We start from the raw sequence: 121,896 nt of genomic DNA, 5'->3' as shown, positions 1-121,896 counted from the left end.
GGCGCAAATCTTTTCACATTTTCTTTAACACAGGACTCACACAACTCTAAGAAAAATGAAATCTCATTGAATTTTGTTCGTAACAGTGTTGCACACTGTCATGTAAACAGGTAAATCACACATCTTGGGCATGTCGGGGGCAGGAATGCTCCAACTGTACTTCCAAGAGATTAGTCGGGGATGGAGCACAAGTGTAGTGAGTACAGGGCCCAATTTCATAACGCTGCTTAACAGCCGACTTTGTGCTTACCGAGCCTCCATCTATTTCATAGGGACCGTTAAGCAGTAAGCACAGCAAAAGCACACTTAACCCCAGAAGAAAACTTTGCTTAAATCAGTGATGTAACAATAGAAATCTCCATGCGCACAACTGCAAGCACAATCACGGCATGAAATAGTGCTTAAGCAGCAGCATGATTTTCTGCTATAGTAAGCACAACTTTTCTGCTTACTGTTAAGCAGTGCTATGAAATTGGGCCCTGAACATGCCAAATGAGACTTATCTGCTTATGGTGCTGTGGACATGGGTACCAATGAAAAGTACTCCTGAAACCTCGCAAAAGTCCTACTTTTATCCTGATTTTGTCCTCCAAGGTCCAACTTTTGGTCCCCCCCCCCTTTTTTTTTTTACTTTTAGCTTAAATAGTGTTCTACTTTTTCACCTGGGTCTGCTTGAAAACCTGTTGGTAATCTATTTTTGGTTAGCCAATGTTCTAATGTGCTTAGCAGATTCATGAATCAAATTTGGTTTTGCCCTTCACCAACGTTTAAACACTGAATACTCAGTGAGCTACCTCCCGAGTGAAAGTTGGAAAAAATCACTCGGGTGGGACTCGAACCCACGACCTCCTGCTTCCTAGTGCAGATTTTTTTTACAACTTTCACTCGGGAGGTATCACACTGAGTATACAGTGTTTAAACGGCACGCGAAAATTCCATCTGAGAACAGATTCATGAAATAGCCCCCTGACCCCACCAACCACACAAACCAGCATCTCTAATGGACACTTATCACAGTTTTACTTGGAAAACAAATTGCACTTCTTAAGATAATTACAGCTGTAAAATAATACTTGCTGATAAAGTTTTAACTAAAAGACTACATTTCTAATTATTTTTTTAATTATAAATTCAACGTTTGAAGCTCTCACATTATTCAAACTGATTGCATTTATGTGCCATACTGCTTTGTCTTGATAGAGTTCTAGAAACAAAATTTGGAGGTTTTTTTGCCAACAGTTAAACTACACTTTTCATTACATTAATTTTCTCCGTTCTTGAGTGCTTACGTACATACTTACGTACCGTAAAACCTTATATAGCACAGCCATTTCCAATTGATCATTACTGTACAGGAACGCCATATGCAAATTTAAAAGGCAGACGCTTATAGTGTGTAAATCATAAGAAGTGAGAAACGTAAAAATGGGGAAAGGCATATACAATCCTCTTTCAAGTAATATTAATAATTGGTAATGAAAATAAAAATATTAACCCAAACACGTTTCCTATTTAAAATGTACAGATGAGTTGAGTTGCATTTTAATTTTTGAGATCTGTATGGAAAATGAATATTGAAGTATCTACACATATATTTGGTATAGGCGCTGTGCACAACCGTGGAGCTATAGGGCCAATTTCACGGCGTTGCTAAGCACAAAAATTTGCTTAGCACTACAAAAAGTCTGGCTAATAAAAGCAGGTTACCAGCCAAAACTCCACTTAATGTATATTGCTCAGGATTAGGATCCAGCTGTTGCTTGCTTAGCATGAAAATCACATGGTATATTGCTCAGGATTAGGATTCAGCAGTTGCTTGCTTAGCATGAAAATCACATGGAGTTTTGGCTGGCAACCTGCTGTTATAGGCCAGACTTTTTTTGTGCTAAGCAAATTTTTGTGTTTAGCAGCGCCGTGAAATTGGGCCCTGGTTTTACCTCAACAGTAAGACTGCACTACCAGAATAACTGTTCATAAAAACACTCCACACACATTATTACTGTCAAGGCTACAAGGATCATTTGCACAATTTTCTGATTTTAAAGGGAATATTCAACATTTGCTTTTGCAGCAATTTTCAAAAAAAAATGAATTTGGAGGATAAGTGTGCTACAGAAAATATTGTTAAACTGACTAGTTTCACGTTTTGTTTCCGAGATGCTGGAAAATCCAAGAAAACCAACCATATTCTTGTAGTCTGGTTCTCTGACCCTACGTAAGATGAGACGTTGCAATTTATAGACATTGGGAATTGTAAGGTCAGAGAATCAGTCTAGCAGGCTTGTACCCCTTCACAGATGTGTAATCAATTGCAAAGTTAATGCAGAATGACTACAGATGAAAAATTAGGAGCAGTTTTTGAAAAAAAAACCCACTTTTCTCCAATGATAGTCGGCTGACCAACATTGGAAAAATACAAGTTTTCTTGAAAATGACAGCACAGAAGGAGCCCCAATTTTACACTTTGCTTTGAACGGTCATTCACTAACAGTCCAGTTAGATATTTTATTATAATTTGATCATTTCGTTTCTTGATGTTTGCAAATGTTGTATCTTCCCTTTAAGCCAAGCACATTAATTTGCTAACTGATTTTTCTTTCTGCTTACCATAACAGCTCCATGTGGCAAATGATCCTTTAACACACATAACCATTTGAACTATTCACACGGAACAGTTTATTGCCTGAAAGAATTTTGTTTCAGTTTCAAAACTCAGTTCAAAATATCAAATTTAAAAACTTCATATTTTTGTAAATTTTTTTAGTGCACACACTAAGAGTGTTCAGGACACAATCTGCTTGTCAAATCTTTAATACTGGCATGACTGGTATGTATATCTACATGGATGGATAAAAGTTTCCCAAAGATTTCCCACTGGCTATATAGCTAGTCATGAGAGATTTTTTTGAAAACTGGGCCTTGTCTTCAGCAGTGGCTTCTTGCACTACCATCATAAAAGTGCAGGAATTTCAGCGTCACAATTGTAAGTGCAAAATACGAAGTTGCGGACAGGTCAATTTCCTGCTTAACTCTTTCAGTGCCAAACTCGTACATGTACGAGGTATATTTGTTAGTACAAAAGCGCCAACCTCGTACATGTACGAGGTAATGTTCGTAAATGTTCGTACTTAAAATTGCCAAACCTCGTACATGAACGAGGTAGAGTAAATATGTTATCAAAAGGGGGCGCTCTCGCTCTTTCTAATGGTACCATTTTCATGCATGTACGACCTGTATTTATTTTTTCATTCGAGTTCTTGCGAGAGGGCGCAGCACTAAATCTCGTATTTTCTGCAAAAAGTGCAGAATTCCCCTGTGTGCAGGACAGTGTTTCAGGGTGTAACACTATGTTTGTGACTACTTTTGACTTTCCAATATATCAAGGATATACCAGAGAGCAACAACAACAAATTTAGTGAGTAAAACTTATTTACTTTTTTTTTGTTTACAGAATTTGGAATTAACAAAAACGCTCGAAGTTGGGCACTTTAGGGTTAAACTTTTCACATTTCGCGGGCACTGAAAGAGTTAATGATGATCAAATCCTTTTACGAGTCCAAATTCTGGAAGTATTTTCAAGAGGCTCAAGAGCCGAGTTTTTGGAAATGGCCAAGTCTCTAATATAAATGCAAAACCCTAAATGGACTATAAAGATAAACTAGACACACTGTTTACTTTAAAAGTTTTCAGCACCATATTTGCAAGAAGGGGATTGATTTCAAGGAGCTACATGTACCAGTACCAAGCAGACTTTTTTGTTGTTGCTATTACGTACTTATAACTCACCCGAGAACCAGGTATCAGCATTACGAGTCAATACACCTTTTTATTTGGCTGGTAATGGTAATCGTTTTTGAAAAAGTGAGTTCTTTCTGCTCTTACTAAATTATCTTGTTTGTAGCAGCTCCTGGAGATTGCAATGGCAGCACAGTGCTTGGGGGTGGGGTGGGGGATGGGGGCACACTATCTGAAGTTAGGGGGAGGGGGACAAAAGAGATAACGTAAAAAAAGACAATTTCAAAAAGGGAGGGATGGAAGAATGTCCCCAATGCATTATGGGGTGTGGGGAGGGGGTTACAGTATCCGAAGGTCGGACACAATTTCCACAAAATTTTAAAAAGAGTTTAGTAAAAATATCTTGAATGCCTCCCACTCTTTCTCATCCCCAACCCCTTTCGCCATGCTAGTAACGTCAGGAATGCTGCACACCTGTTAATTAAGAAAGACTAATTGTTGAACCACCAGCACTGGGCTGGAAAGTTCAGTCGGTAGATCGCAGGGATGGCAATCTAGATGATGTTCCAAATTCAAATTCTGCTCCAGTCATTTTCTTTGTAATTGTTTTTGGATTTGGCCACTTATCTCTGTACGTTGAGCATTCTGGACAGCTCAACGACCGAACTCCGCAGTGTGTCTCTGTCTCGGTCCACTGTCAGCAACTCTTCTTGTAGGTGCTCCAGGGTTCCGAGGAGCGATGAACGTTCGTTTTCTAGGACGTCCAGAGCTCGCTTCATTTTTACAACTTGAGCGATGAGTTGTGCATTCTCTTCTTCAAGTTGGGCCGGGGATGCTGTTGGGGTTTTGTCCTCTAAAGTGGGAGGAATGGAGGCCACTTTGGGTGCATCACTCACACCTGTAAAATTATGTAAAATAATGTACAATTCTGCATTTTATGTTCGTGATGTCAAAAAGGTGAAGAATAGGAGAAATTGCCTGTTCGGGTTTTTTCCTCTTGCATTTCTTGAAATAACATTTCTACTCATGTGTGATTGGAATGTGGTTTAAATCTGTTGCAATCCTGTTCTAAGGCAAGACACTTTACTTCAACTGCCTCTCTCGATCCATGAGTATACTTGTCAATGGGTATGTGATGATAGAGACCAGATTGCTCTGATCTCAAGCTGCTCCAGAAAACTGGTCTCATGACCTGAAGAACTGAGGTCATGATAGTGAAATGGTGCTTATGTTCTTGGGCAAGGCACTTTACCACAATTGCCTCTCCCCACCAAGGAGTATAAACGGACACCTGTCAGGGTAGAAACCAGATTGCCCTGATCTCAAGCTGCTGCAGAAAACTGGTCTCATGACCTGAAGAACTGAGGTCATGATAGTGAAGTAGCGCTTATGTTCTTGGGCAAGGCACTTTACCACAATTGGCTCTCTCCACCCAGGAGTATAAATGGGCAGTTGTGAGGATAGAGACCAGATTGCTCTGATCTCAAGCTGCTGCAGAAAACTGGTCTCATGGCCTGAAGAACTGAGGTCATGATAGTGAAGTAGCGCTTATGTTCTTGGGCAAGGCACTTTACCACAATTGGCTCTCTCCACCCAGGAGTATAAATGGGCAGTTGTGAGGATAGAGACCAGATTGCTCTGATCTCAAGCTGCTGCAGAAAACTGGTCTCATGGTCTGAATCTGATGGCTAATACATGTAGCTGTGAAGCACATTGAGACGTTGCACACGTACATATACACACACATTTGTTCATGGTGTAAATCAAGGATTTTCTTTTGTTCCTCTTCCCTTTTCTTTTGTTTGCACTAACGTTTTCGCAACAGCTCTCATTGGTTTTGTGTGTCCTCGATTTGCACCATAAACATGCGCATGTATACATAATAAGCAACTGCATTTTATAATTATTAGCCTTGATTTTTCCTGCAAGTAAAACTGACCTAATTATGTTGGCACTGAAAAAAAGGTTAAAAATATACAAAAAAACCTACCTTCTATGTGGAACACACCGTCGGCCGTGCGGTGTACGTGAATGGTTGACAATGCTAGACACATGGGCTGGGGACCAGGATGGGTCGGGTAGATGGGCGGAGTATCATCCTACAAAAAAAGGGGGGTGGGTCAGAATTTAATTAAAGACTGAAATTTTGAACAAAGTTTGTGTGAACGTCACCTAAAAGTTCACCTGATTGGTTGATTTCTAATATTGTTGATACAATGTATTTTTATACATCACTATTTGTTCATTATGTCTGATTGTTTGTGTTGTGCTTTTTGTTTATATTGTAAAGCGCAATGATCATTAGTTTGAAAAATTGCACTATATACAGTATTGGTATTAAACTACTAAAAACTGTGTACAGGCGACAGATTTTGCTAATCGCGTCTGCATTAGGATGACATGCCTTATTGTGGCGACAAACTGGTGTCACCCTTTTGTTAAAACGACCCTTTGAAGATAGAATTGTATTGTTGCAAACCATCTAGATTGATTCCTTGTGGTCCAAAACACACCTATACCGAAATTCGTGGAGAAAGAATAAGGTGCAGTTGGGTTAGGTGACATTTTAGGTTTGTGCACAAGTCTATGGGAAAGTTGCCCTATAAACCCTAACCCCCAACAGGTTTGCTCTAGGCACCCTGCCAATTGCAACAAAATACAACTTAGCTGAAATAAGAGCCATGATAAATGCAACAAATTGCAACAGTGGATTCTGTTGCATTGTGCAGTGAACCCAGTGCATACCAGCCTTGGCACCAAGCAGTTACCTTGCTAAATGCAACCAAATACAGCAGTGGATTCTGTTGTATCGCCTTGGCACTATGAGCAGTTGCCCTGCTAAATGCAACACATCGCAACAGTGGATTATGTTGCATTGTGCAGTTAACCCAGTGCACACCAGCCTTGGCACCAAGCAGTTACCCTGCTTAATGCAACCAAATGCAACAGTGGATTCTGTTGTATTGCCTTGGCACTATGAGCAGTTACCCTGCTCAATGCAACAAGATGCAACAAAGCACGGTGACTTGAGTTGCCTGCTAAATGCAACAGTATGCGACAATGTTTTAGCTCTGTTGCTTTCTGTTGCATTTAGCATGGTTAGGGAAGCATTCAGCAGTCATCGGCGCCCTAAGCTTCAAATGGGGCGGTTGGACAAGCATAGTTTAAACTGTAGACAACACTATTGACAAAGCCAGGTTTTGGAAAATGATCTTATGAGGGATCTTACCATGAGCTCGATTGTTGAGTTGAACGCCCTGATGGACATAGGCATGGCATCGCCTATCGTTTCGTCCGTCACAAAACTGCCAAGATGGGTCATGGTGGACATGCGGAAGGTGGTCACCAGACCGCACACCTAACCACAAAAAAAAAAAAAAATAAAAAATAAGATCAACCAAATCATATACACAAGTATATTTTGAAAGTTTGCTTGTTGAAAGACACACTGTAAATGACGGCCATTTCATTTGCAATTCGGGACGATTCACAATGCAGTGCGCCACCAAGAGTTTGCCACCGAGAGTTCATTTTTCCCAGTGCGTTGTGGGAGCTGGTCAACAAATTCACAGCGCAGGACATATGAAATTATTAGTTTTTCTGGTCAGTAGTTTCGTAAGCGTACGATTCAAGTATCTGTTTGCCCTTTTCTTTTTAATGAATATGGTGCTTTTTTGTACGGGCAGCAGAATGATATGCCCCAATCTATAACAAATTAGCTCAAGTAGTCTACTGACACTCATTCAAAAAGGCCTTATTTTGTCGACCGCAAAGTTGAAAAATGGACTCTCCATGGCAAACTCTTGGTGGCACACTGCACTGTGAATTGCCTGAATTGAAATAAAAACTTGCACCATGTATTTGAAGTGATATTTAGTCGTTCTACCACTTAAGTTTATGGCATAAAGTCTTTTTGAACTGAATTACCTCAAGTTGCAGGAATCCTCTTTCTCCACCCCCTGGCGATAGAATGTCTGCCTTGGGTCCGCTCTGTAACCTCAACAGCGCTACCGGTACATTGGCTGATGCTTCCAGCTCTGTGTCGTCCAGTTTGCTCTTTCTACTGCGCTCACCTAAACAAGAGATCCAACATGTGAAAACCGTGACTGAAGTATTGATTCTAGTCCTAATGCGCCGAACCAAACAGTACGTACATAAGGAGCAATAATAGAGCTATATTAAATTACTAGAGCGCTCACTCATGTACAAAGTGATGCCTGCTGGGCGCATCCATGTTTGTGCACAAATCTATGGAGTACTTGAAATTTTGAACGGCTTTTGTACGGCTATTTGCATATCTGCGTTTGTATTCCATACCGGTGCGTTATCGAAACCGATACGCCCAAAACCGGAATGCATGATCAGCAAATGAGCGTGTCATTTTGCTCTACGTAAATCTACGCTGCAGATGATTAACAGTGACAGTTTTTTTTTTAACCGTAACATGACGCGCTTAAGTTGTTTGCGTACGTTCTACTTGCACGTTGCATTTAGAGTACACTTTCAAAATCCAATCCATCTATTTATGTTCTACAAACACGCACATGAATTCAAAATGTCTGCGCCCAGGACAGCTTCAAAGCGTCTCTGCGCGCAAGAATGAGGAGTTAGCGCTCTAGTAATTTATTATAGCTCTAAGGGAGCAACACTGGCCAACCTAAGTTGATGTTGGTTTCAGACAGGTGAGTTTTATGTATTGATTCTCCATTGACTCAACTTTGAAGTCATTTCGAATGACTGCAACAGTCAATTTTTTCTGTATATTGTACATGCCGTTTCTCCTAACTGTAATGTTTATGTAATTAATTGAAATCTCCAGGATAAATTGGTTTGGCACCACCCTAGACTGACTGACTGGAATTGGTGTTATATACATACATGGTGGTTATGAACAAAACTGTTATCTGATATTTACTTTATACTGAATGAACACTTATTCTTTTTTTTTGGGGGGGGGGGGGTTTAGTGGGTAGGTAAAGATTGCACGAAGGGCAAGGGGTTGGATTTAGTGGGTAGGTAAGGATCGCTTGAAGGGCAAGGGGTTGGTAGGGTTGTTTGTTAAGGTGTTTTTTTGGGGGGGGGGGGTTCAAGGGAAGGAGTGGGGAATGAGGTGGGAAAAAGTGAGGGGTGGCCAAAGATTTTCAATACCTTGTTCTCAATTTGAGGGACTAACTCATAGGCTATGCCACAACAGACATGTCTCATCATCAAGCAATCAAAAGAAATTGATAAAGCCCCAAAATCAAAAAGTTTACTCTAAGGCGCTGATGGGGCATCAGAAAGAAGAAAAATGATTGATGGTACACCTCCTGAAACAGGTGAGCTTTCAGGAGTGTCTTGAATGTATGCAGTGAGGTGGTATCTGTAATGTATTCTGGAAGTTTGTTCCAGATTCTGGGGCCGTATACAGAAAATTATCCATCAGCAAAAGAGACACAATGGGTTCTTGGCTCAACATTATGTCATTATGCGACACAAAGTGATGTATGTCTATCACAAACTTGGTAAGTACAGGCACACCAATTCCTCTAGATTAGTTCGTATCATTGGTTCGAGGAATTTAAAACTGTCAGTCACATGGTAAGTTTTAGTATGGATTGATTACACAGGGTTCGACCTCAACTTTTTTGTTAACTAGCCAGCCGGACTACTGAAACGGACTCTTAACTAGCCCGCGGGCATTTTCACTAGCCCGCATTTTTTTTCTTATCTCAAATACAAAATGGCGTATTTTCAGGCTCAATTCTGAGGCAAGTGTTTTTGGATTAACATATCTAATAGTTTAACCTTTTAAAACAGTTGATAAAATTAAACACAAATTGATGGGGTTTTCTTTCTGAATGTAATGATTTGTACACTGGGAAATAAATTTTCACGTAATTTTGAGCATGACAATAAAAAAATCTAATCTAATCTACATGTAATCTAATTTATTTCTTCCTGTACGTTCATCGTTGCCGAATCCCAATAATTTTTCACTCGCCAGCCGGGCTACTTAAGGAATAGTTTGACTAGCCCGCCGCTGTTTTGACTAGCATTTGGCTAGCGGGCTACCACTTATTTCGAACCCTGTTGCAGCTGCATTGCATGACTGCATCCAACGTTCAAGTAACACATTCTCAACACCTGTGGCCAAGTTCGGGCAAGGACCATTAGTCAACTAGTGGTTGATTTGTGACGTACCTTACGCCTGCGCACTAATAGCAACGTGCGAACGTCTCTAGTCAAAAGTCTCTAGTCAAACACTGGTCAAAATCGACCAGTCAACCATTGGTCGACCATTGGTCAGCAATAGTTCTTGCGCGAACTTGCCCTTTGTTGTAGTCGGGTCACAAGTAAATCACAAGTCAATAGTATTTCTGTTACAAGCCTATCACAAGTTCCTCACAAGTCCATCACAAGTCTGGTTGCAAGTTAATCGTAAGTCTGTTCCCAAGTGTGATCACGTGAACAGTTACAAATGCCATTGAATAGCTTGCGACTTGCGCCAAGTTCGCGCAAGGACTATAGTTGACCAATGGTTAACTAACGTTTGCCCGAACTCTGTCTAGTCAACGGTGGTTGACTACGCTAGTCGACTATTTGGAACCAGCCTACTGGGGTTGGTTGCTTCGCTGGTAACCAATAGCCGCGCGCATTCATAACGCTAGCAGAGAGCCAGGATCCAGAAGTTTTGCGATGACATTTTGACCAGCGTTTGACTAGAGACGTTCGCACGTTGCTACCAGTGCGCAGGCGTAAGGTACGTCACAAATCAACCACTAGTCGACTAATGGTCCTTGCCCGAACTTGGCCAACACTTGCACTGAATTACTTGTGATGGGCTTTAATAGAGAGGACTTGATAACTTAACCTATATGTGTTTTACTATTCTGCCCATCAATGGCAAGTGTAAATGCAAACCAATACACTGCTAAAAATGGTATTCTTAAAACTAAAAAAAAATCTTATTTCAAGAAACATTTGCTCGTCTCACTCTCTAGAACATTTTTCAAGGGAGTGAGACAAAAAACAACAACATTCCTTGAAACAAGAATTATGTTCTTATATTCAGAAATGTAAAAAAATTATTTTTAGTAGTATAATTATAAAACTTATTAACCCTAACGTCCTAAGGGCTCTTTGGGGGTCAAGGACCAAATATCACAGAATACTAATGTGTTGTGCCACTTGTATGGAAAGAAATGCATAGTACAGGTTACTATAGCCCCATAAATGTGGCCTATTTACTGGACTACCTCCGTAAACATAGGCCCCACATCCACATGTACAAAAACGTGTCGCACTTTGCCAAATTTTGATTTTCACATTTAGGCTTAGTTTGTAGGTTTGTTTTGCTTTAGAAGCATACTCACCCTCTTTATAGGCTAATCAGAAAGTGCTGCCTTTTTCAGATGTCTAATTTTTGTGAAATTTCATGTTGAAATTTTGATATGCAAACGTGTGCAAATGAATCTGGAAATTTCACGAAAAATAGACATCTGAAAAAGGCAGCACTTTCTGATTAGCCTATAAAGAGGGTGAGTATGCTTCTAAAGCAAAACAAACCTACAAACTAAGCCTAAATGTGAAAATCAAAATTTGGCAAAGTGCGACACGTTTTTGTACATGTGGATGTGTGGCCTATGTTTACGGAGGTAGTCCAGTAAATTGGCCACATTTACGGGGCTAAGGTTACTACTGAGTAGAATTTTGTAGCTTTAGGTGAGGTTAGATTTAATGGTCCTGAAAATGTACATGTACTCTGCATGCTCTGCGCTGGACGTAATGAACTAATGTTCCAGTAAATGTATAATTTCCCCCTGTGTACGTTCAGACAACAGTCTTCATGTAAATTTGGGAATATGAACAAAAAAGGAAACAGAATTTGGGAAAACTGCTCACAATATTAGCTACTACGGATACAACATGCTACTTAGCCACTACGTATTAATACAATGATTTGGCGGGTGAAAACTGTGCACAGGTAAAGCATAGCACGGACTAAACATTCACTAGCAATGGAGGCTTTGCAATGACATGCTTACTAAAACTCGCACATCTCTCTCAACTTAATTCAGTATTGAGTTTTTGCTCTTAAACAATGTAATTTCATAAACATTTTATGCTCAGAGTTGTCCGAGGGCCAAAAATTCACAAACTTACTTGGAACTCGACTCAAACCCACGACCTTCTGCTTTCTAAAGCAGAGGTCTTATCAGTAGACCACCAGGCTTGTGCCGGTGATAAAGGCAAAGCCAATGATAAATTCACATCTCCTGAGTAGGTGCAACTATGCATTGACTGTAGCTGATGGATAAGCCAGCTGTGCCTACCATTAGCCTGCTTTTGTCGGTTGACTGAATTTGACTAGTTACATAGTACAGTGCTTGCTTGCAATATTATCTGACTGTTGGTGACTAGCCTGTGTAAAAGGCATGGTAGGGGAAGAGGATTGATTTTGATGGAGTCCATACCCACGTGAAGATGTAACAGGTTTGTGCACTTTTTTCGATGAAAATTACATGTAGATGTGCATGCACTGTGCCATCCACACATGAACTAGTATGTGCACACACCATGGCTTTCACTATGGCTCTCATGAGCAGACCTCTACTGTTTCAGCATGTAGTCCAAAATACAAACCCTAGGACTAGGGCCCGATTTCACGAAAAGATGCGACACGTCGCAAACCAAATTACATGTAACACGTAGCAACTCGCGACGCGTTGTACGATCCATTTCACCAAACTTACGATGTGTTGAACGCATTGTGAATTCCTTTCCTTGACAACCGCCTAATTAAAACACGTCCCAAGTTACGGCCTGACTGATGGTCATCGCGAAATAAGAAGCGTTTTTTTTCTCAGCCAGTTAAATGCCATAGAAATTACATAAACGAGACTTTAATACCGAGACAATGTGTGTACTTTTGCAAAAGGAAAATGCATTGAATAATTATTAACTAGCCTGCAATACTGCAGTTTAAATTCCAAAGTAGGTATCAGTCCACTGTGAGCTTGTTTTCCATTAAAACTGCATCCCACGTTCGCCATTTCGTTATACGTTTTAGAAACTTTTGGAGCAGAGATCCAACGACTGTTTGACTATCAGACGACTACTGTATATACTGAATAAAAGCATTCACCATATTGTGCTATAAATACACATACGACGCGTCGCAGCTGCAACACATCATAGGGATACGACTCCTCAAAGCGCTGCGATGCATCGAGTTACGATGAGTTATCAGGTGCTGTACCTTACCTATCAGAATAAATAAGCCACAAACGACGTTTACAAATTGTCCTAGGAATGTACAGAACATTGCAATTCATGACTAACGCTGCGTCCGAAACTCTTATCTAGAGCTACATGTCTTTTCTTGGTCTTCGTCCATCAAAAGCATCTTTGATACATGTATCTACATCTATAGGGCTCCCTCAATGACGGCCATCTCTGTAGGAGAACTGCAACTGCGTATTTTACGCAATCAAGCACGCATTGCGCATTGTTGGAAATGTTTCAATCACGCGCGCTTGTTGCTCGAAATGTGTTCGAAATACGACGCATCCGATGCGCGTTACATAAGTTGATGCTCAAAATGCCGATGCACGTGCATGGTCTGTAGGAAATGACGTCATTTGAAAGAGACCTATTATCTATGATAACAGACGTAGTCTCAGCTCTGGAAGTTTGTTACAAACATGATCTACATGTAGGTGCAAGGCATACAAAGTGTGTGCATTGTGCCCGTCCGGTATACGAAGTGCTGTTTTACACCCTGTATTGGTGGTTGAACAGTTTCCCATAATTATGAGGTGGGATGCATACCTGTGACTTAAAAATGCCTTGAACATGTATAGCTACACCACTCCCTACTAAAATGTCACTTGATATTTAACATCTACCATGTTGTTCATGTCCCAACCGTTGAAGTCCAAACTTGAATGATGACAGTCGGCCAAAAGAGTGATCCTTTTTGTTTGGTCCCTGTCCTCAACAATGAATGAACATGTGGCACAGTCGCCGCAGCAAAGTTCCCAAAACATGCACTTTGGGAATTTGCAGTGTTTCGCAAACGTCCAATCAGTCAACACCAAACACCCATTTTTTTTATGTTCTTCTCAAAATTGGTTTACCACAATGTACAAGAAAGTTGTAATACTTTGCATTCTCACAGAAAAGCGTGTCTCCCTTTCGTTACTCACCTGCGAGCTGGGGAAAGCGAAAAAGCTTTCCCCGCACTCTGACTGGCGAATTAGACATTCCCGGTGACGTTATTACTTCATAAACAAATTATGGGTGAATAAAATAAAGAGGAAAGAAAAAGTCAACATGTTTTTTTTTTTAATTTCTACTGGAGTACGATGTCACACATACATTGTACACAAGATTTTCACAACGTTGTTGAGCAGGTATTAAGACTGAGAAGCTAAAATGCTACACAAAAGTCACTGCAGGCATCTATGCATGTGTTCTCTGTGGCAAGAAAATAAAGAGTCATAGACCAATAACACAAACAGGGTGAGTAAAAAAAAACGAAACCCAAATGTCGGGACTACTGATTTAGGGAAGTTCTGCATGTAGCACTTTCAAAATCTAGGATATGAAAGCCCAATCCATCAGCTTTCTTTTAGTACAAAAATCATTCAAATCACTCATGTACTTTTCAAGTTACGGAATATTAAACACAACCACTGTTTTAAGGTTCTGCCCACGAATCACAAAAAAAGGTGTGCATTCTTTCAGCAAAACGAAAACAATTTACACACATCCCTATGTGATTTCTTTTCGTTTTGTTGAAAGAACACTGATCTTTTTTGTGATCCGTGGACAGAACCTTAAAACGGTGGTTGTGTTTAAAATTCTGTAACTTGAAAAGTACATGAGTGATTTGAATGATTCATGTATTAAAAGAAAGCTTAAGAATTGGACTTTCATATCCTACATTTTGAAATTGCTACATGCAGAACTTCCCTAAAACAATGGTCCCAACATTTGGGTTTTGTTTTTTTGTTACTCACCCTGTATTATTTCTGATATTTTTTTTTCAGCACTACCCTGAATTTGCAACGAAAAATAATAGTCAGGTATGCAGGGTCACAAGCAACAAGAAAATGCTACAAATTGAAACATGCAGTAACAGTATGTGATTGACAGCAATCTTGCATTGTAAACATACACGAACTACACACATTTATGTCGGACAGACTGCTTTTCGGGATATGTTTGTTAACAATGTGAAGTGTCTTGGTCTCTCAAGGTCCAGTGCATCGAACTCAAGGTCTGTGGGTATTTCTGAAGGTTGTTGGATTGAGTTAAAGGGAATGTACATCATTGGCTTTTGCTGTAATTTTTAGAAATGAACTATTTGAGGGGTTAGCATAATAGATCAAATATTGTTACACTGACATGTTTGAAGTTTTGTGTTTGAAAATGCTGGAAAAACCAAGAAAAACAAAAATGTTCAAGTAGTCTGGTTCCTTGACTCCACTAAAGATAAAATTGATCAATTTACAGATGCCGGAAATTGTAAGGTAAGGGAACCAGTCTAGCTGGCCTGCACCCATTCATGAACATGTAACCAATAGCAAACACAATTTGGACTGAAACAAGTGTAAAGTTGGAGCAGTAGTTGAAAAATAGTCAGGTTTTTCCAACGGTGGTCGGCCGACCACCGTTGGAAATGTATACAAATATACCATTTTCTTGAAAATTCACACCAGGTGCCATAATTTTACAGGATGCTTTAGACTGTCATTTACCAACATCCTAGTAAGGTATTTTGTAAAAACTTGGTAGTTTTATTTTTCGATTTTTGCAAATGTTGTATATTCCCTTTAAGCATGGAGGGTTGTGGCGCATGTGCCCTTGGGCATGCTGCTCCACATCTTGGAGCACATGGACATCTAAGAGGGCAGAGATGGTTACTGTGATCGATTCTACCTGCTTTGCGCCCAAATAGCAGCATCCAGCTGTATACTCCCATGGGGGCTGAGATGGTCTTTGGCATGTTTAATGTGCCCCATGAGCAGGGGTAACAATGTAGTACCTTGGGCAGCAATATTATACAAATATTGAGTGGCTCAGCGTGGAATGGGAGGAATATTATCGCAAGGTAAAATCTGGACTTTTCCATTTCACGAGGCAAAGCTGAGTGAACTGGTAAAGTCCAGATTTTACCGAGGGATAATAGTTCTCCCATTTCACAATTTATAGCCACTCAATATTTGTTTTATATAACTGACATACAGATCCTTGTCATTTGATATATTTGAACTTTTATTTCAATACAAAACTGGACAAAAATGTATTTCTCTCTTCCAAACCACCCCTTCACGAAAATGTTTGAACCCAACGCTGTAGTGCTGGCTCTTTGGAACAATACGCGCTACTTGCAACGCTGAACGCGCATACCAGCATGCTTTTGCACACAAATACCGAGTCATGGAACAAGAATGATCCTAACCGTTCAATAGTATTTCCCATTCCCCATGGGCGGATAGTACTTTTTGAGACCCGGCGTGAATGGGAGTAATAACGAATGTCACGTGATGTGAGTTCCACCAATCACATGACAAGGATCTGTATGTCGGTTATATAATAGTGGATATATACACGTATGCTTTGAAAATAATGATGCACCGTTATTAAAAAAAAAAAAAATCACTTTCAGTTCCCAAGTCTCATGTGCTGTATACTGCTCGGGACTGATTTCTGCTTTAACCCTAGCTCCCCAGCCTAATTTACTAGGAACCATACCCATTCAGGCAAATTCCAACACCCACATGGGAAATTGTACACACACACACACTGTTGGACTTAGTTTCTGGAGGTATGCCAAACCCAATGTAAAAGACCATCAGTTTAAGGGTACTGTACCTATCCCTTTGATGGGTTGAGTTCGGTTACCAATAGTTTCTGCTTGGCATCTCTTTGTGAAAATGATTTGAATTTTACCTGCTGAGATGGTAGACATGAACTCCTTAAAGTCCGCATTGCCCTTTTCTTCCCGCTCCAGGCGATTCACTTGAGCTTTGACGGCCATGTCAGGCCCGTTGACCTCTACAGCGGCCGTGACCCCAATGAGGTGAAAGGTCACCACTGACACCTGTGGGGAGGCCAGATGGCAAGTTAAAGGTTTATGGAATCTTGGCTTTAATTTTTAGCTTTGGTTTCATCTCTGGCTTCGTACAGAATTATTTAGAATGGACCATTTCCCAAACTTAGATTGTGTCTCCAGCTTAGGCTGCATATCACACTTCAGAAGAATCAAGAATTGGCGATTTCCTTAATCTATTTTGCCACGATTAGGCCTCATTTCAGGGTGTAGTATCATTAAAATGGCACATCTCCCAAAACACGATTTTGTCTCCAGCTTAGGGCTTAATCCCTGGTTTTGGAATCATTTAGAAAGCTTTGGTGACTAATCCAATGGAAATATACTCCCTGCCTTCCTCAATCCTACAAAATCCCATAAACCCTCCTAATCAATGTTATGGTTATCAAATCAAACCCACCTTCTTCAGTTTGAATTTGTTGTTTCTGTAATCTTCCACAATCTCTTCAGTACTTTCTCCTGCAGGTTTACCCTGTTCCTGACCTAAAATAGGGAACATTTAAAAACACACCTTTGTTATCTTAAGTGTTTCATTTTGTGGTTTTAAAAGAGTTTATGAGAAAATCTGACAACTCTTTGCCCCCCCCCCTTCCATTGTGTCATCCTACTCTCCCCCTTTGTAACGGTTGAGGGAGTACTTGTGCATGGAGACTCTACACATGATCGTTATAGCTTGTGCTCTTGAGCAAGGCACTTTACCATTATTGCTTCGTCCTTCGGATGGGACGTAAAGCCCTAGGTCCCGTGTGTTGTGTAATGCACGTTAAAGAACCCAGTAACACTTGTCGCTAAGAGGAGGGGTTTGCCCCGGTGTTTCTGGCAGTGGCAGCAATTATGCGCCGCAGCACCTAGCAAAAATGTGCTACATAATGGGTCTCATAATGTTTATATACTTCATTTACCTGGCTTTGGTTGCATTCTCCCCCTGCGCTTTGTATCCTCTGGCAAAAAGCGCTATATAAATACAGTTATTATTATTATTATTATTTTATTGTAATTCTGAGGCTTTCCTTACCTGCATCACTTTCTGTCTCCGTACCATGTCCACTACTCACGGACTGACCGTCCCCCTTGACAGCCATGACGAACCCCTCACTGGAGTCGCTGCTCAGTGAGATGATGTCAAGGTCCACTGATTCGTCCAGGGAGGTCATCGACTCAGCCCGGCTGCCGGTCTTGATCTCCTGTAAAGAGGAGAAAGAGAACTGGTGGACCCGGGCCAGGTCCGACTGGGAGGAGCTCCGCGGAGGGTGAGTGGAGTCACTGTTCCTGAAGACGGGGCTTCCAGATGCTGAGTGGGTCGTCAGAAGCATCTCTTGGGACTTCCGCCGCTGCGATCGGCTCCCAGTAGATGAAGCGTCAGATGGCTGGCGCGAGTGTGTCCGTGCCGGTGCGTTGTCAGTAATGAGCACCGCGCCTGGTGGCCCGTTGTTTGGTACAACAGATTCCTGCTGGAGAAACGCTCCTGCCTCTGTGCTCCCAATGCTCCCACCTCTAAACTCCTTCACAGGTGAGGAGCTGGATATTTCGACCGTTGGGATGTCGCTGTCTGGCGATCCCTTATCGGAGGCCGATTGTGTCAGCACTTTATCCTCGTAGGCGAAATCCTTGTCCGTTTTTGGTTTGTCATTTCTGACGCTGTCAGTTGAAGCTCCAACATCGCTCGCTGAGCCCATCTCTGAAAGACTTGCACTAGTCCTTCCGTTGGGGAGATCACCTGCCCCGCCTTCCACAGGTTCTTCATCGGTATCCTCATCACCAGGGATAGGTGGCATGACGATGGAGGCTTCTATGTCTGGACACTCGAAGGCCACCACTTGACTCAGCAGCGGGACAGGCCTGTCCTTGGACGCAAACATGTTCTGGTCTGCTTCAAGGGACTGCTGTAGATTCTGAACAGATTGCTGAAGTCGCAACAAAAACAGCATCTAGAAAAAGAAGTTATATAATGGATTAATTTTAAGCCAAAAGGTTTTGATTCAATGACAACGGTGTAAAATGGCAGGTGGTACCTACCTGATAATGGTTGATGACGAGACTAACTTTGGAAGGCGTATGTGCAATGATGTGCACGTCCGCTGTGTTTGCTTCAGTGCTGACCTCATGGCTGTTACGGGGTGCCATGCCGATGCCACTCGGTGCAAGGGCACTATTGCTGACAAGTGAATGAGCCAACGTCCTGTCAGTGCCGACTTCCGCGGGTTTGTCCCCGAGAGGGGCATCATGGGAATGCTGTGATTGGCCACTGTGAGCCAGACTGGCCTTAAGCTGCTCTGTCTGATTTTCTACGTCAGGATTGGCCGCAACACGCCCCAGGGCTCGGTGCTCTGCTGCTCTGGATGGTGACTGGTCAGAATTGACAACTTGCGAGAATTCCGGTAAGTGAGTCCTATCGCCTGATTGGTAGGCATGTGATAAGTGCGGATGAGTCCTGCCCTGGGATTGGTTGTTGCTTCTTTTGTTGGGCGAGCACAGCCATAGGCTAAGCGGGATCGGGTCGACCAATGGCACAGGTCGATCCGGGGAGCTGGGCACGCCCTGAAAGTCGGCCCAGATCTGCTCAATCTTGACATTCCACACGTCATCTACGGCGTCAGCTCTGAACACGTGAGTCGTGAGTTGGCTGATTCCCGGCGCAGAAGCCTGGGGCGGACTGGGTTGATGGTCACTAGACTGGTTAGGCAGGGTACCGTTGGCGACTGGGAACTGGGGTTCGCACTCGCGGGGCAGGATAAAGTTTGCCTGGTAGGCATGATCCCAAAACAGCTTGGGTAATGTCTTCAGGTCGCTGGCTGAGTTCGGGAAGGAGGTTTTGCCCATGAAGAGTTTCTTGGTGTTCAGAGATTGAAGGACATGGGAGAGATCGGGACGAGTGGAACCTGTGCCGACTCGGGAGTTGGTCGCAGTGACCTGAGACATCTGGATGTGAAGTTCCGGAGGTCGATCTGGTTGGCCTAAGACAGGGACCTCTGCCGGTAAAATAACCTGCATCACAGGCAAAATGCACAAGAAATGTAATCAATGCACGTCACACATCAATCAAATGTCATTCAGAATGATTCACATGACAATCACATGATTGTCACATCTGACTCACATGTCAGTTAGAAGTCGATCAGAAGTCAATCAAGAGACAATCATAAATCAATCACTATTCAATCACGTCAATAGAAGTCAGCCACAAGTCAAAGTACACCTTCAGGGGACAAACGTCTGAATAGCTTGTCACTTGACATGACACTGAATGATTGTTGACTGACTTGTGGGTGACATGTGATTGGCTTGTCATTGATAAGGCCAAAAAAAAAAAGTCTCCGGTTTCTGGTATGGAGCTTGTCCAAAAAGTGGTGCGGCGACGCGGCCTTTTTTTTTTTTTGGCCTGTTTTTTTTGCTTCAAATGTCGGCTGATGACTGCAAATGGTGCCCGACTAAACTTAGTGCAAATATAATGGGAGTCCAGAGAGGCCACATAAAGCTTATTCTCGATCATAACCCCATCTAAAAACACGTTAAAACTGTGCAGCAGCAGGATTCCAGTCAAACCAGTGAGTTTGGCGGTTTTGGGACATCATCTTTTATTGAAAAAAAAAACTTTTTCATTTTGCCGACGCGCATGGCTACGGCGACACGCGCGCATACCAGAAACCGGAGACTTTTTTTTTTTGGCCTAAGAGATTGAGTTCTGATTGTCTTGTGATGACTTATAATCGACTTGTGAATAATATGACTTTTGACTTGAAATTTTATCCTTGCTATAGGATAAAGGCAGGCTTTACCTTAATTAATAGGCACAAGTGCATTAAGGCACACATTAGAGTGGCCCCTTCCATCAACTTGTGATTGACTTGTGATTATTTTGTGATTACTGGTGATTAACTTATGATTGATTTGTGTTTGGACTTACCTTTGGCATCAGTGCATCCAGACGTATATCAGTATGATCCCTCCCTTCCGACACCACACCCTGGCTGTACTCGTCAACATCAGGCTGAAAGAAAAAATGTTATTAAACATGTTAAAGGGAATGTACATCATTGGATTTGATGTAATTTTCAGAAATGAACTATTTGAGGGGTTAGTATATATAGATCAAATTATTGTTACACTGACATTTTTGAAGTTTTGTGTTCGAAAAGGTTGGAAAAACCAAGATAAACAAAAATGTTTAAGTAGTCTGGTTCCCTGACTCCACAAAAGATAAAATGGATCAATTTATAGATGATGGAAAATTGTAAGGCACGGTAACCAGTCTAGCTGGCCTGCACCCGTTCATGAACATGTAACCAATAGCAAACAAAATTTGGACTGAAAAAATGGTTAATTTGGAGCAGTAGTTGAAAAAAAGTTAGGTTTTTCCAACGCTGGTCGGCTGACAACCGTTGGAAATGTATACAAAAATACCATTTTCTTGAAAACGACTTTACACCAGGTGCCATAATTTTACAAAATGCTTGAGACTATCATTTACCAACATCCTAGTAAGGTATTTCGTAAAAACTTGGTAGTTTTATTTTTCGATGTTTGCAAATGTTGTATATTCCCTTTAAGGCCAAGTGAGACCGAGTCCAAATCTGGCAGTCTAAGGCTATGGCTTTGATTTTTACCATTTGCCTGCCGCAGTGAAAGCCGCAGTCATAGACAATAATACCAGTTTTTTTGCACAATCTTAGTAAATGTGCGACTTAACCACCGTTTTTGTTAAGATGTCAAAATGACAAGTTAAAAAATTTCACTGAAGTTTGGATGGCACTTCAGGTACTACAGGGCAGTGCTATGGTTAACTTGATCTTAATATTCTCTGAATATTGTGCCCGTTTTTCAGCAATTTTGTCACCAGTTACTTTGTCGTTGGTTTGGGAACTTAAGTACTAGGTCCTTAATACAACGATATCAATAAGCATACCTATATAAGCATACCATATCCTGAATGTAAATCCTATTGAAACCGTTGTTCAGCACATTGAGCACAATAGTCGGTTTGGGCCATATTGAATTACAAGAGTGCTAACTTGATGTACAAAGTAATGCCTGATGGGCGCATCCATGTTTGTGCACAAACCTATGGAGACCTAAACATTTTGTACGGCTATTTGCATATATCTGGGTTTGTATTCCATACAGGTGCGTCATCGAAGCCGAAACCGAAACGCACGATCAACAAATGAGCGTTTCATTTTGCTCTACGCAAACAGCGCAACATGTGCGCTACTCCCTCCGCTGCAGATGCTTTTCGCCGTGATGCTCTTTGAACCGTCATGACGCGCTTTACGTAAGTACTCACACGTTGCATTTAGAGTACATTTTTAAATTCAATCTATCTATTCTGATTGTGTTCTACAAACACGCACATAAATTTAAAATGTCTGCACCCAGAGCGGCTTCAAAATGTCTTCGCGCGTAAGAATGAAGAGTTAGCGCTCTTGTAATTTAATATAGCTCTAAAGTTTGGGCAGATTTGGGATTGTGCCTAGCCCTGAAATACCCAGGGAGTTAGGACTACGAGAAAAAGGAAGATGATATACGAGATGATATACCAGCGTTTGGAGAATATTGCAGGAGAACTGGTTCAACCAAAGGATGGAAGTGTAGTCCAGACGAAACTGCACTGGATTGAGCTGGACGTAGAGGATAGGGGAAGGCACTGTGAACCAAACCGGAAAAAGACAATAATCTGATCAAAATACAAGAGCATTTAAAGGGAATGTACAACATTTGCTTTTCCTGCAATTTTCAGAAATAAATGGATTTGGAGAATTAGAACGTTATAGGAAATATTGTTAAACTGATTTGTTTCATGTTTTGGGCTTGTAGATGCTGGAAAAACCAAGAAAACCAATCATGTTCTTGTAGTATGTTTCCCTGACCCCACTTGAGATGAAACGGAGCAATTTGTAGACTTTGGGGAATTGTAAGGTCAGAGAATCAGTCTGGCAGGCTTGTACCTCTTCACATGTGTGTAATCAATTGCAAAGAAAATGCGGAATAACTAAATATGAAAACTTGGTCGCAGTTTTTGAAAATGAGCCAGTTTTCTCCAACGCTGGTCAGCCGACCAGCGTTGGAAAAATACAATTTTTCTTGAAATTGTCAGCACACCAGGAGCCACGATTTTACAGGATGCTTTAGACCGTCAATCCCTAACAATCCAATAAGATTTTTCGTGATAATTTGATCATTTTGTTTTTTGATGTATGCAAATGTTGTATCTTCCCTTTAACCCTCCGACGCAGAAACTAGCCCTTTTGGGGACCCAATTTGGTTAATTACCTTAATAAAAAAAAAAAATTCCAACCAACTCTGGTGATCTTCCATCTAATCCTAGCCAGAGACAGCCACTACGGATATATGCAGTCACCTTTAGTGTGTGACCCCGGGTCAGGCATATCTGAGCCTGACAACCTGGGCTAGCCATATACACGTGCACAAAACAAAGTCACTTGCGGGTAGCCAAGTGCACGACTTGACCACAGACTATGTATACAACATCTGTTTCCTGTCAATGACCTCCTTATTTATAGTCTACAGACATGTCGAGATTGTATACATATAGATACTGTGTTGTGTAGCCTCAAACCAAGGCGCTAAATATCTGGGTCCCCGGAGGGACCCCTTACTGTAAGCGTGTTAGTAAATGTGCTTTCTGCGTCGGAGGGTTAAAGGGAATGTACAACATTTGCTTTTGCTGTAATTTTCAGAAATAAATGGATTTGGAGGATTAGTAGGTTATAGAAAATATTGTTAAACTGACTTGTTTCACGTTTTGGGCTTGTAGACACTGGAAAAACCAAGAAAACCTATCATGTTCTTGTAGTCTTGTTCCCTGACCCCACTTAAAATGAAACAGAGCAATTAATACACTTGGGGAATTGTAGGCTCAGAGAATCAGTCTAGCAGGCATGTACCCCTTCACAGGTGTGTAATCAATTGCAAAGAAAAGTCAGAATAACTAAATATGAAAACTTAGAAACAGTTTTTGAAAAAAAGCCAGTCTCCAACGCTGGTCGGCTGACCAGCGTTGGAAAAATACAATTTTTTCTTGAAAATGTCAGCACACCAGGAGCCACAATTTTACAGGATGCTTTAGACTGTCAATCCCTAACAATCCAATAAGATTTTCGTGATAATTGGATCATTTCGTTTTTTTGATGTATGCAAATGTTGTATCTTCCCTTTAAAGAGGATGATATTTTTATATACCATAGCCTTCTGACAAGGCCATCATGACTCGGGTCCACATTTTCCTACATATATTTGTGTACATCCATAATCTGACTAAGGGACAAAGCCACGGCACAACTCGAGTGGAGACTATACTGTGTGACCTAGCTGTCACTAGGGCTTTGCACTTGTCAGCATACAACTCTAACCATAATCCTGCAATTGCCAGCATGTAAAAATTGGATTCACCCTCAATCCTCCAAAATCATCCCTTATATCTTGAATTTGTTTAGTGGAGGGGTATCCATTGCCTCAATCCTCCAAAATCCTCCAACAACCACTGTAATGGGTTGAGGCAGTGTCGATTACATTCAGTGCCGATGATATCGAGCATAATGCAGGGCTCAACTATGCACGACTGAACATAAACAATGCAGGGTACAGCCTACGAACTGGACACAATGCATCCTCCAAAATCAACCGACCCGTTTTTGCCATTCAGCGTCAATCCTCCAAAATCCTCCAAAAACTGCCTGGAGAAGGACTTTGGAGGATTGGGGAGGGTTAGGGTTAACAATGCAAATAGCAGTAGTCACAGCAGCCTATACGATGTGATGGTTTAAATGCATACATGTAGGAGATGTGATCCCAGGCACGCAGTAAGAACAGGGTTGCTTTGATGGGCATAAATACAAATAAATAAAATTCCTTGAGTCAACTATGGCTTCCTCGCACATGCAGAGACTTCCTGCAAATTGGTTTCTTACATGTACACAAAACCGAAACCCATATGTCGAGACTATTATTTTAGAGAAGTTCTGCATGTAGCACTTTCAAAATCTAGGATAGAAAAGCCCAATTCATATGCTTTCTTTAAGTACAAGAATCATTCAAATCACTCATGTACTTTTCAAGTTACGGAGTTTTAAACACAACCGCCGTTTTAAGGTTCTGTCTACGGATCACAAAACAGTTCAGTGTTCTTTCAGCAAAACAAAAACAAATCACATAGCGATGTGTGTGAATTGTTTTTGTTTTGCTGAAAGAACACTCACCCTTTTTTGTGATCCATGGACAGAACCTTAAAACGGTGGATGTGTTTCAAACTCGTAACTTAAAAAGTACGCAAGTGATTTGAATGATTCTTGTACTAAAAAAAGCTTATAAATTGGGCTTTTCTATCCTACATTTTGAAAGTGCTTCATGCACAACTTCACTAAAACAATGGTCCCGACATTTGGGTTTCGTTTTTTTGACGCACCCTGTATAAACCACAGTTCAGGTAACCTGAGGACTTTGGCCACTTGTCCAGACCAATGACTTGGACAGTGAAACTGTAGCCCCTTGTGCAATGTGGCATTTTGTACACAGTGGCCAGTACCATGAGTACTCTATTATGACTACCTTGGCCCAATTTCATGCAACTGCTATGAAGCAGAAAATACATGTATTGCCAACTGTCACCAATGCAACTAAAATTGCAAATAAAATCCAGTGCAGAAATTTCTGCTGTGAATTGAAAGAAAACAAAACCAATCTAAAAAGAGCATGCATCTGTTGGCAATGTTTACCCATAAGCAATAGTAGGCGTATTAATTGTATTACATTGAGTTTATTCACTGAAAAATCAATAAAACCATTGGGGCAATTCCACGGTTACTCACGTTACATTTTTGATGTACTTTTGAGTTTCCTTTGGCTGTAATAGCCTTACTGAAAAGGTTTAATAACTGTTATCCCCATGGTAGATAGAGTAGACCTAGACCTACCTAAGCACCAAAGATGACATGAAGAAAAATGTGTTAAATCAAGACACACAAAATCGGTTACTCACGTTACATTTTCGTAAAGTGAGTAACCGATTTTGTGCGTCTTGTTTATCACACATAACACATTTTTCTGGATGTCACCTTTGGTGCTTAGGTAGGTCTAGCTCTACTCTATCTACCATGGGGTTAACAGTTATTAAACCTTTTCATTAAGGTTATTACAGCCCAAGGAAACTCAAAAGTACATCAAAAATGTAACATGAGTAACCATGGAATTGCCCATTGAGTGCTCAGGCGTTTTCAGGCGCTACAGTGAGTAAAGCTTCAAAGGCTGAGAAGAATGAAGAAATTAGAAATAGCAAGAAACAAATATTACTGGAATTAACGATTAAAAAGCAAAGGTGATATTTGAATTTCATTTGTTAAGTAAGAAAAAGAAGTAAATGGTTTGAAATAAGCAGTTAAAATTAACAAGGGGGCAGATTTCGCACCCCCTCCTTTTTATAACACATGACAAAAGAAACTATGTGCCATGAATATACAAATTTGATAATAAGCCAGATCAGACAACATAAAAACACAACCCAAAGTTTATGGAGAAAGCCCAATAGTGTGATAATTAAAGAAAACCAAAACCACATCCTGTTTTTTTTTTTTTTCAAGTTAGTGACGTTATCCATGTTGCATACATGTAGATGAAGCTTCCACCACCAAGCACGTAAAAGTTTTTTAAAGGTTTTGCCGCTAGATTAGTGAGGTATTTTAGATATATTTACCGATTCTTTCATTGGTCAAATCTAACCATCCAAATCAAAAACAAACAAAAGAAACCAGTACACAAATTAAAAAAGGCGATCTGTTAGAACAAGTCTGGATTTTCACTTATAAAAAAGTACTTTCATAAATGCAGTACGAAGCCTATTTGTTCTTCATTTTGATACGCAACTCAGTTTGATATGTTTTTATGTATGATAACCATAGTTAAAGCTACCATGTTGCAAAGACAACCATGTTGCAAAGGCTCTCATGTCAATATATTAAACTAGAGATGTTAAAGAGGTTGTGGAATGCTCGGAGACATTTCCGTCATTTTTTGGGTATATGTAGCCTTAGGTGTGATGAAATAAAAACGACTATTGTTTCTGTCATGAAATGAGTACAAAGGGTACTTTTGAGAGCTATTTTTCAGGTCCTGTTTCGACCCGAACGTGCAATTTGTGTAAAAGTCGTCGTAGCGGGCAGCAAACAAAACACAGCAAATCGTGACGTAATAAACAGGACTCGTTTATGCTACTCTGCATCGGGAGTCCTGTTTATTACGTCACGATTTACTGTTTTTTTGTTTGCTGCCCGCAACGATGACTTTTACACAAATTGCAGGTTCAGGTCGAAACAGGCATGACAGGACTTGAAAAACAGCTCTCAAAAGTACCTTTTGTACTCATTTTATGACAGAAGCAATAGTCGTTTTTATTTCATCACACCTTAGGCTACATATACCCGAAAAATGACGGAAATGTCTTCGAGCATTCCACAACCTCTTTAAAGCATATTTATATATACAAAGTAGCAACTAGATTTTGCCACCTCGGATGGTACCAATAGGTGAATTTTGGGGTCCGGGCCCTTGGACTAATGTGGAGAAATATTCAGATAAAATATACAAGACGACAGCCCCCTTCTCTTAGGTTAATTAACAAACATGACAAAAAGAAACTATATTTTGCACAATGAATAGGCCCCCTATACATGTACCGGTACATGGGTGAAAAGGTTGGCTGTTCCTATTGAGTTTCATGGTGTACAATTCTGTTAAAAGATCCATCACTCAAAAGTAGCTCTGGCGACTTGTGACTCATTTTGCTGCATTGGGCCACAAACGAAAGCGAAAGTGAAGAAGTCAACGACAAAGGAGATTTAGTGTGGAGAGGTGTTATTTTCTTGCCTTCAATCCCTGTAACTGAGGTTCAAATCCCAACCAGGGGCCAATTTCACGGTGCTGCTAAGCACAAAAATTTGCTTAGCACGAAAAACGTGTGGTTTATAAAAGCCGGTTACCAGCCAGAACTCCACGTGATGTATATTGCTCGTGATAAGAGCTGTTGTTTGCTTAGCATGAAAATCACGTGGAGTTTTGGCTGGTAACCTGCTTTTATAAGCCAGACCTTTTTTGTGCTAAGCAAAATTTTGTGCTTAGCAGCGCCGTGAAATTGGGCCCTGGTTAACATGTGGCATTGGTTTTCAGTCCCTACCTGATTCTGTGTTTTTCCCTGGAATATCATTCCGGGGCTTTTCCTTCACTTCTAAAAGTATGATTTCCATCCTCATCCATTTCAAAAGACCCCCCACTGGAAATAAGTCAACAGACTTTCATGGGCTATCCTGGTCAATTGCCAAATAAAGTTAACAAATGAATAAAACGTGCCAGTGCACTGTTGAGAAACCTTTGCTTTCATCCATATACCAAGGGAATACTCATAATTGAAACATGAAAGTCAGACACAACAAACCTGGGAAGTTCAGTTCGTCCGGAAAATAGAAAGACGTGTACTCGATGTGCAAGGAGGGCATCTCGCTGGGCAAGAAGAAGGTTTTCTTGTCCGACTGGAGCAAGAATGTCTTGGCCTTGGCGTGCTGACCGGCGCTCTTGCCGACCGCTACGTTGTGGAACTTGAAGTCGCGTATCCTGACCACCATGCTGTGGGACATCAATTTGACCCTTGACCTTGGCCGGGTCGCGGTCTGGCCCTTGGCCTGTGTCGCCTTAGGCGGCTGACCCTGGGGAGCTTTGAACTGCTGGCCTTTGACATCTGGGCGACCTCTGACATGGTCTGAGTCCTGGGGTTTGACCTTTGTGTTGGGCCCGGTTGCTGGTCTGGGTGGAGGTGTTGTATTTCCTGAAAAACGAAATGGATACCGGATAATTAACCCTGACCGCCCTGAATCCTTCAAAATCCTCTTTGCCAAAGTGAAGGAATTTGGAGGATCGAGGTTACATGGCAAAAGTGTGTTACTGATTTTGTAGGATGCACTTTGTCAGGGTCTTGGGCTGGACCTTGTGTTGTTTTTGCTCAGCCATGCATAAATATAGGCCTGGATTATGCTTGAAATCCTCGGTACTGCTCCAGGCAGACGCTGGCCAAGCCTCAACATATTGACAGTCACTGCCGCAGGATTTGGCAGGATTCAGGCAGTGGTCACCACTCCATGGAACATATTCAATAAACAATGGAGGAATTTGCAGGATTGAGGCTATATGCTATTTTTCCATGAGGCCAATTGGAGGATTTTGCAGGATTGAGGCTACATCCTGGCAAAAAGGCCTAGATAGTTAGGGTTAAACTGGACATTAAAGTAATTTTACTACACATTTCTCAACTTACAATGTAAAGGGAAAATACAACATTTGCAAACATCAAAAAATAAAAGTACCAAATCATTTTGAAATACCTTGCTGGACTGTTAGTGAATGACAGTGTAAAGCATCCTGTAAAATCATGGCACCTGGTATACTGTCATTTTCAAGAAACGTGGTATTTTTGTATCAATTTCCAACGCTGATCGGCCGACCAGCGTTGGAAAAAACTGGCTTTTTTTCAAATACTGGCCCCAGTTGACCATCGCACTTGTTTGCAATCGATTACACACCTATGAACGGGTACAAGCCAGCTAGACTGGTTCCCTGACCTTACAATTCCCTAATGTATGTAAACTGCTCTGTTTCTTCCCCAATGTATGTAAACTGCTCTGTTTCTTCTTAAATGGAGTCAGGGAACCAGACTACAGGAAAATGATTGTTTTTCTTGGTTTTTATAGCATTTTCGAACTCAAAACCTCAAAAAAGTCAGTGTAACTATATTTGCTATATATTTCCAACCCCCCAATTCCATCCATTTCTGAAAATTACAGCAAAAGCAAATGATGTATATTCCCTTTAACTGAACATACCTTTTGGTTACTTTGCCACTGCCCATGATGTGCCAAATTTGGGGTCAAATTACAATTTTTCCTGATCACATTTTTGCTAATTACCTTTATTTGAGCTCTGGCCTGGGACCTTGTGTTGTCCCTTGCCCGCTGACTGCTTTGCGATGTGGTCGGCTGCGTACTTGTACTGTTGTTTCAGGTGCGCTAGTAGCGTGTGGATCCACTTGTCCGAGGTGCGCATGGAGTCGTCGTAAAATTCCCAGTGCTCCCTACTGCTGCCTGTGAACAGGATCGCAATATTGAGAGAGGTCACACAAAACCTCAATAACACCCTAACAGTGTTGTCGTCGAGTCCATCACAAGTCCTCACAAGTCCATTAACTCTTTCAGTGCCAAAGTCGTACATTTACGAGGTATATTTGTTAGTTCGAAATTGCCAATCTCGTTCATGTAGGAGGTAATGTTCGTACTTAAAATTGCCAAACCTCGTACATGTACGAGGTAGAGTAAGCATGTTATCACAAGGGGGCTCTCTCGCTCTTTCTAATAATATCACTTTCATTCAGGTACGACCTGTATTTGTTTGTTTCATTCGAGTTCTTGCGAGAGGGTGCAGCACTGACACTCGTATTTTCTGCAAAAAGTGCAGAATTCCCCTGTGTGCAGGACAGTGTTTCAGGGTGTATCACTATGTACGTGACTACTATTGACTTTCCAATGTACCAAGGATATACCAGAGAGCAACAACAACAAATTGAGTGAGTAAAACGTTTTTCCTTTTTTTTTAACAGAATTTTGAACCATTAAAAAAACGCTCGAAGTTGGGCACTTTAGGGTTAAACTTTTCAAATTTCGCGGGCACTGAAAGAGTTAAAAGTCAGCAAGTCATCTAAAGAATTATTAAGTAAGATTTGAGGCTTGGCATGGTGGAGATACTAAATAATGAATGGTTTGCGGAAACACCATGTGGGAATAGAGGATGGCTCTGAAAAGAACCAGAGGTATAAACTCGACGTTCCAGTCAGTATGCTCTGACCGTCTTCAGGAGAGTGCCTAAACTCTAAGAAAGTACATACTTAAGAGACTGATGGGTCTCCTATACCCTAGGTCCTCCCTCTACTGACACTGCAACCCTACTGTTCCACTTCAGTGGGCACCAAGCTTGCTCTAGGATCCCGTCTACTTGGCATCCTCACAGGATGCAACTTCACACTTCATTAATTTCGCTTTTGCTACTGAAGTATATGTATGTACTTTCTTCATGTTCTTAGAGTTTAGGCACTCTCCTGAAGACAGTCAGAGCATACTGACCAGAACGTTGAGTTTATACCTCTGGTTCTTTTCAGAACCATCCTCTTAGTTGAGAAATTATTCGCACATGGTGTTTCCGCAAACCTTTCATTATAAAGAAATATTGTTATCATTTGTTCAACCCCTGTCACACTCACTTGTGACAGGACTTGTGAAAGAACTTGTGATGGGCATTTGATGGAATCGACGACAAACTCAACATTATTCATGCCAGATACATGCCAACACAGTGCAATCAGTGTCAGTCATTAAAGTTTATACACCACCTGAATAAATCCCCGTCATCTGATTGGCGGATCGTTGATCACATGTCATTGAATTATTCGTACCAATGCACGGCGTGCGCGTGGAGCGCAGCGCACAGTGCAATGGAAGTACTATTGCACTGTGATTAGAAGTACCATTGCACTGTCACTGCACATGTTGTCGATGGTGGCGCTGTGGTGTTTAAATTGGCAATACAAGTTCTGAACTTATTGAACTGTTTGAGTTCTAAACTTATGGAAAAGTTTGAAATTGAGAAAAATTGAATATGATAACTCTGAACTCGTCAAACTTGTAAACAATTTTTAACTTGAATAAATTGGCTATTAAAAGTCAACCAATCAGATGACGAGGATTTATTCAGGTGTTATATAAAACAAATAATGAATGTTTCACGCTCGTGCAATGGAAAGAACAATTTCATGAGGTGACAGATGAAATGTTCCATTCCACTTGGCTTCGCCTCGTGGAATGGAACATTTCATCTGTCACCTCATGAAATTATTCTTACCATTGCACTCACAAACATTCATTTTTTGTATACTGTACTGTGGAAACTTGTTGTCTTTGGCTATCAACATTAGTCGTAAACACGAATGCAAGTACAAGATACGTGTAGCTACCTTGGCTTCCAAGAAACGTTGAATTATTAACCAATGACGGAAGAAGGTTTGGCTCATGAATATGCATGTGGTGTAATAATAAGACTTACTCGCTGTGTGAAAAGGGTAGTAGTCCAGTGAGAACCCATGTAGACCGATCTGCATGGCTCCGTTCTCCACGCGCCGCTTGAATTTTTCTGGAAATATAGAAACAAAACTTCACATCCACATGCCATAATGACTAACCGAAATTATGTGGCCTGCCCTTAAAGCAAGAGCTTTGGTTGTGTCCGATTAACTTGGCTACAGGCTAGGACTATATTTCAATAATAATGCAGAGTGACAATATTGTTTTGATACCTGACAATACTGAATTATGTTGTCAAAATACAGTTCTGTTGGAATTGCTCCTGTTCAATGTTGAGTTCTGTTGAATTCAGAGGACAGTTAGGGTTAGAGTTTAATCATATGCCATGCAACATGTCAAATGAAAACAACACAATCATGACAATGCTACATACCGGTACATCAAATACAAACCTATTAAATGCTACATACATGTACATAAACATGGTTAACTGTGTGACAACTCTGTTTTGACTGTGCAAACGGGACCCACATACATGTACATGTGCATACATGTATATACATGTATATGTCCATGTGCATGTACATGAACATGTTCATGTGCATACATGTGTGTACATGTACATGTACATACATGTACTGTACATGGTATAATGGACCTTATTCAAGAGGTAGCCATTTTTGTTGAGTTCCCTCAATATACTGCATAAATTGTTAACTGTTCAATGGGATGGCCCCAGACTATTTATGCTTGCAGCCTTATTTTACTGTCCTTTTTTTTTAATCTGGCTTAAAACATGTTTAATTACAAATGTTAATTTAGTAATTGAAGCATTCTTGAATTAATTAGTAATTTACTTGCTTTGAAGTTCCAAAAATGAAGATTTTACCTCACTTTCAATTCAATATGGCCGACTCGTGAATAAGGCCCATTACGTTCGTGCACATACATGTACATGTGTGCAGAAGCTCTTGTGCATCTACAACATGTACAGAACTACCTGTACAGAACATGTACAGAACAACATGTACAGAACAACATGTACAGAACAACATGTACAGAACAACATGTACAGAACAACATGTACAGAACAACATGTACAGAACTACATGTACAGAACAACATGTACAGAACAACATGTACAGAACAACATGTACAGAACAACATGTACAGAACTACATGTACAGAACAACATGTACAGAACAACATGTACAGAACAACATGTACAGAACAACATGTACAGAACTACATGTACAGAACTACATGTACAGAACAACATGTACAGAACAACATGTACAGAACAACATGTACAGAACTACATGTACAGAACAACATGTACAGAACTACATGTACAGAACATGTACAGAACAACATGTACAGAACTACATGTACAGAACAACATGTACAGAACTGCATGTACAGAACTACATGTACAGAACAACATGTACAGAACTACATGTACAGAACAACATGTACAGAACTACATGTACAGAACATATACAGAACAACATGTACAGAACAACATGTACAGAACAACATGTACAGAACAACATGTACAGAACTACATGTACAGAACAACATACAGAACTACATGTACAGAACAACATGTACAAATGTACAGAACAACATGTACAGAACTACCGGTACATAGTTCATATGGACTGACTTCTGTTCAAATCTACACAACTGAAGGGTTAAAGGTCTAGTACCTGCACTACATGGGTTAAAGTACATTCACAAACACACAATTCAATATTATGTACGAACAATAAGATACAAGTAGTCAGGTCCATCACAAGTTGGGTCATAACTAATAGGGCTGTCCCAAATACACCGAATAGTTGAATATTCGATCATCAACCAAATATTCAAATAGCTTTTTGCCGGTTTAAATATTCAGGAAAAAATACGCACATACACATGCGACTGTTATGTTATTTTATCATAAAGTTACGGCGTTTTATTGTCAGGTGCAATTTTTGTTTTTGTCGACTGCAACTTATTTGTTGGCAGCGGTTCATTGTTCACATCCTTTTAGCAGATTAAAGCCCTTTTACAGTCATTCTGCAAAACACTCTGCAGTGCTCTATATCGATCGCCAACTAAATCTTAAAGAGGTTGTGGAATGCTCGAAGACATTTCCGTCATTTTTTGGGTAAATGTAGCCTAAGGTGTGATGAAATAAAAACGACTATTGTTTCTGTCATGAAATGAGTACAAAGGTTACTTTTGAGAGCTATTTTTCAGGTCCTGTTTCGACCCGAACGTGCAATTTGTGTAAAAGTCGTCGTTGCGGGCAGCAAACAAAACATAGTAAATTGTGACGTAATAAACAGGACTCCCGATGCAGCGTAGTATAAACGAGTCCTGTTTATTACGTCACGATTTACTATGTTTTGTTTGCTGCCCGCAACGACGACTTTTACACAAATTGCACGTTCGGGTCGAAACAGGCATGACAGGACTTGAAAAACAGCTCTCAAAAAACTTTTGTACTCATTTCATGACAGACACAATAGTCGTTTTTATTTCATCACACCTTAGGCTACATTTACCCGAAAAATGACGGAAATGTCTTCGAGCATTCCACAACCTCTTTAACTGGCACACTCTTCGTGCAACTAGTAACCAGCGCAGCACACAGTTGCAGCTGGCAGTTCCGAATATCCAAATATTCGGTCAAACGTAGTTTTGAGTAATCGAATACTAAATTATTTGAAAGTGAACAGCCCTACTCTCCAAAGAAAACAACTCATGTTTACTATCATGACATCACAGTGCCCATGCACATATTGGTAATGCACTCAACACACATGAAACACTAATGACACACAACATGCACATGCTTTGTGTATACCTTCCGTGTCTGCATTAAGGTCACCAGTGTGGGTTAGAAATGGTGTAAAGGTGAAAAATAAAATAAAATGGAAAAATTTAGGAAAATTTTGTTAAAATGACCAGCATATTGTTCTAATGGCTGAAATTCACAGAATTTTCAAAATGTATTTCAACAGGCAATATACAAACTTTACTTAACAAATGAGGATGCTGTAACTAATAAGATGAGATTTGAAGGTTTGCATGTTGGAAAGATACCAAGACAAGATAAGTTTGCGGTAGCAGCATGTGAATGAATCTCTTTTGTGAGTATGCGTGGTTCTGAAAAGAACCAGAGGGACTCAACATTTCAAACAGTATGCTCTGCCCGTCGTCAGGAGAATCTAATAACTAATAACTTTTGTTGGTTCATAAATGTACATTTGGGCAATTCCACGGTTACTCACGTTACATTATTGATGTACTTTTGAGTTTCCTTGGGCTATAATTACCTTACTGAAAAGGTTTAACAACTGTTATCCCCATGGTAGATAGAGTAGACCTAGACCTACCTAAGCACCAAAGATGACATCCAGCAAAATGAGTTATGTATGATAAACAAGACGCACAAAATCGGTTACTCACGTTACGAAAATGTAACATGAGTAACCGTGGAATTGCCCATTTGAAGTTAATGATGTGAGTTTATATGTCAGTTAATCAAAACATAACTCTTTGCAATGTTTAATCTTTGCATATAAATTATTCTGGAAATTCAATAAACTGACATTAATTTCCAAATTTGTGCATCTCACATTCACATCGTTACTGCATCCTCATTCACTTAAAAATTGTATGGCCTATTGGTTTATACACATCTCTTTTATTACTGAATCTGCAAGCAACATTGCAATTAGTGCACTTTCAACAACATGTTGGGAATTTGCGTTGCACTAGCGCACAGACACGCACTTTGACCCCTCATGAGTGCACCAATACAACACACAATGCTGTCACAATCTCCAGCCGTAATAAAATTTACGAGTGAAAGAATGTCGTAAATTTTTATTTCCTCTGTCCTTACTTTCAGACTTTGATCTGCTTGAATTCACTTGCACGTGTACTTGAAAAAGTACGCTAGCTTTGTTTAGTGCACATGACGGCATCTTTTTTACATGAACTAAGGGGACCAGCACAATTGTAGATTTTTTTATGTTGGCCATTAAAAGAGGTCAGGCGCAGTCTGTCCAACTTTACATGCCTGCTACATACAAGCAGAAAACCAGATGTCAAATTACACACACAGGGGAAATTTATTCACAGAAAAGGGGTCCTGGTTCGTTACTTGAAGTCCCTGACCTTGACACGTCCAAAAAGTTTGAGCACATTTTTGGGGGTGTTTCCATAAGGTTCGAATAGCAAATTTTCACACATGGTTCTGGGGCCAGAGAGAAAGCCAGAGCTGGAGATACAGCCAAAATTTCAAAAATGGTCATGTGGTTCTGCGGCTAGAAAGGAAGTCAATGCTGATATAGGAAGCCAAAGCTGATAGGAAGCCAACATTTCAGAAATGGCCACCAAATCCCAGATAAACCTCCCTGTTCCAACAAACTAAGTTATCACCACTGTCAGTATTGTTGGTGCGCTCAAAACTATTTTAGGTGCTATATGCTTTTTGCCTTTATAACATGAATAACCTTTAATATAACCAAATAAATTGGGCCTATGGATTCCGTGCACAAGTACCCCTTAACTGCTTGAGAAGGGAAAGTTAGGGAGACCATTGGGAGGCATAATCATACGCATAGCTGATGCTCAAGGAAAAATGCTATATATTACAGTTTTTTCTTTTTCTTTTGCTCTTTCAGAATAAATTTTGTGGTGCGCACTTGGCACCATCACGCAAAAAGTATGCGGATGCAAAAGAGTCCATTGAAACCATCCTGCTTTTAAAAAATCTTTTCCAACGGACTTGTGCAAGTCCTCTTCTCACCTTTTTCCGGCTGGTTCATCTCATCGCACAGGTGCAGGTCGATGCTCCGGGTGAATAAGTGATAGGAGGTTTCCTGCACGTCGTACTTTTCAAAGTACTGCAGGCTTTGTAGCTCCTTTTGCGTTTTGATGTTGTGGGCGGCGTGGCTTGCTGGGCTGTCTTGGGTTGGCGCAGTGGCGGGCTAACACATTGAGAAAAGGTAACATTTAACTATAAAGTCAAAGTTTCCAACTACAAAGAAATTGACTGGAGTGGGGTATGAACCTCCAGCCTCCGGAGTACTGTTCCGGTGCTCTACCAACTAAGCTATCCAGCCCTACCGGTATATTGGCTATATCCCACTTTATCAATATCTATGTCCACAGAAGCTATAAACTTATGCCATTCAGTTGGGGATTACGTCCAAGGTCACAATGCTAGTATCGTAAGGAAAATAGAAAACGGGGATCTCTCGCAGAGGAGTGTGGCTATTAAACCTAATCAATTAAACCTCAAGACTAGGTGCATGAAAAATAATAATAAACTGAACAAAAGAATTAACCAGAGTTGGATCTGAATCTGCAGCCTCTGGATTATTATTACGTCGCTCGCAGGCGGGATCTCCTGCGGCGACTCCAGCCTCCCTCGCAGGCAGCCAGTTCTGCCTTGGGCTCCGCCCCAGTATCCCTCTTCAGGACACCGTACCGTGCTCTACCAACTGAGCTATCCAGCCCTATGTTGGCGGTTTCCAAATTTGTTAACCCTTCCCGTACCATGGGCGACTTTTGTCGACAAGAAGAACCCCCACACACAGAACACCCTCAATCCAGATATATTTACTACTTTTCAGAAAGGCGGCATGTTGCTATGTTTGGCCACCCATACATCAACCATATACCAGCTGAAAGAGTGTTTTCGGATCATTCTAATGTGTAGTTTATTCATAGTATTACCATGAAGAAAAAAAAATGAGAAAAGTGCTTCATAAGTATCCACGCACAATTTGAGGTATGGAGTGCCCTTTGGTCATGTGGTGAAATGGCCTGCAGTTTGATAAATGGGACCAGATGAACAAAAAGGCATAACTTTCTTATATTTGCACATATGGAGTTCATTTTATATCACATAAAAGAGTAAGGTTCAAGGAACAAACTTTACACACAACACCTATTATTTAAATCACTCCTTGGCAGTGAAAATCTGGGTTGAAAAAGTGAGTTTTCGACTTGTGGTCATTTTTTCACGCTCTAGTGATTTCCGCATGACTGAGCAAACAATTTGGTTCTGGGGAGAGCAAAGTCAATAAACAATGTGGTAAGGAAAGGGTTAATATCTTTGTTCAAGGGTGCTAGTCAGAAGCTATTAACCGGTACATGCCATGAAGCCAGGGATCACGCCCAAAGTCATGATGCCAGCAACATTAGCAATGCTGCAAGGTAATAGCAATCAGGCATCACTCAGAGAGGATACATGAGTTTTTATTACAAATATTTATCAAATAAACAAGAAAGGGAAACTGGTCGATACCTGTCCTTTATCAGCTGCCCTCGCTTTACTGAGATTGGCCGCTTTCTGGATGACGGGCATGAGGCTGCGGATGTGAAGTATGACGGCTTTCATCTGGGAGTCGGTCAGCACCCATAGGATGTCGTCCAGCAGCATCTGAAGCTTGGACGTCACCAAGCTGCAGTCGACCTCCCGCTTCTTGATGGTAACCCGCACCTGGTTACCAGGGAAAAGAAAAGCCAGGTACAAGTGGGCACTGCTTGTTTTTTTTTACGGTGCTTATAAATAACATTCATAAATACCTCAGACAGTTTAGCTATTCCTATAGGTCGAGAGCCCGTCACGTGGCCTGTCTTAAACAGATGATAAAGACATGGCTAGCTGGTCTTAAACACTTTTCCAGTGTCACAATAAAATGTGGACTCCTGAAAATCCAGTGCCTCTTATCGTTTCATTGGTTGACCGTTCACAATCCTCACAAAGGCATGCGCAACACTACCAGGGAGTCAGAATTTTAAAGTTCTAAATTCAAAACGCAACGCGCCAGGTGCGTTCTCCGCGACATCGCGCAGAACATGATACACGCGCGTCAATCTCCATAAAAGGGTTGTTTACATCTTACTCGCCAGCTGAACACTCCATTATTTTGCAAGAGGGATATTTCAAAAAGCATAAAGTGAATTTGTTGAACAAAATCGGTATGGTTTGAACGAATTATATGATTTTTTTTACCGAAAAGGTATTTATGAATGGGAATAAATATGTGCTCCGTCAGTATTTATCACTCTGTTTAAGACCACTTAGAGTCTGGGTGCTGATAATTACCCTCGCCTCCTGCTCGGGTAATTATCAGCACCCAGACTCTAAGTGGTCTTAAACAGAGTGATAAAAACCTCCAGAGCACACATTTATTCCCTTAATAATAAAAAAACCACTACTCCAACATTTACACCAGGGCCAAATTTCTTGGCTCTGCTTACCTTTAGCGATAAATCCCTGCTTACTGTAGCAGAAAATTCCGTGCTTAGGGTAAGCGTATTTCACACATTAGTGAGGAATTTTGGCTTTTGCGCATGCGTATATCCCATAACTAAGGATTTTGTGCTGACAGGTTAGCACAGAATTTTTCTGCTAGCGCTGTTCGTACAAAATGATGATCGTAAGCGCGGAATTCTGTGGTTAGCAGGGCCAAGAAATTGGGCCCTGGGCCCAATTTCACGGCGCTGCTTAACAGTTAGCAGAAAAGTTGTGTTTAGCAAAGCAGAAAAATGTGCTAACCTTAAGCACTATTTCACGGCGTGGATGTGCTAACGGTCACGCGTGCATGGAGATTTCTATTGTTACGTCACTACGTTAAGCAAATTTCCCCCCCGAGGTTAGCGTGCCTTTTGCTGTGCTTATGCTTACGGTCTCCGTGAAATAGACGAAGACTCTGTTAAAAAAAAATCGTGTGCTTAGCAGCGCCGTGAAATTGGGCCCAGGTTACCATTGACATACACTTGTACATGTAGGTCCACATATTATTCTTAGGTCTTGATGGTACCTTGCAACTGTTTACCAGTGAAATGAAACAGTCGTAACTCATTATACGTACACTTCCTGAGTCTTGATGGTACATGCCTGTTTGCCTTACCTTTCCTTGATTAGTGATCAACCTAATTGGGGTAGTGGGCCGTTCCTTGTCAGTTTCAATCGCATCTAATGTCAGGCGCACGGTGGACCATTCCAATTCTTTGAAGGTGAGTATCTGTTCCCGATTGGAGTCTTTGATGCGGCTGTAGCGCAGGTCTGCCGCTTTCCAGTTGGGAGTTGTGCTCTGAACAATGAGTTGGGCAATCTGTATGAAAAACAAATTTAATGAATAAGTGCATAAATATATGTGATGCGATCAAGCTAAATGAGTCGTTTGTCGGGAATTTTTATTTGAAGATACAGGCCAAAATAGGGCCACTTCATCACATCACTTCATCACATCTCTTGGTGTTCCGAATTCATAATTTCTGAACTAAAGATGGTATCAGCATGCGGTTTTCACAGCAGTTATGCTGAGATTGTGCTCTTTTCAAATCTGTTATAACAAAATTGTTGACCGGGGTCGACAAACGACTCATTTAGCTTGATCGCATCACATATAATAAATAAGTTAATACATCATAATGAGGAAACAATAACAATTTATAGATAAAACACCAATTGATAGTGCACTGTACATTTAAACAGTTAAACAAAATAAACTAAACTAGGTAACCATGAAAAAGTCCAAGAGAAAAATAAGAAGCCGATAATTTAAAATTGAATGCTAGAAATATGGCCAAAAAACTGACTTTTATAACTGGCATACATGAAAATCTATTAATTAAAAATTATAAACGAAGAGACAAAATACAGTACATTTGAATTACAGGTGCATAGATGACTCGGTACCGTGCAAGGTAAAACAAATAAATAATAATCATGGGGAGGTGGGGTTAATATTGTGGTCCGAAGCATTCAATTAACAAATTAATTGTATATGTATTTGCTAGCAAGCGTTGTGCTTGTGCTGTTTATTTTTCATTTTGTCTCGTTATTCATTAGTTGTGCATCCCCTGCACTTTAGATGCCCTTAAGCAAGGTTGTACTGGGTGGGCAGGCGGGTATTGCAAAATTCAATTTGTTCTAATTGGCTTCTTGAGTCTACGCATGTATAATGTTGAGGGTTTCGTACTTGTGTAGCTACAGCAAATGCACAGAGCAGGATTACCGAGAAGGAATGGGACTAAATTGTGCAGACATGGCATTATATAGTGTTTTTCCTCTTTTCCAAAAAAAAGAAGAACAAAAGATGAGTAGTTTTGTGAAATTTTACTGAAGTAACAAACGAACTAACAAACCAACAAAGAAGAAATCTAACTTAGTGACTGACACAAGTACCGGTAGAAGTTATAACAGTATGCAAAGTCTGGTCATGAATATTTGGGACGAACAATGACAGACATGACAGAGGAATGACTCATTGAGTTGGGAATGGATTACTTGTGATTGACATGTGATTGACACGTGATTGACATGTGATCAACTTATGATTGACTTGTGATTAACTTGCGATTGACATGTGACTGACACGTGATTGACTTTTGATCAATCTGTGCTTGACTTGTAATTGGAATGCTATCAACTTGTGATTGACATGTGATCAACTTGATCGCCCACTGTTCAACTCTTTTTTAGTTTGTGAATGACTTGCGTTAACTTTGTGATCAACTTGTGATCACTTTTTTCTTAATCTGTAATTGACTTGTGATGGACTCGACTAGTGATTAATATGTGGTGGGGAATGGCAACTCTTCTACATCAAAGGATCTGGCATCACTATCCTACCTGTAGGTTGATGTGGAATGTATCCGACTTGAGCGTGCCCGTTATCGAGTTGATGTGAATGTACATGCCATCAACGACCTTCTCAGCAAACCCATACCTACTCACAGGTCTGCCAAAAACAAACATGTAAAAGCTTGAGCTGAAGTCAAGTAACGAATAAGAACATGTCAATCCTAGATTTGGGAAAGGTGGAGGGGGGAGAGAGGAGGAGGAGAAACCTCCCTGTTTAATCTTTCTTTAACCCTAACCAAACTCAACCCATCAAAGTTCAACAGCAGGTTTTGTTTAAATCTGTTGGGATAGGTACAGTACCCCTAAACTGATGGTCTTTTGACTGGGGTTGGCATACCTCCGGAAACTAAATCCAACAGTGTGTGTGTACAATTTGTGGGTGTTGGAATTTGCCAGAATGGGTATGGTTCCTAGTAAATTTCGCTGGGGAGTAAGGGTTAATCGGCACACAACGTATTCCCTCAGTGCAGAGCCTTTATGAATTTGTAGACTACCGGTATATATAATTTCTAGTGGACAAGAAAGACATAAAAATTGTTTTGTTTTTGCAGGTCCCAGAGGACCATTCTAGAGTCCTCTTTGCTCGTATCTCACTGACTGATTGACCGACTCCAACAAACGGAAGTTCGACTCCATCACTCCTGAACTTATCAAATTACACTGGCTTCCAATCACACAAAGAATCAACGTGGTTTTTCCAGCATTTTCGAATACAAAACTTCAAACATGTCAGTGTAACAATATTGATCTATGATACTAACCCATCATGTAGTTCATTTCTGAAAATTACAGCAAAAGCCAATGATGTGCGTTCCCTTTAAAGGCGTGCGCGCATTTTGGTTACCCTGCTGGTAGAGAAGCCTCAGGTGCATGCGTACTACCTGAGCCCGTCTCACCTGAGCCTGGAGCCACCTCCAAAAATGGCTGGAGCCGGAGTAGTCTACAAGATTACCCAGTTCTGTAGACAACATGCATGCAAAAACTTCAATTTTGAACAAAAAAAGAGTTTTATGACTCTTCGCAAGCCTTGTTTTAAGTCTTGTTCTTGTGAGTGCTACCAACAAATCAAATACAAAGTTGTCGATAATCCACACTCACACTTGCTTTGCCGTGTCTTGCAGCGTGTCGACCGTTTCCCGTAGAGTCCGACATGTGGCCATTTCCAGCTCCACCTGGTCCAGATACTGCAGGTGTAAATGAAGCAGAAACATATATATGAGGATCAAGCTGTTCTTATGAATCAGATTAAAGGGACACTAGGCCCTGAAATCCAAGAAAATGTTATGTTTTGGAATGTTTACTTATCCTATTTCAAACATCTGGTTGAAAGGAAACCAACCTAATGTCTTACCGTTCCCAAGAAAAGACGAAAAAAAACCCGCTTGTTTACATCGGACATTTATAACTGAGTACAGGTACATTTCTCATGTCGTTCTCAGTGTACGATATACACATTGTGTGTCTCGGGAACAGCGGCGACCAATCACCAATGCAAAAAATATGGTTTCTTCAACGTCCGCAAAAGGCGAGCACTTTACGAATCACAACTAGCACCCAAACAGCTCGAATTTATGGGGTCGCAAAAGTGGACCCCGAAATTCGTTCTCGCACGCATAATACAGGAATAACACAAAAACGCCCAGTTTTGAAAGGATAGCTTAGTTGTGTGGATGTTTATATCCTACTTTTAATGATATTTCCGATTTAACATCATCTCGTTCAAAGCGCGTTTTGCAACCCAATTGGGCTGTTCCGGGACCTAGTGTCCCTTTCAATGCATTTATGGTAAATAGCACTACGTATTTAATAAGGAGAGTTTTAATATTGAACTTTAAGAAATGCTGTAGACCTGAAATGAAGTGGGATACATGAAGCACCTAGCGCAGGGGTGTGGCAGACTCTCGCGTTAGCGACTATGTGTATGATGGGTGTGGTAGACTAGACAGAGTGGCGTGGTAGACTAGACAGAGTGGCGTGGCAGACTTAAATTAGAGGGTTGGGAAGACATGGCAGATTGGCGTGTCAGATTTCAAATTTAGAGGGGCTCGGAGACTATGCAGAGGGGCGTGGTGGACTACAATGTATGCAGAGGTGCAAGGCAGACTTGAAATAGAGTGTTTATGCAGGGGGGCGTGGCAGACTTGAAATAGAATGTTTATGCAGGGGGCGTGGCAGACTTGAAATAGAGTGTTTATGCAGGGAGCGTGGCAGACTTGAAATAGAGTGTTTATGCAGGGGGCGTGGCAGACTTGAAATAGAATGTTTATGCAGGGGGGCGTGGCAGACTTGAAATAGAATGTTTATGCAGGGGGGCGTGGCAGACTTGAAATAGAGTGTTTATGCAGGGGGCGTGGCAGACTTGATATAGAGTATTTTATGCAGGGGGCGTGGCAGACTTGAAATAGAGTATTTTATGCAGGGGGCGTGGCAGGCTTGAAATAGAGTATTTTATGCAGGGGGCGTGGCATACTTGAAATAGAGTGTTTTATGCAGGGGGCGTGGCAGACTTGATAAAGAGGGTTTGGCAGATTATGCTGCCCAGTGTGGCAGACTATGTAGAGGGGCGTGGCAGACTTTAAAAGAAAGGGGGAGAGCGCTTTGTTGAGGGGTGTAACAGATTAAAATAGAGGGTTGGGCAGACTACGCAGAGGGGCATTAAAAATACATGTACATGTTGGTGATCCAGTCATTTCAAATGTAATTAGGACTAACCAATAACATGCAAAAGCACTTTAATTATAGTGCTACGTTTTGTAGCTACATGTAGTTGAATCCCTTTACTTACAATGCAGATTGGATGTGTTTTCAACTTGGTCCAGGGAATCTAAGAAAAAAAAACACACCAGAAATGTGTACATGTATCAGAAACACATCACTACAGTTTTAAAATACTATTTCTATCACACTTCACTGAAACTGTATCCCTTAAAACTGCAATGGCATGAATGATATTGTATACTATTGGTGTATGTGTGTACATGTACATTGTATGTAAATTAAATTTAATGTACTGAAACGAGGCACAAAAACGCCCTTCACTGTACATGATGAAAAACAATAAAGGCATTATCAAAATCATCAGCAGACGAAATCAATGAACGCAGAAGCCTGAACACGTCTATTTATACATTGTGCACATGCAATATACACATGTACATGTACACGTACATGGACATGTACATGGACATGATGTACCTGTACCCCAGTCATGCCAGTGCATGTAGTGTTGATCTTGTACTGTACTTGTATACTTAGTCATAATAATAGGCCTATGTGTACACAAAGTATAATGTATACTTAGTCATAATGCATAGTAAATTTAGCAAGGGTGAATGTGTCTATGTAATGGATGTACAATGTATATTACATGTATGTACATCAACTGATCCACAGGCATTTGAGTACACATTGTGCCTATCGGCATATATGCACATGTACATTGCAGTATCAATTTTATTGATTCATTCACCCACACAACCTGTGTAGATTTGAGCTTGGATGAATAATATTCAGATGTCTGTACAGTATACATGTACTGTGTAACCATGTACATGTGTGCATGGTCAATGGGGCTTTGTAACAACTGTACACTGAAAGTGGGACATATTAGATGTCCACCCCACCACACCCCCTCCCCAACAACTTGTCAAATTATAAAACAACCACTTGATATCAATCTAACCGGTCACAGGTCATCAGTTCTGGAGTGCCTCAGTCCAATGACTACATTGTTTGCATCCTGTGCCCTGGTACATGTAGGCCTATGTGGGTTGATAGGAACATGGTGCTTGTGTTCTTGGGCAAGACACTTTACCACAATTGCCTCTCTCCATCGAGTAGGCCTACATGTATATGTACTGGTACATGTTTGTAAATGGGTACCCGCAAGGGTACGTCCCAGTGAGCTGCTGCAGAAAATGGGTCTCACGACCTGATGTCGAACAGGGTAATAATTGTGAAGTTCTTTAGGACTTTCGAATGCACTGCATTATTTTAAAGAGGTTGTGGAATGCTCGAAGACATTTCCGTCATTTTTCGGGTACCTAGCCTATATGTAGCCTAAGGTGTGATGAAATAAAAACGACTATTGTTTCTGTCATAAAATGGGTACAAAAGGTATTTTTGAGAGCTGTTTTTCAAGTCCTGTCATGCCTGTTTCGACCCGAACGTGCAATTTCTGTAAAAGTCGTCGTTGCGGGCAGCAAACAAAACACAGTAAATCGTGACGTAATAAACAGGACTCCCGATGCAGAGTAGCATAAACGAGTCCTGTTTATTACGTCACAATTTACTGTGTTTTGTTTGCTGCCCGCAACGACGACTTTTACACAAATTGCACGTTCGGGTCGAAACAGGACCTGAAAAATAGCTCTCAAAAGTACCCTTTGTACTCATTTCATGACAGAAACAATAGTCGTTTTTATTTCATCACACCTTAGTCTACATATACCCCAAAAATGACGGAAATGTCTTCGAGCATTCCACAACCTCTTTAACAAAGTGGCTATTTTTACGCTAACTGTTTTTCAAAGGCTACAGTTATGGAATTGCAACATATTTTATAGAGAACTTAAATGAGGTTTAATATCTACATTGATTGAAGCACTTCGGTAGCTACGATCAATTTGTATTTTTAATACAGACGAGTTCAAGGCCCAGAGATAATTCCCAAAAGTATGTACATGCACTCATGCATGTCATGTATTGTCTCACTTTATTGTTTTACATTAAATCAAATCCTATATCTGTAGCTGATTCTTCTAGCAGACCCATGGCTCTGAAGAATTTTTTCAAAGAGACGTCATGTTCAAGAACCAATTGAGTGATTACTGCATGATGCCTATGTACATTGTACGTGCAATGGTTGACTTCAGAGAAAAAATAGCAACAACATTATGTTTCTCATTAGACAAAATGTTGGAGAAATTGGCACAGCTACAACTCTCATACTGTGTACGAGAATCCCAAAACTTGAAAGCATGACATTTAAGGCCAAATAAAAAAAAGCGTGTTTCTCGTACAGGTTTTTGAAAAAAGGATGAAGAGGGGATTTTTATTTTTATTTTTTTTCAAGATGGCCGTCATTTTAAAATTTCCTGCAACCGTTGGTGTTCGCACTGTTCAAAGACACTTTTAAAATGAAAGGCAAGTTGGACAAGAGAACTGAGCAAATTTACATATACATACAATACAGATTCAGTTAGAGTTGTATTGGCCTACAATGAACAGTTTTAGATGCATTCGCTTTAACCATGGACTTTTTCAGTGTTTTTATTACTGCATTTTTCAAAAATAAAAATAATACAAAAATCCAGGTGGCCTCCAAAAAGGAAGTGGGCGGGTATAAAAAACATGTTTTTTTTTACTTCGCCTAAGATATTGAAAACATGCAACACAAGAAAATAAACTGGCACATATAACCATAGAGCAAGGACCCAAGGAGTCAGAACTCTTGGGCGATTTACATTTTGACCATTAACATACCAATCCCTCGGGAATGTCTATAGCTACAGCACTGTGACCGCAAGCCTCGACCATTCAAAGCGTGAATGCCAGCGGCCTTTGAACACGATGATCGTCGCCGCCTTTTTAGTTGGTAACCAACAACCTCCCTATATGCTGCATAATAAGTCATGTCACGTCGCTGCTCTTTTAAAAAAAAAATATTTTACGACAAGATAGGTTTTGACAACTGCGCAGTTGTTAGATGTGAGTTATGAACTGAAGTTAGCAATGTGCAGTTGTTGGTGCTTAAAAGCGTTATCTGTCCCTGTAATTTGGAGATAAATTGGATTTCTTTCAGATAAGTTTTCATGTATTTTCAGACGTTTTAATTTGCAATATATATCATTGATGAAATGTGTTTTTTTGGAAAATTTCACAACTTTTCACACTAAAGCTACAGAGCATTTTGTTCTTCATGAAATGATTGTTCCAGTGATGTTGACCATATTTATATACAGTATCATCCAACTGCAAACAAACACTTCAAAATCATTCATTTTTAGCGATGTATGACAACTGCGCAATGTGCGCATGCGTATTTACCACGGTAGGGCCTACTGTCTACGAAGCCATGCAAACTCCTTTTCTGGCATTAGTTAGCGCGGATCTCTATTGTGTCGAGATTAGCGTAGTAAGCAACTGAGCAGCTGGCTGCCAGGTGCTTTCTATTGTAGCTTTCGAGCGCGGCGACCATCATTTTACTTTCTTGGAGTACGAACTCCTTGGGTCCTTGCTCTATGATATAACAACCAGTCCAACACAGTCTCAAACTCCTTAGCACATGTACATGTAGGAAGTCAAAAGAAACATCTGGCACCCAGTCTCCATTTCTATACATTTTCTCCAAAGATTCTACATGTACCAGACTACTGTAGTCAATCTTTTCAAAAAGTTGGACAGTACCAGTCTAATCTTTGGCTTCAAACTGCAATCACTTTGCATCACTCTCAGGTGCAAAATGTTGAAGAAAAGTCTCCTTTAAAAATTGAATTGAGACCCCAAACTTGGATGGTGAATAATGAAGACCTTCTCTTTGCCTCATAAAAATTTAGGAGAATTTTGTTGGCTCAGAGTGAGTAAAGTTGGCCTGGAGCACGTTTTGGCGGCCCTTGAACTGGAACATGTTTCTGACGTCACAGCCGTGACCTGAAACATGTTTCCTGTGCACCGCGAAAATGACTGACCGGAAAATTGTTCATGACGTCATGTTACTGCCTACGTGACTGCACAACCCCCCAAAAACATCACGCAGCGACCGGACATGATTAACAATAACATTCAAAGCAGAAGTGGGAGGTTTTTTTTATAGCGTTTCCCCTAGAGTTCTAAAAAGAGTAGGCCTGATATTCTGTATCAACTTTCGTACCAATTGAAGGTAAAAACCCACTATTTAAACCCCATTTATGGTAAAAAGTAACGTCGTCTGCTAAGCTTGTATACCTTTCCGCCATCTTGAAATGTAGGTGAACTGACCGGAAACTTTGGTTCAATTTTGGTCGCAACAATGACGTCATTTCAGTGTAACCGAAGCGCCAAAACGGCCGCGAACCAGAAACATGTTTACGGTCACAGCGCCAAAACGTGCTCCTGATTTGGTTCTGCATGTTTTTCTGCACTCCGGGTCCCAGTCTGGTCAATATCCTACCTTGACGGAGAGTTTGTTGCACACCGCTTTGTTGAGTACCAGCCAGGACGGGAATTCTAGAACCTCCATCAGAGCATCCTCATCAAGCTCCAAGTCCGACAGATTCCCCTCGCCTTTGAGCGTGCTCAGACGGATCCTATCCTGCGACAGGTTCTTGGCAAATCTGGAATATTCAATTGAATTGAAAAAAAAAAAAAAAAAAAATGAAAGCGTGGTCTTCAACTGTATTCTAGTTTGAGAAAAATCAAATTAGTCTAACTTATTTATTAGTCATTGGTGTGTTTTGTTGAACAAATCGTTATGTCCGTGCAACAAGATCATACATGTATCTTGTAAAATGGCGTGTGACGTCATGTACGTGACTGACAATACACTTTTGTTCAATTGACTAAATCTTTAGATAACAATTATTTGCCCACTTGATAACATTGTTGCATTACCCAGGCCCTGTACTAAGAAAATAATGAAGGGCAGGTTTTAATTGCTATCATGTATACTTTTATCATGTTTATGGAAAAAATTCACCGTTTTTTGTGGCTGACATTACACTAAGCCTAAGGTAATTTTCCAAAAAATAAACTCCGAGAGTGGTTATTTTCACACATACATTTTTTGTAAATAACTTCAAGAATATTAGATTAATGAAAATACTAAAAGAAATTACTTTTGTGTTCATACCCAGAATTTTTGGCATAAACAGAGCTTCAACTTCAAAGTGCTGTAACTTACAAAATAATTGGCTGAGAACAATGGTTTATTTATTTCAAGGCACTTCAGAATATGCCCTATCAATTGTTCATGTAGGAAAGATACCGGTATTTGAGAAAAAAAAATCATTTTGAAATGTTGACCCTCATGTCGCACTTGTGTGGAATTGCCCATATGATACGTACGCCATTAGTTTTCCCTTTATGACTTTGTAACCATCAGAGGGATGTCCTAAAAAGTGAAATTTAGCATTATTATTATTATTATTATTATTTATTCGGCCAACAAATGAACAAAAGTACAATGACAAAGCAAATAAAATATTTTCCCTAGCAGGGAAAATATTGAAGCATTTAGTTGGAAAACACTTGCTCACTCAGAATTTTTCAGACCAGTCTCAGGGTTTGTACAAATGTTGTACAACTTCAAAGGGTGTCGAGTGGCGTACCGAAACGCGAAGCGACAATCGCCCCGAAATTGACAATTGCCCCTGAAATTGACAATCGCCCTGAAATTGACAATTGCCCCGAAGGAAAGAAGTACATGTCATGCATGTGTATGCCATTTAGTTTTCCCCTTCAATGACTTTTCAACCATCCGAGAGGGATGTCCTAAAAAGTGAAATTTAGCAGTAGGCCCTAGCACTAGCACAGGGAAAATATTGAAACATTTAGTTGGAAAAGACTTAAAAATTTTTTAGACCAGTCTCAGGGTTTGGACAACTAGGCCTGACAAGTCCCATCTGCATGACCGTCAACCATAATATTCACGTATGAAAAAAACAAACACAATCACAAACACAATGACATTACGGCGATCGTGAAGTGAAGGGCCCCTGTTTTGTTTTGAGTCAAAAATGTTTTTTTATTGCTCAAAAATCACCTTTACAATCAAAAGCAGACTTTTCTCAATTCTATTTCTAATGACACCCATTTTGCAATTTCGAACAGATTCTTGGGGTAGAAATCACGATTTTCCCACGCTGTTTGTGCCTTGCGATTCAGCGCGCCGTGCGTGCTCACGGTACATCACGCGGTGATCGCCATCTTTATTTTCGGGTCGCATGTTGTCGCCGCGCTGTCATCGTCATTTTACCCCCAAATTTCCCTCAAAAAATCAAAACCCTGCCCTCTATCTATGACATACCTCTTTATTGAGAATGTCGCCAACTAGTTTGGTAGGTCCAATAATTTGAAAGTGGATTTTGTTCCCTTATCAAAAGTTATAGGAACCGGGCCCTACACTCATGACACTTGTACTTCACGATCGCCGACATTTATTTACATACACAGTCGCACAATACGCCTACGACGAGTACGACGACTGTCGTTCATCGGTTCAACTTACTTTGAGAGATGCTTGATGATTTGTCCCTTAATTATCGACGCCATCTCAACCGCCTTTTGCTTCCCTTCGAGACTCTCATCAACCCTTTATACGTCGTAAATTATCGTTTTAATTTGACAGCTTTAATCGTCCGACTTCGATGCCACACCGCACCAAGCAGCTGCCATTTTGTTTTCCATGAAGCGATAGAGGGCGCTCTTGACTTAACCATGCAACACGCATGCAGCACTTAAAGCTATAGTCCATCATTTGTAATTAGTGCATTTTATTCGTTTGAAGCAACAAAAGTGTTCAAAATATAATGAAGGATACTGAACAACTTACTTCATGAAGTTTCAGCTCAGCTTCAGCTTCATATTCCAAGAAAAACAGCATTCTAGGATCGCAATTTAAAATCAAAGGTTGCTAAATCATGTTTTGAATTGGGCCTGAATTCAGCGTCCGAGACACGTTCTCCAATGGTATACAAAAACCATACGAGTACGTATTTGATATTGACTTGAACCATTGAGCACCACTGATTTACCATTGGTACCATTCAGCACCATTCGCTTTTACCATACGAGTACCATTTGCTAGTGTTTCAACCATCGAACACTGACCATTGGTAGGCCTACGTACACCACTCAACACCAAAGGTTATAAACCATACGTCGATCGAGTACCATTTGATATTGACTTGAACCATTGAGCACCACTGATTTACCATTGGTACCAGTCAGCACCATACGGTTTTACCATACGAGTACCGTTTGCTAGTGTTTCAACCAACGAGCACTGACCATTGGTAGGCCTACCACTCAACACCAAAGGTTATAAACCATACGTCGATCGAGTACCATTTGATATTGACTTGAACAATTGAGCACGTACCACTGATTTACCATTGGTACCTTTCAACACCATTCGGTTTTTGGCATGCAATACCATACGAGTACCGTTTGCTAGTGTTTCAACCATCGAGCACTGACCATTGGTAGGCCTACCACTCAACACCAAAGGTTATAAACCATACGTCGATCGAGTACCATTTGATATTGACTTGAACAATTGAGCACGTACCACTGATGTACCATTGGTACCTTTCAACACCATTCGGTTTTTGGCATGCAATACCATACGAGTACCGTTTGCTAGTGTTTCAACCAACGAGCACTGACCATTGGTAGGCCTACCACTCAACACCAAAGGTTATAAACCATTCGTCGATCGAGTACCAGTTTGATATTGACTTGAACCATTGAGCACGTACCACTGATTTACCATTGGTACCAGTCAGCACCATTCGGTTTTACCATACGAGTACCATACTGCTAGTGTTTCAACCATCGAGCACTGACCATTGGTAGGCCTATCACTCAACACCAAGGTTATACCATACGTCGATCGAGTACCATTTGATATTGACTTGAACCATTGAGCACGTACCACCGATTTACCATATTGGTACCATTCAGCACCATTTGGTTTTCATGCAATACCATACGGGTACCATTTGTTAGTGTTTCGACCATTGAGCATCATGGAATTACCATCGGATACCATTGGTTATGTTTGGTTACCATATAACACTGGTTTACCATATGAAACCATACAGACCAGCATTTGTTAACCATTATAGTATACCAACGATTTTACCGTTCAAAACGATTCAGTCACAATGGTCACCATTGGTTACCATTGTAATACCATTGACTTTTTTTTTGGTAAAAGGGGTGTGGCAGATGCACGGGGGGGGGGGGGGGGGGGGTATAGATTGCCACTTCTGAGCCCGGCGGCCCACACAGTACGTCTGAGACTCCGCGCGGTAGTGGTTCTATTCTGTGTCTCCTGGGTACTGCAACAGCATCATTGCAACGCGTAGTAAGTTGCAGGACTGGCGCGTGGTGGCTAGCGGACGCTGATGATGATGGCCCCCTTATTAAAGATGACATCTGGATGTTGCCAAGAAGTTGGTCTTGAAGAATTGAACAGTCGCGGCCTCCCTTATCAGGCAGGTGATTCCACCATACAAGGGTCCTTCAATATGAGGAAAATTTGAAGCAATCGTTTTCACGGTGCTGATCATAGATGGGTAAAAGAGATTGTTAAAAGATGTTCGTGTTGCCATTTCTTCCACGTCTGTTTTTGTTCATCAAGTTACCTGCATTTGAATTTTTTGGTGTCATGTCCACTTTGGTGTGGAATTGCCCGTAATAAATGGACTAGTATGACAGTGACTGGTATACATAGTTCTGCGCCACTTTTATCCCAAATTTGTGATTAGTCCGACGGAAGTTTAATGCATGCAAATCTTGCCGCTCTCGGCTGTAATTCCAGCCTGTTTTTTGTATTCTTGATGATATTGTAACGTCGGTGCCGGGCCGCCGGCAGAGGGCACCAGCACGGACTCCATCGCAGTGCAACCGTAGCGTCGGGACCCCTGTGCTCGGCCAGGGAGACCCGTTGCCAGCCTACGCCGACTCAGTAGTGTGACATTTTCAGGGTAACCGTTTTAACCGATTTTCAGCTAACTTTGACAGATTTTTTGTTAAAAGACAAGTTTGACAGAAAATTTGACAGAATGGATTTTTTAGGCAGATTTCTGGCAGAATTCTGCAGAAATGGTTATTTGTGTACATGCGTGTTACTTTGTGAAAATGAAAATCACTCGGTTCTGTAAAATACGCATGCGCAGCGAGCAGATCAAGTCCGTGGGTGATACTTCGTAGTGTCACTGACAATAGGCGTTAAGACATAGCTTGAAGTGGGTATTTTTATTGTCCGTTTCCTAAACTGGTCCCTTTGGGAAATGTATGGGGTTTTGTAGAAGGGGGGGGGGAGGTTTTCAACTTTCACCAACATTTGAATTAAACTAGAAAATCTGATATTAATTGGTTCTTCAGAATTTTATTCCTCCCTCGAAATATTTTGAGAGAACAGTTCGTACGGAATTTTACAAACCTTCATTTTGTTACAAAAATATTGACATTCAGACTTCATCAACCACTGACTTTTTTTTTTACTGCAGATCATTTTTTAATACATATTTATGAAGTCGTGGCGGACACTGACATAGATTTAAATCTGATCATAATCGCTGTCTTTGTTGAATGTATTTTCGACCCTGCGTATTAGTTAATCACAGTTGAAAAGCCTACATTATTTCATATCATGCAATGCTGCTAAGCTTTTAGTGTTATAGCATATAAATACTTTTTAATTTCAAGAATCCAAAGTAGTCAAGGTAAGCATCCCAGCACCTCGAACCGCAGATTAACGTCGCTGTTCCACGCAGTAGGTTCAATGCGTACTACCGTTGCCACCACACTCTCGTTAAACAGGTTGGTGACGAGGGTGACCCCATCAGTGTTACCGTTAAAGATCTGAAGTGGAAAAAAAGTACAACCCAAATTTTGTAAATCAGGAAAACTCATGCAACAGCTTTAAAATGAAACTGGCGGTACAGGCGGTACAGGCGAAGGAAAAGGTATACAGGCGTACATAAATTCGATTAATCTGATCAGGGCGTCCGACATTTTTAGATGGAATTAGTGATTTTAGATTTAAAGAACCATAAACGACGGGCAGTAACGAATGTATATTTAATTATCTGACAATTGTGGCGCTTTTACAAAGCTGAGGTACAGAGCGCCACCAGGCGTTTTCCTTCAAGAAGCAACGGTCGAATTAAGGCCGACGTTATTGCGTACTTATAAGTATTTCAGATTTGTATTTTTATAAACCAATTGATGCAAGTGCAATAAGGTGTATACCTTGATATCTCCGTTTCCATCCGTCACGTGTTCATAGTTGGACGAGGACAGCTTCTGATACGCCACCTTGTATTGCGTCACGTACCATTGGTTAAAACCTTGTGTGGTGACGCCCAACACCACTGTACTATTAACGAGGTCCACCTCGATCCAGGAATCTGCGGACCTAGGGACGAGTAAATGTTGAAGAGGAATGAGGAACAAAATGAGAATATCAGTTGAAGTCAGGCTCTTCTTTCAGTTGCAATGTATGAAACAACCCAATAGTAGCTGCAACATTTGTTATATGCCATATCGCTTGGCCCGTGGTGGTGACGAGGGACCAATGTACGAGTTTACGATACAACTTTAAAAATTATGTGAGGTCATCTTAACAAACAAGCAAATGCACATAGAGGTACCCATAAAAAGCTAACATACACTTAAGTCATTACTGAAACGTTTTCAGAACGAGCTTGCTTAGATTTCGCAATAATGTGACTCACTATAAAGTGCGCCATCCAGCGTTTGTTTCGGGAATGCCACTTTTGAACTTCCCAGCCAACATCGAATCCCTTTACCGCACTGTGATCTCTAGACTTACTGGACTGTTGGCTAATAGTGTCACGAGTATATTCAATGGGCAAGTTCTTGTGCAAAACAAACCAAAATACAGTTTTGTGCGCGGCGGCTGCGGCTGTCGACCTTTTCGCCAAAACAAAATGGCCGTGGCGCCTACATTCTGAATCGCTCCTGCTGCACGCTGGTCTTTTCCCGTTGTACTCTCTCATAAACTTATCTCACGCGCTTATAGCGCATTACAGTCCATAGAGATTGCATCAGGATGCTAGACGCGGAGTGTCATGTGGTGATGTTATTTTCCCCCTTTGATACGTACCTTTTGGGTTCCCATCCACCATTTTCAAGGTTGAGACGTCCATCCTCAGCCGGGCAACAGTTAGAACTACCGCTCGCCCTGATGCGATCGCTAGGAATGGTTCCGTCTTCAAGACCTAGGGGCTCCGGACTCATACACGCTGTAAGTGCAAAACAAGCAAACGATAACTTATTTTGTTAACTTCGTGTGGTTGGATACTGTAAGCTCATTGGTCTAGAACGGACACGTGTCTGTTGTCCGATAAAAACGTCCGCATGTCACCCATCGATCCCCATTATACATGTAGTAAGACTGGATTGGACATGCGTGTACTGTATTTAGGCGCAGTGAAGATTCGGAAAATGCATATATAATAGATGTTCGCATCCATTGCCTAGATTGATTACAAATTGATCCGGCCAAAAAACAAGTGTGGTGATGACTCATTTCTGTTCACTTATGGGGCGGTATGCACACACTAAAAAGAACACACTCTTCCTGTTGAATCACCACAAAGTTTGAAATCAATATTACACAGCTGAGTTCACAGTCATGGACATAATGTGCACGAGACTTTCAGTGGTCCGTGCGAATATCCACTTTGTTTCCCAAAGTAAATTTATTTGCACTCACCGGAATCCACGCTTGTGTTTGTACCAATGTTTTGACCAGCTGGGGTAGGTGTCTTTCCCGTGGTAGTATCACCAGCTGGAGTAGGTTCCTTTTCCGTGGTAGTATGGCCGGCTGGGGTAGGTTCCTTTGCCATGGTAGTATGGTCAGCTGGGGTAGGTTCCTTTGCCATGGTAGTATGACCAGCTGTGGTAGGTTCCTTTCCCATGGTAGTATGACCGGCTGGGGTAGGTTCCTCTCCCACCGTAGTATGACCAGCTTGGGTAGGTTCCCTCCTTCCCGGGCAACGCTCCCGTATCTCTTGCATGACTTGCTTCATCCAGTCATCCGGATTATCAGTATCAGGCTCCGGTGGATGACCGAAGTAACATACTCTCTGCTTGCCCTCCACACCACCCGAGAGCACTTTCGATAAAGAAAATTAACGTTCATTTATAGCTGGATGTTTAATCAGGTCAGTCAAAACTTAGCGACTAACTTTTTTTCTCAAAAATATCAAATCAAATTCCTTTTTAAAATTCATTGCCTTTGGATTTTCACAGTATGCATATACGTACTTTAGTCTACCTACCGTTTGTAGAAAGTAAGGCCGGCCTGCCCAGACATCCACTAAAACTTATCCACAACATTAACCTATATATGTTAGGGTCTATACCAACAACTACAATAACCATATCTTTCTAAATGCATGTGAGCTATCGTAAAACATAATGTGCATGCAATATTTACAGATTCGTGCGATGCAATACAGACACTTCTTGTATGTGCGAAATGATTTAGCGAGTTCCACAGAGGATAGATGGTCACAAAGCTATGGGTAATGGTGGCCCGATCAGCTGGTTTGCGATTTGTCAACCCCGAGCAGAAAAGCTATGGACAATAATAATAATAATAATAATAATAATAGTGGAAATTTATAAAGCGCACGTATCCACCAGGACTGGTGCTCAAGGCGCTACATCATTATTACCCCTGCTTATTGGGCACATTAAACATTCCAAATACCATCTCAGCTCCCTGGGGAGTAAACAGCTCGATGCAGCCTGTTAGGCGCAAGGAAGCTAATTCAATCACAATAACCATCTCTGCCCTCACAGGTACCCATTTACTCCTGGGTGGAGAGAAGCAATGAGTGACAAAGGGCCTTGCCCAAGGGCACACGCACCATGACCCCGCCAGGACTCGAACCCACAACCTGCAGCTTTACCCGCAGACCACGAATCAGTGCCCTTAACCACGAGGCCACAGTACTCCACAATATAAAAGCCATGGGCAAAAAGATTACCGTTTCAAAGGTTCACGAATGTTGTACCAACTTGAGAACAATGAGTGTGTTCCACTTCAGTTTTTACCCTCAATGACTTTGAACTCAATCATGGCGCAAGACCTGTCGTTCGAGCGGGAAGTAAATGAAACTATGACAACGTAGGCGGGTCGTGTTCTCAGACTAGCCCGACTGTCTCATTCGATTACAGCTTCAATGAACGACTTCTCGAGTGTTAGTAAAAATTGAAATATATTTGGCCTACGTACCTGTAAGTACTGATACCATTAGAATCCAAGCTACTGCTCCGCCCATTGTCACAGATGCAATGACTGAGAATTAGTTTGATCTTATTAACCGTGTACGCAAACCACACGGATTCGCCTCATCAACTACGCAGACCAATGACAGAACAGACCGACGCGTTAAAATAGAAGGTTGTGTTAGCTATATAAGGCTTGTGCTCGATATCTAATAAGTGGTGTAGAGGCAGCTAAAGGCTGCTATTGATTCCTGAAACCTCGAATTTAACGAGCTCCTTGGCCGCAGACGTCGGTTTTCAGGAATTAATTCTTACCTGCAACGATTGTCTTTGATATTGCAGAAATCGATGAGAGGCAGTAGAGCACACTCCTTTTGAATAACCTTCTACATTTAACAACCACGTTCACCACGTAAACAAATAATGAAGCCTGGACCACACGGGACTTGATGTCAATTAAGTCCCTTAACAGATCCGTTCTTTGTTTATCCCCGCCGCTAATTTGGAAAATGAGTTTCAAGGTAGTCGCTTATTAAAGAATCGATACGGTGCTCCATTGCACTCCACCCCTAAATAAACACCTAAACCATACACAAGGATTGAAGCAAGGACACTTTGATACTGTTAAACGCTTGTGGTAGTAGTGGCTGCCATTCCAGTCGAATACGACGATGTCAGCTTGGTGCTTAACCGCACGACGATTCTCATCAATATAAGCAGCAGAAGAAGCAGAGCGGCCAAGGTGTGGACAGCAGATCACTATAATGAGCACGGTCTGGCACCAAGGTCTGCAAGGAGGGAACTGAAATTTCAATAGCCTTAAGATCGACCACGAATTGTTGGACGTAAACGCAAGGCCACATACATGTTGCAATGAAGATTGCAATAAGCAGCAGTAGGCCTATAAAAGCTGGCAATTTTGTTAAAATGGAAGAAAACGGAAATCGGTTGGAGATGTTTATGTAGACAAAAGTTAGAACGCCCCTAACTGAAAACAGCCTGTAATAAATTTCTGAATCACAGAAAAAAATACCAAAATTGTTTTATTAATAACGTTCAGTTGCGAAGTGATTGTTTATGGTTTGCGAGACAAGCAGTCTTTTTGAAGTGGTGAAACTTGAGACAAGCCTAACTTTTTGTTTATCGCATTACACCTGGATTGTATAGTCTTCGTGCGATTCAATATAGTCCCATGTTGTACTCGATTTATTTCATTTGAACTATTATTCTGCAGAACAAGAGCTATCCAATGGTATATAACATTTAGGGGTACTGGGTGCAACGGAAATATAGACCACTAACTTACTTGAAGTTGTAAAACTGATTGCCGAGAAAATACTTAAATATCCTGCAGTTGCGTTACAGTGAGTGAACAGTGACCTATTGAAATGGGATGAAAATAGGTTATAGAGATGTTTGACAGAACAAAACGATTGGTAATGGTAGAAAGGTAAAAGAGGACTTACTTAAAGATCAAGGTTTCCCTGGAAACAAATATTGACCACCCTTTCAAATTTTGGCTTTGCCCAATAATTAACGCTGTGTACTGCAAAATGCCAATTTCCGCCTTTAAGCTCATTTGGTGGTGACAGGCTGCCATGTTTTTTTTTCTGCAGCGCACATCGTCAACGGATCATGATTATTCAGCTAGTTCGATGTTTATTCATAAGAAAATAACAATGACGTCACATCATTGCTATTACTCAGTCATGCATGTACATTAAAGCATTTCAAAGAGTGGCCTAGTGGATAGTGGAACGAACTATGAATCGCAAGATCTGTGGTTCGAACCCATGTCCATTTTAATCAATTTTTTTGTCGGCTTGGGGATAAGTTTAATTGTTTAATTGAAGGGAAAACACTACGAGAACCTAAGGTGTCTTCGATCTACACAGCATGATAAATTTTCATGTTAGGATGCGCGATTTGATTTGTTAAAATAGGATGTATGATGCAAAAACAATACGCTGACAGGCCACATTATGTTCTGTTTTCAATCAGACTTAGGCCTCAACATCTTTCTTTTTGGGCACCCGATCCCATAGACTTTGTACATGTTTTATTCTGACTGGCAATTTTGACATAACATAAAGTCATATTCCCATAAAACATGACTTAGACCCCATATAGTGACCCCATAGTGAACTTGTATCTGGTAGAGTGAATTCATGATGACGTAATTATGGGTCATGTGACGTCATGTTAGAAATACATATTTTAAGATCCTATATCTAGAGAACTGTAAATCTGGTTAAGTTGAAACTTGGTACGAAGGTAAACAAGGATGTATAAAGGGCAAACATTGAGGTAATGTCATAATGAAGTCTTCATATGATATGTTTCTTTTAAGTTTTCGGACCTTTAAGCCATATCTCATCAACGGAATATGCTGAATTCAAAATCATTTTATTACAGGTTTGTTAGGTCATAGATATTTGCAAAAAAAAAGGGGGGGGGGACGTATGACGTCATCAAAATGCGATATTTCAAAACATATATAAGGGTATACGTCCGATCGTCATGAAACCTGGTGGATAGGTAGATACTGTTACTTCTATTCAAAATCCAAAATAAAATCATGATGACGTCATCAACTGATATTTTGTTAATAAATTTAAAAACGTTTGCCTTTTTTTGTACTAGCACAATAGCGCGCCAATAATGCGACTAAAAAAAGGCAGCGAAAATACGCTATTGTCTGAAAAACAACAACCATAGGCCCACTATGCATGGTTAGACCCACTTCTGGTGAGTCATTATTAGTTATACTGGCTATTATTATAGTCGTACTGGTGGTGAATTCATTAGTTATATGTGGGTGAATCATTTTCAGTTTTATATACGGTGCTCTAGCATTATATTAATTCGTCAATATTGACGACTTCGGCACGTTGATTAAATGTGGCGGTAATATTTAGTTTGGGTAAAAAACAAGTCGCTAACGTGGGAGCATGCGCGTTTACCACTTCATTTACCAGCGTAACTCCCGCCCACACTGTACCTGATCCAAATCAAAACATCAAAACAAAAATTGCGACACTCTTCAGAAGTCCGCAGTTCTTCCTGTCTGCGGCTGCCTACGGCGTCTGCCATTCAGTGGTCAGTGTAGCTACGAATATGGTTTGGTTATATTCGATGATCCACAATCATTATAATGGATTCGCATTCACTGCATCTAGCAAGATGGATGGAGCATTCGCGTGCATTCTGGTGGTGTCAACGTTTATAGGTAATACATTTTAAGCTTCATTGAAAATGTTGATCTTTGAGTAATTTTTGCATACGACTTTTTTTGTTTCATAGATCAGACAATGTACGTTGGCCCCACTGATCTCTATATAAAGACGGGATAGCGGATATACATACAACATTCACACAGTAGACTTTGCATATTGACCAATTCGCCCCCGGTCTCACGAAGATGGCCGCGTATAATAGACCGCTTGCAGACGCGATCGATAATTGACGCGCCAAGGTGCACGACGCCATGTTATGGAACAAAATGTGCATGGATAGATATGCGCCTGTCCCACAACATGGCGTCGCGCGCCTTCGCGCGTCGATTATCGAACGCGTCTGCAAGCGGTCTATACGAACGTTCTACGCGTTAATACGCGCGCGTTTTATCAACAGTTGACGCGCATTTTGGCCACGTACACATATTATGATGTTCTAAAAGGGACACATTTCCGTAGTGATTATTATTTCAAAACGCCGAAAAAGTGATATTTGCGGCATTTTAGTAACCACGACATTAGAAAAATTGTAGTTAACCTTGGTCAGTGGTGGTGGTCAAAATATAAGTCAAGTGAACCGCGACGTTACAAAAGAAATCATGCTGTCTATAAAAACGGCAACTTGTCCTTTGTAGATCACCAGCCGGTCTCACAAATATGGCGTCAAATTCATTCATTGTGCGGCTCTTTATTAGCTATCCAGTCTTTATATAGAGATCAGTGGTTGGCCCCCGTCATAAAAAGAGACATTGGACGTTCAAATGTTGAGTTTACTAGTTTAGGGTTTAACGAAATCGAGAGACCACAGATATTTAAATCAACCATATTAAGTTGTGTGCAGACATCGGAAAAAATGCCAACGTCTGTGCAGGGGCGTAACTAGGGTAACAAATCTGCAGGGGCACCTGGGATGCATACATTTTTCAAAGCGGTGGCACTGAAGGCAAGTGATATATATTTTTGTTCAGTGAAAGATTTTTAAAAGGGAGGGGCCCACAGGGGGCGGGTGGAAGGGGGGGGGGGGCTGGTGGCGGGGCACGTAATTAAGTCACTGAATCCGTGTATGGTAGGTGGCAAGTAAACATTTTGTAATGTCAAGTAAAGAAATATTGAATGAATATAAAAGGCCTTCCTAGGCTCAAATTGGCTAGAAATAGCTGATATCCTGAAATCGGTAATTATTTACTATAACAGCATCTCCTCAAAGTACGTTTCAGTGCATCATAGAAAGTACCAAAATTTGCATCCGTTTTTTTTTAAAGGTAACGAGATATTTCTACAACATTGTTTTAAAATGAGAACCATTGTCGACAGTTTACGATATCATTTTTTTCCACATTTTACAGTGCTTGTATCATCTATGAAATGTCATCAAGTTTGCTACATCGGATCGGAGTACGACCCACAACCTCGTACCTCACCCCGTTGGTTCTTATCGCACGAAGATCCGTGCGAATGTACTTCTATACGTCTCGGTGGGATGCGCATCCCTGCTTCGGCATACCGCCAGGGGGCGCCCCGTTATCTGGATAAGCTGATCGTCACTGAGGACCTTGCTGAAATACAGACGTTCTTCAGTTGTAAAGGTATGGATGGATTTTTTTTGTGCCTGTATGTATTCAGAAAACTATACTAAAAAACAAAACCTTCAATTTGTATTGAGCTATGAGCTTGACAATATTTAATACACAACTCTGAATCGCGCAGCTTTTTCAATCGACTCTACTTCATAAGACAAATGGAATATCATGTTTTCTGATAAAATCAATCTTTCAAATATTGTTTGGTTTACTCATTAAAATAATAATTACCTAATGCAAAAATGTACTTAAAACATGGCTTGGGCTTGTTTTGAAAGTTGATTCCTAGTTTCTGATAAAAACAAACAAACATGGTTTTTAATGATAAATTATTGCTAGACAACATTACGAAGGCCTACCATTTAAATAACATCTCTAACATACCCCGTTCTAAGGCACTGCCAACAGCGACAACGCGTATATCTGACAGCTCAGCTCGTCACTTATTTAGAACGTAGAAATAAGGGTTTGTTGGCCTTTGTTTTGAAATCAACGGTGCTCGGTCATCCGTGACTGAAGTGAGGCAAATAAGCTTAGGAACTGCTCTTTAAGATGGAACCACTTTGACAGTGTTCAGGTACATGAAGTTTTCATATCAAAATAGTGGTGCACACGGGGGGGGGGGGGGCTCGGGAAGCTTGAGGCCCCCCAGAGGTTGTCAATTTTTTTGGGGTAATTTTTGTTTTTAGTCCAACGATTTGACCTTGGTGATATTTATGTGGCCTATTTTCGAGTAGTATAATAGGGGTGCAAGTGGCGCCACAAACGTCAAAATAGTCGCCCCCCCCCCCCCAACAAAAAAAACCCTTAATTTTTTTCTGCGGCCACAAATTTTGGGTAAAATTTTTGGACAAAGTTTTAACTTCTATAACATAAGCGAAGGAAACAATTGTGAGCCCCCCCCCCCCAGCCAAATCCTCGGGGTGTGCCAATGAAATCAACCCATTATTTTTGAATTACGTTATATTTATATACCCTTTATAGATAAATAACCGTGTTCTGCATGTTTATTGAGACCCCACATTTTCTCAACAACTTGACTATTTGTATAAACTATGTGTTTAACACGAGAGATGTCAGCACAAGAAAAAATCACCAAAAAAACTAAAATTATTAATTGGAGGAAAAAAGAGAGAAAACAAAGAAAGAAGAAAACAGCTAGCTATAGAGGTTATCAGCAGAATGTCATGCCAAACTGAAGCGGTAACTATTGATTATGTCTCGCAAGTCGATACGATACTTTCCTTGACTACAAAGCTAAGGCACAATAGCAGTGACAATTTTCCAACTACTTGGTCGCAGGGTTATTCAACAATTAACGGCTGCCGGTTCAGGCGAATGGTAGACTCGACGTTTTTTTCTTCTTATTTATTTTTTACTGCACCTCTCTATTGAAATATTATTGCAAGAGCTCAAATTATGTTGTGAAGGACAGTTTTCCAGTATTTTGTCCTCTTTCTTTGTAACAACGTATTTATCGACTTTAGTTTGATAAAAGAAACTTTTATTTGAAGAACAAAAATGATCAGCAATTAACGCCGATTCTTTAAATACATCTCTTTTTACGCCGTTCTTTCTTTAAATACATCTCTCTTTTTAAATATAGGTTTTCCCGGCCTATTTCACCAAGTTTTCATTCAATTTAGCGCCTGGCTCTTTCCATTTAGATTGAAATTGAAAGATCATGCAGATCGCCATTCAACAATCAAAAAGAATCATTCAGTTTCACTATCCGAGCAATCTATTGCATTTAAGCTTCACTTGTCCCTGTAAAATAGGCAAACAAATTAAAAGTATCGCGTTGTTCATTCAATTTCGTCTGAATCACTTGCAAGGGGTTGAACGTGCATTCAATTCCATTAATGGGCAAACATATTTCACATTTTGTCAAGCATGTTTAAGACTTCCTTCACGTAAAATTTTGAATTATCTCGGCGTAAATCATATTTGATGTCTTCAATCCGTAAATGCACACCTCTCTTTCTTAAAGGGGCCGTGCAATTACTTCATTTCAGGAATGCATTTTGCGCAACTTTCTACTCCCCTGAAATGTATGAAAACTATATATATATTTTGACATCCCTTAGGCCAAAAAAAAAAAGTCTCCAGTTTCTGGTATGGAGCTTGCCCCAAAAGTGGTGCGGCGACGCGGCTTTTTTTTTTTTTTTTACCTGGTTTTTTTTTTTTTGGCTTCAAATGTCGGCTGATGACTGCAAATGGTGCCCGACTAAACTTAGTGCAAATATATGAGAGTGCAAAGAGGCCACATAAAGCTTATTCTCGATCATAACCCCATCTAAAAACACGTTAAAATTGTGCAGCAGCAGAATTCCAGTCAAACCAGTGAGTTTGACGGTTTTGAGACATCATCTTGTATTCAAAAAAAAACTGTTTCATTTTGCCGACGCGCATGGCTACGGCGACGCGCACGCATACCAGAAACCGGAGACTTTTTTTTTGGCCTTATTGGTTATTTTTATTGCAAAGTGCACGTCTTTAACATGTACAAGTTTCCATGCTATTCCGAATTACTGAGCCGCTGTTGCTGTGAAGTGAGTTCAGGTAGACACTGCTCAGTTCCTCAACTGAACAGTGTCTACCTGAACACTTTTCTTTCAAATTCTTCCCCCAAAATTTGCTAATTGAAACCATTAGTGAAAAAGGATTGCTCATTAGCTTACTGACATGTACTGACACAACAAAAAATCATCAAAGAAAAGAAATTTATGACAGCAAAATATCAAAAATTCTAGCAACTTTTTGTGCTGAAATAGCCTGTTTACATTTATCTGCCTGGAATGACATCGAAGTTTTGCTCATGAATATGGAACTTTGCATCAGCATAAAAAGGGGGAAGGCACCAAAAACCACCCTTCAAAATGGAAAAATTTGAAAGTTGAAAATAAGTTTAAATGTGACACAAAGATGTGTATTCAAGGTTTGCATTAACAAATTACTTTGCATTCACCCAAGAGAAGTGTTACCGATGGTACAACCATTGCCAAACATACATGCCCCGATGTCTTGCACGTCAAGAACTCGTCAACGTTAAAAGAAGCCCCTTGATCAAACGTTTAAACACGTCGAAAAGAGATTATCTTAGCCCTTTTCATTTCATTATTTTGGTACATATTGTATCCCTCATATCAGTTAACTTGTTGCATTGTAAATTTTGCAGTCACCAAGATTTTTATGGGAAATATTAACATCGAAGCAAAATTGGAATATGTAATATTAAAACATCTTATTAATTGGAATGACCAAACAATGAAAGCGATTGCCCCAAAACGAATAAGAAACGAAAAGCATGTTAATACGCGATAAGCGCAACAACGTTCGCTAATTTGAATGAGTAAACCGACAAAAGGTAGCAATGACTTAATTTAAGAATGCTACAATGTAAGTCTTGAATGCACCAAAACGAAATAGAATGCCGCACAACGAAAACGAACACTCAGTGCAAAATCTTGGCTGCCTAAAAATTGGATGCCCCAAAATGGATGCCCCAAAATGAAATCGGATGCCCCAAAATGAAAAAAGAATCCCAATTTGATTGCATGTGCAAAACTCAAGCGAAATTGAATGGCTGATAATGAAAATGATTCGAAAAATTCGGAAATTGGCCGGGAAAACCTATAAATATTATAAATATTTATGCAAGTGCTATTCTGTAAGGGACAATTTAAAAGCCTTTTCTTCTCTCACATTCCACAAACACCAGGCGAAGCCGTGTGCGTGTTGAAAAGTAATGTTTATTTAAAAAAACGACAACATTATGTTTGTCCTTTGAATTTGATTTGGTTGCAGTGTGCACCAGCAGCTATCAACTCGAGCCCTATCAGTACAAGTTCCCATTCCCTCCCTTTGATTGTGACCATGGGTTCGTGTTGGATTTCGCCGTTCGGGCCAGTCAAGCCGCAAAGATTGCCTTGTCTGCGGATGGCACACAGGCAGGCAACAAGTATCACCTTGGTAAGGCACACGTAACGTAGTCGACTATGAAGAGAGCAGAGACCAGCGTTTTAGCAGTAGTCACGTTGCCGGTAATTGGAAATCACTCTGCTGTTCGCAATCGCGGTTTCCACATTACAGGGCGTGACGTGAACCAGCGGAATTTAATCGGCTTGTTCGCGCATGACTCGTCTCGAATTAGACTCATGTGGCCTGTCTTCGAACAGGCAATAATGTCCATAGTTGCCACGGCATTCGACTGGTACCAGCGATATGAAGAGAGCAGAGACCAGCGTTTTTTCAGTAGTCACGTTGCCGGTAATTGGAAAGCACTCTGCTGTTCGCAATCGCGGTTTCCACATTACAAGGCATGACGCGAACCAGCGGAATTTAATCGGTTTGTTCGCGCATGACTCGTCTCGAATTAGACTCATGTGGCCTGTCTTCGAACAGGCAATAATGTCCATATAGTTGCCATGGCATTCGACTGGTACCAGCGATAGCAGAGACCAGCGTTTTATCAGTAGTCACGTTGCCGGTAATTGGAAAGCACTCTGTTGTTCGCAATCGCGGTTTCCACATTACAGAGCATGACGTGAACCAGCGGAATTTAATCGGTTTGTTCGCGCATGACTCGTCTCGAATTAGACTCATGGCCTGTCTTCAAACACAGGCAATGATGTCCATGGTTGCCATGGCATTCGATAAACAAATAGTGGTAATCAAAAACATGTTTTCATTGGTCAAACCATCCCAGATTTGACATATGACTAAAATTCAAGGCCACGTGACGAATCACGATTCCAGACGAGTCCAACTATGATGATTGATATTTGGGAATCGGATATCTGGATATAACATCATGACGCAAACTTGAACAGTTTTAATTTTCGCCTTTTAGCCAAAATTTTTCCTTCTTTCGACAATTCTTGAAAAAACAAAAACAAAAAAACAAAAAAACAGGTACCTCATTTTTGCCGACTTCTGTTGAAAAAAAGTCAACATTTTGGACACAATAAAAAAGGTACTATTTTGTCCCCAACAAGAAGGTATAGCGACCTCATGGAGGTGACTTTGGATACCAACGGTACTTCGATAACATGAATATTGATACCAAAGATGTTTGCGCAAAAAAGCGCCTTATTCTTGACCAATGAGGGCGCTCTTACGACGTCATCTAGGGATATTGAACATAGGCCTCCGTAAATCCAATGTCATGGACCTATGTTAACATACTCCTACAGGTCAAAAATTAAATAATTTTAGAGGTTTTGTTTTTTAAATTGAAATAGTTAACGGACTGCTTGATCAAGCGGGATTTTAAAAGTGCTTGCACCTAGAAAACTGCGTCTTTATAGCGCCCTCATTTTCTCAAAAACATGGTCCATTATCAGTTAACGAATGTTTTTTTAAACACCCTCTTGTGGTCGCCGCGGAGCTACCAAATAACTAAAAATGGAGTCCCAGCTAACCAAAACGCCTGTTAAAATTTTCCATCAACGCTTTGGAAATTAGCATAATTGTTTTTATGTTGTTTTTTACCCATAAATTGTCAAATAGGTACACCAAAACAAAGCAACTGTGCAGAGATGGTGAAAAATTCAAAGCCGCTTTTCGCGCCAATGGCGGTGATATTAGATTCTCAGCATGCATATTTGTTGTTCGCGTGATCTATGATTTTTGTTGTTGTCCAAAGTAGATTCTTAAGAGGTTCAGGCAGAGAAAACGTGGCTTTTACTCATATACATATTTCCTTGATTTGTACAAAAGGACCACATGTTATGATTAATCGGTTACAATAGTCCAATGGACATGCTACAGAATAGGTTTTGGTACTATTCCGGATAAAACTTGGGAATAGTCACCAAATTTGTTGCCGATTGTCCAACGTGTTCCAGAGCTACAATGATTAGTTCCACAAAGGCACATTGTGCACCCCCGGTCCTGATAGTGTTAAAGAAACCAAAAATAGATTATACTTTCATCTCCCCATTTATCAACAGACGAGCAGTAATTAAAATCTATAATTTTCCATCCCCATAAATTCACAGTTCTTGGTCAATACGCTAATACCCGGACCACCATCCGCAGATGCCAGGAGTGCGCAATACTCCACTGGGTTTGGTCCGAGGGCGTGGTGAGCGAGCACGAGATGAGACGCTTTTGGCTTCGGTACTACCGTGGCACCTTCGCCGTAGGCAAGCACCAGCAGGCGGCGTACTTCGAGTGGACCGACACTGAAACCCCGGCTACCCCGGTCAGATTCTACGGCTCCGGCAGCTGGAATTTGAACCAGACTTGGGCTTTTTACCATTCTTGCAACTAAGGCACATGAGGATATAATTTTGCTTGTAACTTCTTTCCCAGGAGGAGTTGGGGTGGGGTGGGGGTGGGGGGGGGGGAGGGGTTCATCTCAGTACGCGTTTGCGCGGGAATGGGACACAATTCGGGCGATTCACAAAACAAATTTTCAAGTTTACGGTCGACAAATATGGCCCATTTGAATGAGTGTCAGTAGACAACTTGAGCTATTATGTTATAGATAGGGGCATAGCGTTCTGCTGCCTTACAAAAAAAAATCACCATATTGATACAAAGAAAAGAAAAGGGCAAACGTATACTCGAATCATACGTTTACGAAACTACTGACCGGAAAAAAAAGAACAATTTCAAATATGCCGCGCTGCAAATATGTCAACCATTTTCGACAATGCACTGGGAAAAATGAACTCTTCTTGGCAAACTATTGGTGGCGCTCTGCATTGTGAATCGCCCGAATTGCATAAGTAAGCAGAGACCTCGCCAGGCAGCCAAAATCACCCAAATTATTGTCGTGATATCCTGGTGCTCTCTCCAGGTTATCAGATGTAGCGCCACGCTGTTTGTTTGGGTCTCACTATTTGCCTGGCTAGCCTCTCCAAAATTTACTAAATGTAATCATCATTTAGTTTGAGGTAAAATTGTATCCCTTTGTACCCGGTTTTGTACGAAGCCCCTAAAGGGACATTACAAATACAAAAAATAAATTCGTAAGCACGAGATAAATCAATCAATTAGTGCGCACGAGATAATTTGTTATATTTTTGAATGTCCCTTTAGGGGCTTGGTTCTTTAGTGGCTCCGCAGTTTTGGGCTTTATGCTCTAAAAATGCAATTCAAACTTAATTACTCATGATTCGAATGAGTTATTGAATGAGTGTTGATTAATTCATTTCAATCTTTTGCAAGGGGAGCGGGATAGGGCTATTACAGTTCAAAAGATACTCCGGGAGCCTCATGCATTTTCGATTCATTAGGACATCCCTTTTTATATCTTTGGTTCTTGTGGGGCGCTGTGGTCCAATGGTTACGGTGTTCGACTCGTGTGCCGTGGTACATGGGTTCGAATCCTGACCGTCGGAACATTGTGTTTGTGTTCTTGAGCAAGGTACTTTACCATTATTGCTTCGTCCTTCGGATGGGACGTAAAACCGTAGGTCCCGTGTGTTGTGTAATGCACGTTACAGAACCCAGTAACACTCATCGCTAAGAGGGGTTTCTGGCAGTGGCTGCAATATGCAAGCGCCGCAGCACCTTGTAAACCATTATAAGGTGCTACATAATGGGTCTCATATTTCTCATCAACTTTATTTACCTTTCTTTAATAATTGACATAATTTCCAGCGCCCTGAGTACCTAATTGTTGGTAGATACGTGCACTATATAAGACTTCGTTATTATTATTAACTGGAGCTGGGTCTGGAACCCCATTTAAGGGATTAGGCCTATACAACATTTGCAAACATAAGTAACAAATTATTATGAATTACCTTACTGGACTGTTAGTAAATGATAGTCTTAAGCATCCTGTAAAATCAAGGAAAGTGGCATTTTTGTATCAATTTATTTCCAACGCTGGTCGGCCGACCAGCGTTGAAAACAAACTGTTTTTGTTTTCAAATACTGCCCCCAATTTACCATATTTAGTGAATCAGCATTTTGTTTGTAATCGATTACACACCTCCGAACGGGTACAAGCCAGCTAGACTGGTTCCCTGACCTAACAATTCCCCAACGCCCATCAATACTTAAGTGAGGTCAGGGAACCAAACTACAGGAACATGATTGTTTTTCTTGGTGTTTTCATCATCTACGAACACAAAATTTCAAACAATTCAGTGTAACAATATTTGCTATAAAATACTGACCCCCAAATCCATCCATTTCTGAAAATTACGGCAAAAGCAAATGTTGTATATTCCCTTAAACAAAAATATAATAGAAATAATTAGAGATAGCGGTTGGAACTGAACAACCACCGAGCTGTTCCCAAAATGTTTTGATTTTCTATAATGAATAGTACAAAATAGTTTTAGAATTATCTAAAAAAACTGTCCCTTCATGCATTTTTAAAATTAAAATTAAAAACTTTAAAATCATAATCGGACTTCCGGTTTTACCGGAAGTAAAGGTCACATGCAATGTCATACCTCATCGTATTCTTGAAATATGGTGGCCACAAAATTGCATTATGACGTCATAAAAAGCAATGACGTCATAACATTAGAACAGTAAACTGCACGGTAATAATAATGTAATACATTTATCTTTGAATGTTGTTGCATGTTCATGTAAAGTATCAACCCGTGGTGTCTGTAGCATACCTTTACTGGTATGTCGCGGCTGCCAACATAACCAAAACGTTAGTGAGAAGCTTGGTGCAGATTCAACGTAATACGGGCGATTCACAATAGTGCGCCTCCAAGAGTTTGCAAGGCGTTGGCCAATCACAATGTGCAAAATCTGTCGACCCAATGCGCGTTTGGAAAAGGTCGACTGATTTCGCGCATTGTGATTGGCCAACGCGTTGCAAACTCTTGGAGGCGCACTATTGTGAATCGCCCGTATTAAGTCATCTTGCCTAAAACGTTTAATTTTATTCATTGATGTCACGTATGAAACAACCATTGCAATAAACAAAACTAGACATTGCACACTTGGAATCATTATTAATGCATTCATCTATACGGGTGCAATTGTAATTTTCCTTCTTCAGATTTAGTTTTTTTTGACCGACCAACCCTACTGTTTCTATTCATTATAAGGGGATGTTTGAGAATTGTAAAAACATGTGTAAAGGAAACCCTTCTTATTGGTGAAAATAATGGTGTCTGGAATATAGAAATTCATCCAAGTCAGAGAAGCAGCAAAAGGAATTTGTGTTTGAAATGCTATTTTCAAGCCTTCCGTCTTTGAGACTTAACGTAGTTTCTGAGCCTCAACGCTATGACGTAGTTTTTCTGCGGTTGTCCATTTTGCAAGCAATAACAAATAGAACGCACATAGTTACGCAAGCACACACGCTTACACAGGCATATAAGTGGGGTACTTCCTTTGTTCTCGTGTACTAATGTCAAAATGCTCTTATTTTAACCAGAATTTTGTCCGACGGTCGATTATGTCCGACCCATTCACGAAACCGAAACCGATTATGTCCGAAACATTCACGCATGGATATGAAACGGTGCGGCACCGTGTACGAGCGGAAACGGCTTCCGGTAATAAACACAGAATCCTCAGCAGCAAACAAGGTTGGTCTAGATAATTACACAACCGTGTATACAATGAACCTTTAGAAAACGATACGCATCGAGAGGGCCGTATAAATGTGAAAGATATTATGCCTTCGATGTTCAAGGCAGTGTTGATAGGATACGCCGTCAGAAGGAATTGAAATATGAAATATTAAATCCAATCACTTGGTGACAATGGAAGGGAAGCCTTAATAGTCATTTGCCCATAGCATGCATCAATACATCCTGGCCGGTACAGATGCAACTTAGCGGAGCGTGGCGATCCGATGTGTGCACTTGGCTCGGTGATTATGATACTGAAACTGCTACCTTTAAGCTCCTTGTCTCAGGGCCTTATTGTCTTTAAATTATATACAAACAGCTAGTAAACAGAGCAAAACAACGAAAGTATTGTGTAGGATGGGGCATTGGGTTCTATGGGAATGTGTCAGTGTTGCTGGGCGCTCTCTGGTGGTAAAAAAAAAGTTGGTACAGACGATGACAGTACCTTGATTACGAGACTTTGCTAAACACGCGCAAAGAACAAAGTCGGATTTTATTCTCTACATTTCTGATGTATGTTATCATTACAATCAAATGTTGGACAGGCAGCAAGTCGTTTTGCCCACCTCATATTCAATACGCAAAGAACATCAACTGATAACTTAAATATTAAACGAGTGCATGTTTTCTATGTGAGATTTCACAAGCATTTCACAAGCATGTACATATTCACAGAGAGTAACAAGCATTTGAATTATAATTGAACAATATTGGTGAGTATGTGCTTCAATGAGATAAAGATTGCTTCCTCTTAGCTTCTTGTTATGGCAGTTTGGTATCAAATGAACATCACACTATTAACATGTGGTCATATTCATGTTGTTTTCTTCTTATCAACACAAATTGACCCTCCACTCTATTTGATCCGGATAGTTATGATAGAAATTAGGGTATTTTGATGTCCTTTACATCCTAGCAATTATGCGTGGCAATGATATAATTGAAAAATGATTGTCCAACACCATACTAATTTACTTTGTTACACATTAATGTATACACGAATTTGCATTTAAATGTTTTCCATATCGAACACAACAAATACAAATTTCAATACAAATGTTACATTACGGCAGCAATACACTATACACCTTATACAAAACTATACACCTAAATTATTGTATGACTATTTGACATTGTGAATTCAATTTCTTATATTTACAGCAAAATACCTCAGTTAATGATATACCTAAACATAATAAGGACCACATATCAACTGTTCATACTCGGCACAAGAAGGAACCGCGAACGCGACTTTGTGACGTCATGCCAAGATTTCCTGCCACGAATTCGCGAAAGATGAACACCTGTCATAACGTCAACGCATTTCGTAGCGAATGCGTCCTGACGTCAAATGAGCTTTGCAATTGCATAGTGTAATGTATGAACCGGCCTTTAATCTAAGAGTTTTATACCAAGAAGAATAGAATTCCTAAGATGGTTTGCCACTAGCCGCTTCGATTGTTTTTGTCTGTGAAGTATCGAGTTTTAACAATTCATAAATTAATTTATGTAGACCACTGTATAGAAACGTTCTACAGGGTATTGAAGATTCACGCATATACTAACAGCGTTATATACAATTTAGATATTCTGTTTAACAAAAGTAGTGCAATAGTTTAGACGTTTCTATTTACACCGGAAATACTTTAAAATACTGCACAATTTACTTTCATTATTCATCAGGTGATTTGTTTATTCCTTTTTGACATGTTTTGAATTTCAGATAATCTTGTATAATGCATTCCACAAACGAAACTTGGAGATAATAGGTTCATTAATTTTAATAAACATTGTGAACATTAACTACCCTAGAATGTATTTTTACCTCGAGATACCTTTTAGTTAAAGACAAAAACCTCATCAGAGTCCGTAGTGATTATTTTAAATCTTCAGTGTATTCTTGCTTTGTGAGAAATATTCCTCCTACCAAACATGGTATTTATTATCAATTTTAATGTTATCTACCGTCGCATTTACTTTTATGTGGAATGAAAATTTGTCAGCGCTGTTGGAAAGAATCAGCTGCTGCTTAAACTGAATTAATCACGGCGACATCCAAGCAGCTCCAATCGCAGAGCAACACCAACATTCCATTCAGTAGGCTCAATGCGCACTACCGTGGCCACCACACTCTCATCAAACAGGCTAGTGACCAGGGTGTTGCCTTCAACGTAACCGATGAACACCTGAAATGAATCCCAACGCAATAAACGCACGTTTGTAACAAAATAGCCTACCTGTAGTAAAGACTAGGACCAAAACTACAACAAAGTATGCATTCTTGACTGGGCTTTTTGGGTTTTTTTCGAGCTTTACAGCATTTTGCTTTTTTTGGGGGGGGGTGAACTAAAAGCTTTTTTCTTTTAAATAACCCCTCTATAAGAGAATGTAGCATCAATCTTTTCTGAGGTTGCTTTTTTGGTTGCTACTACGTATCAACAAAGAAAGTCCTGCTTTTGATCCTAAAAACCATAAACCTCACCCTATTGCACAAAGCTAATTAAACTTGCTCCATACAATTTCTCATTTCTTGTTTACATGATCTGAAATTATTGTTGGTTCCATTCACGTTTTTAATTCCAGACACGATTTCAGAGTGGCTCATTGCTTGCATAAGCATGGAACCACACAAAGTCGTACAGAATGAAGTTGTCATACTGCAATAAAGCCCAAACAAAATATGAGAAAAATACCTTTTCATTTTCTTTTCAAAACTGTTTTTGTACAGAAGTTAAATTTAGCTTACAGCAAGACTTAGTAAAGATTGATGTTTACCTTGATGTCTCCGTTTCCATTAACGTGTTCATAGTCAGATGAGGGCTGTTTCTTGTACGCCACCATGTACTTTTTCACATACAAAGTGTCCCTGTAGCCTTGTGTGATGACCCCGCTCACCACTGTAGACTCAACGAGGTCCACCTCGATCCAGGGATTGGCATCGTCACTGTACACAGAGTAAAGAGAGGATGAGGAAAAATGAAATAACAATAATCCGCAAATCTGCTTGTGGAATGGATTTGAAAATTGAACACAATCATTGAAACTCGTTACAGTGTGCAATTCAAATGCGCATCCGGGTAGGGCTTTGGACGGGAATGTTATTTTTATATAATGAAAAGGAGAACCAAAAAGGAAAAACAATGCCAAAAAAACCCAAAAAAAACACTGATGCGATTACATGTGGATGTTGATTAATGAAACACACTCAGGAGCGTTTTGTGACATTATATGTCACAAAACATATGAGTGAAAACTAATATTGATGTAAAAGCGCTTTGATATTGGTTAAAAGTGTATGTAAGAACCCGTTATATAAAGATATGAGAGTGAAGTGTCAGGTGTGGTATGTCCCTTTGATACCTACCTCTCGGCTATCCATCCGTTGTCATGGTTGAGGCGTGCCTCACTGGCAGAACAACAGTAGTAACTACTGGACGCCGTGATTCGTTCATCTTGGATTGTCCCGTCCTCCATACCAAGGGGTTGCGGGCTTGAACGCTCAGCTGGTAACAAACGAGTAAAGCAAACGAAACTGATTCTAATTAAAATAATAAAACATGGAAACATTGTGTGAAAGCTAATCTGATTCTGAACTATAATTTGGGGCAGAAGACCTGATGACACTTTTTATCTTATAAACCTCAATGATGAGTAACTGAAGATTTACGAATTCACGAACATTTTCATTCCAATGTATTAATGAAAATGCAAAACTTATTTCCCTTGTTTTCTAGTACTGATGTGAAAACGCGATTCCATGATGCTTTCCAAACATTCTTCTAACCTGGATTATTCTCTGCAGGCTGACAGTCGAAGTAAGCTTGAATTTCGTCGGAATCCTCGCTCAGGAAAAGCTCGTTCAGGTAGTGGGGCGCCCCCTGGCGGTATGACGAAGCAGGGATGCGCATTCCGCCCAGGCGTATAGCAGTGCATTCGCACGGATCTTCGCACGGTAAGAACCAACGGGGTGGCATACCAGAATGTGGGTTGTACTCCGATCCGATGAAGCAGACTTGATGACACGAGATCGTCACTATAATGTACGTTTGCATGGAAAAAAATACACTAGTATTTGCCTTTTTTCATAGATCGGAGACAGTAGGAATGCGCTATATTTTATCATAATAAAAAGTTTGGGGCACAAACGTGCAAAAGATCAATGTGTGTGAGACAGCTCCAGAGCTTGCCCAATTGACCTTGCGATTTGCATACCACATGCAACACGCTGGCCACGTGAACTCACCACACAACCGACCACTGCAAGAAATTTTGTTTGGTTGTTTGTATCGAATGTTTGAAAGAGAACTTCATTCTCTTTACAAAACCACTACCCCCAGTGTGCTCTGACATCGGGTTCTCGAGATACGTTGAGATAAACAACCAAAGGTCTCACACAAATGGTCATTTCTGTTCCGCTCCAAGGCAATTGCCTCATACCCCACATTTCCAAGCCAGACATAGATAGACGTAAAGCCAAAAGAATGAATTTTCATAATCTGCAACCCCCAGATTTGTGCGACCGATCTTTCTGGTAATTTCCCCACGTTAAAGTTTGTGTGGACATTTCCGGTTGAGCAGATGCGCGCTACTTTTCATTAAGTTGGGTAAATTTTAGTAAATACAACAGACTAAAACAAAACCCAAAAAGCACATTTATATTGTATCGCCATGAACGCTCACGAGAAAGATAAAATTAGCTCCCCACTCATGAAACCAATATTGCCTTCTTACTCTCCAACATATGTGGCCTCACGCAGAAAACACTACTGAATCACCCATTAGTAATTGTGCCGCACAGGTATTAACACGGCCAAAGATTGAGGGGGTTGACTGACAAATGGGGGCGCTACTCAAGAAGCTCGGCAGTAGACTCCTTTTTTTTCCATACAACACATTATTCGCTATAGTTGCATAACAATGCAAATTGCGTTTCTTTAAAACAAAACCCTCCAACCCATAGATAAGCAAAGGTATAATGTTTCAATTGACAAACAAACAAACACAATTTCAGGGAAACAGGAATTAAAGAACAAATGCAAGGTCACACTTAGTGGGACTCGAACCCATGACTTACGGATGGGGACTATTGTCTGTTTAACTGAAATGTCATCCTTGGTGGGCGTCTCTGTGACCCTCGATAAAAATACTACGCGTTAAAATTCCAGATTTGCAGTTACTTTTTTTTTAATATAAGAAAGGCATCCCCGAAAAGGCTTTGTAAATTGCAACTAGCATACCAATTTGTGATAATTGATCAAAGCGCCTGACCTGAATGAGTTATACGGCCAAAAATGTACCTCTCAATTCCCTTCCGATAATCTAAGATACGTGCAGACTAGTGCCATATTAATACGTACTCACAGCCTTAAGTCGATGTATATACCTTCAATTTTGATGATCACTTGATGGAAGTTTTTAATGAAATTTTAAAATATTTGATTTACTTCAAAGATTTGAAGAAAAAAATAAACCTGACCATTTATCGTTGGCCCAGTCGGATGCTTATAGCATGGCACCAGCAATCTGCTCAGACAAACTCAGTAATCGAAATCTTTACAACATTCTAACATTTCCCGTTCTTGTGGAAGTGATGCGAAATAAAACTAGCGGCGCACAGCGAAAGAGACCTAGGGACCGTAATATCGGAAATGAAAGGTCGTAAATGAAATTCTTTCAAATGATTTTGTTTTTGCAAATTTACTCGAAGAGTACCCACGCATATAAAATTCAAAAATAATTTTTCATGGCGTCGTTACAATTTGAAATCATTTTCCCCAAAATTATACGATAGAAGGCAAAATTGCAACACAATGAAAACTACTCACAGATGAGCCGCGAGACCTTTCAGTTTCAGACTCTATATACATATGTCACCGATACACGGCAAGTACCTCCTCAGTAGTGACGTCTGGTGGTAAACCCATTCTTCACTAGATTTGACCCAAAAAATACTTTGGTCTGCCTCGGACGACCAGGTTTGCATAAAACAATAGTAATCTTTCAAAATATTCTCCAAAATAGCGTTTTGGAGCCTTTGAAAAGAAAAAAATGTTCGTAGACATCATATAATTGCATCAGGCGCGGGCCATATGTGAAATCTTTTATAACCCGAACCTGAGAGAATTCACAGACTAAAATGTATAGTCACGTGACCAAGTCAATTGCTAGGAATCAAATGTGTTCGCCTTTTTTTTGACAAAACTGTCTTGTTTTTGGGTAGGCTAATTTAAGACTTCTTAAGTTAAAAGAAATCCAGACCATAGGCCTATGATATTACCTTACGAATCGTATTTGTGCAGATTTTTAACAAAATCTCTAGAAGACGGTTTACCCCCACAAATAGGTAGGCCTATAACGTCCTCTTACGATTACTTTATACTACCAAAATGTTGACTAAAAACCTTGTGAATGTATTTACACAAATTGTGAATGTATTTACACAAAACTGAAGTGACATTCCCTCTTGAGGTCATGTGAGGTCATATTGTCAAAAATTGGCCAACCAACACAACTGATAATATCAGGACAATCGGCCGACGTTCAAATTCAATGTAGAACGACTATTGCAGCTTTGGGGTTTTATGTTGGAAAATAAATAGAGGGATGCACATGTATGTCCCCGATCCTGATCTAGCTAAGCTTATCTGCTATTGCCAACAAACCAGTCAGGAATTTGAGGACGTACCTCCCCAGATAGATATTAAATCTTACCTGCCATTGCTGACAGCATCACAACCAAAGCTGCTGCTACGTCCATTGTCCAAGATGCAGTGAATTCTGGGTGCAATCGCACTACGATGTATCACGACTCATGCACACACCAACGCGAATTAAAAGACTACGCATTAAACCACTGAACAACACTTGGGTAACAGCCTCAACTCGAAACTTGCCCAAAACTTTGTCTGATTAGTGCAAGGATTGGCAATCCGTTAAATTGTTTGTATTCATCAGATACTCACACACCACAACGATGAGGAATGCGTCTAAAACGGTACCGTGTATGACGCTATGATCCAGAGTCTGTTATGTTGATCGTATATCACCGAGTATACAAACCAAGGCACAGCTCGCACCAGCAACAACGCAGCCGTGTACCACGGAACAGGCTTACGTCATAGGAAGCCTAGCCAATTATGAACTAGCCTGGAACGTTTAAAATGAAACGTGAAATATTGCAATAAAGAAGTTTTATCTTTGATATTAACGTGATCATATGATATTGATGGGGACGTTAGAAGGCCTTGAAAAGGCGACTAATTAAAAAGCATTATGCCCTGTAGCCAACAAGCTTGCTCAATTAACGAACCTTCACTAATGAGTTTTTGGAAAAAGGTGAAGCGAGAGCGCAGACATTGTAATTAAGACGTTTTGTCCGTGATATTAACGTGATCGTAGAATAATGATGGGGAAGTTAGAAGACCTTCAAATGGCGACATATTAAAACGCATAATGCCCTGTAGCCAACAAGCGTGCTTCAATTAACGAACCTTCATAATTAACCACAAATGAAATTTCGGAAAAAGGGGAAGCGAGAGCGCAGATATTGTAATTAAGAATTTTTGTCCTTGCAATTCATAGTGTTTACATAAATAATAATTCGAAGGCATCATCAGCAGGCTATCAAAAAAGCAAAATATTAAAACCAATTTACTCGCGCAGTATGGACAAAGGGCCTTCCCATATTTTTTTTTATTCATTTAAACTTCTTAGCCTATGATAGAGATGTTTACATTTGAGAGGTTATAAGAATTAAAACAAATCGAAAAGTGAAAATACATTGTAATTGAAGTGTGGCATTATATATCCTTCGACAACTATTCACAAGAAAAGAACAGAAAATGTAATGTTCTCTTATGCATAACAGAGGTCTCTATGGAACAGTGGCATTATATAAGCGCCTAGTATTGAAATATTTCAATATTTTCGGTTGATGTCAAGCATGGGCGTAAATCCTGCAGGTCAAGGGGAAGGACATATCGCCCACACATCACGACAAGGGGTTAGTTTTGAGGTGGTGTACGTGTTCTACGGGTGGGCGTGTGGGTTTACATTTTACACATTGTGGACCTTGAACAATAGAAGACAATAGGGTCAACGATTGACCGAAGGTCCACTTTTGATTTGCGTGTACAAAACACATGAGATGTCTTCCAAAAAGAACTGGCCAGGATGAGTACAGAAACGTTATGGGCCAATGCATGCAGGAAACGACCAAAATCCGTCGGGAATTGGCTGACTCATATAGTGAGGTTAATAATAGTAATGTGGCTGTTTTTTTCTTAATAGTGTTAGAAAATAATGAAGTAGAAAATTGCAACGAGTTATAATTGGCTATGGTTGCACTACTTTGATTAACTGAAATATATTGTATTCAGTATAATTGAAAGATTTTCCACCAGAAAGCGGTAAAAAAACAAATTGGAATTTCTAAGCGTTGTACCCAAAAGTTTTTTTTGTGGTGGTGGTGGGGAGGGGAATCCCCTGGCCATGGTTTCCCAGAATTGGCGGGATATTGTATTGCCTTCCATATACTTGTGTACAAAACATAGGAATGATCACGGTATAGTGCATCTTATAGGGATTACACCGTTGATACTAGAATTGGCAATGCGTTATTACTTAACTAATTGCGCATGAAGGTTACTGCTGCCTGCCTGCTGTCAATTAATCAGTCTGCCGACATGGTTGACCTTACATTATTATAATTAACGGCCATGTAAAAGAAATTACTATATGAAGTCAAAGCACTGTCTGTAATATTACATCAGTATATGACGGAAATGACGGAATGACGGAAACATTGTACTTTTACCCAATTTCTTTCATAGTATATGCAACATTTACAAATATTACAAAACAAAACTTCCAAATTATTACCAAATATCGTACTTGATTAGTGCTTTCACATCATGGTACTTGCCGTCAGTTTTAAGAAAAAGTAGATTTTTTTTGTAGCAATTGTTAACGGTGGTTGTCCAACCATCACTGGGGAAAAAACTGACTATTTTTTTCAAATACCAACTCCAATTCACCAAAGATAGTTTGTCCACATTTAATTTGCGATCAGTTACACATCCGTAAACGGGTGCAAGCCACCTAGTCTGGTTCCCTGAACTGAAAATTCCTTGCCATCTGTAAATTACTGCGTCTCGTCTGCAGTAGCGTCAAGGAATCGGACTACAATGATTTTTCCTTGTATTTTTGCAAGTATTAATGACCACAAAATTTAGCTAGGTCAGTGTAACAATATTTGCTACAAAATACATCATCTCAAACTTCGTCCATTTCTACAAAAATACAACAAAAGCAAATAATCTATATTACCTATAAATACAAATGAAATAGGAACAAACATTTGATGATATACATGTGTCACCATATTTCAGTCTGTACAGATCAGATACCCTTTATTCATTTACTAGGATGACTAACTTATAGCAGCAGCAGCAACAGTAGCAGCAGCTGCAGCAGCAACATCAGCAGCAGCAGCAACAGCAGCAACAGCTGCAACAACAACAGCAGAAACAACAGCAGCAGCAGCAACAGCAGCCAGGAGCAGCAGCAGCAGCAACAGCAGAAAAAAAGCAACAGCAGCACTATCAGCAGCAGCAACAACAACGACAACAATATCAACAACAGCAGCAGCAGCAACAACAGCAACTACAGCACCAGCAGTAACTGCAGCACAAACAGCAGCCAGCAGCAGCACCAGCAACAACAGCAGCATCACCAACAGCAGCAACAGTAGCAGCAGCTGCAACAGCAACATCAGCAGCAGCAGCAACAGCAGCAACAGCAACAGTAGCAGCAGCAACAGCTGCAACAACAACAGCAGAAACAACAGCAGCAGCAGCAACAGCAGCCAGGAGCAGCAGCAGCAGCAACAGCAGAAAAAAAACGACAGCAGCAATAACAGCAGCAGCAGCAACAACAACAACAATATTAACAACAGCAGCAGCAGCAACAACAGCAACAGCAGCAACAGCAGCACAAACAGCAGCCAGCAGCAGCAGCACAAACAGCAACAACAGCAGCATCACCAACAGCAGCAGCAGCAACATCGCAGCATTAGCAGCAGCAGCAGCAGCAACAACAACAAAAGCAGCAGTTACAACAGCAGCAGCAGCAGAAACATGAGTAGCAACAGCAGCCAGCAGCAGCAGCAGCAGCCTGCAGTAGCAGCAGCAACAACAGCAACAGCAGCAACAACAGCAGCAGCAGCAATGGTTTCAAAATGGGAGAAGGTTTATTCAATATTACGGAGAAGGTTCTTCTTACAAGCCGGGTTCAATTTAGCTCAATTTGTGGTCTCCCGCTCCAGTTGCTTGGCATCTTCGCCGTTTGGTATAATGCCGGCAAGATAAGGCATGGTGGCCTTGACGAAAGACTACCCATGTATATGCTCGCACGCACACGCACGCACGTACGTGTACATGCATGGAAAGCGAGCTCTGTGACTTTCCATTTTTAATTTTTTTTTAGCTAATTTGATTCGTGCATTGTTTTGGCATGGATCGAACATATTTCAGGTTGGAAAATTATTCCCATGGCATGTAAAACAAAATTAGGCATCATGCCGATGGGGGCGAAGATTCCCGAATTAACTGCGCGCAACCACAAACATCGTCACCGTGCACGGACGGTCACCACGGCCGGCGAGTACAAGTGCGCGCACAATGCCCAGCCAACAACGATAATTATAACCGTGCGTGCATAATTACGCAAACACACACGCTTACACAAGCATATAAGTGGGGTACTTCCTTCGTTCTCGTGTACTAATGCCAAAATGCTCTTATTTTAACCAGAGTTGTGTCCGACGGTCGATTATGTCCGCCCCATTGTGTCCGACGGCCGATTATGTTTTGAAAAAAAATATATATGTGTATTAACAAGCAATGGCAGCCATTTTGAAAAGTTAGAAATTACTCGTCTACCAATAGTAACTTTTCAAATTAGAAATCTGCGACGGCTCTATAGCCAAATATCTGCAGTTACAATCCAAAGATAATTTAATAATGTCAGTACACAACCAAATGAATCCGGCGTAATCGACCATCTAAATACAATAGGTTGGACGTATCCCGTCGTCGGACACAATGGGTCGGACATAATCGGCCGTCGGACACAATGGGTCGGACATAATCGGACGTCGGACATAATGGGTCGGACATAATTGGCCATTGCTCGTCAAAATCTGTTGTCGGACGTAATCGACCAAACGGCCATAATGGTCGTGAACAGACGTATATCACTGAGTACAAAACGCCACTCGCTCACCTCAGCTGCAAAGCAGCTGCAGACCGCGAACAGACTGACGTCATAGCAAGTCTAGCCAATCGTGAACGAGCAACGAAAGCAGAAACGTTTCTGATTTGTTCAATCTTACAGTATAGGTGGAGCTAACGCTGGAAGCGGGTAACGTAACAACCAATGGGTATCCCCCTTGTAATTACAGTTGCCAATTTTTACAAAATAGCTTGTGGAGAAAAAGGACCATCTTGACGACCATCGCAGCCATAAACATTCACGAATGGATATGAAACGGTGCGGCACCGTGTACGGCGGAAACGGCTTCCGGTAATAAACACAGAATCCTCAGCAGCAATCAAGGTTGGTCTAGATAATTACACAACCGTGTATACAATGAACCTTTAGAAAACGATACGCACCAGGAGGGCCGTAATGTGAAAGATATTGTGTCTTCGATGTTCAGGGCAGTGTTGATAGGATACGCCGTCAGAAGGAATTGAAATATGAAATATTAAATCCAATCACTTGGTGACAATGGAAGGGAAGCCTTAATAGTCATTTGCCCATAGATTCCATGCATAAATACATCCTATCCGGTATAGATGCAACTTAACGGAGCGTCGCGATCCGATTTGTACACTTGGCTCAGTGATTATGATACTGAAACTTCTACCTTTAAGCTCCTTGTCTCAGGGTCTCATTGCCTTTAAATTATATACAAACAGCTAGTAAACAGAGCAAAACAACGAAAGTATTGTGTAGGATGGGGCGTTGGGTTATATAGGAATGTGTCAGTGTTGCTGGGCGCTCTCTGGTGGTAAAATAAAGTTGGTACAGACGATAACAGTACCTTGATTACGAGACTTTGCTAAACACGCGCAAAGAACAAAGTCGGATTTTATTCTCTACATTTCTGGTGTATGTTATCATTACAATCAAATGTTGGACAGGCAGCAAGTCGTTTCGCCCACCTCATATTCAATACGCAAAGAACATCAACTGATAAATTAAATATTAAACGAGTGCATGTTTTCTATGTGAGATTTCACAAGCATTTCACAAGCATGTACATATTCACAGAGCGTAACAAGCATTTGAATTATAATTGAACAATATTGGTAAGTATGTGCTTCAATGAGATAAAGATTCCTTCCCCTTAGCTTCTTGTTATGGCAGCTCGGTATCAAATGAACATCACACTATTAACATGTGGTCATATTCATGTTGTTTTCTTCTTATCAACACAAATTGACCCTCCACTCTATTTGATCTGGATAGTTATGATAGAAATTAGGGTATTTTGATGTCCTATGCATCCTAGCAATTATGCGTGGCAATGATATAATTGAAAAATGATTGTCCAACACGTACCATACTAATTTACTTTGCTACACATCATTGTATACACGAATTTGCATTTAAATGTTTTCCATATCGAACACAACAAATACAAATTTCAATACAAATGTTACATTACGGCAGCAATACACTATACACCTTATACCAAAATATACACGTAAATTATTGTATGACTATTTGATATCGCGAATTCACCTTCTTATATTTACAGCAAAATACCTCAGTTAATGAAATGCTTAAACATAAAAAAACCAAAGAACACATTTAACACCGGTTCATACTCGGCACGCAAAAGAACGCGAACGCGACTTTGTTACGTCATGCCAAGTTTTCCTGTCACAAATTCGCAAAAGTTTAACACCTTTTAACACAAACACATTTCGTAGCGAACGTTTTCCCGACGTCAAATGCGCTTTACAATTGCAAACCTGTAAAGTATGAACCGGACTTTACTCAAAAAGTTTTGAGCGTAATATCAGTGTTTGAATACTCGTACCCGTACTCTCTCTTACTCCACTCTATTTGATCCGGATAGTTATGATAGAAGTTAGGGTATTTTGATGTCCTATGCATCCTAGCAATTAGGCGTACCAATGATATAATTGAGAAATGATTGTCCAACACCATACTTATTTACTTTGTTACACATCAATGTATACACGAATTTGCATTTAAATGTTTTCCATATCGAACACAACAAATACAGATTTCAATACAAATGTTACATTACGGCAGCAATACACTATACACCTTATACCAAAATATACACGTAAATTATTGTATGACGATTTGATATCGTGAATTCACCTTCTTATATTTACAGCACAATACTTCAGTTAATGAAATGCTTGAACATAAAAAAGCAAATAACGCATTTTACACTGGTTCATACTCGGCACGCAAGCGAACGCGCACGCGACTTTGTTACGTCATGCCAAGTTTTCCTGTCACAAATTCGCAAAAGTTTAACACCTGTCATAACATCAACGCATTTCGTTGCGAACGTTTTCCCGACGTCAAATGCGGTTTGCAATTGCAAACCTGTAAAGCATGAACCGGACTTTACTCAAAAAGTTTGATCACTAAAAATAATTGAATTCTCGAGATGGTTTTGCAACTAGCCACTGCGACCTTCTTTTTTTTGTCTGTGAAGTATCACCTTTAACAATTCGTACATGTATTTATATAGAATACTGTATGGAAACTTTCTACATTGTATTGAAGATTTACGATAAAAGCACAATAAACAGCGTAATATCAGTCTTTGAATACTCGTACCCGTACTCTTTCTTACTCGAGTACACGCAAGTACTCGGCCCGAACTCGACTATTAGTGCTCGAAAAAAAAACTGAACTTGGCCCGTACTCGATTCTTTGTACTCGAATTTTGCCCGGCCTTGATGGTTTGGTGTTCGGTACTGGACTCCTGTACTCGGGAGTAAAAATCGAGTACATTTTTTGTTAATCGATTCCATAGCTCAACCTGTAACGCAACGCTAGCGCAGTTTCAGTCTGTATTACGGCCAAGTCTAGTTCCCGCCTCTCAAATTACTACTAACATTCGAAGTCGTAGCAGTGATGATTCGCGAATGTGGAGTCAGCCAAGACCATGCTTCTTATGTCAGCTCGCCGCATCACGGTTACCAGTGAGGCCATTTTCGGGATTTTCCCAAGCAAAATCCTTGTCCCTCTGCACATGCAGTGTTTCGTGAGCACATTTCAAGCACAGGTATTGTCCGTTGCCTAGGGAAATCACAGTGTACTTGGACTCGGCCCGTGACTCAGTCTCTAAAGTACTCGGAGTACTTGTACTCGGATTTGAGGACTCGACTCCAACACTACGATATATGCAATTATAAAAAACTATAGAACAAAAATACTGCAATAGTTTAAGACGTTTCTATTTAGAGCAGAAATACTTACAAAAAAACACACACATACTTTACTTTCATTATTCATGAGGTAATTTTTTTCTTTTTTGACATTTTTTCAATTTCAAATAATGTTGCATTCCACGAACGAAACTTGGAGATAATAGGTTCATTTATTGTAATATACAATGTGAGCATTACCCTAGTGTATTTTTCCGCGAGATGCTTATTTATTTAAAGACAACAAAACTCATAAGAGTCGGTAGTGATTATTCTAAATCTTCAGTGTATTCTTGCTTTGTCATAAATATTCCTCCCACCAAACATAGTACATGTATTTATTTTCAATCTTAATATTATCAACCGTCGCATTAACCTTTCTATAGAGTGAAATTTTGTCAGCGCTGTTGGAGAGAATCACCTTATTGCTTCAGCTGAATTAATCACGGCGACATCCAAGCAGCTCCAATTGCAGAGCACCGCCATACACTTCAGTAGGCTCAATGCGCACTACCGTGGCCTCCACACTCTCATCAAACAGGTTAGTGACCGGGGTGTCGTCATCAGTGTTACCGATGAACACCTGAAATGAATTCCAACGCAATCAACGAGCATTTGTAACAAAATAGCCTACTTGTCGTAAAGTCTAGGACCAAAACTACCAACACATTGGCATTATTTCCTGAAGGGGTGTTAATGAATGTATAAAGTAAACTGTTTGTCCTGGGTAGGGACTCACTTTTTAGATCATGTTCAGCCATATAGACATCTCTTGACTGGGCTTATTATGGGTTTCTTTTTCAGCTTCGGAGCATTTTGCTTTTGGGGGGGGGGGATTTTCTCTTCAATAATATTTCTATGAGAGTAAGTTGCATCAATCTTTTCTGATGTTACTTTTTGGCTGCTACTTCGTGTCAAAAAATGTCCTGCTCAAATCTCATCGTCTTGCAAATAGCTAAGTAAACTCACTCCATACAATTTGTCAATCTTGTTCACATGATCTGAAAGTATTGTTGGTTCCATTTACGTTTTTAATTCAAGACACAATTTTAGAGTAGCCCATTGGTTGCATTAGCATGGAACCAAACAAAGTCGCACAGAATGCAGTTGCCATATTGCAATAGAGACCAAACAAAATATGATAAGAAAAAAATACGTTTAAATTTTTTTTCAAAACAGTTTAAACAAAGTTAAATTTATCTTACAGCAAGACTTGGTTAGGATTGATGTTTACCTGGATGTTTCCTTTTCCATCTGTTACGTGTTTACGGTCGAAAGAAGGCTGCTGCTGATACGCCACCTTGTACCGCTTCACATATATATAGCCGCTGCCTTTTGTGGTGACTCCAGTCACCACTGTACTCTGGACGAGGTCCACCTCGATCCAGGGATTGGCGTCGTCACTGTACACAGAGTGAAGAGAGGACGAGGAACAATGAAATAACAATACTCCACAAACCCGGTTTGAGGGATGGATTTGAAAATCGAACACAATTATTGAAACTCGTTACAGTGTGCAAATCAAATGCACATGAGTCCGGGTTGGGCTTAGGCATGGAATGAGATTTTTTTGTAAAATGACAAGGAAACCAAAACAGAAAAACAATGCGAAACTAGAAATGTGGTCGTGGACAAACACAAGCTGTTTCGGATATTTGAAATACTCTGTGCACGTGATGAACAATCATTGACGTCACTCAAAATGACGTCTATAACACCACATTATGTGTACATGTCAAGTTACAACCAAATCGAACGATAGGTCTGTATAAAATATAGGCCTATAAAGAACAAAATGCCCCTTTAAGTGACGTCACGTGACTCATCTCGGCATTGGTACGATCACAAATTTCTTCTAGGACCATCTGTGGATGGTAGTCTAGGTGTGTACCAAGTCTAACGTCGAACGGTTTTACAAAGGTGTCAAAGTAGAGTGTTTTAAAACGTGTACAAACCCTTTGGGGAAAAATGCATCTTTAATGTGAGGTAACCCGACACCTGATGACGTCACGATCACGAAATTCTTCTAGGACCATTTGTGGGTGGTGGTCTAAGTATGTATCAAGTCTGAGGTCGATCGGATTTTTAAAAAAAGTGCCAAAGTGGACTGGTGGAAGAAACGTGTACAAAACCTTTGGAGAAAAAGTCTGAAAAAGGAGAAAAGAAACAAAAAAGAAACAAAAAAGAAACAAACAATTTTAACAAAAAACAGAGCTGTTTCGGTGTGTCACCGAAACAGCTAACAAAATAAAACAAACTGTACAAAAACAAAACCCATTTATGCAATTCGCTCTTTTCACGCTCCGCCATTGGGCATGCACAGCCTCGATCTGGCAACTTTACACAATAAAAATAGCTGGTTCAGTGATCTGAACCCCGACACAGGAATCACTGAACCGGCTATATTTATTGTGTAAGGTTGCCAGATCGAGCCTCTGCATATCATGGCGGAAGAGTGAAAAGAGCGAATAACATATTGTTAACTAAACACAATAAGGAGCGTTTTGTGACATTGTAATGATACAGCGTGAATAAAGATATGGCAGTGAAGTGTCAGGTGTGGCATCTCCCCTTGATACCTACCTCAAGGCTATCCATCTTTTGTTGAAATGGTTGAGGCGTCCATAACGGGCAGCGCAACAGTCGCTACTACTGGACGCAGTGATTCGATTATCTCGGATTGTCCCGTCCTCCATACCAAGGGGTTGCGGACTGGAACACACTGCTGGTAACAAATGAGTAGGCAAATGAAAGACTAATGCATATTGATAAAAAAATATACATTATTGTGAGAAAGATAATTTGATCCTCAACTTTGTTTGGGAGTAAAGCGCATAATCATAACTGCAAATTTCACCTTACCAAAAATCAGATTGATAGTAGGGCCTCGTTATTGCAAATAGGAAAAAAGCCTTCTCCTCCCTCGAAATTGGCAGTGAAATATTTTTAATTTGGGAGAAAATTCAACGAGCATGACCAGCTTGGGGAAGGATGGGTTTCTCCGTACCAGCTGGTGTAGGTTTCCCCGTACCAGCTAGGGTAGGTTTCCCCGTACCGGCTGGGGTAGGATTCCCCGTACCATCTGGGGTAGTTTTCAGATTGATAGTAGGGCCTCGTTATCGCAAATATAAAAAGCCTCCCCCTCCCTCGAATATGGCAGTGAGAAACATTTTGAAAGGGGAGGTCTTCTCAATACGTCAGGGACATGTTTGCAGATCTGAAGACAGTTTTACAAAAAATACAAACAGCTTGGTCAATTATAGAATTAAAATGTATCATTGTGATATACTTGATATATATAAGTCGTCTATGCCATATAGGCCTAAAATGAATTTTGGAATGAAAACCAATCAGAGTGCTCGGATAAAAATTCGCGTCATGAAAAATTTGCGAGTTGAAATATGTTGAACTTTTACGAATTCGCAGCGCGAATACTTGCCACGACGTAACAAATTCGCGTTCGTTTTCTCTTTCGCGCAGAGCATGAACCGGTGTCACGGTCTCACTTCTCCGGCGTGCTAGCTTCTCCAAGAGGGAAATTTCGCTGCAACACGCATGCACAAAATTGCGCAGTAGTGTACATTTTTGCCAACTTTATTTGTGTGCTGAGTTCTTTGGGATGGTGCACGTAAGATCTTTAGATATTGTATGTACACGTTACTGGGTACCAGTCGAATCCAGAATTTTGGTAGCGCGGCGCACCCGCTCGCAACTCCCAATAACCAAAAAGACTTGATGCACATTTGTTTAAACCGTGGTGGTTGCAAAAATAAAGACAAATTGGACATGTGATGGACCGCGAACGAGCAAGGAACACAGACCAAGGATTTCGTTCTTAATTATTCCTCAATGAACACGCACACGTACATGACGCTGGGATCACAAATCAGAATGCTAGTTGCAAGACCCACAGGAAGTGTTATATAACACATTCTTTGGTGTTCCTCACTGTGTTATTTATGGACTTGAGAACAGCCCCAAGAAAAGTAAGCACAGCGGACACTTGAGCATGTATCGTGCTCATGCAACGTGCCATGTAACGTGCTCAAATATCCGCCGAATCAACCCGGAGAAGCTAGCACGCCGGAGAAGTGAGACCGTGACACCGGGCTGATGCTGTGTAAAAAATTGAAAACGTTTTCTCCAGGTCGGTAATTTATCAGAAAAAGTCAGCATCATTTGGTCTTAGAACTAGACTACGCGCATTGCAGCGATATTTTTCGTGCCTGGAACCAGTAACCGGTTACCGTACGCAAAACAATTACCGACTTGGCACAAGGTCTAGGAGATTGCAAAAAAACACCTGAATTTTTTTTTCAAATTGGGAAGAGTCGTGTAACATTTTTAAAGCAAACAACCTTACAGGAAACATATTTCATTTTAGCAGGCGTTTAACGTCATTTGCAGTCTTCGATGAACCTTGATATTCGGTAAACAAAAAAGTTCGATCTCAATACAATACCTAACCTTGTAATAGAACACATCCACATGCTTGTAAGTCATACCTAAGGTATGGGTAATCGTAGGACGACTACCCGCTAGGGTGGGTTGCTTCCTTCCCGGGCAACGCTTCCGTATCTCTTGCATGACTTGCTTCATCCAGTCATCCGGATTATCAGGATCAGGTTCCGGTGGGGGACCGGAGTAACACACCCTCTGCTGGCTCTCCACACCAACCAACAGCACTTTGGAATTAATTAAATTAAAACATAGATGCAAGCCAATAATGCCATGATGGTCGCTCTATAAACCAATGTGGCTAATAAAATATCAACTTGGTATTTTTTACAACTATACGACAATCAGAAGGAAACAATGTTTGTTTCAGGTGTAAGCCTACTGCATTTTGGGCCATTCAAAATGTTCGATGTTTTTAAATGTCGAAATTCATTTTGTTCAATTAAAAAAATCGAACATAGCTCTTCTGACTTGACAATTCAACTTTCTGCATGCGTTCCAATTCGTAAACTCTTTGCCCTGCGATGGCCCTTGGAACGACATTTTAATATTGACCTTTCTAATATGAACCTTGCAACTTCTTAATATTGACGTTGTACCTTCGCAATATGCACGTTGCACGTTGCTTAATATCGCATTGTGGAAGTTTGTTCTTTCTTAATTTGAATGTTACAACTTGTTAATATTCACGTTCGATCTTGTCAATGGCATTTTGAACGTCGGCAAAGTAGCGCAATGCCATCCTTCGCAATGTCGACATTAGGTTATGCAATTACATGCAGCTGGAGCTGCCTGGGGTTTTTGTTGTATGAAATGTGAGTCATGAATATTGAACTTCGTATTTGTAGAGTTTTGTTCAATCAATATTTACAGAAGTTATTAATTCAAAAAAAAAAAGTTAGTGGCCTGACGTTTCGACCCTAACAGAGTCTTTCTCGAAGGCTAAATGACAAGACTATAAACATAAACAGGTACATGTATACATTACTGATGTAACAAAAGCAGTCAAGTGGAAATAGATGATATAGAGGAATATACACAGAGAAAGCAGGCGGCTGAACAGAAAGGAGGGTAACAAAAGGGAGGGAAATTGGGGGAAGGGGATGGTTGACCACAAGAGGTGGGGAACACAAAGGACAAAGTCAATGATGGGGAGAGGGAGAGAAAGGTAGTTAATTTGTGAATGAGGCAGACTGGGGGGGGGCTTATCTGTGGTAAAAAGGAGAAGGCAAAGACAAAAAGTTATTAGTCATTTCCTTCTTGGATGTTCAGACCATGGGGTTGAATGGTCTGAAGACATCTCATCCATAATTTCTCTCTTCTCAGACGAACAATCTCTCTGTGGTTTCCTAGGGCCTCAATGCCCTGTAAAATCATGTCAGAAATTGAGTGATTAGGAAGATTGAAATGATGTCTTATGAGTGTATCCAGCTTATGGGTGTTGACTGTGGATCTGTGGCCGTAGAAACGTCTCTTGAGTGTAGTTCTCGTTCCACCTATATATTGAACACCACAAACTTTGCAAGATAACAAATAGATTAGATTAGCGGTGGTGCAGGTGACATGACCCCTTGTCCTATGGGTGGAACCCGGCGGTATGGCTGGTGAAGGAGTCCGATTCTCTGATGTGTTGTCTACAGACGATGCATTTGGAGGTGTTGGGACACCTGAAAGTTCCCTGTGGCAAAGGAGGGGGTGAACATTGTCATTAAGTTATTAATTGGCAGCAAATAATAAACATGAACTGCATTACTGTCATCGTGTCCATGTTCTAAATCAGTAAATATTCCGTTTGGTATTTTCAGGATGTTACTGATTCACACAACTATTCATGCTGTGAAATACACGCAACCAACAAACCCGTGCTGGTAATTGGGAAAAAATAAAAACCCCGATACGTGCATTGCCCCGTCAGGGGGAGGATCCAGGAATTTTGGCGGGCGTGGGGAGGGGGGGGGGTTCATCAGTAAATCATTGATGAAAAAAATCACATTTTTGGGGGACTTGGCTTTCGTAAAATCAATAGTGGAGCGTGGGCTGGGGGGGTTCGAACATTTTTTCAATTGGGGCGCTGTTCAAATCCGACGATTATTTAATTTACATTACAGAATAGTGTAAAAATACACCTGACCAAGCTAGCTCTGTCAGTATTCACCAATATATTTATTTTTGTTATTAAGGTAACTTATGTTAATGTTATTTAGGTAACCGGTCGAAAGTTTGAGGTCGATTCCTTGACTACCGCACACTCGTCCCTGGGAGGATTTTGATTTTAGTCTGCTGGCTCTACAAAGTGTATGTTTATGTTTCAGGTGGGCAAACAGTGCGGGTGATGAGCGGAAGGCCAGAGACACAGTTTCATCAGCAGCTGAAAAAAATGACAAATTCATCCGCATGGTCTTCTAATAGACGGTGTCCACGCATGAGCAGTTCATTTAGTTCCACCCAGACAGATTTCGGTCAGTTGACATTACCACCCTTATTCACCCTGCCTTGCCAATCCACCTGGAACCCACCAAAGGAAGGTTCCTCTATCTGGGTCGACATATTTCGGTGCCTTGCGTTTCGTCATGTGTAGTTCCAGAGAATTTCGAGCCATTGATCTTGTTTGGGGGTCGTCAGAATTGAGTGTTTCTAAAAAAAGGAAGCTCTTTTAGCAATGTACATTGTCGTTGGACTGCACGCACCAAGGCCTTCCATCTTTCTGGGGATAAACATGATATCACGGTTACTCAATGTGTTCAGTCCAAGCCAACCTCGACTATGACCTACAATCACATCTTCAATTGCTGACAATCTGTTCAATGGGAATGAGATATTACACATGTAAAATTGAGTTTAGAAATGGCAGTTTGGTTCAGCCTCTGCTGAAACTCAGCAGAGATCTTGTCCAGCTGAGAGGTACATGCTTTGCTATCCAGACTAGTTTCAAAACCCAGGTAGGCATAAGAACCAGCTTTACTGAATTTAGGGATGGGTTGACCTTGCACCACCGCGGGCTGAACTTTGCCATTTCCATCGTTTTTGTACCAGTTATTACCAGACCTTTGGCCACGCAGGATGGCACATATTCTATGTTTGATCTTCATGCTCGTTGAATTAAGGAACATTTCCGTTGACACATGTCCTGCAGAATGCATTCAGAGGTGGTAACCAGGGCTATGTCATCCACGTATGCTTGGACTGGGCAGGGTATCGTTGGGTAAGGAATATTACCCCACATCCATCTGAGCCAGATGTCGATCCCCTGCTCAAACAACAGCACCAAAAATGGACAGCCCTGAATAATACATATTGTTCTGTTAATGGGATAAAAATAATAATAATAGTGGATATTTATAAAGCGCACGTATCCACCAAAACTGGTGATCAAGGCGCTACATCATTATTACCCCTGCTCATTGGGCACATGAGACATTCTAAATACCATCTCAGCTCCCTGGGGAGTATACAGCTCGATGCAGCCTGTTAGGCGCAAGGAAGCTAATTCAATCACAATAACAATCTCTGCCCTCACAGGTACCCATTTACTCCTGGGTGGAGAGAAGCAATGAGTGACAAAGTGCCTTGCTCAAGGGCACACGCACCATGACCCCGACAGGATTCGAACACACAACCTGCAGCTTTACCCGCAGACCACGAATCAGTGCCCTTAACCACGAGGCCACAGTACTACACTACATCTGTTAAACCATTACATGTCTCTACCTCAAACGTGGAATGACTGTAGATATCCTTAGTTAAATTAATTAACATGTCAGGATATCCATAAGCTTTAAGAGATTCTAGCATGAAACTGTGATTAATGCTGCCGAAAGCATCGGCCGCATTAATCACAGTTTTATGCTAGAAAAAAATGCACATTTTGGGGGGCTTGGCTTTTGTAAAATCAATAGTGGAGGGCGGGCCGGCGGGGGGGGGGGGAGGGGGTTCGAACCATACTTTCAATTGGGGCGCTGTTCAAATCCGATTGTTTAATTTACATTACAGAATAGTGTAAAAAAACACCTGACCAAGCTGGCTCTGTCCGTATTTTGTGCACAGGAGGACATTATTACCAATATATTTATGTGTGGGTGTCAGAGCAGGGGAGGGTCGATTACTTTTAATGAATTGATATGTAAAATAAAGTACAGAGCTGTGGGGGGGGGGGGGGTAACCATAACCCAAGGTTGGACCTTCATCTGTTTGTGTCCTACTGAGCCGGGCCAATTGTTCAAAAAACTCTTTACTATGCAGGTATTTTCACTAGCCCCGGAAGCCCGCATGTTTTTTCTTTTATAGAGTGTCTCATAAACAACAATATTGTGACGCAGCAGAGGGCGCCGTTTAAATAGCATACGCTAGCGCGCGATAATGGTTGATGCACTTTTGTTTGCGCGAGTAATGCGTGTAGTAAAAGCATAGGCAGCGCTTAGGCCCCGCCTTGCGCGTACATTCATTGGGCAAATGAGTCACTGCTCGGTGACGTGCAGCGCGCGCACGCAGGCGCGTACGGCTTTTTGGCTTGCCCGTGAGGCTATAAAAGGCGAGCGCAAAGCGAGTAGTTTAGACGGTCTTGTTTTACATGGCCAGGTCCTGATGGTAAGGATCATAATCAATCCTATGTAGGGTTGAATGCATGTCACCTAGCTTAGCGTGACTGGGCCAGAGCCTTGAGTAGTGCGTGTGTCACTTGGGAGCTTGGTGGGTCGAACGGGCTATTGGTGGTGCGGTAGAGTTCCTTATAGGAGCTTACGGTCGATGAGGGTAGATCGCTTATCTTGCAGCGGTAGTTGCGAGGGGCGTAGCCCTAAGATAGCCCTAAGATTTATTTAAGTTCCCGTGGAGGCACTGGATGCACACAAATAATTGTGGGGTGCACTGCTCTAAGTCAACGTCCAGTTACATCGCATAGCTCTCCATTCAATGTACATAGGGAGGTTCTTATCATTACATTTGCGTATCTCATAAGTTTATTGCACCCTTCTGCTCATGTTTGAATTATAGAGCGTCCTCTGTTGATTTCTTGCGGTCCGATATCCGGGCCTTTTTGTGATTACAGGAGGAGTAAATAAGACTGTGGTCATCATTTCTTTGGTAAATGAAACTGGTGTCCCAAGCCTGTTCATTGGTTGTCTCTCTCAGTTACGTCATTAAGTTTTAGGCCAATCATTGTGGAGGAAACCGCCCGGTCACACACCCAAACAAACAACCAGCTATCCGGCCGGGACGGTATACTTCTGTCCCAATGGACTCGTCTCTAGCCGCTCAGGGACTTTCCGGTACGTGCCGTCCGCGCCACGCCTGCGGAGAGGGCGCCCTCTTTCGGGCACCGCTCCGCGCGAAGGGCGTGAAGTCACAATTTGGTGTCAGAAGTGGGATTCAGTCGTGATAGCTTTGTTGTGATCAACTTTCCGGGAATAGGTTTCGAGTATTATTTCCTGCATTGTGATTGGTCGATGTTGTGTATGTATACAACAATACTATGGGTTGTGGCTTCATTGGCTGTAGTCTCTATATTGCTTCTCATCATTTTCTTTTGTTACGTCTGGCTTATTCAACGAAGAGATAGGAGGTGTTTCCGTTGGGTGCGATCTGCAAAATTTGATCCGCCGGTTGAGGACGAGTTTGAAACAACAGTATGAGTGCAAATGGTAGCCATGTTGAGGGGGATCTGCACAGGTCCCAGATGGAGGTCCAGTTGTTGCAATTAGCAATTGGAGAGAATTGCAAAATTAGAGGCAGCTCTACCAAAAGCTAAAGCAGCTGTGACAAGCCCAATTGGTGGAGCTCATGGTGGTGCGCCACAGTCTCGTGGTAGTGCGCATAACAGAATTGATTCGGATGTTGTATTCCGGCTCCCTGGCCAGGGATTGGCTGAAAACAGGGAGGAGACGTCAGGGTACACTTCATACGAGGTGCAGCCACTGACTGAGTTCAAGACGCCGAAAGTCCATCTCAAGGAACGAGATGGTGGGTGCAGTTTGATTGATTGGACACCTCCAAGACATGATAGGGTGTCCAGTCCGGTTGTCTCTGCGGAACATGAGAAGGATGTGAATGGGAGTTCAAGTGTTCGCATGACCAGGGAACCTGATGCCGAGAAGAAGCTCCATAGCGAATTGATGAGTTTTGCTACACGCTTGCCTAGTAATAAGGCTGAGGGCGTGGCTGATGTTTTAAGTGAAGACAAGGCAGGGCCGTCTCAGCTGAGAAGAGATGCAAGATTTGTCGGGGAACATGGGCTGAAAGAGCGAGTTAGTCAGGCTCCTCGCCGCCCAAGTATATTTCCCGACCGCTATAATGGTCAAGTGCCGTGGAATGAGTACTACGGGCACTTGAGTTGTCGGTTCGTGAACCGATGGGATGATGTGCAAGCCGCTGAGTATTTGGCTGCAAGTCTTCAGGGAGGTGCCGTCCGCATCCTTGGAATAGGTGCTTACGAGGGAGGAAGGCAGAATTATAAGGAGTTAGTTAAACTCTTGGCAAGGAGGTTTGGGCCTCACCAGGCTGAGAATTTTCTAGTAGAATTACGTCATCGCCGACATAAGCCGAAGGAAACTCTGCAGGAGTTATGTCAGGCAATACACGAATTGGCTGTGAAGGCATATCCGGAGATTCCCGAAGAGGCAAGAAATCGGCTTGAGAAGAATCACTTTGTTGATTCTGTTTCTGATCAGCAGGTGCGGGAAGGTAACTTCCGGGCAAAGCCGAAGAACTTGTCTGAGGCGGAGAGAGGTGGAGGCAAGGGTTCAGTCTATTGAGCAAGCTGTTAACTTGGAGGCGAAATGTGTAAACAATATGACTAAGCAGTTAGAGCAATTGATGGGTAGAGTGTTGTTTCAACTAATGGCGCATGCGCAGGCAGCTCCTGCGACGCAAGTAGTATCGGGTGGTTCACGGCCTATAAGGAGGCGGCCCAAGTCCGAATTGAACTGCCACAACTGCGGTGCGCTTGGTCACTTTGTCAGAGAATGTACACAGCCCTAACGTAAATACACCCGCTACCAGGGAAACGGGAGCCAGCCGACCGGAGGGTCCGCGGAAAGGTTGAGCAATGTACAGGGCCCATCGAAACAGGAACCAGGCCACTAAAAAAGAAAGGCAGAGAGTGACGACGGGATTTTAAGGCCTATGCTTGGGCCCTGTCATGGATGATTCGTAGATGGGTCAATCAGGTCGACCAAATTCAGGCTACTGATTGATACCGGAGCTACAGACACATTGGTTAGCACGACTGTGTTTTACCAGTTGCCAAAGGAACAGCGACCTGTGTTGGAAAATTGTGAAAGAGTGAGGCAGGTGGACGGAAGTCCACTAGAAGTCTATACGGACCATACGAGGACCATAGAGAAGTCTATACAGACCATAGAGAGGTCCATACGGACCAAGGGACCAATTTCGAGGCCGAACTATTCCGAGAAATGTGTCGGGTCCTCGGGATTAATAAGACGAGGACTACTGCGTATAATCCGAAGTCGGATGGACTCGTGGAAAGATTCAACAAGACCCTCGTGACTATAGTCTCCATGATGCTCGACCCGCACAAAGGTCAGCGCGATTGGGAGAAATGCCTCCCGTTCGCAACAAGTGCCTACCGATGTACGCCATAGGAAAGTTTAGGGGAATCCCCAAACATGATGATGTTGGGGCGAGAAGTCACTCTACCGTTAGACTTAACAGTAGAACATCCCCCACCAAGTGACGAGGAAACACCGACGGATTACGCGTTTGAACTGAGAAACCAGATCAAAAGGGCTCACGAGAGGGCGCAAAAATGCTTAGGAAAGAGCATGAGGCGCCAAAAAGTGAACTATGACCGGGGGGCACATGAACCTTGCATCCGGGAGAATGAGTTCGTCTGGATATTTAACCCTGCGAAGAAGAGAGGGGTTAGCCCCAAACTTCAGATGAAGTGGGAGGGGCCGTATCTTGTCCTGAAGAAGCTGTCAGACGTAGTAGTCCGCATACAAAAATCAAAGGGCGCTAAGCCACGTGTACTTCATGTAGACAGGCTGAAACCTTACCTGGGAAGTCCGATCGATCCATGGAGTACCCCCAGTAAAGCTCCGTCTAGCGACACCAAGATCGGCGCATGGCTGAGAACGTACAAGGCCATCTGGAGGAGTTGCAACCTTCAGTTGAAGATGGAGAAGAAGACAATCCCCTGGTACCTTTGGGTTATAAGGGTGAAGACAACAATCTTCTTGAACCCCTCTGTGATGCGCATGGAGGAGACAATCTTCTTGAAACTCCCAATGATGAGAATGAGACCAGTTGTCCTGAGCCCTTGCAGAATATGGGCACTGAGATAAATATAAGCACTGAACAGTCAGGTGAAACAGGTGCAATAAGTAATATACAAAGTCCCGTAGAGACAAGAAGAAATCCAAAGAGGCAGCGGAAATTACCCTTAAGGTACCGTTAAAGTTGAATTTGGGTACTGTTAAATTTGAATTTGATTACCATTGCCATGAAAACTAATGATAATTGTTGATTGTTTAATCTATTACAGAGCTATTTGAGCAAGTGCCAGAGCATAATTAAAGATGGAGGTTGGAGCAAAGATTGAGTTCCGTTGCTACCACTGTACGAAGAAGTTCGGGAATCTAAGAAAGTTGATAAGGCTTAAAAAGAGTCACGGGACGGACTGCATGTTCTTCCACTGCATGCAGTGCAGCTTCACTGACAGACGTAAAGATAATATGAGACGGCACTACAAAGTGAACCATCAGGAGCACTTGAAGGATCTGGCAGACATCCGACCCAAACCACGGAAGGACCAAGGAGGAACACCAAAGAAGGTGGACAGTCCTCTCGAGGAAGACTTGAAGAAGTCCACTCTCAAGCCAGGCATGGATGCCAGAAGGCTCATCGTTGAGAGGAAGAAGTCGGAGACGGATGCAGAAAGTCAGGAGGCCAAGCTAGCCATACCTTGGGAACGGCTCATCACCGTTACAAAGCCACTCTCGCCATTAAGAGCGTCGCCGACTAGGGAGATTGAGACGGCACCTGATGCAGGGCAGGCCGCCAACCACCAACTAGACCTTGAAGAAGACGATGCAATTAGCATTGGCTCGATGCCACCTTTAAAGACGACACAGACGTGGAAGACTCAACTCCCCGGCAACCACCAGCTACGAAGGAGGAACCGGCTACATCTTCAGAGAAAGCAGATGAACCCCCCCCCCCAGCCGAAATCGGCGTCTTCAGAGCAACCCCAGCCGGCCAAGCCATCTCATCGTCAGCAGCCGAAGTTCGAACTACAAAAGCCAAGGATCCCGAAGTTGGCCATCATCGTGGAAGAAACAACCGTGTGTACATACGTGGACGGAGTCGTCATACACAAGGAAAACAAGTACCGCACGTACTAGGAAGACGTCCTCGTGGACTGTACCATGGCCCTCCCCAAATGAACTGTTAGGGAAAAGAAACCCCCGGGTCGTCTTCTTTCTTAAAGATTAATCAGTTTCTTGTTATTTGTATTCATTAAAAGTGTTGCGGCCATAAAAAAAGTCTTGTACCAGAAAGTATTGTGTGAGTTGTAAGCACGACATTAATTACTGTGTATTCTGTGATTTAAAGGAGATTTATGCAAAAAAGATATCAAAGTTTCCTTTAAGAAGCAAAAACAAGTGTGTTAACAAATAGTTGAACTGTTTAAAGCTACAATGATTATGTAATGTGGTAAGTATTTTAAAGGTGTTATTAATAAAGTTTATCTTGTTTTACAGGTTATGAAAATTCCCTGTCGCGTCTTAAATCAATTATCGGCTTAATCTAAATGGGGACATTTAGGCCTGTCAGGGGGCAATGTGACGCGACAGAGGGCGCTGTTTAAATAGCGCACGCTAGCGCGCGATAATGGTTAATGCACTTTTGTGTGCGCGAGTAATGCGTGTAGTAAAAGCATACGGTTTAAATATTTACACCAAAACAAATCACCTCCGAAAAAGTGATAGTTCCCAAACCTGCAAGTCGCTTTTTAACAAGTGGCATCCTTCCACTTTCCCAGGCAAATACGACCCAATTTTCTACCAAAATTTTGGAAAGCGTGACCTTGGATGCAAGCCCAAACACCATGAAGTTGACCACTGGCTATATAAACACAATTCCTCAAGGACGCATTGACCACAACACCCGTCTTGTGTTATCCGAATACGACACATCGCTACGTCCTGGACACAGATGCCAGCTACTGCACCATCGGAGCAGTGCTGTCGCAGGAGGGAGACGATGGTGAACGAGTGGTTGCCTGTGGCAGCCGCACCCTGTCTAAGGCCGAACGCAACTACTGTACCACTCGGAGAGAGTTGCTGGCCGTGGTCCATTTCGTTCACTATTTCAAATATTACCTTCTTGGTAAACGCTTCCTGCTCAGAATGGATCACGGGTCGCTGCGATGGCTTTTCAACTTCCGCCAACCCGAGGGGCAGACGGCCAGGTGGATTAAGAGGCTGGGGTGCTACGAGTTCGATGTGGAACATCAGGCGGGTAGGAAGCACACGAGCGCTGACGCCGTCTCTAGAATCTCGTGCTGCCAGTGCGGGCGATCCAAGGAAGCAAGTCAGGAATGCTTTAATAAAGAAGGCCCCCTTGCTCAGCGGGACGCTGACTTGCAGTCGAGCCAGTCGCACGATGCCGGGAATGTGCAACCAAGGGAGGTGCTGGTGGGAGCCATTGCGGGCGCTGGGCAGGATGAAGCCACCACAACGGAGGGACTCCTGGAAGCCTGGGACCAAGAGGAACTCAAACGGGAACAACGGAGTGACCCTGAACTGGACAGGATCGTGCAGTGACTGGGGGACGGGGTCCCCAAACCCAGCTGGAGGGACGTCTCGGCGCTGGATGAAGGCCCGAAGTACTGGTGGGCTAAGTGGGAGACACTGTGGCTGTTCCAAGGTGTATTACAGGTGAAGTGGGAGCAGCCCAATGGCGAACCACCGGTAAGGAAGGTCGTGGTACCACGAGTGAAAGTAGACGACATCTTGCGACTAACGCATGACAATAGGACTTCAGGACATTTGGGGATCACCCGGACCAACGCACGGCTGTGACAGGCTCCAGTTTTCTGGAGGGGGATGCGACACCAGGCAGAAGAGTAGTGTCAAAAGTGCCACAAGTGTGGGTCCAAGAAGTCACCTCCTCGACCTCTCAAGGCCCCACTTCTACAGTACCTGGTAGGGGCTCCGATGGAGCGCCTCGCCGTCGACCTCACGAGTCGACTCCCGAGGACGAGGACAGGGAATTCTAGCATCATGGTGGTGGCCGACTACTTTACGAAGTGGGTGGAGGCGTTTCTCGTCGAACAGGTCATCACCCGGTTTGGAGCTCCCCTCGAGATCCACACGGATCAAGGGAGGGAGTTCGAAGCCGAGCTCTTCCAGGGCACCTGTAAGCTGCTCGGCTTCCAAAAGACCCGCACCACGCCGTTCCACCCCCAGTCCGACGGAATGGTGGAGCGGTTCAACCGCACAGTCAAGACGATGCTGAGCCTGTTTGTTCATGAGAACCAGGACGATTGGGACGAACACCTACCGTACGTGATGATGGCGTACCGCTCCTCCCAGCACGACAGCACAAAATTCACGCCCAACATGCTGATGTTCGGCCGAGAAGTGCGACTTCCGTTGGACCTGGTGGTGGGCCAGCCGGAGAAACCAAAGGCAGGCGCAGCAGAGCACGAATATGTGGAGGGGTTGAGGACAAAGATAGAGTTTGCCCGTCATCATCTGCGGAAGAGCCAGACATATCAAAAGCGACATTACGATCGTCGAGCAGAATGTGCCAGCTATAAGCCTGGCCAACCTGTGTGGTTGTATACCCCCTCCAAGAAGGTGGGTCGCGCGCCTAAGTTGCAGTGCTGGTGGGACGGGCCCTTCTTGGTGACGCAACGGATTGACGACGTCACGTTTCGTATCCAGAAATCCACTCCAGCCAAAGCCAAGGTTGTCCATTCCAACCGGCTGAAGCCATATCTGGGCGACGCCCAAGTGGACTGGTGGAGGCACACAGCGCAGCACCCACCCGGGGGGGGGGGGGGATCGGGCCGCGGGGGGAGGGGGACCGCCACCAACCAAAGAGAGGCAAGTGACGCTACAACCGAGGCCGTCAACTGGCACCACCAGGGAGGACCCGCCAGCTGAGGTGGGTGGTCCGTTAACCGAGGAGGAGCCACCACCAGTTCCGACGGGGAAGGGGACACTGCCGTCGGAGGCGACGACGGCTGCGGCCCCTGAGGGGCTGGGCAGCGGAGTGTTCTGCCGGCCGGGTCTCGGGTGAGTCTTCCGGACGGGACCTGGATACGACTGGAGTCGGCCGGCGCCCTCCAACTGGACAACACCACAAGGGAGGCCGCCACGCACGTGGTGGAACCCCACTGCGAGCACGCACGAGATGAATGGCGACTGGAGAGGACATTCCATGGAGTAGACGAGAACGGTCACCGGCTGATGCGGACACGGGTGGTCCACTCCTACGAAGTGCCTGGGCGTCTCCTCCAGACGTACCAGGGACAGCAGTACGGCCAGCACCTCGTGGACCCCTCCGTGTCCACCCAACCTTCACTGGGAGGAATGCTGCCCCTGGAGCGCCTCCGCCACCACGCTACCCTGCTGGCGTCCCTCAGGGGTTCTGGGAGCAACTGTTCCGGCAAACAGAAGTTCAGCGCGGGCCGCCACCCACCAACTAGACCTTTGACTTTTTGATTTCTTGTTCTTCGCTTGTATTTTCTTTTTGTTGTTGTCTTGGTTGCGGTAGCATTTTGTTGTTGTTGGGTCATGCGTCTCCGGGCCGGGTCGTCCTGGTTGTCCGGTTTGGGGACAAACAAGGTCCTCGAGGTGTGGCGTCCGTGCCGGTCGGCCGCCAGAGGGCACCAGCGTGGTCCCACGGTAGAGCCGCGCAGTGGAGCCCCTGGTGGCCAGCCGGGGAGACCCGTTCTTCCGGGCGGCGCATGCGCAGTTGTGTTGTTGGGGCCTCGTTGTTGAGGATAATAGTTGTGTTTGGCAGTGTAATTTCCGTACGGAATAAACAGCCTAGAGTCAGCAGAAACGTGAATACCTGTGTGACAGTTCTCCTTTTGTGTGTGTGACGAATCCCAGAATCGTTCAACGTTACACTATTGAATGGGATGATGCCAGACTAGTGTATTTGGAGTCCCATCCTCAATTAAATTTATTTTAAAGGTAGTTTAAAACATAAGGGTATGTTTAATCAATGGGGTTTTTATGATTCATCAGAGCAATTTAGAATGAATCTTTTATTTCAACTCTCAAGTTTCAAAACTGAAGAATTTACCTTTGAGTTTGATATGGTCGACACGCGAACAAGGTGTATTGACAAAGTTGTAACCAAGTCAAATTTGTCTAAGTCAAGTCAAGTCCCAATTCAAATTTTAGCAAGTCAAGTCGAGTCTCAGGTCATGTTTTTCCAAGTCAAGTCAAATCTCGAGTCAATTGTTCACAAGTCAAGTCAAGTCCCAAGTCAATTGTTTTCAAGTCAAGTCAAGTCTCGAGTCACTGAGTGACAAAGTGCCTTGCCTAAGGGCACACGCACCATGAGCCAGCCAGGACTCGAACCCACAACCTGCAGCTTTACCCATAGACCACAAATAAGTGTCCTTAAGCACGAGGCCACCGCACTCAGACTACGCACGGCACAAACTTCACCATAACACACGCATTGCGCTGGTCGTGTACATAACATGTGGCATGCTCAGGATGCCCAGCTATCGTGTGCTGGTTGCTAATTCACTATGTATATCTGAATTCTTTTCAACCGATTATGCTAGTGCGCACGAATGCCCAGAGGCTTTTCTTATGTCAGCAAGTCAAATTTATTCGAGTCAAGTCGAAACTCAGCGACTCGAGTCAACAACAGAATAACAGAAAAGCTGATTGGAAGTTTTGTTAAAATGCGTTTTTCTAATTTTCTGAATTTCTGCTACCGGAAAATTTGAAGCAAATTGAACGATTTGCTAAACTGCGTTGTCGTACTTTTCTAATTTTCTGCTACCAGAAATTAAGCAGATTAAAAGTTTTACTAAAACGCATTTTTCTACTTTTCTGATATTCTGCTGTACCAGACAAATAGGCTCACGTTTGTCCATCAGTGGCGGTTCGAAAGGGACATCTGCATTTCTGCTACCAGAAAAGCAGATCAAACATTTTGTCAGAAAGGCAAAAAAGTAGGAAAATGAATTTTAGCAAAGCATTGAATTTGCTTTTCTGATAACAGAAAAGCAGAAAAGTAGAAAAGCATTTTAACAAAACCTTCCATCAGCTTTTTTTCTTGTCTGTTGAGCTTTTGGACCACCATAATTGACCCTGAAAAAACGTTTGTACAGAATTTTAAATAATTTGAACAAAAATGTCGAAATCCTGAATAAATTTCCAAAAATGAAACGACGTGCCCTTCTGAAGTCACCGTCGTGCTAACAAGTGAGGTTATATTTTTTATTATTGGCCAACCAACATTATTGCTCAATTTTAGAAAAATCGGCCGACGTACTTGGAAGTAAAGATAGGGACACAATACCTTTGCTAGCCTGAAGGGACTTGACAGGGTCAGTCTTGATAAGGTAAATAATACTGCACCTAACACCAAAATCCATTATACATGTGTAGGTTACCAGTTTTATTTTCCATTTCCGTGGTTTCAAACTGGTAATATATGTAGCGGCCGCCGTTTTGTTTTGAAATCTGTCTGTTTAAATACACAGATTAATTTATCAAAATAACGTTTTATTTAATCGGCTGTGACGGTGATCATAAACAAACACAGATTATTTTTTCGTCAAACCAACACAAATCACCAAATTAAATGGCGAACGACTATTGCAACTTGGGGTTTCATGTTGTAAAATAAATGGGAGAGATGCACATTGTATCCCCGATCCTGATATAGCTAAGCTTGTCTGATATTGGCAGTCGGAGGATCGACGTACTCAAGGTGAAAGATTATTCAATCTTACCTGCCATTGCTGACAACATCAGAACCAAAGCTGCTGCTCCGTTCATTTTCCAAGATGTAGGTGAATTCTGAGCACAATCCGCTGGGATGTATTTATCGACTCACACACCAACACGATTTATAAAAAGGTAACTACGCACGTAGACTATTGAACAACAATGGGAAAAGAGCCTCCGTCAACTTAACACTTTACTGGAACCTCTCTCTGATTAATGCAATGAACGACACAGATAACACACCAGCTACGCATGTAGATTACTGAACGACGATCAGGAAAGAGCCTGACCACTAAGACCAAACCTGATTGACGCAATGATCGAGACTCCGTTAGTGTTGATCGTATATATCACCGAGTAAAAAACGCCACTCACTCGCCTCAGCAGCTGAGCAGCCACAGACCACGAACAGGCTGACGTAATAGCAAGTCTAGCCAATCACGAACGAGCCTGAACTCGCAACGAAAGCAGAAACTTTAATGATTTGTTCAATCTTACAGTATGGGTGGAGCTAATGCTGGAAGTGGGTAAGGTAACAGCCAATGGGTATCCCCTTGTAATTACAGTTTCCAGTTTTAACAAAATAGCGTCTGGAAAGAAAACAAAACATCGTCTTGATATTGAACAATAAAAACCATCGCGGCCATAAAAAGTCACGAATCGATATGAAACGGTGCATTACCTGGTAATAAACAAAGAATCCTCAGCAACATTCAAGGTTGGTCTAGATAATTACACAACCGTGTAAACAACGAACCTTTAAAAAACGATACGTACCGAGAGGGCCGAAATATTACAGAATTTGTAATTAATTCAGATATCTTGACTTTCAGTTTCAAGGCAGTGTGATGGGACACGCCGCACGAGTCAGAAGGCATTGAATTACAAACATTAAGTCAAACCTCTTCGTCACAATGGCGGGGACACCTTAAGAGTCATTTGCCCATAGACTCCGTGCATAAATACACCCTAAGCGGTACAAATGCAACATAACAGAGCGTCAATCCTATGTTTTTACACTTCGTTGGTTATTATGATACTGAAACTGCTGTAAAACCTTTAAGCTCCTTGTCTCGGAGCCTTTCTGTCATTAATTTATCTACAAACAGCTAGTAAACAAAGCCCACAAAACCAAAATAATTGTATAGGCTCGGGCGTTGGGTTATAGGAATGTGTCAGTGTTGTTGAGCGCTCTCTGGTCGTAAAATAAAGTTGGTACAGACGATAACGGTAACTTGATTGAGAGACTTTGCTTAACACGCGAACAGAAGAACAAAGTGGGATTTTTTTCTCTCCATTTCTGATGTATTTTATAATTGCAATCAAATTTGGACAGGCAGCAAGTCGTTTCACCCACCTCATATTCAATACGCAGAGAACATCAACTGATAAATTAAAAATTAAACGGGTGCATGTTTTCTATGTGGGATTTGTTTTATTTCACAAGCATGTACATAATTATTTACAGCGCGTAACAAGCATTCGCATAATAATTGAACAATATTGGTAAGTATGTGCTTCAATGAGATAAAGATTGCTTCCTCGAATAGCTTCTTGTTATGGCAGCTCGGCATCAAATGAACATCACACTATTAATATGTGGTAATATTCATTTTGTTTACTTCTTATCTACATAAATTGACCCTCCACTCTATTTGATCCGGATAGTTTGAAATTTGGGCATTTTGCTGTTACACAAGTGCCGGTGCTGTGATTGGGGAAAGTGGTAATGAGCAATCTCAATAATAACGGTTTTTGGGTTAAGAAATGTCGTATTGAAAGTGAACAATAAATCTCAAAGCAGTCGTAAACTGTCAGAAATCGATATGAAATGGAGCGGCATCACCTACGAAAGGAAGGTACATCCGGTACTAAGCATATAATTCCTCGCAGCAATTAAGGTTTGGTCCCGATTAAGAACCCCTATAGATACCAAAATCAAAAGGCTTTTTGAAGTACGATCCCCAGCTAGTTACCATTCAGAAATTTACTGCAGATATTGCAATACTTTGCCCTTGACATTCACTGTGTTCATACAATAGAGCGAACGGAAAGGCTTTAGCTTTAAAGGTTGTAAAATAGAATATAGGCCTAGACCCTTCATAAAATCATTGACCATAAGACAAGTATGAAGATCAAATAAACAAACAAACAAAAAAGCACCAAGATCAGCAAAGACAAATTCCAACCAGTAAAACGGGTCTAAGAGTTTCGTCAGCTGCTATCGTCCTTTTTATTACCTCTAAAAAATAATGGAACATTCGTTCTTATAATTACTGAATATTCGTCAGTTACAATGAGCACTCAAGGCGACTGATCCATTACCAATTTTTTTTTGAGGGAGTGGGCAAGAGAGCTCGACTATTTGTTTGTTTTTTTAAGGGGAAGGGGGTTCAGTGTAACATCGTGCGTTTTTTTCACATTGTAAAATTAAAACTGAAATATATGTGCAGCTGATGGGTTACGAGAGAGATACGCGTCAAATTTATTTTCTAAAACTTTAAGACAAAGAGGTCTTTACTTCGTTAGAGGTGTTGGCCCCCACTGCCTCCCCCCATGATCCGTCCATATGTGCAGTACTTACGATGGCTCCCAGTATACACTCATCTGCCAGAAAATGGCTTGATATACTGAATTCCTCCATGCATGATTGGCAGTATAAGTGATTCACCATTACCCTCATCATAGTAAGAGTGTAGTACAGCATCAATGCTTTGTTTGATATCTTTAGCAAAGAAATAGGAAGTATCTACATATAAATACATGTACTTTATGGTGCTATTCTACTCATATGTACAGAGGATTATTAATGAGTTATCTGTAATCCGTCAGGTTGGTTGTATTCCGCAAATTATCGCTATGATCGCAGATCACCTGACGGCATGACGTCATCAACAGCTAATAAAGCTTTCGGCTCCGTGCACAAGTACCTCTTCGACGACTAGAAAATGAGAGTTGGGCGAGAGCTATACTGGGTCCCGGTCCATCCACGGCGTATTATTTTCTAATGATCCAAAGTTATTGCATTCTCAGAAAAAAATACACACACTTTAACCATGTTTTATATGTACTATACCAACTCGCTTGTAGTTGTGTAAAACGTTACATAATGCGTGTTGGGTAAAAATTTTCTTGACAGTTATGTAAAAGTTTACTTGATGTATGTGTAAATATATTTAGACATTTATTAGGTAAAATAATATTAAGTAAACTTTAAATAACTTTAAGGTAAGACAATACTATTTTATCATGTAAACTTGTGTTTTGTAAACGTAAACAACTACGGAAGCCTATCAAAACACGACCTGTTTCATTTTAATTTTATTTATTTCCTTCCCGTGCTGTGCAGCACATCACAGCATGTAGCTATAAGTTAGAGAATCCTTGACGTCTGTGGCAACAGCTACTAACAGTACAGGATGCATAACCCATGGCCCACAGCTCGGCCAAGGCGAGTATGCACGCATGAATGTATACGTGTACACAGGCCGAATACAGGTCAACTCGTACGCAAACCAACTCGTACGCGACCAACTATCACCAACGTACACAGGACAACTCGTACGTGGACAAATTCGAACGAGGTCCGACTCGTACACAGAATTAAACTCGTATACAAAATTATGTGGTCGACGATTCTTGACTATGTACTGGGAACGGCGTATCGTTCAATGTCTTTAAATTGGCTAATTTTGGCCCTTATCCGAGTCAGGTTGGCTGGCGTACGAGTTGGCCCGCGTACGACATGTACGAGTTGTCTCGCTACGGGTTCACGTACGAGTTGTATAATACGCGCAGTGGCCGAGTTGAACACTACTAATATTAAGAATATCCTGTGGTTTTTATCGTACAAAGTGTCCAGGCATTTCCTGGGCTTAGGGACGGTATAACAATCACAAGAGCTAAATTAGAAAATTTCAATTAATGTAAACTGACTGCTTTACTTATCCAATATGTATTGCACAATTTACATGTTTTCGATGTACTGTTTTTCCTGCGAATTTTACCGAAATTGTGTATTATTTTACATAACAATTTTTACCTAATTATTTTTTACATATCTTTTTGAGAGTTTGGGGGCCGGGATTATTCTGGAAGCAAGATACATTCGAACGTATTCGCGCGCTGACGACGCCTGACGTTCACGCGCAAAGACGCAGGGCTTACCTTTGAGCACATTATTTCAAAGATAAGACTAGATCGGCAACGCGTGCATATCACTGATCTCTATTTAAAGACTGGATAGTGGAAAAAGAGCCGCACCAGCCTCGACTCCAGGGGCGCGTGCTCGTTCCTTACACTAACCCCTGGCTGTGATGATGACGTAAATGACACTGAATGGCTATTCACAGCGTATTGCGATATGAATTTGACGCCATATTGGTGAGACCGGTGAGACCGGCTGGTGATCTACAAAGGACAAGTTGCCATCTTTATAGACAACATGATTTCTTTTGTAACATCGCGGTTCACTTGACTTATATTTTGACCACCACCACTGACCAAGGTTTAACATTTTTCTAACGTCGTGGTCTACTTTTTTAATGCCGCAGTTCATTTTTTTGGCGTTTTTGAAATAATAATCACTACGGAAATGTTTCCTTTTTAGAACATCATAATAATTATGTGTATGCGACCAAAATGCGCGTCAACTGTTGATATAACGCGCGCTGTATATACGCGTAGAACGTTCGTATTATACGCGGCCATCTTCGTGAGACAGGGGGCGAATTGGTCAATATGCAAAGTCTACTGTGTGAATGGTGTATGGATATCCGCTATCCAGTCTTTATATAAAGATCAGTGGTGCATACTCGCCAAGTCGCCATAGAGTGTGCACAAATTTTCCCGTTCGTCATGGACGCTCTACACGCAGTAGTGCGTGGGGCAAAACGTGTGTTACAAACATGTACATTCCCCCGTAGGTTTGTGCACAAACGTGTATTTTTATGTCCGTAAAAGCAACATTCTGACAAAATTCAAAATGCATTATCAAGCGGGATAGTAACCTCAGAGTTTGCTCCATTTTTCCCTCATATTTATTTTTCGTTTCAAAATGGCGGTGCGCGTTGTTTAAAATATCCAAATATATGTCATGCTATCTGATTAATTGTACAGAGAACCATGGTTTTAAACAATAACAAGAAAACGTGGAATGTAAAACCTGCTTTAAATTACCGTTGAATTATTTAAAATTAACATTGTAAAATGTTTGATGTTACTGGGTGATGGGTTGAGGGTACGGATGATGGGTGTGTTTGTGTGCATATTTCGTGACCAGGTTGGGAGGGGGGCATTAATTGCAAAACCACGGAGATCTTAAAAGCGAAATCGAGACATTGAAAATTATCTTTTGCAACGGACAAACAAAACCACGGCTACTCAAAGGGAACGAAATGGGAAAACCGTAGAATTATTTTTAATCTACTACTCAAGTTTGTTCATACATGCTCTACCCATTCTTGCGCCTTCTTGCGGATTTGGAGATGCTGGATACGCAGGAGAGCACAATAATATAAATGTATTTGTTCTATTTTATTTTAATCTGATAACGGCGTATGTCATGTCCTTGACCTTAGGAGGGACAATGGAGATAAAAATGTTCCAGGTGTTGTCCCTTAAAAACTGCTGTGAATTTAAATCTAAGGACAAGTCAACAACTACCAAAAAAGACGTTCAAAATGATCATCATTCTGTAAGTTAATAGAGGCTAGGGGGCTATATTCTTGTACTATGGTCTGATTCTGAAGCAAATAACACTTAAAGGATGCAATGGGATTTTTTTTTTTTAGCAACGAGCACCAGCATATTAAAACGGAAAGTAAATACGAAGAATAGAGTGGACCAAACTTCGAGATGAACATGCAGCTTGGTAACCCATTTTGAATTTTGTGTGGTAAATAACTACTGCAGGACAAATATTACTTTTTCATACAAACCTACGGAAATAGAGGTGCGCGTAATGCAAGTTTTGCCCCAAGCGCTGAAAAATGGTGCCGCCCATGGGAGAACGCGCTTCTGTACGCACTGCCGATCTAGTCTTTTTATTCTATATCTATGGCACATTCAGGATAAATGCGTAGTGAGTACTTCGCTTACGAACCAGTCCCGTACGTACACGCAGTGTCCCTAGGCCTCCAAGGGGCTCTCAAAAGTGGTAACTACACGCCCTCTTTTGTTTGCGCACGGAGCCCATAGTGTCTGAGAGGTTGATCCTATTTTTTTTTAGGCTATAATTTCAGCCAAACCATTTTGAGTTTTACAATTGACTAAAACACAGTAAATCTCAACCTTAGACCCTATCCGAAACAAGCGTTTTTTTAATCAGATGCTACGGCCATGGCTAAGGGCGTCACGTGAGGATCGTGATGGGCCGCGGTTAAGCGTCGGATTAGCCCAGCTGTCGTGGTTGACCCGTCTGCCTTTACCCATGTTAACTTGGGTGAGCTATGAACGCACCTTATAGCACCACAAGCTTGACCCAGAAATTAGGCAGCCGCAGACCATGCATTCTGACGTATGCAGACTAGCCAATCAGGCGTGAATCTAAACTTCAAATGTCCGTCCTCATATTAAACATTGCAGTCCACTGCAAACCATCAGAAATCGATATGAAATGACGCGGTATCGCCAATGAAAGGAACTGTCTTCCTGTAACGATCCGCTGTAGTCAACAAGCTTGGTCCCAATAATAAACCTTTGGGGGGGGGAACATATGAAGCAAGAGCGCAGATATTCCAATAACGGAATTCTGTCCTTGATTTTCACAGTTTTCATAGAATATGCTGAGCGCGTCTGAAGACTTTGAACAGGTGAAATATTAAAAACGCAGAATGCATTGTAGCCAGCAAACTTGGTGCTAATAATGAACCTGCAGAAAAACCAATAAAGCAAGAGCTATCCGCTGTAGTCAACAAGCTTGGTCCCAATAATGAACCTTTGGGGGAAAATTACATTTGAAGCAAGAGCGCAGAAATTGTAATAATGGAATTTTGTCCTTGATATTTACAGTGTTCATAGAATACACCGAGTGCGTCAGAAGACTTTGAAAAGATGTAATATAAAAATCAATTTACTCTTAAATTATGGCAGAAGGGACCTTCCGTTTTCAGTGTGGACTCCGCACGCCATATAGATGCAATAGGAAAAAGGCGTCGTTATTACTCAATTTCTTCACTTTCATCAACGATCCACACAGTTTAATCTTATTGTTTATTCATTTATCGTTGTCAGGTGATGACATAGAAACTACAAGTCCACTTACAAGTCCAGTCAGAAGTTCAGTCACAAGTCAAGTTTATACGAGTCCAGTCACAAGTCCAGTCACGAGTCCAGTCACAAGTGCTGTCCAAGTCCTTTCATCAGTCCAGTCAAAAGGAGCTGAATAAACAAGACAAAGGAATGCTTCTGTTACTTTGGCCAGTGACGTGATTTCAGACTGAAGGACTTGTGATGGACTTGTGATGGACTTAGGATGGACTTGTGATGGACTTGTAATAGACTTGGGATGGACTTGACATAGACTTGTGATGGACTTGTGATGGACATGTGATGCACTTGTGATGGACTTATGCTAGACTTGTGATGGACTTATGATGGACTTTGCTGATTTTTTGTTTTAATGTTTTAACACTAACAACCACGAAAAACAAATCTCATTAGCAGGGGCTGCCAAGGGAATGGCTAAAGTAAAAATAAATTCCTAAAGAGATGTAGCCTCCCAATAACACAATGATTGCCTATCAACCCAGATTGCCTCATTATTAGAAGCTGCGCATGCGCAGACATGCATGTTGACGTATGCATTGCCACCCAATCACGGGTGAATCTAAACTTTTAACGATGATCGAACGACTTTCGGATTGGTTTAAGCTTACTGCTTGGGGGTACCAGTGCTGCAGCATTGGGGAAAGTGGTATTGAGAAATCTCAAGGGGGCAATTTCACGGCGCTGCTTAGCACTTAATGTACTTAGCACACACAAAAGTCTGCCTTATAAAAGCAGGTTACCAGCCAAAAATCCAGATGATGTGTATTGCTCGTGATGTCAGCTGTTGTTTGCTTAGCATGAAAATCACATGGATTTTAAGCTGGCAACCTTTTGTTATAAGCCCTACTTTTTTTGAGCTAATCAAATTTTTGTGCTGAGCAGCACCGTGAAATTTGGCCTGTAATAACGGTTTCTGGGTTAACAACATTTTGTCTTGAAAGTGAGCAATAAATCTCACTAACAGGCAGAAATCGATATGAAATGGCACGGCTGCGAACGGCAGTTACATCCGGTATTGTGCATGTAATGAAGCTTTAGAAAATGATGTGAAGAGAGAGCCCAGATATTGCGATCAAGAAATGATGTCCTTGATATTCACAGTGTTCATAGAATATGCCGAGCGCGTGAGGCGTCAGAAGGCTTTAAAAAAGCAATAAATAAAACACACAGAATCCATTGTTGCCAACAAGCTTGGTCCTAATAAGCACCTCAATAACGAACCTTTAGAAAAAAAACATATGAAGAAAGAGCGTAGATATTGCAAAAACGGAATTCTGTCCTTCATATTTACAGTTTTCATAGAATATGCTGAGTGCGTCAGAAGTCTTTGTTTGAACAGGCGAAATATTGAAACGCGGAATACATTGGTGCCATCAAGCATGGTAAAAGCCCGTAGATATTGATATAACGGAATTCCATTCTTGATAATTACATTGTTCATAGAATGCTGCCGAGTGCGTCAGAAGACTTTGAAAGGGCGAAATATTAAAACTTATAAATTAACGGGTTTTTTTTAATTTAAATCTTTGGACAACAAGAAGTTGATGAGCTTCACAGAATCTTGTGAAGAAAGTGGCCTATGACCTATGTATAAGCATCTGGCTGCAGCTGTTCAAAACCGCAATTAGACAATGTGCGCAAATGCTATCCGAAAACTTTCCATAGAAATGCGCACATTCCATATCGGATGTGATTTCTGTTTCATTGCGGACCATGTGGACAAAATTTTGAGCGTCGCATAATGCCATCCGACCGTTCGTGATTCGAAACGGAGCCTGAGTAAGCGACGGGAATTGAAAATTTACAACACGGATAAGTTTTACAGAATTTCTTACATTATTTCGCTTTTTAACGAGAAACAATATCTCTAAACTGGAATAAAAGAGTAATGAATCAGTATTAACGGCCGCTTCAAACCTTGCAGAGTCATGACCGTGATGACGCCCATGTCACAGGTCACGCAAAATCCAACCAATCAGAGCGTGCATTCATCAGAGTATCCCAGTGTCCTGTTTGCAGAGCGGGAGTACGAGCGAAGCCCAACAGTGCCAATTATTAATTGAGCTTAAATAAGTCCCTGTATCGAAACTTATTTTAAAAGCCATGGCCTGGTTCTGGGAGCAACCCTTCTCAGACTGACCATCTGACCAACTAAGACTGACCAGCTGAGGTTGACCAGCCGAGACTGACCAGCTGAGGTTGACCAGCCGAGACTGACCAACTGAGACTGACCAGCTAAGGCTGACCGGCTGAGACTGACAAGCTGAGACTGACCAGCTGCGACTGACCAGTTAAGAATGAACAACTGAGACTGACCAACTTTGATTGACAAGCTGAGACTCACCAGCCAAAACCGACCAACTGAGACTGACCAGCTGAGACTGACCAACTGAGACTGACCGACTGAGACTGACCAACTGAGACTGACCAGCTGAGACTGACCAACTGAGACTGATCGACTGAGACTGACCAACTGAGACTGACAAACTGAGACTGACCAACTGAGACTGACCGACTGAGACTGACCAGCCGAAACTGACCAACTGAGACTGACCGACTGAGAATTACCAACTGAGACCGGCCTGCTTAGACTGACCAGCTGAGACTGACCAACTGAGACTGACCAACTAAAAGTGACTCTGAGACTAACTGAAAATGATGGCACTTTTGGTGAGTTGTGTGTTCTCACGTACTTTGTGTGTACGGTGTGCGTGCACTGGCTGGCCACTGCATGCCTGCCTGGATGCGCGCGCGGCGCTAGCCGGTCGGCACTAGGTCGGCCACGTGGCTTGCCCGGCGTGTGCCGTGCCCCCGTGCCGTGGGTTGGATCGTTTCGTCCGTTTCTGCGTCCAATTGCAGACCTTTATTTCAGTGACAATTTTCACCGGAGACAGTGAAAAGGGCACTAGCTTATATTTTAGTGAAAATGAAAAAATGTAAAGTGACTGTCGTATTTTTTCACCGTTTGCGACCGTTAATTCCTGGCATTGACTTCGCCCCAAAAATGTCAATTCCCCCCCAAATAGTTCTCTGCGAATTTACTATCCAAAAATCATAAATCATATCAGAAGGCTATATTTCGCTATTAAAATCATGGCCTACGTATTAGATTTCGAGATTTAAAAAACCTACAAAAATATTTAGAGATAGGGAAGAGACAGAAGGTCATACCTGATCATACCATAATCAATCAAAAAGTCCTAGTGACCTCATTTAATGTATTGATAACACAATTATTTCTTATTTCCCTTGCTCAAAAAGGTCTACAATAAAAAAGAAAATAATAATTAACTCCATGATGTGGAAACCCAATAACTGCTTTCTATTTTGGTGACTGGATAACGGCAAACCATGCTTATCTTTACCACATGCTGTCAGGTGTCGGTCCCTCGGCACGGCCACCCGCTCTTTCTTTTTAATCCTTGCGTAAATAAACTACTCCAGACCACCAAAACCCAGTCTCCTTATCGCACCCGATAGCAATCCGATAGCCCCAGTGAAAAGCTACCGTGTCGTTCTCGCTCGGATATGAAGGTGTCGGATTGTCTCACCCCATACTCAACCGATAGGAATTTGTATAGTGTGCCTAACTTGAGAAAATGACATGAGTGATTTGATTGATTCTTATACTAAAATGAACCTTATGAATTGGGTTTTCATATCCTAGATTGTGGAAGGGCTAAATGCAGAACTTTACCGAAACAATCGTCCCGGCATTTGTTTTTTTTAATCACCCTGGTGATTATATGATATCATGAATGGGTGGGATGCAGTGCACATTTTGTCCCCAATTTTGTTATGGCTAAGCTTGACCGCTTTCGGCAAAAAAAAAAAAAAAAAAGAAAAACAGTCGGGGATTTACAGACGTGCCAGAGGTGATACAGATTCAATATTATACCTGTCACTGCCTGCAGAATCAGAACCCTGGATGCCGCTCAGTCCACTCTACAAGATGCGGATGAATTTTGAGCACGATTTAATCCGCTACGATTTAATCAACAACAATTGTGAGAGAGCCTCAACTTAAAATCCTACTGGAAACTTGTTCTGATTAGCGTAATGAACGACACACAAATGCTATGCAGCTACACTTAACCAAAACAGAAAGTCCCCCTTTATACTCTTTTGTCTAACTCAAAAACTACTGGGCACATCTTGCTCAAATAACGACTGATCAGTACCGAAATTCATCGGCAATTGAGCCATACACGGGTGGCTTGTGCGTAAAGCGCTCGCCTCTCACCAAGGTGACCACGGTTCGAATCCTGGCCGCGGATCGCATGTGAGTAGAGTTGTGCGTTGGTTTTCTCCTGTGCCACGAGGGTTTTTCTCCGGGCCCTCTGGTTTTCCTCCCTCCGGAAAAATCAAACACTTTCGATCTCAGGCTGTGCTCCGTGGTCTTATATGGGTCGATGTGGCCGGCAGCCAGAGGCGCCTTTACGTGCCAGCGGCCCGACCACGTTGTAGCCGCGTCCTTCGCAATTCAGCATCCCAGCTGCGAGTAAGGATGATTAGCCTCCAAATTATTATTATTATTATTATTATTATTATTAAAACAGTGATAATGTGTATAAAAAAAACATGATGCAATTTATGACAAGTGGTACCGAAAAAAGTTGCACTTTTGTATACATGCAAGGTGAGTGTGAACCGCAACATATACAAAAGTGCAACTGCTTTCGGTATTATTTGTTATAAATTGCATAATTCGTACACATTATCACCGTTTTGGGCCAAATAAAGTGTATGGCTGGATTGCTAAGGGCTAAGGAATTTCTTTACTGATAAATCGTTATTTGAGCGAGAGGTGCTCTGTAGTTTTTGAGTTAGACAACAAAGTATTGGAAGGGGGACTATCTTTTTTTGGTTGACTGTAGCTACCAGCATTGAACGGCGATCAGGAAAGAGCCTGACCAGTAAGACCAATCGCGATTGACGCAATGCTCGAGACTCCGTTAGTGTTGATCGTATATCACTGAGTACAAAACGCCACTCGCTCCCTCAGCTGCGAAGCAGCCGCAGACAGACTAACGTCATAGCCAAGTCTAGCCAATCACGAACGAGCAGAAACGCAGAAACGTCTCTGCTTTGTTCACTCTTAACAGTACAGGTGGAGCTAATGTTGAAAGCGGGTAATGTAACAGCCAATTGGTATCCTTCTTGTAATTACAGTTGCCGATTTTCACAAAATAGCTTGTGGAGAAAAAGGACCATCTTGAAATGAACAATGACGACCATCGCAGCCATAAACATTCACGAGTCGATATGAAACGGTGCGGCACCGCGTGCGAGCGGAAGCGGCTTCCGGTAATAAAATCCTCAGCAGAATCCTCAGCAGCACAGGCGTGCTTCTAGAGTCAACATTTTTTTTTGGAAGGGGGGGGGGGCTAGCAGGGTTGATCCAAAACAAATTTCAGGGAGGGTGTGCTGGAATGTAGACTGTTTATTTTCTCCACCCCCCGCCACTGCAGCAGCAATCCGCCACTGCAGCAGCAATCAAGGTTGTCTAGATAATTACGCAACCGTACATACAATGAACCTTTAGAAAACGATACGTACCGAGAAGGCTGTAATATTAAAGATATTGCAGTTAAGATATTGTGCCTTCGATGTTCAAGGCTGTGTTGATAGGATACGCCGAACTAGTCAGAAGGAATTAAAATATGAAATATTAAATCCAACGACTTCGTAACAATGGACGGGAAGCCTAAAGAGTCATTTGCCCATAGACTACATGCATAAATACACCCTAGGCGGTACAGATACAATTTAACGGAGCGTCGCGATCCGATTTGGTGATTATGATACTGAAACTGCGATCTTTAAGATCTTTAATCGTCTGACAAAAAGAAGAAATTAAAAATAGAATTAAACAAAATTAAACTAAATCGATGTTGATTAACCAATTTGAATATTATAAACAGTAAATTCGAATGACAAACTTTTTAAAATAGCCGGTAAAATCTGTATTTTTTTCCCGGCAGATACTTTTTAAGTTAAAGACACAACAACTCATAAGAGTCAGTAGTGATTATTCTAAATCTTCGGTACATTCTTTTTTTGTGATAAATATTCCTCCTACCAAGCATAGTATTTATTATCAACTTTAATCATATCTACCGTCGCATTTACTTTTATATAGATTGAAAGTTGTGAAAGTTTGTCAGCGCTGTCGGAGAGAATCGCGTGAGTGCTTCAGCTAAATTAATCACGGCGACATCCAAGCAGCTCCAATCGCAGGGCAGCACCACCATGGCTTTCAGTAGGCTCAATGCGTACTACCGTGGCCACCACACATTCATCAAACAGGTTGGTGACCGGGGTGTCGATATCGGTGTTACCGATGAACACCTGAAATGAATGCCAACGCAATAAACGCACATTTGTAGCAAAATAGTCTACTTTTAGTAGTCTAGAACCAGAACTACAAAAAGTGGGCATTCTTCGTTGACGGGATCTTCCTTCAAACCAGAATTTCAACAAACCATAATAAGTATATAAATTAAACTGTTTGTCCTGGGTTGGGACCCACTTTTAAGATCATTTCAGCCATATAGACATCTCTTGAATAGGCTCATTTGGGTTCCTATTTGAGCTTCAGGGCATTTTGCTTTTGGGTGAGGGGAAAACTATTTTCTCTTCAATAATCTGTATATGAGAGAATGCAGCATCAATCTTTTCTTGGTTGCATGATCTGAAATTATTTTTGGTTCCATTAATACGTTTTTAAATAATACTGCATATTGTAAAAAAAAAAGCCCAAAGAAAATATCACAAAAAATACGTTTACATTTTTTTTTTCAAAACAGTTTTACCTACAAAGTTAAATTTAGACTTAGTAAAGATTGATGTTTACCTTGATGTCTCCGTTTCCATCTGTTACGTGTTTGCGTTGGGATGAGGGCTGCTGCCGATACGCCACCTTGTACCGCATCACGTACGAACTGGAGCCGCTGCCTTGTGTGGTGACTCCAGTCACCACTGTACTCTGCACGAGGTCCACCTCGATCCAGGGATCGTTGGAGCTATGCACACAGAGTGAAGAGAGAATAAGGAACAATGCCGTAACAATACCCTGCAAATCCTGTTGTGGAATGGATGCAATTCTATATTCATTAATCAACACATTAAGGAGCGCTTTTTGGCATTTTAATGATACAGAGTGTATAAAGATATGAGAGTGAAGTGTCAGGCGTGGTATTCTCCTTTTATACCTACATCGAGGTTAGCCATTTGTTGTTACTGTAGAGGCGTCCATCACTGGCAGGGCAACAGTGGCGACTACTGGACGCCGTGATGCGATTATCCTGGATTGTCCCGTCCGCCATTCCAAGGGGTTGCAAACACTCTGTTCGTAACAAATGAGAAGCAAATGAAATATGTATTCATATTGATACATATATTGAAAAAAAAAACTGATATTGAAAGAAAGATAATTTGATCCTCAACTTTGTTTTTTGGTAAAGCGCATAATTATAAGTGCACGTTTTACATTACAAAAATCGTATTGATAGTTAGGCCTCGTGATTGTAAATATAAAAAAAGCCTCCCGCTCCCTCGATTTGAGAGAAATACTTTTAGCATGAACATGCACCAATGGATTTGTTCGTTGTTTATCGTTGTTGAATGTATTTTCTTTTAATTGAGAGGAGTTGAGTAAGCAGCCTTCGATGAACCTTGATATTCGGTAAAAATAAAATGTTCAATCTCAATGCAATACACGTATGACCTTGTGATGGAACAAATGCACTTGCTATTTTGCCAAACATTCGATATGGGGGATCAAAGGACGACTTAAAGCTGGGGTATGTTTCTCCGTGTCAGATAAGAGGGGGGGGGGGGGGATGGGGTTAACTCCGTACCAGTTGGAGTAGGTTTCCCAGTACCCGATCTGGGGTAGGTTTCTCTGTAACTGCTGCACTCTAAGAAAAATTACACAAGTTGTGTAACCATGTTTTATATGTACTATACGAACTCGCTTGCAATTGTGTAAAAAGTTACATAATGCGTGTTGGGTAAAAGTTTTCTTGACAGTTGTGTAAAAGTTTACTTACACATTTATTAGGTAAAAGACAGTTAAGTAAACTTTACATAACTTTCATAGTGGAGCTGCTGCTTAGGTTAATTTTTGCCCCAAATCGTGCACTTTGTGGTAAAAGCATGAAATTTGGAATGTTGGGTCAAAATGGGCTAGAAATCATTTTAAGATCGGGACCCATCTTGGATTTTGCCCATTTTGGGGGCGGAGCTTGATTTTTTTAAAAAGGGGGTGCAAACAATAAAAACTCATAAAAACTGTATTTAACATCCATTTCCCTTGTTTTTTTCTATGCGTTGAAGTTAGCTTCAACATAAAATAAGACATTCTAGCTTGTTAACACCTGTTATTTTCCACCCATTTTGTGGGCGTGGCCTAAATGTGTAAAAGAGGCGATAAACAAAGTATATTAGCAGTTTGGTTCAAATATATATGAAGAATATCGTTCAGTTTGTGGTAAAATCCTGAAAATTGGCATGTTTAGTTGAAATAATTTTTAGAGGTGGACCCATCTTGGATCTTGCCCATTTTTGGGGGCGCAGCTTGATCGGTTAAAAAGGGGAGTGCAAACAAATAAAAATTTAGAAAAACTGTATTTAACATCCCTTTTCCTTTGTTCTTCAAGCTTTTAAATAAACAGAGTCATGATAAAAAAAATCCCAACATTCTCACACTTGTTATTTTTACCCTTTTGTGGGCGTGGCCTAAATATGAAAAGGA

At 41.4% G+C, this 121,896-nt stretch overlaps 6 protein-coding genes across 7 annotated transcripts in view; 1 reads left to right on the top strand and 5 right to left on the bottom strand.

Annotated features, from left to right (window-relative positions):
- Positions 1 to 4,341: 4,341 nt before the first annotated feature.
- LOC119724988 (UHRF1-binding protein 1-like) lies at positions 4,342 to 50,917 on the bottom strand. 2 transcript variants are annotated; one of them, XM_038196356.1, is made up of 22 exons: positions 50,829 to 50,917; positions 48,774 to 48,936; positions 44,409 to 44,447; positions 42,722 to 42,807; positions 41,612 to 41,720; positions 39,885 to 40,088; positions 38,273 to 38,467; positions 36,767 to 36,947; positions 31,979 to 32,065; positions 29,797 to 29,970; positions 28,275 to 28,661; positions 22,372 to 22,478; positions 20,742 to 20,825; positions 18,854 to 19,822; positions 17,853 to 18,765; positions 17,238 to 17,320; positions 16,678 to 16,828; positions 13,926 to 14,000; positions 7,663 to 7,808; positions 6,965 to 7,093; positions 5,726 to 5,834; positions 4,342 to 4,633 (listed from the first exon to the last, which is right to left on the bottom strand). In XM_038196356.1, exons 1-22 carry the CDS (start codon positions 50,870 to 50,872, stop codon positions 4,359 to 4,361), a joined length of 4,710 nt encoding a protein of 1,569 aa, XP_038052284.1. In that variant the 5' UTR covers positions 50,873 to 50,917; the 3' UTR covers positions 4,342 to 4,358. The 2 variants fall into 2 exon arrangements, with proteins under 2 accessions (XP_038052284.1, XP_038052291.1); XM_038196363.1 differs by lacking the exon at positions 13,926 to 14,000.
- Positions 50,918 to 53,821: 2,904 nt separating this feature from the next.
- On the bottom strand, positions 53,822 to 57,725 carry LOC119744688 (lactadherin-like). Its single transcript, XM_038221161.1, has 5 exons — positions 57,603 to 57,725; positions 56,073 to 56,474; positions 55,461 to 55,599; positions 54,584 to 54,749; positions 53,822 to 54,193 (listed from the first exon to the last, which is right to left on the bottom strand). The coding sequence occupies exons 1-5, from the start codon at positions 57,646 to 57,648 to the stop codon at positions 54,050 to 54,052; spliced, it is 897 nt and encodes a 298-aa protein (XP_038077089.1). The 5' UTR covers positions 57,649 to 57,725; the 3' UTR covers positions 53,822 to 54,049.
- Positions 57,726 to 60,778: 3,053 nt separating this feature from the next.
- On the top strand, positions 60,779 to 68,688 carry LOC119731525. The gene is made up of 4 exons (XM_038204701.1): positions 60,779 to 60,824; positions 62,178 to 62,417; positions 66,219 to 66,383; positions 68,414 to 68,688. Exons 1-4 carry the CDS (start codon positions 60,779 to 60,781, stop codon positions 68,686 to 68,688), a joined length of 726 nt encoding a protein of 241 aa, XP_038060629.1.
- Positions 68,689 to 73,719: 5,031 nt separating this feature from the next.
- LOC119731514 (lactadherin-like) lies at positions 73,720 to 76,029 on the bottom strand. Its single transcript, XM_038204689.1, has 4 exons — positions 75,762 to 76,029; positions 75,342 to 75,480; positions 74,753 to 74,921; positions 73,720 to 74,163 (listed from the first exon to the last, which is right to left on the bottom strand). The coding sequence occupies exons 1-4, from the start codon at positions 76,027 to 76,029 to the stop codon at positions 74,017 to 74,019; spliced, it is 723 nt and encodes a 240-aa protein (XP_038060617.1). The 3' UTR covers positions 73,720 to 74,016.
- Positions 76,030 to 86,902: 10,873 nt separating this feature from the next.
- Positions 86,903 to 91,663, bottom strand: LOC119731506 (EGF-like repeat and discoidin I-like domain-containing protein 3). Its single transcript, XM_038204681.1, has 5 exons — positions 91,612 to 91,663; positions 90,969 to 91,148; positions 89,047 to 89,188; positions 87,698 to 87,866; positions 86,903 to 87,046 (listed from the first exon to the last, which is right to left on the bottom strand). The coding sequence occupies exons 1-5, from the start codon at positions 91,661 to 91,663 to the stop codon at positions 86,903 to 86,905; spliced, it is 687 nt and encodes a 228-aa protein (XP_038060609.1).
- A 27,679-nt stretch (positions 91,664 to 119,342) lies between these two features.
- LOC119731483 (lactadherin-like) overlaps positions 119,343 to 121,896 on the bottom strand; it is a 12,387-nt gene continuing 9,833 nt past the window's right edge. The window contains exons 3-5 of the mRNA XM_038204670.1: positions 120,357 to 120,486; positions 119,995 to 120,163; positions 119,343 to 119,489 (exon numbers count right to left, since the gene is read on the bottom strand). Coding sequence (XP_038060598.1) covers positions 119,343 to 119,489; positions 119,995 to 120,163; positions 120,357 to 120,486 — 446 coding nt within the window. The remainder of the gene's footprint in view (positions 119,490 to 119,994; positions 120,164 to 120,356; positions 120,487 to 121,896) is intronic.

This window comes from Patiria miniata, unplaced genomic scaffold (assembly GCF_015706575.1).
Source record: "Patiria miniata isolate m_02_andy unplaced genomic scaffold, ASM1570657v1 HiC_scaffold_1, whole genome shotgun sequence".
Taxonomy (NCBI): Eukaryota; Metazoa; Echinodermata; class Asteroidea; order Valvatida; family Asterinidae; genus Patiria; species Patiria miniata.
Note: the sequence above shows the minus strand (reverse complement) of the source record. Positions and strands in the feature narration are given on the sequence as shown.

Excerpts from the sequence above, each read along its gene's own strand:
- LOC119724988 (XM_038196356.1), bottom strand. The coding sequence starts at position 50,872 with ATGGCGTCGATAATTAAGGGACAAATCATCAAGCATCTCTCAAA. Across the intron at positions 41,721-42,721 it reads CAAGACACGGCAAAGCAAGT|ACCTGTGAGTAGGTATGGGT; the intron begins GTGAGTGTGGAT and ends TGTTTTTGGCAG. Across the intron at positions 19,823-20,741 it reads TGGATGCACTGATGCCAAAG|GTTATTTTACCGGCAGAGGT; the intron begins GTAAGTCCAAAC and ends CCTGTGATGCAG.
- LOC119744688 (XM_038221161.1), bottom strand. The coding sequence starts at position 57,648 with ATGGGCGGAGCAGTAGCTTGGATTCTAATGGTATCAGTACTTACAG. Across the intron at positions 56,475-57,602 it reads AATGGTATCAGTACTTACAG|TGCTCTCGGGTGGTGTGGAG; the intron begins GTACGTAGGCCA and ends CTTTATCGAAAG. Across the intron at positions 54,194-54,583 it reads ATGGAAACGGAGATATCAAG|ATCTTTAACGGTAACACTGA; the intron begins GTATACACCTTA and ends TTTCCACTTCAG.
- LOC119731525 (XM_038204701.1), top strand. The coding sequence starts at position 60,779 with ATGGATGGAGCATTCGCGTGCATTCTGGTGGTGTCAACGTTTATAG. Across the intron at positions 60,825-62,177 it reads GGTGGTGTCAACGTTTATAG|TGCTTGTATCATCTATGAAA; the intron begins GTAATACATTTT and ends CACATTTTACAG. Across the intron at positions 62,418-66,218 it reads GACGTTCTTCAGTTGTAAAG|TGTGCACCAGCAGCTATCAA; the intron begins GTATGGATGGAT and ends ATTTGGTTGCAG.
- LOC119731514 (XM_038204689.1), bottom strand. The coding sequence starts at position 76,029 with ATGCAAACGTACATTATAGTGACGATCTCGTGTCATCAAGTCTGCTTC. Across the intron at positions 74,922-75,341 it reads AACGGATGGATAGCCGAGAG|TGACGATGCCAATCCCTGGA; the intron begins GTAGGTATCAAA and ends CTCTGTGTACAG. Across the intron at positions 74,164-74,752 it reads ATGGAAACGGAGACATCAAG|GTGTTCATCGGTTACGTTGA; the intron begins GTAAACATCAAT and ends GATTCATTTCAG.
- LOC119731506 (XM_038204681.1), bottom strand. The coding sequence starts at position 91,663 with ATGGCATTGCGCTACTTTGCCGACGTTCAAAATGCCATTGACAAGATC. Across the intron at positions 91,149-91,611 it reads TGCCATTGACAAGATCGAAC|TGCTGTTGGTTGGTGTGGAG; the intron begins GTGAATATTAAC and ends TTAATTCCAAAG. Across the intron at positions 87,867-89,046 it reads AAAAGATGGATAGCCTTGAG|TGACGACGCCAATCCCTGGA; the intron begins GTAGGTATCAAG and ends CTCTGTGTACAG.